Source organism: Ailuropoda melanoleuca, chromosome 16, assembly GCF_002007445.2.
Source record: "Ailuropoda melanoleuca isolate Jingjing chromosome 16, ASM200744v2, whole genome shotgun sequence".
Lineage (NCBI taxonomy): Eukaryota > Metazoa > Chordata > Mammalia > Carnivora > Ursidae > Ailuropoda > Ailuropoda melanoleuca.
Genome location: NC_048233.1, coordinates 3,460,199 through 3,600,292, shown reverse-complemented (window position 1 = coordinate 3,600,292; position 140,094 = coordinate 3,460,199). Strand labels below are relative to the sequence as shown.

At 49.8% G+C, this 140,094-nt stretch overlaps 1 protein-coding gene and 1 long non-coding RNA gene across 5 annotated transcripts; both read left to right on the top strand.

The window, feature by feature from the left end:
* The first annotated feature begins 3,630 nt into the window (after positions 1-3,630).
* LOC117796657 lies at positions 3,631-11,607 on the top strand. Its single transcript, XR_004621228.1, has 3 exons — positions 3,631-3,839; positions 7,466-7,541; positions 11,357-11,607. It is a non-coding gene; the product is annotated as an uncharacterized LOC117796657 (long non-coding RNA).
* A 19,252-nt stretch (positions 11,608-30,859) lies between these two features.
* On the top strand, positions 30,860-133,364 carry IQSEC3 (IQ motif and Sec7 domain ArfGEF 3). 4 transcript variants are annotated; one of them, XM_034645544.1, is made up of 15 exons: positions 30,860-31,578; positions 64,939-65,022; positions 85,970-86,252; positions 97,852-98,978; positions 101,055-101,216; positions 115,589-115,711; positions 116,116-116,282; positions 121,100-121,239; positions 122,377-122,502; positions 124,715-124,814; positions 124,992-125,153; positions 127,363-127,455; positions 129,723-129,772; positions 129,859-130,872; positions 133,148-133,285. In XM_034645544.1, exons 1-14 carry the CDS (start codon positions 31,010-31,012, stop codon positions 129,931-129,933), a joined length of 3,261 nt encoding a protein of 1,086 aa, XP_034501435.1. In that variant the 5' UTR covers positions 30,860-31,009; the 3' UTR covers positions 129,934-130,872; positions 133,148-133,285. The 4 variants fall into 4 exon arrangements, with proteins under 4 accessions (XP_034501435.1, XP_034501436.1, XP_034501434.1 ...); XM_034645545.1 differs by having other exon boundaries at positions 133,165-133,277; XM_034645543.1 differs by lacking the exon at positions 129,859-130,872 and having other exon boundaries at positions 133,165-133,364.
* Positions 133,365-140,094: the final 6,730 nt, after the last annotated feature.

Here is a 140,094-nt window from a genome sequence, read left to right as displayed (position 1 = left end):
TCCGCTCGGGCCCAGCCCCGCGCTGCCCGCCCCCTCCGCCCGTCCGCGCCACCCCGGCCGGGTCCCGGAACCGCCCTGCCTCCGCCCGCGCGCGGCCTGCTGCCCGGGCTTGGCGTCTGGGGTAGACAGGCAGAAGGTAGAGTGGTGGGTGTGCAGCGTGGGGGGTGGGGTGTGTGTGTGATGGGCTCATGTGTACAGACTGTTTCTCTCTGCGGCTTCTCCGACCGCGTTGGACTCGGGCTCCTCAGAATCTTCTGCCCAGCCGGGCTTCGACCTGCATCGCCCCTTTGTAGCGAGAACCCCGCGAGGTCGCTTTAGCAGGAATCCCCCAGCCTCTATGTCAGATCACCCTCCATATCTGACCACGTGCCTCATCCCCCACGATCCCCCGCCGCTAGCCCTTTGCCCTGGCTGCTCTCAGCAAGAATCCTGTTGGTCAGCTGAGCAAAGAATTACCTACCCTCTTAGTGATTTTCCATCCACCGCCCCCACCCCCGCCTGCGCCTTGGCTATGAATCCCCACTCGTCCATGCCGTATTTGCCAGTGACCCTGCTTCTGTACCCTGCTTCAGAGGTCTCTTTCCCTCTTGCAAAGTCCTGAATAAAATCTCTTTTTACTGCTACTGTGCAGCTCTGGTTTTCTTTGACACGTCAGTTTGGGATGATGAGAAAGTTCGTGGAGATTAGTAGCGGTGATGGTAGTACAGCAATGTGAATGTACTTAGTGCCACTGAACCGTACACTTAAAAATAGCTAAGATGGTCCGTTTATGTTATGCAAAGGTTACAACAATAAAAAAGAAAGATGGTATTTTTAAAAGACCAAGCAAAAATTTAAATGCATAAAGGAAGCATCAGTCCAGAGATCCTACAGTGGTCCCTCCTGAAATCCATTTCTTTGTCTCAAAGTTCTTGGCCCCTCTCTTTTAGGATTGCCAGATAAAAATACAAAACACCAAGTTAATTTGAATTTCAGATAAAAAATGAATATAGATATAGGTATCCCAAACTAAGCATGAGACACATTTCCACTTAAAAATTAATTACCATTTATTTGAAATTCAAAATTAAGTAGATGTTTGATATTTTTATTTGCTTAATCTTGCAAACTTACTCTCTTCTTAAAACTCTCTGACTTTTGTCCTCTTTCCCTGCTGCCCATCCCCATCCTAGAGTCAGGTTAAATTGTCTTTTTTGACAAACACATTCCAATGTCTTGCTGGTTGCAGCATATGGTCCCTACCCATGATGAGGAAGAGATGGTTTTCCACCTGTATTCAAAAACTGAATGTTTTTGTCCCCACCTCGTCAAATTAATATGTTGAAGCACTAACCCCTAGTTTGATGGTGTTTGGAGATGTGGTCTTTGGGAGGTATTTAAGGTTCAGGGAGGCTGCGAAGGTGGGGTCCTTATGATGACATTAGAGCCCTTAACAAGAAAAGACACCAGAGAGCTGGCTCTCCTTAGCTCTCTCCACCGTGTAAGGACACAGCGAGAAGATGGCCATCTGCAAGCCAGGAAGAGAGTTCTCACCAGGAACCAAATCTGCTGGCACCTTGATTTTGGATTTCCAGCCTCCAGAACAGTGAGAAATAAATGTATGCCATTTAAGCCACTCAGCCTATGGCATTTTGTTTTTGAAAAATATAACCTGCAGACACACTTTCTCCTTACTCCACCTGAGCAATGACTGAGCAGGCTCTTAAAGGTATTTTAAGGTTTTCAAAACATCAAAGATGGGGAAGGAGAAGCGTGCAGGCTTGGGGCTCTGCCACTCATTCTTTGGGCAACTTTGGGCAAGTCATCTGATGGGGGTGGCCCCATTTATAAATGGGGCTGGAGTGTGCTTGCCCCGCCTCCTTTTGAGAACTGCAGAGAAAGGATATCAAAGCGCTCTGTGATCTGTAAAGATTATTTGTACACGTAAGGAGACTTGTATGTGCTCCAGGATATTTGTCTACACACACACACAGACACACACACACAGACACAGACACACACGCACACACACATCACAGCCGCCACATACCCCAAACTGGCTGTGTTTTCTCACCAAAGTGCTGCTAGACAACAGCCCCCAACCCAGACCACCCAGTTCACCCTCAGTCTACCCTCCGCTTCATAGAAGTTCTTTACCTAATCTACTGAGAGGCTCATCCCACACCTAATTTTAAAGATTTCCTAGGAGCCAGATTGCAAAGACATTTAACCTCAGTCACTCGAGCGGCTGTAGGAATCCTTGACCTCAGTCAGGGCCAAGAAAAAATAATGTCATCCTAATGTGTGGGCGCTGAGGCCCTACCTGCCCTTGCTGGCCTGTTGCGTGGCTCCATTTATATGAGATATCCAGGGCGGGGAAACCATAGGGACAGCATGCTGACCGGGGGTTGGCAGGAGCTCAGGGGAAGGGGAGGATGGGAAGCAGCTGCTCACGGGTAAAAAGTTTTATCTTGGGGTGATGGAAAGGTTTGGGAATTACACAGAAGGGGTGATTGCGCAGCATTGTGAAGGTATGAAATGTCACTGACGTTTTCACTTTAAAATGGCCCATTTTATATGACTTTCGCCTCACTTAAAAAGAAACGATGGTGGGGTCTAAGAAGTGCTGTGTAAGCTCCAGTTATTCTAACGTGTTCCTGGCCCGCCCAGACAGAGGGCCCAGCCCGTGGCTTACGCTTCCGTAGCCTCCTTGGTGTGGAGAGCGTACTGGATGTGGGATGGAATCCGAGAATTCGAGAGCTCGAAATTACCTCAGAGGTCAGAGAGCCGATGCTCTGCTGATGGAGGAGAGAAGGGGCGAGAAGGCCACAGACTTAAGGCCTTTTCTGTGTGTCAGAACGAGGCTGACGAAGACACGGGCGTCCTTTGCCCCATCCTCTCTGCACACAGTGCTCGCCCCATGCCTTCAAACAAGTCGGGGAAACAGAGTTAAGCAGATGCTTGCCAGAGTGGACCGTGTTTCCATACAAGCGGTGAGGGGAGCACAGGGCGCTCAGGAGCTCGGAGCGTTCAGTTCAGATTGCTTTCAGTTGTGCCAAATAGAAACCTCGCTCCGGGGTTTAAGCGTTAGGAGTTTCTATTTCCACATTATAGGAGAACCAGATGGAGGCAGCACAGGGCTGGTACGATGGCTTCATGGTTCCTTCAGGAACCTGGAACCTTCTTTCTACTCTACCTTAGTGCATGGCTGTCATCTTTATGGTTGTAAAATGCGTGCTCCATTCCGGGCATTGCATCTGAGTTCTAGGTGGGAAGGCAGGAAGCAGAAAGGAAAAAGGTAAAGGCTGATATGGGCCCGATCTATTCTCTTTTTAAAAAGCTCCCCTAAAGGGGTGTTTGGGTGGCTCAGTCGGTTAAGTGTCTGGCTCTTGATCTCAGCTCAGATCGCAGTCTCAGGGTTGTGAGTTCAAGCCCTGCGTTGGGCTCCACCCTGGGTGTGGAGCCTACATTAAAAACAAGAAAAAAAAAAAAAAGCTTCCCTAAAACTCTCTAGCCAGCAACTTCCTCTTACATTTTATTGGCCAGGACTGGATCACATGACTCTGCTGGCTCCAAGGAGTCTTGACAAATGGGTATTGTTAACTGGGTGTATTACTGTCCTGAACAAAATTGAGATTCTACTAGGAAGCAAGGAGAATGAACAAAGGGTAGTCAACTGTGTAGTGTCTGCAAGAGATAACTCGCCCTGGGTCTAGGAGTTGGGGGGTTGCTCAGGGAAGGCTTTCTGTAGGATGTGATGCCAGAGATGAGGTTTAAAGGCCAAGCAGGAGTTGCCCCAGTGAAGCAGGTGCAGTTACAGGCATTCCAGGGACACGGGACAGCAGGAGGTCCTAATTCAGGTAAGCCTAGCAGCCGCATCAACCCAAGACTTATATATAATGGCTTAAGCATGCTGGACGTTTACATCTCACTAAATGGAACATCCAAAGCAGTTGGATGGTTCTCCTTCCTGTTTTAACTCAGGGACATTGGTGCTTTCCACCTGTGGCTCTGTCATCTTCAACATGGGGCTTTCAAGTTTACCGCTCTGCTTGGAAGGGGAAAGAGCATGGAGAGCATGTGGGAGGCTTGGAGAAACAGCCCCGGAAGTGGCATACATTGCTCTTGTTCATATTCCATTGGCTAGAGCTTGATCAAGTGGCCACATCTAACTGCGGGGGAGGCTGGGAAATATTGTCTATCCATACTCCCAGGAAGAAGAGTTAGACAGTTTGTGCAACAGTGTTCAGGAGGTGAGAAAATGTACACTTGGGAGTGGGAAATAGGCGACACGACCGTAAGCGGTTTGATGTTGCTGAAGTTCAAGACAAAGAGGGGTGGGGATGAGACTGAGAAGTAGGTGAGAACCAGACCTCAACACTAGGTACCATTTTTGGAGCTCCTACTCTGTGCCAGGCAATGCGCTTAGTACTTTATGTACATGATCTCAATTACGTTGGGAATCTGAGTTGTGGAGAAGAGGTGGGGGATCACCTATGTTTATTTGTCTTGCATAACAATCCTAGTTCCTTTTCTAAAAAAATGATTTTATTTATTTACTTGACAGAAAGAAAGAGTGAGAGAGAGAGAGCACGCGCGTGCACAGGCAGGGGGAAGGGCAGAGAGAGAGGGAGAAGCTGAGCAGAGAACCCAACGGGGCACTCAATCCCAGGACCCCAGGATCATGACCTGAGCCGAAGGCAGATGCTTAACCAACTGAGCCACCCAGGCACCCCTTGCATATCAATCCTATTTCCTAGCAAGTGTATAGAGGTTTATGTACATGTAAAAGTGCGTGTACGATACTGAATACTTACAAGAATCTGGTGAGGCAAATGTTCCCATCATCCCCATGTAGAGTTGGAGAAAAATGAGGCTTTGAGAGGTTTAAGAACTTGTCCAAGCTCAGGCAGGTCCGCCTCTTAATAAGCACTCTCATCCACTATGTTATATTACCTCTCAAAGAGGGTCTCATGTAAGGAGCCTGGACTTGAGCCAGCATGGCTGAAACCTTGGGATCATAGCCAGTAGGCTTGGAGGAAGCCATCCCTTTCTGATGCCAAAATGGGGCTCCCTCCGATTTGCTCAGAACTACCTGCAATCAGGGGTGGCAGGGCAGGAAGGCCTTCACAAAACCATGAATGCATTCTTCTCGGGGCAGCACGTGGCTCTCCCAGGTGAGGAAGGGCTCCATTTTCAGAGGGAGGGAACAGGGACCTCCATCTGAGCCCAAAGAGGTAGCTCTCCTACCAACCAGGACCGTAGAAGCCAGAATTGGGGGTAGTAGGAGAGCTATAAGGTTCTTAAGTGAGTCATTTTGGGCTCAGAGAGGGACACTGAAGCTCTCCGTCCCCTCCCTCTGAAAATGAAGCCTTTCCTCACCAGTGAAGAGAGAGGGGGGGAGTGGAAGTGGGACCACAGGCAAGGCCAACTTATCCATTAGGCACAGAAACACAATACTTTCATGGGACCACAAAAATATTTTAATTAAAATCAGAAGAGAAAAATGAACTGTAGATCCAGGAAGATATTTTAATACATATTAATATATTCATCTATATGCCAACGTGTCATAAAATCTAATTTTTAATATATTTTTATGGAGTAAGGTCCTCACGAAGGCAAAAGTGCTCAATCTGTGAAAATAATAATGAGGCTGGCATGTGAAAGTGATGGGGAGATGGGGAGGGGTGAGTGTGTGTGTGTGTGTGTGTGCGTGTGTGTGTGTTTCAAGGCACAGATTGAGGCCCCAGGACTTTGGGCTCTCATGACTCCAGCTCTTGGACTTATTATGGTCATATCAGGGTCGCAGGCTGCCAGTGTCCATCTCACTGAACTCCGCATATCATGACAGACTCTAAGAAACCTGGAATCTGGCCCCGGGTGCCTCTGCCCTGCATGGATCTGCATCACAGGACTTGCACACCTCCCTTCCTGGCCCAGTGTCCACAGCTCTGAAATCCCACTTGTGTGGGAGCTGGGCACCGGGCAGCAGGGCTAATCCTTGAAATAGCTCAGGGAGGATTATCCCAGCCTCTCAACAGCAGCACAGCCGGGTTCATTCTCAGGGAGGAGGAGGCCAGAGCAGGGTGGCTGCCCCAAGTGGGAAGACTTGGGGAAGGTGACTATCCAGCAGAGGTCCCCATCTCTTGCGCATGGCGAAGAGGGGTTCCTGAGGGGCGTGGCTAAATCTCAGGGTGGGATTATGCAAATCAAGCAAATTTCAGGCAGAGATCTGAAGCTTGAAAAAAATCCAGCCTGGGGGAAAGAATTTAAATTATAAAAATTTTAAAGTATGAAATGTGAAATAATCCCTTAAAGTACTTATTTAACAACCAAATCATTCTGACACAATGAACCATATGTGAAATGTCCTCTTCCCACCCACACACAGACACACCCAACACACCTATCCTTTTTCTCCCCAACACACTACCATCCAAGCTCAGGTAGTTTCTCTGTTCTCCTTCTCATCTCATAAACCAAGCAAATACTGAAATCCTGTCTCCTTCAGTGGGTAACAAAAAGGCAAGACCTGATTTTTCTGGGGCCCCATTCAGTCAGGGGAGAATGCCTCCTAATCCTGGAAGTGTGTGAATCTGCCTAATCAGTATGCAAGTTAGCCTTCCGGTATGCTAATGTGTATGCATAGAAATGAGAATCCCTATAGAAGGACCAGGTGAAAAGCGGGCCAGGAGAGCCAGGGATGGGTATGAGTCATGGGTGGCTCCCACAGGTTGGAGATGGGGGTGCAGGGAGGAAGGGAGGCTGTTTGAATGTCTGGGTGGACACGCTGATGACAGGAGGGTCTGGGTAAAACTGGGTGATTGGAGAAAGCAGAAGCCGAGTAGTGGATCTGGGGTCCACACTGGAGAGGCCTAGGAGAGCCATTAGTCATTTGTGGGCACTGAGCACTTGTACGTGACTTTGTGTCACTGAGGAACTGAACTGTTACTTAATTTTAACTCATTTAAAAAGAAATTTTAAAATTGATTCAGTTATTGGAAAACTTAAGTATGCATGAGACAACTTGGGGTTGTGAATTTACTTTTTCAACATAAATTTTGTGAAATCTAAATACAGACCGTGTATTTCCAATAAAAATTTAGCATCCAAACTGAAATGTGCTATAAGTGTAAAATACGTAATAAACTTTTGGGACTTAAAATGAAAAAATAATTTTTTCAAGTATCATTTATAATTTTTTATATGATTCCATGTTGAAATGGGAACATTTTGGACATGTGGGTTAAATAAATATATTATTTCAATTAATTTCTCTTTTTCCCCCCACTTTGTTATAAGTGATCTCTATGACCAATGTGGGGCTCGAACTCACAACCACAAGATCAAGAGTCACATGCTGCATCGACTGAGCCAGTCAGATGCCCCAAAATTAATTTCACTTTTAAAAACCTTTTAAAAATGTGGCTACCAGAAACTTAAAAATCACATATGTTGCTCACCTTATGTTTCCGTTGAACAGCTCCTCTCCAGATGTAAATAAAGGCTGCTAAGAGGGACTGAACTCTGGCTCCCGGTGGAAGAGAAGAGTTCACAAGGTAGGGCGGAAGGGTCTCTAGGACAGAGCCAAAAGTAGCTTGGCGGCGGGAGCGAGGGTTAGGGGAGATGGGAGGATGGAGACAACTTGACCTGGCAGTGTTAGACATGTGTTTCGGGGGGCAGGCCATGTCTGTTAGTTTCTATCCTGAGGCTTAGGTATCTCTTAGCTACCCCTAGATCTGCCCCCCTCAGTGCCCCCTGTGGCCCCCCCCATCTTTGCTCACTTGCTGGCAGAGTGTGTCTCACCTATGGTGGCATAACCGTCTTCTCCAGCACATGGGACATGTCTTCTTCCTTCTTGTCTTCACAGTATTAACATCATGCCAGAGTTACAAAAGACACTTAGCAAATATTTTGCTGACAGAATGGCAGTCCAATTGCTCTTTGCTCCAGTGGGCTAACAAGTGTGTGCTGGACTTAAGAGAACTTAAGGAAAGAGGAGGACAGGCCCTGAGAGAAGGGGAGGGGGAGGGGCTAGANCTAGAGCCTGCCAGGGGTGGGGTGGGTGGGGTGGGGTGTGGAAGACTGTCCTCATCCCCTGGGGATGTTCCAGGGACCCCTAGGAAGTGGAAGGGGACTGTGTTTGTGTCAATCCAGCAACAGCCCCCCAGCCCATCTTCCATCTGGATTTTGTTTTTATTTTTGGTGGTAGCTACCTAACTGCCTTCCTGCTTCCACCCTAGACACCTCAATCTAGTCTCAACATGGCAGCCAGAGGTGTTTTTTGAAGACATGTCAGGTCATGTGACTCCTCAGCCCCAAACCCTTATATCAGAGTAAAGCTCTAGTCCCTTAAAATTGCCTGTGTGGCAACAGCCTATAAGGTGACCCCCATAATCCCCACTGCCTTGTGTTCATACCCTGTGGAACTCCTGCCCCTGGAGCGTGGACTGAACCTGTGACTTGCTTCTAACCAAGAGAATACAGCAAAGGTGACAGGACAGGTGTGACCACATGTATGTGATCATTATATAAAAATGCAAAATTGTAATAACATGTTGCCAGGGGCAAGCCCTTGCAAGCTGCCATTTGGAGAGGGCCAGGCAGCAAGGAGCTGAGGACGCCTCCATTCTGCCTTCCATCCAGCAGCCTAAAAGCAGCTGAATGCTGTCATGTGAGCCTGGAAGCAGATCCTTCCCCAGTCAGGCCCCAGATAAGAACCCAGCCCTGGACAACACTTTCTGTTTTTATTTATTTTATTTTATTTTTTTTATTTTTAATTTTTTAAAGATTTTATTTATTTATTTGACAGAGAGAGAGAGACAGCCAGAGAGAGAGGGAACACAAGCAGGGGGAGTGGGAGAGGAAGAAGCAGGCTCCCAGCAGAGCAGGGAGCCCGACATGGGGCTCGATCCCAGAACCCTGGGATCAGGCCCTAAGCCGAAGGCAGACGCTTAACCACTGCGCCACCCAGGCGCCCCAACACTTTCTGTTTTTAATTAAGATATAATTCACATGCCATAAAGTTTGCACTTTTAAAACAAATTTTACCCTCTTAAAGTATAAAATTCAGTGGTTTTTAGTATATTCACGAAGTTAAGCAACCATCAGCATGATGGTTTCCAAAATATTCCAAAATATTTTCGTCACACTAGAAAGAAACTGCATACCCATTTAGAGGTCATTACCCATTCTCCCCTCCCCCAGCCACTGGAAACCACTCATTTCCTTCCTGTCTCTGGGGACATCTTTACGGAAGCCTTACAGAGGACCCAGTTCCCTCATGCCCAGACTCCTGCCCTCCAGAAATTGTGAGATAATAAATGTGTGCTGTTTTAAGCCTCTAAGTTTGTGGTAAAGTTATTGCACAGCAATAAATAACTAATCCAGATTTTGGTGCTGGAAATGGGTTACTTCTGAAACAAATACCCAGGAATACCAAATACCAAGGAGCAGCTCTGGAATGGTGTGGTGGGCGGAGCTGGGGAAATTTTGAGGAGGTGATAGAGAAAGCCCGGATTGCCTGGATTGGACTGTTAGCAGCAATGCAGACTTGGAGAGGGCTTGCCAGCAAGGATTGAAGGGAAGTGAGGATTTTATTAATAGCAACCTGAGGAAGGGGTCCTTGTTAGGTAGGGGGCAGAAAGTTTAGCAACATTGTCTCCTGCAGTTAACGTGGAAAGGAGAACATGTTAAGTGATAAATTGGCTCGTATAGCTGAGGAGAGGAACCGGCAAGGCACTGAGGCCCTGACCCATTGCTTCTTGCTGCTTCTAGTTAAATGGGAGAGGAGAGAAAGAAGTTGAGGGGAGAATGGTTTAAAAACTGTTAAATAGGCATAAGGACTTGACTTTTTTTTTTTTAATAGATTTTATTTCTTTATTTGAAAGAGAGAGAGCACGAGGAGGGAGCAGAGGAAAAGGGAGAAGCAGACTCCCCACTGAGCAGGGAGCCCAATGCAGGGCTGACCCCAGGACCCCGGGATCATGACCTGAGCCAAAGGCAGCCGTGTAACCGACTGAGCCACCCAGGTGCCCCAGGACTTGACGATTTTGAAAATTCTCAGCCTCCCTACCTAGCAAAAGATGCTAAAATTAAGAAATGTCCTCCATGCACATGGAATAGAGATAAACCCTGGTTTAGAAAAAAAAGCAGAGAGTGTGATGATATAATCTTTTGTTAAAACATCTTGAAGATCAAAGGATCAGGGTAAGTATTGAGTCACACAAAGGACTGTTTCAAGAGATTAAGGATGTGCCTCCCAGAACCTCTTAATCTGATCTTGGGGCCCCGAGGAAGTGTAAGTGAGTTATCCCCTGGCCATCTCAGCAGGAGCTGGGTAGAGAAGGGCTTATCTCACAAAGATCTGGGGTGTAGCTTTTGCCTAATGGACTAACCCCCATTGAAATCCACAGAAGATACACAAAGTTTCTGAGAAAATATTTCAGCAAATGCACTGCCACCTTGAACTGCAAGGGACAGAATGCAAAATGAGAGGGGGCTGTAGGATCCCCCAGATTCTGCTGGCAAGACAAAAGGTGATAAAACTATTCAGATGCAAACGCATGGTATCTCTCATGGAAAAGGAAGGATGACCCAGGGGGCAGAAGCCCAGAAAGCAGAGCCAAGAACATGGAAGTATTCTCAGGTCTTAAATCCTAGTCAGGGAGCACCCAACATTAGCCCGGCTGGATTTCAGAATTGCTGTGGACCAGTGATGATTCCCCTGTACCTGCCGTGTTGCCCCCCCCTTTTAAAAAATATTTTATTTATTTATTTGTCAGAGAGAGGGAGCACAAGCAGGGGGAGCAGCAGGCAGAGGGGGAAGCAGGCTCCCCGCTGAGCAAAGAGCCTGATGCGGGACTTGATCCCAGGCCTGGGATCACGACCCCAGCTGAAGGCAGATGCCCAACTGACTGAGCCACCCAGACATCCCCCATGTTACCCTTCTTTGAACAGGACTATCACTAGCTGTTATCCCATTGTTGTATGTTATGTCTATGGAGGCAGATAACTTGTATGTTTAGTTTTGCAAATCAAGTAAGAGGAGCACCTAAAGGAACCTCACCCATACCCAAACCTGATTTAGATGACTCTCGGCACTTTGATCCTGGGGGGCTGGTGGCGAATTTATTTTGCAAGTACAAATGGTCATGAGTCACTGGGGGACAGAAGGCAAAGTGGACACACTCTGAGATGACCCCTGTGAGCCCCCACCTCTTTGTATTCATGCCATTCCTTAATCCCCCTCCCTTGGGTGTGGGCAGGCCCCATGCCTTGCTTCTAATCAACAGAGTTCAGTAAAGGAGATGGTTTATGTATGATTATGCATCCACAATCAGGTTACATGAGATTATAACACCCATCTTCCCAGGGCACTGTCTGGCTTGCTGGCTTTGAAGAAGCAGGATGCATGTTGTGTGTTTCTGTATCGAGAGGACCATGCAGTAAGGAGCTAAGAAATGCTTCCAGTGGACATCCAGCTGAAGAGGCCTTCCATCCAGTAGCCTGCAAGCAGCCGAATGCCGCCACATGAGCTTGGAAGCAGATTCTCCCCCACTTGAACCCTAGACAGGAACCCAGCTGTGGCTAAAATTTGCAGCCTTCAGGGAACCCAGTTAAGCTGTGCCCAGACTTCCAGCCTGCAGAAATTGTGAGACAGTGTGTGGCGTCTGAAGCTGCTAAGTCTGTAGTAATTCATGACCCAGTGACAGAGAATAGATACAGCCTACAGGCCTTCCTCGGTCTGAGCCTTCCCCACCTGCTTGCCTCCTGCCAATCTGCCCCTGGTTCTCTCTACTATACCCACATGGCCCCTTGCTGGTCTTCAACACCACCAAGGAAGCACTGTGTCCCAGTCTTGGTACTTGCTGTTCCGTCTTCCCGGAACACTCTTACAAATGCACAACTCACTCCCTTGCCTCTTTCAGATTATTGCCTAAATTTCGCCATTGCAGTGACGTCTTCCTTTGTCACCTTTTTTTTTTTTTAGATTATTTATTTATTTATTTATTTGACAGAGATAGAGACAGCCAGCGAGAGAGGGAACACAAGCAGGGGGAGTGGGAGAGGAAGAAGCAGGCTCACAGCAGAGGAGCCTGATGTGGGGCTCGATCCCATAACGCCGGGATCACGCCCTGAGCTGAAGGCAGACGCTTAACCGCTGTGCCACCCAGGCGCCCCCCTTTGTCACCCTTTTAAAAATTGCAGCGCACGTCCACCTGTCCCCAACACTCCCTACCTCCCTTTCTTCTTTGTTTTTCTCCGGTGTGTTTATCATCATTCTTGCTTGTTTTATTTTTTACTGTTGCATTCCCAGATCATGGGACGTGCTCATTAAGTACCAGCAGAGAAAATAAATGAAGGTGGGGATCCGTGGATGTTGGGGATGGTTAGGATAATGAGGAGGAAGAGCCTGTAAGGCTGGAGGACATTTTCTGGCTGGTAGATTTCTGTTGAGTCTAACTACTAAGTTACTTTTCCTGGACATACTCATTATAGAAAATCCGATCCTGCAAGTCGGAGTTGGCTGTGGGTCTATCCATATAGTCTAGAAAATAGCAACGACTATATACATCAAATTACGTGAGGCATGTAAAGGGATTAACACCTAGTAAGTGGTCAGCGGTGATGGATCTGCTTCTCATCTGATCCATTAGACACCTGAGGACATCCAGATCCAGAGAAGTCAGTCAAGTTGACCAAGGTCACTCATTTATTTCATTCTGGATCTAGGAACCAGAAAGGAGCTCTCTGGACTCGCAGTCCACAGTTGGAGAAGTGGCTTACTATGAAAGCTTCTCTAGGAGCAGTCACCCTCTGGAGTGGGAGGCAGCAGCCGTGGGTTCAAATCCAGCTCTGCCACTGAAGTGCCACATATCCCAGGCAAGCTTTGTCTACCTGGAGGAGAAGCTGATGTTACCCACTGAGCTGAAGGCAGGTCACTTTCTGACCAGACAGAAAAGATGAGGGAGCTGCCATTTGCCAGATGCTGGAGGCCTCTGGTGGACGCACAGAAAGGCAAGAAGCCCTGGTGCACAGAGGACAAGGCCCTCTGGGAGCAGGCCAGACACAGGAAACTGGGGAAACCACAGGGGGCTCCACAGGCCTGTCTCTGTTGGTCTTCCTGTGCACTTCCTTCTCTCCCCTTCCTTCTTCCTTGTGCCTAACTTCCTCCTCTGCTCCGTCCCTCCTTCTCTCTCGTTTCCTCTTTTCTTAATCTTCACGTGTCTGGTTCCTCAGTGCCTTCTGGATCATCTCTGCCTTGGTCCTGCTCTTTCCAGAGCCCCTCTTCCTGACTTTCTCGGCCTCCTCCAGCCCAACCTCTGGGGGGCAGCACTCTCCACCTCACACCTGGTCGTGGTCTACGGGAATTTCCACCAACTCTGTGGTGAGTGTGTGCATGGACTGAAGTAATTTCTGTGCATGGGGAATACTTTGCTCAGACTTCTCTCCGACCAGGTCAGTGACTGAGGCGTCTGGCCTGGGGTCCACACTCCAGGGACCAGGTATACCCAGAGTTCGGGAATGCAGTATGAGAAAACCGATCGACCTATTCTATTCCACTGCTCCTCTCCTAATGTAGCTGTGTGACTTTGGGCAAGTCACCTAACTTCTCTGAGTCCCACTTTCCTTATGTGCAAAATGGAAATAATAATACCCACCTCGCTGGGTTTTTTGAGGATTCAGATCAATCAAATAAGCATTTCCCTAGCGATTCCAAAGTGCCAGGCACTGTGTTAGTTGCAGAGGAAAACAAAGATGGATTACATATGTGCTCAAAACTCAAGGCAACTGGGAGAAATTGACATTTGTCTTAACATTTATTCAAGCAGAATGAAAAATGTTAAAGAAGGGTGTAGGAAAATGTGCTATGGGAACAAAAAGGAATATGTGATGAGCTCTGATTGGGGAGAAAGTTGAGAGTTTTCAGAGGTGTGTTGTCAAACAGAATCACAACGACAAAGGGGTGAGGGAAATACAAAGGTGGAGGAAAGGATTTGAGTCAAGCGTTGTAAGCATGAAGAGGGATGGTGTTTGGAGGAATATCCTGCTTCGGCTGGGATGTAGGATGTGGGGATGTGTGCATTTAATGAGAGGCAAGAAAGGTCATTGCTGTCCCATTGTAGCAAGATTTTTAGGCTTTTAAACCTTTTTGATTGTGATACACAGCAAGAAATCCGTGTTATATATCTGGTCAGTACGTAAATCCACACATACATGTATAGACCTAACTGAAGGAGACACTTCAAGAGATAATATTTAACCTCAGCATGCATACAGGGTACACTCTACTTTCTTTTCTATTTGATTTCATATTTTTAAATGACCATCACCTTGATCTCATGATCCCCTACTGTCTGCATTTTGCAATGCAGTGCTGAGGCAATGAGAGACCGGTGAAGATCTTTTGAAGAAGGTAGTGACACAGCTTCCTTGGTCCAGTGAAGCCCCTCTTGTGGCACTGTGGGGAGTGGTGAGATGGCATGGGAAGAGAGGCAGAGTGAGCCATCATGCAGCTGTGGTCATAGCCTAGAGAAAACTCATTCATCACCAGAGCTGGGACTGATCAATGAGCCCCAGGAAGAGCTTTGAATGTAGTTGTCCTCAGCAAATGCTTCTGCAGGTGGAAAGTGTGAAGTGCTGTCTGTGACAATGTGGAGATCCCTGGAGAATCAGGGCAGGGGACGATTTCTCCCCCGGAGTGGATCTCACCGTGGGTCCCTGGGTGGCCAGTGGGCCCAGGCAGAACCCCCAACCCTGGCTTGTCATCTTGCTAGGGCTTCCACTGGGTACAGTGAGGACTGGTGGAGAGAGTATAGCAGAAGGCCATCCTCACGGTGATCCCCATACCCTCCATTCTAAGTATACACTCTTCTCTATTCTTCTCCACAAAGAACAATACATGGTTTTCAGACCCAGGCCCAGCCCTCAGGCTGCTGCCTGTCTTCCTCAAAGAATAGGAGTTGGGGTCCTACTCCTTGCTTTGTCATTATGCTCAGCCTCAGGCCCAGGCCTCTGGATGGGGCAGACTGAAAAGAACATGTATCTGAACACCACATAGTTCTGGCTTCCGGCCTCAGTTTTACAACTTAGTAGCTGTGTGATCTTGGGAAAGTCACTTCACTGAGCTCCGTTTTCCTCACATGTAAGATGGGGATAACCACACCTCTTAGCCTTTGGTAAGATTAACAGCCCCTGGTTCTCTTCTCTTCTCTCTATCCTCTTCAGTTAGTGAATCTCATCGCCACTCATGGCTTCAATTTAAAAACATTTTTACTAAGGTATAATTTACATAAGTACAATTCTCCCATTTTCAGTGTGTAGTTCTGTGTTCTGACACATGCGTGTGGTCAAGTAACCACCACCACAATCAAGATATAGAACACTTCCATCAGCCCCCAAATCTGTGCCCCCCCACTCCTTTGCAGTCAACCCACCCCTGCCCCCACTGTCCACACCACTGATGTGGTGTCCATCACTGAAGATTAGTTCTTCCTGTTCTAGAATGTTAAATAGGTTGAATTATATATATGCATTCTGCTATATCTGACTTCTTTCACTAAGCTTCATATTTTTGAGGTTCACCCACATTGTTATGTGTACCTGTAGTTTGTGTCTTTTTGTTAAAAAGCAGTATTCCATTGTATGGCTATAGAGCCACTTGTTCATGCATTCAACAATTGATGCACATTTGAGTTGTTTCCATTTGGTGTTGTTATGAATAAAACTGCCATGAACGTTATTTTTCAAGTCTTTGTGAGGGCAAATGTTTTATTTCTCTTGGGTAAATAGTGAGGAGTGCAATTGCTGGGTTGTACGGTTAAGTACATGTTTAACTTTTGAAGAAACGGCCTTGCTGTTTTCCAAAATGGTTGTACAATTCTACATGTCTACCAGAGTTCTGGTCATTCTACATCCTGCTCGGCATTTTGTTTTTTTGGCCTCTTAAAATTTTAACCATTGCAGTGAAATGGTATCTCATTGTGGTCTTCATTTTGCATTTCTTTAATGACTGATGACATTGAGCATGTTTTATGTGCTTACTGGCTGTCTGGATAGTCTGTTTTGTAAAGTGCCTATTCTAGCCTTTTGCATGGCTGCAGAGTTTATTTTATTTTATATTTTATTTTATTTTATTAAGATTTTACTTACTTATTTGAAATAGAGAGAGAGGATGAGAGAGAGAGAGCACGCAAGCAGCAGGGAAGAGCAGAGGGAGAGGGAGAAGCAGACTCCCCGCTGAGCAGGGACCCTGATGTGGGGCTGGATCCCAAGACCCTGGGATCATGACCCGAGCCAAAGGCAGACGGTTAACCGACTGAGCCACCCAGTCGCCCACCATTTATTTTTATATTATATGATGCAAATTTTAAATGGAAATATGAGCATTTAACTCCCATGTGAAATCACTAAAATTACACAATTCACATTTCATAGCTTGTACATGTGTATGTATTACAGTGGAAATGCCGCACAAGCAAACTCACATGTTTTTACTTCACTTCTTGACACACACACATTCTACCCACATGCTGTGCCTTTGGGTTACAGATGAGTAAGGCAGGACTGAAAGGAAAAAGAGCTGTAGGTCACTCTGTCTCTCCCCCTCCTTCTGTGTCACCATTTTCAGCCCAAGTATTGGTTAATATAAGGATGTAACAACAGTTGGAAAGGATATGACAGGCTCCCTTGGTCATTTGTGTGTCCTCGAATGTCATTGCCTTCTTTTTGTGTACAGGGTAAGTTCTGGTGTGGATGGAAAGTGTGGCCTCTCAGGTCTTTGCGTGTCCCTGCTCATTAGTCATAGACCTGCCACCCCTTCCTTGTGCTCCCTCCATAGCGTGGGTCCACCAGAATTCTGTGCTCCCAGGTCATTAAAAAGACTGCATGGGAACAGATGTCCAGGAATGGCAGATACTCGCATGAGATAGATCTCCTCTGTGTGCATGCTTCCTTGTCCCACTGGACTTCAGTTAGAAAACACAAATTTCAAGTTAAAATTATTAATGATTTCAAGATGGTGACAGCAGAGCATTAAACCAAGTGCAAGGCTCTCCTGAGCACAGGACCCTGCCTGGCAGCACAGGTCGCACACTCATGAAGGTGACCCTCGCAAACATTCGTAGTGCTCAATAAATATGCATTGCATGAATGAAAGAAGGGTTGTCACTTGATACAAGAGATAGTTCATTTGGTTTTGATGAAAACTAAAAACCTCCCTCTTTGGGACACCTGGGTGGCTCAGTCACTTAAGCATCTGCCTTCGGCTCAGGTCATGATCCCAGCGTCCTGGAATCGAGTACTACATCAGGCTCTTTGCTCAGCCTGCTTCTCCCTCTGCCTGCTGCTCCCCCTGTTTGTGTTCTCTCTCTCTCTCTCTCTCTCTCTCACAAATAAATGAATAAAAATCTTCAAAAAAATAAATTAAAGAAAAATAAAAACCTCCCTCTTCTATCACCTTGGAGATTCAACATAAACTTCAGATGGGCACTACTGCCTGGACTCTCCTGTCCTAGGGAGAGACACTTCCTCTAATATTCAAGTGGAGTAAGAAAGAAGGGAGTGAAGGGGCAGAGAAAGTCTGACGAGACTCGCCTGTCAATTAATCACTGCACTTTGCACTGACAGCATGTAACATCTTGTAGCCTGCGCTCTTAAGACATGGCCTAAGCGTGAATTAAGCTTCACAGCTCACTGCCTTCATCCACCCCCTCCCTGCCTTTCAGCCTCCACTCTGGCTCCAAGAGCTGAAGGTGTTACTTCATTAGCAGACGATCTCTGGGACCCATCCTGCAGGGGATGGGGAGCAGAGCACCACAGCCAAGGTCAGACCCACAGGCTGCTGGGGGGATGCTCAGATTCCTTGTCTCTGGCCTTGGCCTCCGGTCCACAGTTTGGCATGTGCAGAAAGATATCTGAGAATTGCAAAGGCCGAGTTAGACGGCCTCAGTTCAAGATCAGCCTTTACTCTACATACTCCATTGTGTGACCTTAGGCAAGTGATGTTTCCTTCCTGGGCCACATTTTCTCCTCTGTCAAATGAGAAAATGAACTAGATAAGTGGTCTACAAGCAGTGTTCCCAGAACCTCCAATGTCTCAAAAATTTCACTGGTTAGAGGAAGAGAGAGTCTCCCCAACTTCAGTCAGTGGTAATAATAATAATGATGATAAGAACGACAACAGTAATAATAATGGCAGACACAGAGCACTCACTGCCCCAGGTGTTAAGTGCTTTGTGTGCATTAACTAATTTAGTCATCACAATATTCCTATCCGATGGCTTTTACCCATTTTCAGATAAGGAACCTGAGGAGCGAAGTTAAATGTCTAGCTCAGGGACACACAGCTAGTAAATGACAGAGCAGGGATTTGAACCCTGGCTCTAGAATACACCTACTTAACCACACTCTTCCCATTTTATCTAACTACCTGCCTATCTATCCACCTATCCATCCATCCATCCATCCAACCAACCGTCTGAGTTCTGTGTAAGAGTTTATATGATAAAAAGGATTCTGCTGAAAAAATTATAAAAAATAATAAAAATTTGAAAACTACTGAATATCACCATTCAAACTGGAGAAACCCCAGGGGTGGGGTGCTGTGACTGCTTCCCACTTCCTGGGTCATTCTTAGAGCAGTTTCTGTGGGTTGGGGGTGATGAAGAGTTGGCAGCAATCAGAAACAGAATATTTTAAAACAATTTGTCAAATGTGACACCCACAGCTTGTATGCAGACAGATGCTATGTAAGAAAGCTCAGGCAGTTTGGATCTGGTCTCCCCCCTCCTTCCCTCTTTCTCATCTCCCACCCTCCTCCAGGGAAAACAGAGCTGGAGGGCGTTTAGGGATTGACTTGGATAATGAGACTTCAGAAGGCTGAACTCAGACCAATGGAAGAAAGAGAGAGGAAGGCAGATCACAGCTCAATATCAGATATATCTTCCTAACTATTTGGTCATCCTAAAATTAGATAACCATCTTGTGGTGTAGGGATTTGTTGTGGGAAAATTTGGGCAGAGCCTGCTGACCAAGAAAGATGTGGTGGGGATGCTTGCATTTGGCTTTAAGGTGTCCTAGAGTAGGTGAGCTCCTGGGTCCTTTCTCCTAGATCCAGTGATTTCACCTCCACCCCCTCACTCCACTGTGGGACTCTGAGTTCCAGAGAAGGAGAGGCTTTGACCCCAGCTCAGTGGCTTGTCAGGAGCAGAGAGAACAGGTTAGAACCAGTAACCAGGGTTCTAGACTTGCAGCTCCAGCTGGAATCTTTCTCAGGTATTCTCAGTGACACAGAGTGTCAAAGAAGGAGGAAAATTCTTTCTATACCCTTCTCACTACAGGTCTTTCTGGATTGTCTCAGTGTGCTTTTCATGGAGGCTACGACCTTCTCCAAATTCCAGACAGACCATTTAATGGGGGCTAGAGATGAGGAACAATGAGAGAGGGGTGTTCTACCTTCAGCTGGGCCCACAGATTCTGTTTGGATCTGGGTTTACTGCCCAAACAATTTGTTAACACTTTCCAGTTCATATAAAACATTCATGGACGTGAACTCAGGGGATACCAACACTGACCCATTTCACAGATGATGACGGGAAGCTGAGAGAGAGTAAGTGACTCATCCATGTACCATGACTCAGTCTTCCAACTCCAGGAAAGTCTTTACCACTCCTACTAAATGCTAAAAACTATTAAGCATTTACTCTATGCCAGATATTGTGCTATTACAACAATCCCGCAATACCCATTGCATAGAGATTCAGACCTGTTAGATAACTTCCCCAAAGTCACATAGGTAGGAAGGGGCAGAATGAAGGTTCAAACCCACATCTGCCTTTTCCAGAACTCATGTTCTTTTCCATGACTCTGTCCTATCCCTAAACCCAGAGAAGCCCCAAGAAAATGGTATCTTGGAAGGGGGGTGTCAGGGGGTCTGTTCAAGCCAGAAAGCTCGAGATGCCTTCAGAATGTCTCAGACCTGGCAGGATTGGCATATTCCATCAAGTGGGCAATTAGGGATGAATAGGGCTTCCCTAACCCACAAGCTGATAGCAAGAAGACGTCAGAGACTCCTTCTGAGGCCCATACTATGAATTGCATCCCCTCAACTGAGATGTGACATGTGGAAAAAGTTACCTCCCAGGTTGCATTTAAGGGAAGCTCTGGCTGAAAAACCCCAGAGCAGCCTGATGTCGGCGGGATTTCTGGCTCTGATATTTACTAGCCTTGGGCAAGTCACTATTTGGAGGGGTGCAGAAAGAAAGAGAGAATCATTAGCAAGATCCATGCCCAGCACAGAGCCGGATGCAGGATTCAATCTCACGACCCTGAGATCTGACCTGAACCAAAATCAAGAGTTAGGCTTTCAACCGACTGAGCCACCCAGGCACCCTGCAAGTCATTATTTCTTTGTGCCTCTGTTCCCTTTCCTGTAAAATGGGGCTAATAAAAATACTCCATGGGCATTTTGTGAGGACTAAATAAGATCGTGTATCTGTGAAAGTACTTTATACGTAATATAGCATTAACCACTCAGTAATAAAGCTGATTTTTACTGGACGTGTGCTCTGTGCCAGACATTGTTCTAAGTGCTTTGCATGCTTTATCTCATTTAATCACATACACAAGTACAAGGTCGTTGCTGATTAACATTCCTCCAAAGTATCCTCTCCATGTTTTATGCCCTAATATGCGGGGCAAAGGAAAAGGGGTGGGGCCTAGAATAGGAGACTTGGCTTCCAGTTCTGGTTCTGGCTTGATTGCCTGTATATCTCCAAGAAAGCTATCCACCCTCTCTGAGCCTCATTTGCCACATCTGAAAAACATGCATGTCTTGCTTAACACTCACTGAGAATCAAGTAAAATGAATACATGTGATGTGCAATCACATATTTATCCTTAAAATAACCTGTGATATGGATTCGGTTATTATCTCCAATTTATAGTTGAGGAAACCTAAGTCCAGAGATATTTAAAAGCACAAAGCAAAATACAAATGCTGGCTAGGATTATCATCACTATTATCATACAACAATAAGGCAACAAAAAGGCAAAGGAGAGGCCCTATTTGGTTTACTTCCCTATAGACTGATAGCCTGATATATTTCCAGTCCTGGCAACAGTATACATAAGGAATACGTGTGAGCCAGGAGAACTTCTCGTCGTCTGTGGGATTTAGTTGCTGTTCTCCCCAAAGGCAGAGAGCTGGATGAAATGATCCTGAAGTCCTGTCCAGTTGTTTAGAATCCATCAAATCTTCTGGACAAGAGCAATACTGCCGCTTCCCCCCCAGCCCCACCTGGCTTTCTGGAGAACTGTCCAGTCAGAGTGAGGTGTGAAATATGTGGGCCTCCTGTGCTGACGGGAGAGGATTTCTCACTGGGGTGATGCAGCTTGTGCGCAGTGGTGGCAGCCCCTCTGTTCTTGTCAGATAGGTGGGGAAGAAGAGAGGTACCGACTTCATACCCTGGACGGGGAAACCAAAAGACTTGCTCTTCCTGCAGCTAGACATTGGTCATCAAAGGCATGGTTAATATCCCTTCCACTTCCATAAAATTGCCTTAAAATTATGACTTTACAAATGTATATGCCATAGTTAAGAGGAAATGTAGAAATGACTTTGTTCTACATCTGTTTTTAAACATTTTACTGTTGATTATATATACATGTAGAAAAGTACACACACATACACACACACAAAATTCAACCAAGGTGCCACCGTGTCATTTTGAAAGAGAGACATCTGAGGCCCAAAGAGGCAAAGTGCCATTTTCTATGGCTGAATTCTTCCCTTCAACTAAGCATAATTGCTCATTATCCTCTCTCCCCACAAGTACACTTCTTTCATTAAACACATATTATTTGGACATCCATTGTGCCCAAGGCGCTGGGATTAGTGCAGATAGGGTCGTGGGGTGGGTACCCAGATTTATAAGACACTAACTTTTTAAAAAAATTTATTTTATTTAAATTCAATTAATTAACATTTGGTGTATTATTAGTTTTAGTGGGGCACTAACTCTTGACCTTCAGAGGATTGCAGTCTAGGAGGAGAAAACACCTATACAGATAACTATAAAAACAAAGAGAGTAGTGAATGCCAGGGAGAGACACATAGATAAGGTGTTTTGAAAATCTAAAGAAAGAAGAACAAGTGGAAGATACTCATGGCATAAGTGGCATTGAGGGTGGGATGGGATTTGGACATTCAGGGACTCAGGGTGAGAAAGCCACTTTAGTCAGAGTAGAAAGTATAAGAAAGACAGAAGAGTATTGTTGGATTTGGGGAGGAGGAAATAGTCCAATTTGGCTGGAACCTAACATTTATGGGAGGTGATGGGACCTAATGCTGGGAGACAGGCTAGAATACGGTGGCAGAGAAAGAACAACCTAAGCACTGGGGATCAAACAAATGGCATAGTTCAGGGAAGGGTAATATCAAGCTCACTCTTAGACTTGTCTCTTCCAGGGCTCCTCAGTTCTCACAATGTATGGGAGAGGAGTCTGTGCATTAGGGTCTAAAGACTGGAGTTCCAGCTCCAGCTCTCCTATCTATTAACCATGTTGTGGAGTTACAACATCCCTGGGACTTGAATTTTGTGTCCTAGGAGGGAAATCATAATCCCATCCCTGCTTTCCTCAGAGAGTGGATGTGAGGATTAAATGATATTGCATATGAAGACGTCTTGCAAACTGGGAATTGCCACACAAAAGTAAGGCATTACTTTTATTTCCCTCTAGCCAGGAGTTCTCCACATTTAGAATACATCAGAATCACCTTGGGTGCCTATTAAAAATGTAGATTTTTGTCTTTTGGCCAATTTTTTAAGGCCAGAAGCCAAAAATTGGAACTGTGCTTGCCCTCCTACTATCAACAACTAGAAAATTGTTATATTCCAATATAAACATATATTTAAAAACCAATTTCAAGGGCTGCCTGGGTGGCTCAGTCGGTTAAACATCTGCCTTCAGCTTGGGTCATGATTCCAGGGTCCTGGGATTGAGCCCCAATTCAGGCTCCCTGCTCGGTGGGGAGCCTGCATCTCCCTCTCCCTCTGTCTCCCACTCCCCCTAATTGTGCTCTCTCTGTGTGAATAAATTAAAAAATAATACAATAAGAAACAATTTCCAGAATTAGAAAACTATCAGCACAGGATTATGATTCTTGAGACAAGGAAAACAAACTACGTGAGCCCTACAATCACTTTGACTCACTGCCTAAAGAAACCTTCAAGATTGCAGGGCAGGGAGAAGGAGCCAAAGCAGAACATGATGGTCTCTCTGAGTTGAGGACACAGATATTGGAGGAGGCTGAGGTGGCTGGAATTTACAGGACAGAGTACCAGAGAAGAGGGAGTTATATAAAGAAAGAGCTTCAGGAATCTGCAGATAGCCCTCCTTGAGTCTGTTGCTGAACACTAAGCCATATTTATATAGAGAAAGAGAGTGAAATTCTACATAACTGAGTAAATAATGACTATGGAGGTTTAAGATGAGTAAGTTCAGGGCTCACACAGGCTGGAAAAGATTAGAGTTCTGACCAGACTGCAAAGATCTTGATGACATTCAGTCAGATGACAGAATGATCACACCATAGTAGTAAGGATAAATTAGACAAGAGTAGTAACTACTCTAGACTTGCCCTATAAAAAGCTTAAAACAAATCTTGAAAGGATCAAGTGGATCCACAAGTAACTTAACTACCTGCAAAAACACAGTCCAACACTGTTTAAGGTAAAACAAAATTCAGCACTCAACAGAGTCACATTCAAGTTCTCTAGCATAGAATGAAAAAATTACTAGACATGTGAAGAAGCAGGAAAGTAAGGCCCCAAACTAGGAGAAAGCATAAACATAATGAGGTAAGAAATGGAATACATAAACAGGAGCTAAATGGAATTTCTAGAAGTGAATTATCTAAACTGAAGCACAGAGAGAAAAAAGACTAAAAAAAACTGAGGTCCAGCTACCTATGGATCAATATTAATCAGGTTAGATAGTTTCTGTTGCTATATCTCTAAGTTTACTGATTTTTAATTCTGCAGTGTATATATGCTGTTACTCCCACCCAGTAAAACTTTCATTTCAGTTATCATATTTTTACTTCTAGAAGTTCCATTTAGTTTTTTATATTTCCCATTTCTCCCCTCATTGTGTTCTTGTATTTCTTTACATCCTCACACATATTTATGACTGCTGTTTTAAAATCTTCATCTGCTAATTTCACCTCTCACTTCATATCTTGTTTCTATTGATTATTTTTCTCCTCATTTTGGATTACAACAATGATAATATTGATCACAGAGTTCTTACCAGAACATACAAGCCAGAAGACCCTGGAACAATATCCTTAAGTGCTGAAAAAAATCAAAGTAAAAAGTTCTCTATCCACGAAAAGGAAATTTTTAACAATTGAGGAGACACAGGGGCACCTGGATGGCTCAGTCAGTTAAGCATCTGACTTTGGCTCAGGTCATGATTCTGGGGTCTGGGGATCAAGCCCTGCGTCAGGCTCTCTGCTTAGTGGGAAGCCTGCTTCTCCCTCTTCTTCTGCCTCTCCCCCTGCTTGTGTTCTCTTTCTCTCTCAAATAATAAATAAATAAAATCTTTAAAAAAAACAATTGAAGAGACATAAATACTTTGTCGGACAAAAGGAAGAAACCTGACAGAATGTGTTACCAACAGATCTGACTATAAGAAATGTTAAAGAAAATTCTTCAGGTGGAAGGATAACAATACCAAATGGAAACCTGGATCTATATAGAAATACAAGTGGCCAAAATGGGGTGTGTGTGTGTGTGTGTGTGTATTTATTTATATATAAAAAATATTAAAATTTAAAAAAACTTAAAAAGATAATTGACTTTTTAAGGCAAAAATGATAATGATGTGTTGTGAAATTTATAGTAAATATAGAAGTAAATCTATGACAATAATAGCACAGAGGATGGGAGGAATGGAAATAAACTGTTGTAATGTTTTTACATTATATGTGAAATACAATATTTGGACATAGACAATGAGAATTTAACAACAAATATTGTAAACCCAAAACAATCACTAAATAAACAAATGAACAGGTGGTGTCAATAAGCCACTAGTGGAGGTGAAATGGAATACTACCAGAAAATATTCAAGCTAAAAGAAGGCAAGAGAAGGTGAAAAAGAACAGAGAACAAATGAAACAAATAATAAAATAGCAAGATGGCAGATTTAAATCCAAACATATTGATAAATAAATTAAATTAAATGTAAGTGATCTAATCACTCCAATTAAAAGACAGAATTTCAGGCTGGATTTTTTTGGGTGGGGGGGGACAGAGGGAGGGGTTGAGAGAGAATCTTAAGTAGGCTCCATGCCCTCACAACCCTGAGATCATGACCTGAGTCGAAATCAAGTGTTGGATGCTTAACCAACTGAACCACCAGGCGCCCCTCAAGCTAGATTTTTAAAAAGCCAGATCCAACTAAATGTTATCTATAGGAAAAAAATACTTTAAATTTAAAGACATACATAGATTAAAAGGAAAAGAATGGGGGGAAAATGTAAATGATGTATTGGTTTTCTGTGGCTGCCATAACAGATTATCACAAATGTACAGGTTTAAGCCATTCAAATTTATTATTTTACAGTTTTGTAAGTTAGAAATTTAACATGGGTCTCACTAGGCTACAATCAAGGTGTCAGCAAGGCTGCATTTCTTTCTGAAAGCTCTAGGGGGGAATCGGTTACCTTGCTTTTTCTATCTTCTAGAGACCACTCACACTCCTTGGCTCATGGTCCCTTCCTCCATCTTCAAAGCAAGCAAAGCGTATCTAGTCCTTCTCATATCCCACTTACCCTGATCATTCATTGGTAGTCACACCTCCCTGTGACCACAATCACAAATGGTTCTCTGCTTTTAAGGAATCGTGTGGTTAGATTGGGCACAGGTGTGCTGAGGACAAAATCCAGGACAATCTCCCCAATCTCAGGGTCCTTAATTTTAATGGCATCTGCAAAGTCTCTTTTGCCATGTAGGGTAACTAATCACAGTTTACTGGGACAGTATGTAAACAATTTTGGGAGCCATTGTTCTGCCTATGACATAAGCAAACATTAATAATGAGAAAGCTGGAGTGGTTAGAAGACAATTGCACATAGAACATTCATCAAAATAGACCGTAAATTAGACCGTATAAAAGTTCCAAATATTTCAATAAATTTTAAGCTTGAACTCATATGGATATATTCTCTGACCACAAAAGAATTAAATTAGAAATCAATAATAGAAAGATTTGGAGATACAAGAGAAATTTAAAAATATTTTGCACTGAATAAATATGAAAAAATTAGGATGCAGTGCTTGGTGGGAACTTCAGAGCTTTAAGTACTTGTACTAAAAAAGAAGAAAGGTTTAAAGTCAATAGTTGAGTTTAGAAGCTTCTATCTTAAGAAGCTAGTTTAAAAAAAGCAAATGGAAACAAAGTAGGTAGAAAAAAGAAAGATAAGAGAGCAAATCAATAAAATAGCAAATGGGCAAACAATAGAGAAAAATCAATGACATGAAAAACTAGTTATATGAAAATATAAAAATAGATAAATATCTAAAGCCAGACTGATTTTTAAAAATACCCAAATTACCAGGACTCCTGGGTGGCTTAGTTGGTTAAATGTCTGCCTTTGGCTTGGGTCATGATCCAAGGTCCTGGGATTGAGCCCCACATTGGGCTCCCTGCTCAGTGGGGAGCCTGTTTGTCCCCCTGCCTGCCACTCCCCCTGCTTGTTTGTTCTTGTGTGTGCTCTCTCTCTCTCTGACAAATAAATAAATAAAATCTTTAAAAATAAATAAAAATAAAAATACCCAAATTACCAACATCAGGAATGAAAGAGGAGACATCACTACACAGCCTACAGACATTAAAAGGCTAATAGGAACATATCATAAACAACTTCATGCCAAGAAGTATGACAACTCAGATGAAACTGACACATTCTTGAAAGACACTTTGTATTCATTTCCTATTGTTGCTGTTAGATTATGACAAACATAGTGACTTGAAGAAACACAAGTCATTATCTTACAGTTCCAGAAGCCAGAAGTCCAAAATGCATTTCACCTGGCTAAAATCAAGGTATTGGTGGGACAGCATTCCCTCTGGAGAATCTGGAGGAGTATCTGTTTCCCTCCCCTTTCTAGTTTCTATATGCCACCTGCATTTTCTGAATTTTGCTGCCCAGATAGCAATTGCCTCATTCTGACCTCTGCTTCTGTTGTCATATTTCCTTTCTGACACTCTCACATCCCCATTACAAAGACTCTTATGATTACATTGGACCCATCCAGATAATCCAGGATAATCTTTCTACTTCAAAATCCTCAACTTAATCACATATTTCAAGTTGCTTTTGCCACATAGGGAAACACATTCACAGGTTTTGGGAAATAGGACATAAACATCTTTGGAGGGTCATTCTGTCTACCAGAGACACAAATTACCAAATGGATACACAAAGAAATAGAATGGTCAAAAAGCCCCATATCTATTAAAGAACTTGAATTTGTAGTTAAAAATGTTCTCACAAAGAAACCTCCAGGTTGGAATAGTTTCAGTGATGAATTCTGTCAAACATTGAAGCAAAAAATGAACTTTGACTCTTCATACCAAATACAAAAATTAACCTAAAGTAGGTCACAGACCTAAACATAAAAGCAAAAATAATAAAACTTCTAGAAGAAAACACAGGAGAACATGTTTTTGTCTTTGAGATAGGCAAAGAATTTTTAGATAAGACACAAAAAGCATGAGCCATAAAAAGAAAAAAGTGATGTTTTTCTTTATCAAAATAAAAACCTTTGGTCTTCAAAAGACAATTTTAAGAAAATGAAAAAGGAACCCACTGACTAGAGAAAATATTTGTAATATATGCATCTGACCAAGACTGCTTTCCAGAATATATAAAGAACTCTTACAACTCAATAGATAAGAGAAACAATTCAATAGAAAGAGCAGGCAGAGAAAACAGATAAGTGGTCAATAGCACATGAGAAGATGCTTAACAACATTCGTCAACAAAAAAAATTTATTAAAGTCATATTAAGATACTACTACTCACTCAAAGTGATAAAATTTAAAAAGGCTAAAAATACCAAGTGTTAGTGAGGATGTAAAACACCTGAACCTCTCATACACTGCTGGTGAAAATAAAAAAACAACCACTTTGGAAAACAACTTGAGAGTTTCTTATTACATGAGATATGTATTTAGTATATGACTCAGCAATTCCAATTCCAGACTTTCCCTCCCAATAAAACATATGGAAACATATGTCCACACGAAGACTTGTCCATTAAGCTTGTCCACAGCAGCTTTATTCAAAATAACCAATACCTGGAAACGACCAAAATTTCCATTTTCAGGTGAATAGGTAAATTATAGTTTTTATCCATACCAGGCAAGACTACTCAGAAATAAAAAGGAACATACTATTGATATCATAACAGAATAGATGAACCTCAAAAGCATTATGCTGAGCAAAAAATATACACAAAAGAGTATACGTTTTATGATTGTCATCTACAAGAAATTCTAGAACAGGCAAAACTAATTTATCTTGACAAAAAGCAGATCAATGGTGGATGGGGGCTGAGGATAAGAGCAATTGACTGCAAAAGAGCATAAGGTTACTTTTTACAGTGATGGAAATTTTTATTACATGGGTTTATGTATTTGTCAAAACTCATTAAACCATGCATTCAAAGTGGATGCATATTATTACATGGAAGTTGTAACTCAATAAAGTTGATTTCTTTAAATAAAAGGAGAAAAAAAAGCCAAAAAATGAACGCACTTGGGCCCCATTCCTAGTGATTCCGACACAACAGGACTAACATGGGGCCCAGAAATCTGCATTTCAAACAAGCCCTATGGATAATTATGCTGCAGGCTGTTTTACTTGTAGAAATAGTATTGTCTCTATGGGCACCCAACTCATGGAAAACAAACTGACTAGGCGAGCAAAGAAAATTCAGAAGAAAAGTGTTTGCGTTTTTGTGTGCCCTCGTTCCATCCCCTAACTTCCATTCTTTATTTGGAATACTGATCACTACCAAAGGAGGCTTCCCCAGTGCTCTGTTCTCCCAACTGTTGGCTCAGCTATGGATAAGTTCTTTCACTCATTCTTTATAGAAGGAAGTTTCCTAGGAAAATAAACGGGAGAAAAGCAAAACAAAAACACACTGCAGGTGCAGAGAAACCAATGTATTTGCAGAGCACATATCCTTTCCCATAAGGTCATTCAAGTCTGGCGCCAGATGGGCTTAGCTGGCCCAGCTCACTGGACACATGGTATCCACAGATATGCTTACGCTGGGGAAACAACAATCTGTATGGAGAACAGAACAGTAGAACGACAGGTATGTTAAGAGCACTCATAGCCCAGAGGAAAGGGTCATTTTTCTGTCCAATTAGATTAAACTAAAGTGCTCTATTTCCATTCCTTAGTCTTTTCCTGATGTCTGACATATCTTCTTCATCTTCTGTTCCCCTGTTCTGTCTACCTGTTGAAATTCCCCTCCTTCATAGCCTAGCTTGAATAACACCTCCTCCTGATCAGACAACCCTAGTCAAATACAACCTCTCCCTCCCCTGAACTCTTATGGAATTGGCTTGAAGAGCTCTAACAGAAATTTTGATTTGTATTTTAGTAATTTAGGTGCACACCATATCTATTGTACTAGATTATAATCTCCTTGACTATGGAAACCATAACTTATTATCTATGCTAGGTATAGCCTGCATAGTTCCTACATTACGTAGCAATTAGTGGGTGTTATATGTACATTTGTTGCAGTAATTAATGAATGATTCAGTCCATGCTGATTCATATCTCTATCTTTTGTTCATGCTGTTCCTCCTTTCAGGAAAATCTTTTCCATTTCAAGTGTTACTTTCTCCAAGAAGCCTTCCCAGATCCCGAAGCTGTTGGGCTCCTGTAGCACTCTGGGCATATTTCTATCTTATAACATAAAATCACCACCATATATCAACATTAAATATTTACTACCTGTTTCACCTACTTAATGGTAAGCTTCAAGAAGCCAAAGATGCCATCTTAGTCGTCTAATACCTGGCCCAGTATTTGTAGGAGAAGGCACTGCATAAATGTTTTTCAAACAGAACGATCTCTTCAGAAGTTTTTGGAAGCATGAACCATGACACACAGGACCTAGTTTATTTAGTTAATGTTTGTATTAGAGTGGCCAAAACTGTCCTGAGGAAACCCAGCATAAACAGACTTCCCACCCTAAGTTTCTTCTTGGCTGAATAAAGAAGGACTAGATGTTCTCTAGGGTCCCTTATACTTCTATGATCCTTGTATCCCAGGGAATTCCCCAGCAGAATAGATTGTTGAGTAGAAAAGAGGCAAATGTGGCCTCTCCCCAGGAGGTCTTTAAGATGATCCGTAACCTCTGGGATGGCTGGACATAGGAAAAAGAATTTGTGATCCATGACTTCCTTGTTTTAAATACATTTCTCTCTGCTTTGCCACCTTCTCTCTCTCTCTGTCTCTCTCTCCTTCCCTCTCTCCTTCTCCCAGCCTCTTCCTCTTTTTCCCTCTTTCTTTACCTGCTTCTTTTCTCCTACCCGTCCCACCGCACTCTCCCAGTACAGCTAAGTCCACCTCACCCGCTTTCTTTTTCTCTCCAGATTTATCTATCTCCAGTCCCCTTCGTTTATCCTGCTTTCCTATCCACTCCCTCGCTCGTCTCCTTTCTCTCCTGTCAGCCCTGCAGGAAGCCGAGACTCCTCACGAAGCCCGGAGGTGGGAGGGTGGGTGGGTGGACCCTGGCGCCGCGGTCCCGCCCCTCGGTGCGTGTGTGAATGTCTGTGTGGCCGTGACGCGGCGCCGGCGGCGGGGAGGGAGGCTGGGCCCTCTGGAGAGGGAGGCGAGCGGATCGCTGGGGCTGCTCGGCTCCTGCGCGCCCTCGCGCTCCCCGCCGCCCGCCGAGGCGCAGGCAGGGCGCAGGCGGCGGCGGGCGGCATGGAGAGCCTGCTGGAGAACCCGGTGCGTGCCGTGCTCTACCTCAAGGAGCTCACGGCCATCGTGCAGAACCAGCAGAGCCTCATCCACACCCAGCGCCAGCGCATCGACGAGCTGGAGCGGCGGCTGGACGAGCTAAGCGCCGAGAACCGCAGCCTGTGGGAGCACCAGCAGCTGCTGCAAGCCCAGCCTCCGCCCGGGCTCGTCCCTCCGTCGCCAGCCCAGCTGCCTGCCACCCCGGCCACCGCTGCCGCCGCCGCCGCCGCCGCCGCCGCCGCCGGGGCCCAGGAACCGCTCCAGAACCACGGACAGATCTCGCCCGCTGCACCACAGCCCGCGCCGGAGCAGCCACAGCTTCAGCACCACGGACAGCTCCTGGTACAGCCCCAGCCGGGCCCCAGCACCAGGGCTCACGCACCCCAGTCGCCCCACCAGCACCCAGTGGCGCCCGGGGCTGTCGCCGACAAGGAGAAGGAGCGTCCCCTGAGTTGTTGCACTGCCGCTGGAACCCTCCTTCAGCACAAATCCCCCGCCGCCCTCGGCAAGGGCGTCCTGAGCCGGAGACCCGAGTGAGTGGGGAAGAAGGAAGGGTGGCTGTAATGAAAGAAAGGGAAGTATATGGGTATAAGGAGGAGATAAGGGGGAAATCGGGTGCCCCTAAGAGTCTGAGGGACTAGGGCAACCTGAAGTGAAGGGATGAGAAGATGCTTGAAGGTAGAAGTGTGTCAAGGAGATTTGGGGGAAAAGAGGGATTGTTATCAGTGTTTGAGAGGGCTTAGGGGATGTTGGAGCAAAAGAGAGAATCCAGACCCTTACAGGGGGCAAAGGAGGAAAGAAATGGGTTTTAAGTGACTGGGGCTATCAGAAACTGGCAGATTTTAAAGGGGACAAAATTGGGAGGAAGTTGTGGTGAAGATTACACTGAAGAAAAAAAGAACAGTTGAATTTTTTTAAGTTAGGAAAAATTTGGAAGGGAGTTTGGGGAGTAAAATTATTTGAATGGAGAGTGAGATATGAAAAAGACAGAGGCTTGGCAAAGATGCATGCTAAGAGCTTTAAAAGGGCTAGGGTCCAGGAAGAGTAGAATTGAGGTCTGAGAAAATTTAGGAGGCAAGGGATAAGGCTGAAAAGCAGGGATGATGTGAGAAGGCAGGAGTGCTGGGGACAGAGGAAGATAAAGGGTGGGAGAAAGCATTTCCCAGAGGAACGAGTCTGGCTCTTTAGCTGATGCAGTGGGATCAAAGCCAGGATTGGCTCTTTGGGGAAGCTTACTCTGCTCTGACTTGAGTGGGTATCTTTCTTCTGAATCCCCACAGAACCAAAGGGGCGCAAAGACACAACCTACCAAGCCACTGGAGGACTCAATTATAGCATGAGGTCTCAATATGGCTATAGCTCTTTCCTCTGACTCAAAGAGGATTTCTGTGCAGGATGGTTGGCAATTGTGGAAAGGGAACAATGATGAGAGAAATAGTTGGCAAACAGAGTTGTTGGTATTTGGATGTTTAAATCTCTCTCTATTATGGCTGGTGACTGCAAATCTTGTTTCCACTTGATTATTTGGTGATATTAGGAATCTCATGTTGGGTCCTGAGAGAAATATACTCGTTAGCCCCAGCCAGGGACTCTAGGACTTCAAGCTCTTTCTTTACTTTCAAAGTCTATGAACTATGGACATGGGAAGAAGAAATGAAAGAGGACTGGAATATTCTCTCCTCTGTATTGGGCAGGTTGTGACATATCTGCTTCCTTCCTCTGACTATACAGGTGATGGGAGAACTGCATGGAAGAACAGCTCAGGGGGAAATCAGTACCTAGTCAGCACCTGACCCTGACAATGGTGATGCTAAAGAAGGAGCAATTGATTCAAGCCCCACGAAGATGTGGCTTTCTTCCCCAGCTCCGTCAATGGCCCATTTGCCCCTCCTTCAGTTTCACAGTTTTCTTTCCTTATCTGGCATAAAAAGCAGAAAGTCAGTTTTCCCTCAGTGCCCATGATTCAACAAAAGACAACGTTCTTACAAGGTATTATGCGGCTTTTTTCCCTAAATAGGGGAGAAGAACTATTTCATTTGTTTTTCTTCAGGCAGCCACAGCTTCCTGGTAATTATGGTTCTTCACCTGATTCCTCTCCTCGTGCCCTTTGGTATCTCCCTTGATATTCCCCACTTTCTTTTCATTTCTTCAGGGAACTGTGAGCAAAAAAGGTTGAGGAAAGATAATTTTCTCTTGGAAAAGGACTTTGTTGTGGCCCCCAAAGTAGCTTAAAGAGCCCAAACCCTCCTGCACAAGTGCTCTTGCTGGGAAACCGTGGATTTCAGAATTACCTGGGTTCCTATCCAGCCTCCCGGGTCAAAACCAGAGACAAACCATAGTGTCTTCATCTTTCATTCTCCTTTGTCCTGCTTTTGCTTCCCATAGGAGAAGAACAAAAATAAGAAATAATTAGAATGGTGGAGAGTGGAAGTTGTTTAAAATCTTTCAGTTAGGAAGTTGTGCCAGGCACTAAAAGGTTAATACTCCAAGTAGCTCCTTCCTTCCTCCAGATCCTCCAGCTTTTCCCTTGCTCCCTGAGCCTGGACACCAAGAGAGAGAGCGCGCCTTACCTCCTCCCTGCAACTCTCTCACCCCTTGGATGTGAAATCATGGACATCTTGGCTGGCTGAATGCCTGTTGTGCCTTTTGTGCCATCCATTTCTCCCCACTGTTCTGCTGAACTTCAACCTGTTTCCCCCACAGAACCTTAGTAATGAATCACTGTTGCTGATTACGTTTGGCCCCACCCTGCTGTCTACCCATGACCCCCATCTTGTATGGCTATCCTCCTCAGCCCATACCTCTCAATGGTGCAGGGCTAGATGCAGCCAGCAGGCAGAGAGAGATCTTTATGGATAGGGTGAGGTGAGGAGAAGAGCAGAGCTAGCAGCCCTCTCCCTGGTGTTTCTCCCGGGGAGCTCCCTGCTGAATCAGTTCTCTCCTGGGCGTGCTGAAGTAGGAAGAAGATATGGCAGATGAGGTCTTTGGATCATAATTTTACTGAAATCTTCTCTCATTTTTTACTTGCCCTTCTCTGGCCTCATTATAGTAAAAATGCGGCCCTGGTGAGGTTGCTGAGGGTTGGGTGAGGGTTACATGGGGCCAGGCACTGTGTTAGATACATTATCTTCCCATTCAGTTTTTCTCTTATCCCCAGAACTCCTCTTCCTGCCCAAATCTAGGAGACGCAGGAGCCCCGGGGAACCTGGGACCAGGAAATAATGGATCATTTAATTGTCATCAGATCTGCATTAATATGCAGCCTGGTCTCTCTCCCTTCTTCATCTGAGGGAGATGGGAAGGTGGTGGCCTTGGAGGTCAGGCCAAGGAAGTGAAGATGAAAGAGTGGGTGAGTGCAGAGATATCATGGAATAAAGACGCTGGAGGGGTTAACATTCTTTCTCTGCATGTTTCCTGGCTCTTGCTAAGCTCCAGCCCCCACTGCTTTTGCCTCTTAATGAAAGCAGCGATCTAGCTTCCTCCTCTTTATTTTTTCAATCAAGGCTCACAGCATCTACAGAATTGATTATCCCTTTCCTGGCTGGAGTCAGAGCCTCAGCCTGATCTGGCAGAGTCTACTTCTTGCCATGGAAGCACATGACCCTACCGGAGGCTACTGGCTTCAGTGTGACCACAGCTTCTCTGTCTGAACACGTTTACCCACCCAGCCAGCCATGCGTGTAGAGCCCAGGGCTTGCCCATGTTCCCCAACCCCTAGGCAGAGGATTACTGAAGGCAGGGTAAGATTCTTGAATTATAATTCAAATTCAGCTAACCCCAAAACCCCACCTCCAAGTAGCCATGAAGTCTGAATGGCCCAGTAGCTCCTGTCCTCCCCTCTCTTCCTTCGCCCTTTGTCTTCCTCTTCTACTTTCTCTTCCTCACTACCTTCCTTTTTCTCTTTGTCCTTCCTTCTCTCTTTCCCCTTTCTTCCCTTCCCTCAAAATCTTTCTCTCCCATATTTACTTCCTTCTATCTATCCTTTGGTTCCATTTAAGCTGCTCAGGGAAGTCTCCTCTTCTCTACTTCTGTCCTTTAAGCATAAAATACATCTTGGGTCATTTTTGAGTTCCACAGTGTCATACTGACTGGAGGCTGAAGGATAGTTAGACAATCATTAGATGTGCTCTTTACCCTGTTGTCTAAAATGCTGATTGGAGCAGGTGTCTCTGTTCCTACTGAGTCAGGGTTGTCCGCCTGGAGATGGCAACTCCTGTGTGGCCCAGTTTGAGAGCTATTAAGAGAGTGTGAAGGTCTGTCAGTCAGTCGAAAAACAGGAAAGAAGCAAAGAGTCCTTGTGCAACATACCTGAGGCATATATCTAGAAATATCTAAACAAGTGTAAGCAGATTACTGCTGCCTAGAGCTACCCTCTAAAGGTGAAAAGGGGGAGCATATTGAGAGCCCAGAGAGAGGTTTTCTTGGTTGAGTCAAGGGTTTATGTCAGGAACAGTAAGAGCCAAGGATAGCTGGAAGGAGGATGGAGCCCCAAAGATTCAATTCATGGAGATACCTGTACTGCATGTGCATATCACCCCATCCTTTGACAGTATGGTACCCTGAACCCTAATCACTTCCCATCAGGCTAAACACTATCAAAAGAGTAAGAAGAGCTTCGACATTCAGGGCCCTCGTCTCCTGTGGCTGGAAGGCCTGCTTGCTGAGGATACAAAATGAAGTCCAGGGCTCATCAAACCACCTCTCCTCCTTTTCTTCCTCTACCCCCAGCAAGGAGAGGAATTCTAGCTGGTAAGCTGGAAAATGGGGCCAGAATGAAGACTGAGAGGAGGCAGTGTGCATCTTTTTGCTCACCTAGAAGCTGGCACAAAGTGGGCACTTATAAAGATTTTCTGTTCCCTGCTTCTCCAAGAGCCCACTATTCCTACCTCCCTTTCATCCAAAAAGAACACAGTTCAAGAGAAACAAGTTGCCCCTGCCTCTGGGAAAACCCAATGGCTTCCATCCTTCCCATCAGCTCCCTGTGCCTTGCTCCATTCATTCCCTCCTTCCTCATTCCCAAGCCTTTCCCAGGCCCACATAGTTAATGCCATAAGGGCCCCACGAGAGTATCCTGGAACATTTTCCTGTTGGCCTGAAACCCAGAAAGAGGAACAGCAGTTGGTTCTGCTGATTCAGCAAATATCTGTGCAGCCTGAGTTTCAAAGGTCACTTATGAGAAAAGGCAGATGGGGTCAGTTCTGGGTGGAGAGCCAATGAAAGCGAGGGTGATATGGAAAAAAGAGGGGAGAGCTGGGACCAACAGCTGGACCTGTGGTCTGGAAAGAGCCTTGGATCCTGAATTTAAATCCTGTGTAAAGATTTTTAGACAGACTGACCTTGTTGGGGAGCCTCACCATTTTTCACTAGGGCCCAAACATACTCTGGCCCTGGACACTAACTAAACAGCAGGATGGTGTGGGGTTTCTTAGTAAGAGGTCCCGGGGACACTCTCATTGCACCTGGCAGATCCCCAAATGCAAGGCCATCTGGCAGGTTTTCCAAGGCTTGGGCCACTGCAGCACCTTCCTCCTCTGCTTCTGGAAAAGCACAAAGTGCAGGTTCTCACCCAGGCCGCAGAGTTTCTTGTTTCCAGGGAGGAAAGTGGTGGTTGTCTCCATTTCAAGGAGTGAGGGCATTAACAAACAAAAAGAATGAGGAGTAGAATGAGGGAGAAATTAGATTTTTCAGGCTGAAGGGAACTTAAGGAACCACAGAATCACAGAATTTTCAAGATCAAGGTGGTTAAGAACATGGGCTTTGAAGTCAGGCATCCCTGGGTATGAGTCCTGCTGTATCACCTACCAGCTGTGAGACCTTTTGTCATTATATACCTTCTTTAAGCCTCTGGTTTTTTTTCATTTATAAAATGAAAAGTAATATATATTTTGAAAGGTTGTTATGAAGTTTAAAAATTAAACAGTATCATTTTTTTTTAGTACAGTTCTGGATACATAGTAAGTGCTCAAGACATTGTAGTATTTCTACAGATAAAGAACCCAGGGCCCAGGGCTCATCCCCGGGCAGATTGCGGTGAAAGACTAGAACCCAAGTTCAGGATTCCTTTCATGCTCTCAAGCCAGCTTCCTACATGTGCCCTTTTCTCATCTACCCCTCTACCTTTGGATAACGTGCACCCAAGCTATTTCAGATACGTGAATGTGGACCTTACCTTGAAATGCAGCCAGGCAGGACAAATCCACCATCGCTTCGTGATCTGTGATGGGGTCTCACAACTTTATAGTTCGGAAATGCTTCCTTAAGCTCAACTTAAATGTCTTCTGTTGCATTTTAAGATTATTTGCACTTCTCCTAAGGACATCAAAGAGATCTGAGGTATCACCAGATGTCCCATGGTGATAAGAATGACCTTACCCATTTTCCAAATGGGGAAACCACAGTCTCATCTAGTATATGAACTTGTCAAGGATAAAAGTAAAGGGCGAGGGGAATGGAGTCTGGACCAGGAGAATGTTTCCCACATCCCTGGAATAAAAGCTATATTTATTTGTCTAAATTCTTCCATCCTGGGAATTTTGACAGTGTAGCCCTGCTCTTTGCAAAGTTGAAAAAAAAAAAAAGCAAAAAACCCCCCACCAAAAACCCAGCAGGGATTGCCTGAGAAAAGGAGAGCCTGATGTGTTGTGGGATTTGGGGTAGTGGGTTGAGGGGAAAGGCAGGAGGTTAGGGGAGGACTCTCTCTGGTCAAGCCTAGAGATAAGAGTTTCTTCTCCTAAGACTTTCTTAGATGAAATACTGTCTAGGGGAAAAAAAAAAAAAAACCAAAGCAGAAAAGAAAAGATAGTGGGCTTCCGACGTTCCCTCCCAGGTGGTTGTGGCTGTGAGGCCACCATAGGCAAAGGCTGTCATGTGTGGCACTGGGTGCAGTGGAGGCATGGGCTGCTCTGTGGTTGCTCTTTGTCTGGAATATCCCATCTGGGACGGTTATGTAACTCTGCAGGACGGGTGCATGTGCTGAGTGGTACCTTTTGTCCCCAGCAGGCAGGCAGGCTACTGTGGACAGAAGCCACGCGGGCCTGTCCAAGTCTCTGCCCGTGCTCTGTACTGGCACTAGGCCAGTCCCTCCAGGCCACAGCTGCAGGGCCTGGAGGGCTTTCGGAGCTCGACCAGGGTCTTCCAGCCCCACTGGGGAGTCAAGCAAATGTCAGAGCTGAAAAGTTACGAAAATGTCCTTTGGTCCAAACTTCTCATTGTGGTAAATGAGGAAACTATGGCTGGAGAGAGAAGTGACTTGTGCTTCCAGACTAGTTAGTGGCGGAGCGAGACCCGGAACTCTTCATGTGGCGGTGCTCTTGACATTATCCAGTGATGGGCCACTGGAACCAGTCAGGACTGTTCTGTGGGTGTACGGGGCCAGATCTACAGCTAGTTACGGGAATTCAGGGGACCCAGGGAGGTCTCTGCCTTCCGGAATAGCTTGCCTGTGCCTGCAGTTCCCCAATTAGAGATTCCTTCCAATACCTCAAGGTTATCCCCCTTGTTAAAATGCAAATTCTCCCAGGACAGGAGAAAAACAACACATTTAGCTCTATCAGCCTTTACACTTCAGCATGAAAGGGTTCTGATTTGAGCAGTGTCCGAGAGAGGATTTGGTAAGGGAGGGGGGTGCCATGGCAGTACTGGTTGACTAAGGGACAGAGCAGGAGGTTCAGATGGAGTTGAAGGGCTCGCGGGGGGAGGCTGCTGAAAGCCTAAATGATTTTTATCTCTGCTGTATTTTGCAGAAATTGGAATTGCCTTGCCTGGACCTGGCAAGCAGAGCGGTGGGGGGACCCAGGGTACTCCCACATTGGCTTGCCTTGGAAAAGCGATTATCTTGGCTGTAGAAGGGATACTTGCCCAATGAGCTTCATGGGTAAAAATCCTTAGGCAGGAATTTAAGGAGCATCCTGATACTCGGTAATCTCTTTTGAGCCTTTCTAGGATCTTAAAATAATTTTCTAGTTGGCAAAAGTTCACACAACTCTATTGGTGTTTGCTGTCAGGTGGGAAGATGTGGGCAAGAGGGTTAACAGGTGGTAGAGGTTGGGGTCACGTGGGCTGGGAGAGAATGGGGGATGAGGGGCTAACTCAACATCTAGTAGGTGCTTGATAAATACTGCTTGCATTTACTCCTAGTATGCAGGTCCCAGGCCGGCTCAGCAATCGTTGAGTGGAGGGAGGGAATGGTATGGTGCTCACGCTGAAGAAGGTCTCAGCTGGAGGGAAGCCCTACTGGGGAAGTAGGCTGTGCTTAGTGAGGCCCAACAGCCGAGGCTCTGCAGCTGAGCACGTGAAAGAAGCTGGATCAGAGGCTCAGCTCCAAAGGCCGGCTGGGGAGTAAGGGGCACATGCGTGCTCCTCCCGCCTAATAGGTCCCACCCCAAACCTATCCATGAGCATGGAAAGTCCTCCCCTCCATCTGCCGCCAGCCTCTGACCCCAGACCAGTCCAGTCCTCAGCCTGGGGAGCCGTGTGAAGAATTAAGCATGAGAAAGCCCTGTGAGTGTTTCATCTCAGTGTCCCCACGCCAGGCCCATGGCCTTGCTGGAAGCTTGAACTAGGAATAGGCAAAAGGTCTCTGATGATGGGAAGGAAAGGAAGCCCAAACTGTGGCCATGTCTCCAGGTGGAAAGAGAAAAGAGACAGCTGGATTCTGGCCTGGCGGATAAAACAGGGACCAGTGTCAGGCTCCAGTCCTCTTTACTCCTATTTCTTGACCAGGCAGTGTCGGCTTTGTTCAGGGAATGTCAGGACACTGAAGGGAGGGTGAGCGGGCATGTGCAAGTTGTGGGTGTGTTTGCAGGGACGATTGTGCAGGGGTGAGTGTTACTAGGGCTGGGGGAGATGGATCGCACGGGACACCATAAAAAGATGTGTGGGCCTTATGGCGCAACTCAGCGTAGGCCTTTCTCCGGCTTCCCCGTGACACCCTGGTCTGGTTACACGGTCAGGACTCTGGGTTCTATCTCCTTTCTTGGCAATGATTTGTTTCATCTCTCTTGGTTAGCCAGTTCCTTCTGGGTCTTCCCCTCTGTAAAATGGGGTGAGTCTATATTGCTTCCCCCCTCACTCTGTTGCAGGTGCGCAGGGGGCCAGGATGGAGGCTGCCAGCTCCTGGGAGGAAGGCTCCCTGGAAGGTGGGCAAGGGCAGGGGTCAGGGATCGGAGGCTCTCTCTTGAGGTATTGCCTATGGAAGTTCAGGTACCCAGCAGTGGTGTGATGCAGGGAAAGCTGCGTTGTGGTTTTCCTGAACCCATCTGACCTAGCTTTGGCCAGGGCCTGGCACCACATGACCTCTTGGGGCTCTGGAGCTGGCAGGTCAAACCAGCTGTCTCCCTGCCTCCAAAGAGGAGAGCACTCCCCGTCCCAGGCAGAGAAGCAAGGGAATTCCACAATCTCTTCCTTGATAAATGATTCCAATGCACCACAATTTTCATTCAACACATGAGTTCAACACAATCATTATTTTAAAACAGCAACAGCAACAAAAACTCTACAAAGCAGTTGGGAATCCCTTGCTTGTGTCTAGTTTCAGTGTTTCCTGGCACAGTCTGGTCTTTACAGAGATGTCCTGGCTGCTTCAAATGGGCTCATTTGCCATCTTTGACATTCTTGGGGCTACTTAACTCCTAAGAGCCAGTCATGGAAGGCTGAAGGGAATTCCAGAAGTAGGCAGGACCCTGACCCAGAAGCCAGGCCTCTCAGGGCTGATGGCTGTGCCATCCTCACAGACCGCCAAGTGTAAGCTTGGTGCAAACTCCTCTCCTTCTCTGGGTCTCGATTTCCCCTCTGGTCAATGGGGACAATCACTCTTTGCGCAGCTCTTCGTCTCCCCTAGACTCACCAAGTCCACGAAAAGCAAAGCTGTTAAGGGGTTGCTGAAGCAGGAAGGACCTAGCTTAGACGTGAAAAGTGACTTCCAAATGATAAGAGCCTTCGGAAGGGAGGTCAGGATGGGGGACAAAGGGAGACGCTCAATTCACGCTCCCTTTCAAAAAAAAAAAAAAGAGAGACCCCTTCGGTATAGGGTGGCCCCACCCTGCAGGTCGGGGAGGAACGAGGTGAATTCTGCAGGGGCTTCCAGCTCTAACTACCCCGGGAATTTCCACCGGGTTCCCTCCGGACTTTGCGTGAAACCCGGGAGCAAGGTGGAAGGGAGAGCTCAGGAACCAGGAACCCCTGGCCCCGAACTCGCTCGGAAAGCCTGGGGAAAGCCCTTCCTCCCCTGGCCGCTTCCCAGGGGGCTTCTCCGTGGGGAGGGCGCGCGCAGCCGGGCTCTCGGCTGCGTGGGCGGCTTGGCGAGCTGCTGACAGCAGGATGGAACCTCCGGCCTCCGCGTCGCGCTAGCTCCGCGCCGAGCGCCACGCTCCCCCGCCGGGGCTGGCATCCCGACCGGGAAGCCGCGCCCCCCCACCCTNGCTCTCGCGCTGCCAGCCTCCGGCTGGGCCGCCCGCCCCTCTCCCTTCTCACTTCGCCCCGCGCCCCGGCCCGTCTCTCGAGTGTGGTCGTTCCCCGCGGCCCCCTCCCGCCCAGCGGCCCCCTCCGACTCAGCCCGGCGTGCGCACCGCCACCCGCCCACGGCGTCTGGGTGCGCCCCCGGCGCCGCCGCCTTCCCGGGAGGCGAGTGGGGAGGTCGGGGGCCTCCATGCTGCGTCACCACCGGTCCCACTGCTGCCACCGCCCCCCGCGGGCCTGCTGGGTCCCCCGGTTCCAGACCACGACTGTTACCCCCCCCCCCCCAAGGGCGCGGATCCTTTCCCAGGCCTCCGTAGGCCCCAGCCCAGGCTGGTGGGTGGGCATCCACCTGGGAGAAGAAGGGGAGAAGAAAGAATGGGCGACTTCAGGGATCAGGATGGTGACACCTAGGTCCAACCTCTACACAGCGTCCACCTCCCCTAGCCTCCCTTGCACCAGACACGTGGGCTGTATCTCAGCTTTCCCATGGTTTATATTGTATTTTATAGAATCACATTCTTAGAATTCTGGCCCAACCTATGATGAAGCATAATAGTTGAGAATGTGGCACTAGGTTTGAATCCTGACTCGGTCACGTGCTCCCTGCGATACTCAGCAGTGACAGTCGTGGTTTTCTTATCTGTAAAATGGGGCTGGGCAATAGTCCTAACCTCATAGGATTGCTGTGAAATTAAGAGGTCATGCCAATAAAGCGCCAGGCAAGGCAAGTGCCTGCACACAGTGAGGAAAAGTATAGTAGTTGCTGTTCTTTTGGGACCTTTAGGGCCAGAAAGTGTTTTTTCGAAGGTAGAGAGCTCTCTTCCGTATCCCCCTGTGTCTTTTAGAGAGCTCAGAACAGAACGACTTCTTGTTGACAATCCCTCAAATATTTGAAGACCGTCATCTCTCCTTTCCCTGGCATTCCTGTCCACTATCCACACCACCCCCCACCCCTGTCTTTTTTTGTTTTCTTTCGGAAGAACACACCTATGTTTACCACTTCCTGTTCCTTGTGGCTTTGTGGGTCTCTCTGTGTGGCCACCTCCTCACTGCTTTCTAAAACGCAGGAGCCAGGAAGGAGTCCTTAGGCCCAGGAGGTGTGGCCAGACCAGCCTGGGCTCCGGGAGCCCCTCCTCACTGTGCCCCAGCCAGGCAGGTTCTGGATTCTGCCTATCTTTGGACGGCACGTAGGAACACACTGGCTTTCTCAGCCCCGGGACCACAGATGAGACCTGTGGAACAAGGTCAGTGAGAGCTACTGAAGGATTCTGTCCTCAGTCTTCTGGCCGCCTGTACTTGTGCAGGTTTTAACACCAAAATGCTGAACGTTTCACCTGGCCCTGTTGGTTTTCATTTTGTTAATCTATTTTTCTTTTTAAAATTTAAATTACTCTTTCCAAATAAATAATGCGTTGCCATATCACAAAATTAAAAGATGCAGGAGTTGGTAGTGAAATGTGTCTCCCTACCCGTTTCCAACCCACTCATCCCTATTGCCATCCTCCAGAAACCAACCCCCAGAAAAGTTAGCAACTTCTCATGCGTCCTCCCAGGGTTATTCTATGTACATTCAAGCAAATACACACACTCACACCCCCCCACATATATACACATACATAAGTATACGTATATATTTGTGTTTTTATGTGTGTGTGTTTTCTTTTATACAAATGGCAGTAAACTATATGCTGTTTTTAACTTTGCTTTTTTTTCCCCAATAATCTCTCTTGGTGATCCTTCCATATGCAGTATAAAAAGAGCTGCCTCATTCTTTTTAATAGCCATAGAGTATGCCATTGGCTGAGATCTAGCTTCCCTCTTCTTGTCTGCTGAGAGTTTGGAAGGCAAGCTCTGGTAGCCTGCCTCTGTGTAATCATTCGGGGTGTGTTTTTCTGAGGGGTGAGTGGGTAGGCAGACATTACCTAGGAGCTCCATTTGAGCTCGGCCCTCCAGCTTCTGAGGTGTGCTGCTGTAGTCTCCTCCAGACACTGGTCAACTGCGGTAGAAATTGACCTCCTTACCTGAAGGGTCTTCCCCTCCTTACCTGAAGGGTCTTTGCCTCTCTTTTAGCTTGGCTCCCTTTGTTACCTACAGCCATCAAGTTTGGGGGACCTGCCGGGGTGTTATGGTCTCCTTCCCACGAGCCCAAGGTGAGTCCCAAAATCCCACCTCCTTCAGGAAGCCTTCCTGAACTGTTCTGAGGAAGAAACTGAGCTTCTCCTCACCTCTCCCCCTACTTCCCACCTCAGGCCAGGCATATTCCAGTCCTGGCTAAGAATGAAATCAGTTCTTTATTCCTTGGTTTAAAGGTGCTTGTTTTTCTCTACACAAGTATATAGTCATGGCATGTGTGCTCTTTCACCTAACAAATATTTGGTCATCTACCGTGTGCCGGTTACTACTGTTCCAGGCACTGGGGTAGAGTAGTGAACAAAGAATCCTCAACTCCCTTCATGAAGTTTACAGGCAAAAAATCAGCAAGATTAAGAATGCAAACACATAGTACATCTGATGGGGTGAGTGTTGTGGAGAAAAACAAAACAGAGAAGGGGACCTGGGAGTAAAGGGGCTCACAGTTTCTGGCGCCTGGGTGGCACAGTGGTTAAGCGTCTGCCTTCGGCTCAGGGTGTGATCCCGGCGTTATGGGATCGAGCCCCACATCAGGCTCCTCCGCTATGAGCCTGCTTCTTCCTCTGCCACTCCCCCTGCTTGTGTTCCCTCTCTCACTGGCTGTCTCTACCTCTGTCAAATAAATAAATAAAATCTTTAAAAAAAGGGGGGTCACAGTTTCAAACAGGGGGCCCCGGGAAGGCCTGAGAAGGTAACACCTGTGCAAAGACCTTGAGGTGGGGGGTGGTTCTCTGCCATCTGGGGAAGGAGCGCTGCTGGGGGAGGCAAAGCCCCGGCTGCGAGGGAACCTGTCTGGTTGTTGAAGTAAGACAGGAGCTGAGGGAATACAGGGAGAATAGTCTGAGGCAAAAGCAGAAATGTCGGTGGGGCAAAGGTGGGGGTGTGCAGGGGTGCAGCAATCTTGTAAGAGATGCTCAAGCTGGGATCCACCAGGCTGTGTTTGGAAATGTGTGGGGAGGGGCGCCTGGGTGGCACAGTCCTTAAGCGTCTGCCTTAGGCTCAGGGCGTGATCCCAGAGACCTGGGATAGAGCCCCACGTCAGGCTCCTCTGCTGGGAGCCTGCTTCTTCCTCTCCCACTCCCCCTGCTTGTGTTCCCTCTCTCTGGCTGTCTCTATCTCTGTCAAATAAATAAATGAAATCTTTAAAAAAAAAAAAAAAGGAAATGTGTGGGGATATGCTAGTTGTCACAACGGCTGGCAGGGTTGAGGGGGAGGTATTGCTCCCCCAACTTTTGGGGCAAGGGCTACACCAAACAGTCAATAGTGCACAGGACAGCTCCCACAGTGAAGAATGTTCCCGCCCCAAATACCAGTGTTCCTTGTTGAGACACACTGATAGGGTCTTGACACGTCCATTGTGATGAGTTTGGCTTTTACCTCAAGACAAACTGGGTTAAGGGACACCTGGATGGCTCAGTCGGTTGACTGTCTGCCTTTGGTCCCAGGATCCTGGGATCGAGCCCCATGTCATCAGGCTCCCTGCTCAGTGGGGAGTCTGCTTCTCCCTTTCCCTCTGCCCCTCTCCCTGCTTACGTGCTCACTCTCACATAAATAAATAAAATCTTTAAAAAAGAAAAAGAAAAACTGGGTTAAAAGGAACCTTGGCTGCTGGGTTGAGTATCTGTTGAGAATGGCCTGAAGAGGAAGAAAGCTAGAAGCAAGTAGAGAGGGCAGGATATTGCTGCCAAGTCCTGGCAAGAACCTAGGGGTAGTAGCAGTGAAGGTGGCGGTGAGTGGTCAGACCAACAGGGCCTCATGAGGGATTAATGTGTCATGCGAGAGAAAGAGGAATTGAGCGTGAGTCCAAGAGTTTGGGTCAAAGTTATTGGAAGGTGAGATGGGGAAGGTCTGGGTTGGGGGGAGATTTCAGGTGGGGTTTCAGACATGTTAAGTTTGTGATACTTGTCGTGGGACGCCTGTTAGACACTCAAGTGGAGAGATTGGTAGGCATTTGGAATGGACTGGAGATAGAAACCTGGGGAGGCTTTGAAAGCCTTACTGGATGACATTGCTGAGGAGCGAGAAAGGAAGACTGAAGAGGACCAGGGGTGGAGCCTTGGTGCTCACTGGTGTCAAAAGAAAAGCTGGAGAAGCATGCAGTGTCCTAGCAAAGAGGGGTTTCAACCAGGAGGGCGGGAACATAGAGACGAGCCCTGGAGTAAGGCAAGGAGTGAGAACTGCGCGTTGGCCTTAGCAACGTTGAGGTAATCAGTGACCTTGAAAAGCATAGCTCTGGTAACGCCATAGAGGCAGAAGCTTGATTAGTGCGGGTATAAGAGAGAAGGGAAAAGAGCCAAATCAACCAAATGTGATGTGTGGACCTTGAGTAGGTCCTAATTCAGACCAAGCAACTGTACAAAGACATTTTTAAGGCAATCAGGGAAATTTGAGCACCGATATTGGAAAATTGTTGTTAATTTAGTTAGGTGTAATGATGATCCTGTTAATGTATCTTTTTAAAGTTCTTACCTGTTAGAGATACATTCCAACTAAAATGATATTATTTCTGGGGTATGCTTTAAAATACCCCAGCAAAAAATATTGGGGTGGAAGATTAGTAAAATGTATGTTTGAAATTTCCGTAATAAAAAGTTTAAGGAAGAAGAGGAGAGGAAATGCAAACAATGAGTGCAGAAATCCCTTTGATGAATTTCCCTATAAGGAAGAGTAAAGGGATGGGTTGATAATTGGAGGGGGATGTGGGTTCAAGACAGAAGATCGCTCTGGAAGGTGGGAGAAAGAGCACGTTTGTTTCCATCAGCATGACAGGAGACTCCACTTGCTGACCCTCTGCCACAGAATGGCCCTGAACTAAGCCCTGTAGAGAGACTGAGGAAGGCTGCATCACTACTTAGAGGAAATTCATAATAATTTAATGAAAGCAAATATTTTATCATGCGCTTACTACGGTGAGATGCTATGTTAAGGGCTTTACAAGCTTATCTCAATCTATGTCCTGATACCCGCACCAGGTGGGGGGGTGAGGCATGAAGAGGTTAGGGGACGTAAGGTGCCCACGTGGATTCAAGCCCCAGCAGGGTGATTCTGGCAGTCAGTGCCTTCCCCTCTGCTCTCCACTGCCCTCCCGCAGATGATGCCAAGAGAAGTTTTTCAGAACGCACTTGCCCCTAACTCTGCCCTGGAGACTGTCGTTCAGTAGGGGGTTAGTGGAAGCGGGGGGAGGGGCAGCCAAGGGTATTTCAAATGAAGGGCTCAGGAGGCAGCTCCCTGCTTAAGAACCGTTAGAATAGATCGGCCCAAGCTCACTCATTTATCAACACACATACACAAACATTCACTTGAGTGCTGTGAATAATTAGACTAGCTGGGGGCTGGGAAAAAAATAAAATATAATGAGCTATGCTGTACAGGAAAAAGGAATGTGAAGAGAGGGGAGCTGAGCACATATTGTTATTTAGGGATGGAAAATTTGTTTAGGCTCCTCAAAGGCTGAAGTCATATCTGTATGTTCATTTAGCAGGTGGCTATTGAACACCTACTGTATGTCAGGCTCTGCCGTAGGTGCTGGTGATTCATAGCCAGACAGAGACTCTGCCATCATGGAGCTCACATTCAAGAGAAGACAGATATTAACAAGAAAATGACCGTATGTACATATAAATTCACAAGGGCTCGAAGGGAAAGTAAGGGGATGACGGGGGGAGGGTGGTTTTTGTAGGCAACACCTCACCTAGGAGGTGACGTTTAAGCAGAGAGATTAAATAAAGCTAGGGATAGAGCCACATGAAGACCCGAAGGGAAAACATTCTGTGCAAAGGTCATGGGGCTGGAAGAAATGGATGCATTTAAAGAATAGAAGAAGGGAAGGCTGGCCAGAAGGCAAGGGAGTGGGGGAGTTGGGGTTGGAGAGGAAGATGGGCCTTGTAGAGGAGTTCGTGGGGGTGGGAGGCTAATGGGAAGTCATGGGGTGGAACTTTAAGCAGGGTAGTGATGTGATGCACTAGTGCGGAAAACAGAGTCGGAGGTTCAAAGGGCAGAAGAGGGAGAGTAGTTCAGCAGAGAGAGCCCTAGAGTACTATTCACAATCATCTGCTGTTCCCTCCTTCATTCCGTCTTCCTTTCAGGAGTGTGTACGCATTTCTGCTGTGTGCTAGGCATTTACGTACGTCTACCATCTTTCCATTGACACACTCCTGCTGGGAAGGTATTATTATCCCTCGTTCACAAATGTGGTGACTGAGGCTCAGAGAGGCTGAGGTGGCCCACCCAAGGACACACAGTAAAGTGGTGTCTTCAAGATCCCCGTGCAAGCTTCAGCCTCTTATACCCTGACATAGCTTTCCGCATTCAAGGGGAGTCCTCTGCAGTGTGGGAAGTGCCTCCCCTTGGCAAAGCCCGATCAGGAACTTGGCTCAGTGTTCAGGGACAAAAAGGTTGGTGGCACCATGCCCATATGACAGTTGTTCATGTTGCTGCAGCTCTGAACTTGGCCTTTGGCCCGCTCATCTCGGTCACACCATGCAGGACTAGGCTAGAGGACTGGCAGGATGCCACCCACGTGTAGCCACAGATGGATGATTTGTAGGTCCCTGTGGAACAGCATATCCTTCCAGGGCCCACATGGTCAGGAGGGCTCATGTAGGGGGTACAACAACCTTGGTCTCAGGTCTGTGTGTGTGTGCACATGGCTGCACACAGAGGGCAGTATATATATGTGTATACGTGTATCTGCATATCCCAAGGTAAGTGTGTGTGCGTTCATGTATCCACGTGTACATAGGTTTGGGGAGTGTCTACTGAGTGTGAGACTTGGAGTACACTTAGGACCCATGTGCATTTTTAGGAGAGCTCTGGGTGTGTTCACGGAGTGAAGTGTGCGTGTTAAGGAGTGTGTGCCCCTGGGTGTGTGTGCAATGAGGGGCATGTGTGTGTATTTATGTGTATGAATCTTTGCACTCCTGAGCAAGTGTGTATAAGCACGTCGAGGGGTAGTGTGTAGCGTGGGTGTTGCTGTGGGCGTGTGAATTGGGTTGGGGTACCTGAGCAGAGCGGCTGGCTAGGAGGTGGTTGAAGTGTGGGATTGGAGACGGCCTGAGGTTCTGTGCTCCTGCCTACCTCCAAGTCTGAGTGCTGTAGGGGACAGGACCAAGGCTCTTCCATTCACAGAGGCCATCTCCTGCACGTACCTGCCGTGGGGTTGCGGGGGGTGGCAGGGGGCTAGAGTCTTAGCTGTGGATCCTCAAGAGGTCATCAAACCTCCCTTAGCCTTAATATCCTCATCAGGTACACGGCATTAATATTAACATTAATTGTTATTATAATTATATAATATTATTACTTTTACTACCGTTATCCACTGGGATCATTCATAGGGCATTCAAAACTGTTTTGTAAATCAGAAACACTGACAAATGCAGTCATTATTATCGACCAGGAGCTGCCTTCACCATTCCTGGAAAAACAGTGCATGCCCACAATTGACTAAGGGTGGGTGAGTAACACAGTGTGGGCGTGCTTCTCTGGTATGAGGCCGGATGTGGTGAAAAGCAGCCTCCGAGGCTGGCATGGGCTGGATGGCCCTGATCGTTCCTCTCAAGCTGGCTTTGCCCAGTAGCCAGGCACCTGTCTGCCAGGTAATAGAGATCTCTTGTGAGGGAAGCTGGCAAGATGCAGCCGAGTGCCCGGCTCTGTGATTCCCGCCGAGCCACCCAGCCTGGTACTGGGGCCTTTCCTGGCTCCCTACAAAGGCAGCTGGACTTCAAACAAGTAGGCTTCAACATAGGCCAGTGAATGGCTGTGGGGTTCGGGCAGGGCCACCCTGCTGGTCAGGAAGGAGAGAGGGCAGCAGGAAGCTCGGACACTAAGAGGAAGCCCTGACAGCTCTGTGGCTGGGCTGGGGCGGGGAGTGGGGAGGGGTTGGGGCCTCCTGGCACACTCAAGTTACAGACTCAGTTTCCGAGTCTGAGTTAAGCTTCCCCAAGACTGCCAAGTTGATGCCAAGGCTATGTGATACTAAGCAAATATCTTGTCTCTCTGAGCCCCCTCATCTGTAAAATGAGGATTTAAATGAGGGGCCCCTGGGTGGCTCAGTGGGTCAAGCGTCTGCCTTTGCCTCAGGTCATGATCCTGGGGGTCCTGGGATCAAGCCCCCACACTGGGCTCCCTGCTCAGTGGGGAGTCTGCTTCTCCCTTTCCCTCTGCCTCTCCCGTTGCCTCTGCTCGCCCCACTCATGCTCGCTCGCTCTCGCTTGCTCTCAAATAAATAAATAAAATCTTTAAAAAAAATAAGATAAGGTGAGGCAATGTCTGGAAAGGGCTTTGTACTCCTGCACATACGATAATAGAGGTGGACAGGTCTCTGAGGCATGTACTTGGGCTTTTGTTTCCATGAATGCATGCATTTCACAAATGTGCAGGCTTAATTCCCCATTTTTCTGCAGCGCCCTCAGTAATAAGGACTTAATTCATGCATTGAGTCAACAAATGGTATCTACTATATGCCACAGGCCGGGCTGCATTCTGTCCTGGATGTAGAGGCGAATTGGTCACCAGCGCGGCTCTGCCCCGAAGAGCTCACTCTAGGGTAGGGAGCCGCAGCCTGTTTGCAAACACTGGGGATACAGCGTGGAGAAAACTGACGGAGGCTGGTGTGGGAATCCAGAGGAAAGCAGGTCCAGCCCAGGCAGGGGCAGGGGCTGAGGCCAGCAGGGCTGGAGGGCAGGCATGAGAACGATGCGGGAAGGGTTGTCAGGGGACACACTTCGGGGCTGGCCTCTGGAGGGTGGGCAGAATCTGGAGATTGGAGATTGAAGCAGCCTGCGATCTCTGGCTGAGGTTTTCCCCCACTTCACTCTATTTCCTAATGGTATAATTCAGAGAGGGGAGGGGCTGTGCCGTGCCCACAGTGTTACCGCAAGGCTTTGGAGCATGCAACTCCAGGGCCAGGTGAGAGGAGCTCTGGGTCTGGGAGCAGCAGGGGCAGACTAACCGGGCCAGGCACAGCTCCCAGCACTTTAGAGATATTGGTTCCTTGAGTCCTTATGATAACCCTTGAGGTAGATGCCATTAGTATCCTATTTTACAAGTAAGGAAACTGAAGCTCAGGCAGGCCAAGCTGTTAACTAGAAAGTGGCAAAACCAGTTTTGGATTCTGGACTTTCCATGCCCTGAAAACGCTGTGTCGGTTCATGGTCCCTGTGGGGGTGTCTATTGGTTTTGCCCCTGCTATGTGCTAAGTGTTACACTAACATGATGTAGGTTATTTTTAAGATTTCATTTATTTATTTGTCAGAGAGAGACGGAGCATACAGGCAGGGGCAGCAGCAGGCAGAGGGAGAAACAGGCTCCCGGCTGAGCAAGGAGCCCAATGCGGGACTCGATCCCGAGACCCCGGGATCATAACTTGAGCTGAATGCAGACACTTAACCCACTGAACCACTCAGGTGCCCCGACATGGGTTATTTTGTTTGATCTTCACAGTAACTCTTTGAGGTGGTTTCCTTTATGACCCTCCCCCCTCACAGCTGAGAAATCTGAGGCTGCAGAAGGTCAGATAATCTGCCCAAGATCCCCCAGCCATCCCCGTGGAAAGGTAGGGCCTGCACGCAAGTCTTCCCAAACCTCAAGCCTGCTTGCTGCCCATGGAACCACGCTACCTCCTGTGGTTTAAGAGGCCTCGATGGAATTCCTCCCGAGAGCATGTGGCAAGCTCACTGCTCCATGCAGGTGCACTCCTAGGACCAGAGGACCTTGGGTCAATGCTGCTTCTGCCCCTTACCAGCTGTGTGGCCTCAGGGAAACCAGGTCACATCTCTGTTCCTTGTCTGCAAAGGGGCATGACTGCATCTGACTCCCAAGGTTGTACAAAGGTTAAACAATGTGTAAGGAAACGCTGTATAAACTGTGAAGGGCTGTAATGAAAGGAAGAGGCAGCAGGGCTTGTGCCCACCACTGTGGTAAATGTGATAAGGAATGCACTAGGCAACACATGCAAAAACAAACAAGTGGGATCACATCAGACAAAAAAGCTTCTGCTAAGCAAAGGAAACTGTCAACAGAGTGAAAAGGCAGCCCACAGAATGGGAGAAAATACTTGCCAGTCATATGTCTGGTGAGGACTTAATATCCAAAATACATAAGGAACTCATACAACTCAATAGCGAAAAAACAAACATCTGGTTTAAAAATGAGCAGGGACACCTGGGTGGCTCAGTTGGTGAAGCATCTGACTCTTGATTTTGGCTCAGGTCCTGAACCCAGAGTCCTGGGATTGAGTCCCTTGTCGGGGCTCCTTGTTCAAGCGGGGAGTCTGCTTCTCCCTCTGTCACCCCCCACCCCCCGCTGTGTGTGTGCATGCTCTTTCTTTCTCTCTCTCAAATAAATAAATAAATAAAGTCTTTTAAGAAAATATTAGAGATAGAACCACCATTTGATCCAGCAATCCCACTTCTGGGTATTTGAAGGAAATGAAAACAGAATCTGAAAGAAATATCCACACCCCATGTTCACTGCAGCATTGTTTATAGTGGCAAGGCATGGAAATGACCTAAGTGTCCACCAACGAATGAATGAAGAAGGAAAGCGTGGTATATGTATCCACGGGAATATTATTCAGCCGTGAGAAAGAAGGGAATCCTCCATTTATGATGGAACCTGAGGGCATTATGCTGAGTGAAGTAAGCCAGACAGAGAAGGACAAATACTGCATGATATCCCTTACACATGGAATCTTAAACACACACACACACACACACACACACACACACACACACACACAGAGTCAAACTCAGAGAAGCAAGGTGGCTGCCAAGGGCTGGGGGAAAACAGGGAGCGTTTTGCAAAAGGGCACATGCTTTCAGCTACAAGATGAAGACCTGAGGGTCTAATGGAAACATGGTGACTATAGTTGATAACGTTGAATTGTATAACTGAATAGCAACATAAAAGGAAGATACGAGACCCAGGCAGACTCTGCCCTCACTTTAGCAAACAACGAACAGGTCAGCGATGGCAGGCCCCGTGCTGTCCGTAGGGATACGGGGACACATAGGACATGAAGTTTGCCCTTTGAATGGGATATACAACTACTAATTCAAGGATGGAGTGCCTACCATTTATTATATACTACCATGGGCTGTGGGCTAAATTCCTCCAGTATATTTCCTCATTGAATTCTTTTGGCTCTCCAATGAGGGACTACTATTATCAGGCCCATTTGAGTGATAAGGGAAGATGTTCACAGTGGTTCAGACACTTCCCCGAAGTCACAAAGCTAGTAAATGGCAAAGGTGCTATGAACATCCAAGTCAACCTGATTCCAAGCCAAGGTCTTTCCCTTATGCCTGCCGCATCCATGACACAAAATCAGGTTTTCAGAAGGGCGCTGTGGTGGGACGTCTGGGGGACAGGCTGGGAGGTGGGGCTGTGGTCAGGAGGCCATAGCAGTAACGACTAGCACCCCGCTGCTGCCTGCTTCGTCTACAGAGAGCTTTCACGCCAGTTACCTCTTACGACACAAAACAGTGCAGTGACTTAGTGCATTTCACAGACAAGGGAACAGGCTCAGAGAGCTCAAGTGACTTGCCCCAAACCACACAACTAGATGCCTCTCTAGCATTTGCACCCAGGCCTTCTGTTTGGGCAACTGTACAGCTCAGCCTCTTCCACAGCAGTAAGATAACTTGGAGGCTGTGACCGGGCCTGGGTTCAAGTCCTACCTCAACCTCTTCCAGCACTGTGACTTTGACCATGTTACCAAATTTCTCTGCTCATCTGTAAAATGGGAATAATAATATCTACATCTCCAGTCTATTGTTTTATGATGATTGCACATCAAGTTCCTAGCAGGCAATAAGTGCTCAAAAAGTAAATGAACAAGCAGTTATGGAGTGTTATGGACTTCTGAGCTCTGTGGAGGGGAGTAAGGAGGAGAGACGACCCTTTCTGTTAGGAAGACAATGTCCGGATGCCTTTTTAAGAAAACGTGAAAGGAGATGGGGTTCACTGTTTCTAGTTTGAATTGAGTGGGAAACTTGCGAAATCTGCATGTAAGTAAGTACAAGCCACATCTTTCTCTGCCCCTGGCTGCTGGAACATCTGTAAGCACTCGCCTTATTAAGATCTTTCCAAAGCTTCCCATGGAAGACTGCAGTGGCAGATTGCACCAATGAGCAAAGAAAATCTACCCCTTCCTCCACTGCCTCCACACCTGGAGGAGGGGATGGGGGCCTGGGGAAGAGGTTGTCAAGATGGCACCCTGGTAGGTCTCTGCAATAGTACTGGGGTTGCTGAGGGCCCTGGTGGCAAGGACTAATAAGATCAGTAATAGTCATTATAAGATTTTGCATCTGGGCAGGGTTTATTATGTTTCTCCCAAGGTAGTTTCACATTCAAAGTCTTATTGAATCCCTACAATTCAGTGACATAAACAGGGCTGGAATAAGAACCTCATTTACCATGACGTGACTTTCCTGAGGGCCGACGGTAGTGGGGGGGGGGAGCTGGGTCTCCATCTTCAGCTCAGCACTCCTACCACTGTACTTCTCAGGGGCTCTTGGCCCCAGGCCCCGCTCCAAAATTTCCCCCATTCAACCGTCCCCACCCCCAATTTTCTCATTGTCCTAGTTTCTGGCCCCCTGGACTCCTTTGGCTCAGTCATGAGCCATCTGGTCTCTGAGAAATCCAATCTAGTGGTTGAAGGGAAGGAAAAATCCGGTGTTTTCAGCTGCTGCTTGGAGGGGGGCTAATAATTAGGTGATCTGGGGCCAATGGAAGCAGGGAAGTTAGAAAAAAAATTATTCTAAAGCCTCTTGATGAAGTATCAAGAAGTGAGAAGGGGGTGAAAAAGGTTTTGGTCTTTAAAAAATCAGCCATATTAAGGTACAATTACATACAATGAAATTCACCCATTTTAAGTGTATGAGTTTAGACAAATCTCTACAGTTCTGTAACCATGATCTCGATCAAGCTATAGAACATTTCCATCACCCCAGAGGACCCCTTGTTCCCTTTTGCAGTTCAAACTCTGGCCTCCCATATCACTGAGACTGATCAGATGTCACTATAGTTTTGCCTTTTCTAGGAAGTCATACAAATGGAATCACACAGGGTGTAGATTTTGCATCTCGCTTCCTTCATTTAGTATGAAATTCATCCATGTTGGTGCATGTATGCATAAGCTTGTTCCTTTTTATTGCTGAATAGTACTCCATTGTATAGATATACCAGAATTTGTTTATCCATTTACCAGTTCATGGACATTTAGGTTGTTGCTGGTTTTTTTTTTTTACATGAAATCTTTATTTTTATTGATAATAACTCTCTTTACATACATTTAGAACACATGGACCATATGTGTGCAGGATATATCGTTTACTAAATTTACAGACTATGCTTGGTGAGCATATGTATTGGGCCCTCCTTGTAGTAACTCTGGGCCAGCTCCATCCCACTCCTACGCCTCTGGCCAGGGTGCAGATGCTTACAAAGTGGGAACCACTCATTTTAGTCACACAACTCAAGAAACGAATATTCAAACCAAAACATGGTGTTTAACTTTATTTATCGTATTTTATTTTGTTGCGGTAAGAACATGTAACATGAGATCTACCCTCTTCAGTTTTTAAGTATAATATAGGCTTGATAACTATAGGCACGAAGTTATACAGCAGATCTCTAGAACTTATTCATCATGCATAATCAAAACTTTGTGCCCATTAGGGGCGCCTGGGTGGCTCAGTCATTAAGCGTCTGCCTCCAGCCCAGGGCCTGATCCCAGGGTCCTGGGATCAAGCCCCACATCGGGCTCCCTGCTCCTCTGAGAACCTGCTTCTTCCTCTCCCACTGCCCCTGCTTGTGTTCCCTCTCTCCCTGGCTGTGTCTCTCTCTGTCAAATAAATAAATAAAATCTTAAACAAACAAACAAACAAACAACTTTTGTGCCCATTGATTAGCAATTTCCCATTCCAACCCCACCCCCCCCGCACCGCTCCCCCAACCCCTGGCAACCACCGTTCTACTTTCTGATTTTATGAGTTTGTCTATTTTAGATACTTCATATAAGTGGAATCATGCAGTATTTGTCTTCCCATTTTACTTATTATTTTACTTAATGTAATGTCTTCAAGGTTCTTCAGTGTGGTTACGTATCACAAGATTTCCTTCTTTTAAAAGTCTGAATAGTATTCCATTGTATGTATATACCACATTTTCTTTATCCACTTATCCATTGATGGACATTTAGATCGTTTATGAATCTTGGCTTCTGTGTTGGGGTGCTAATATCTCTTCAAGTTCCTGATTTCAGTTCTTTTGGATGAATAACCAGAAGTAGGATTTCTGGATCATATGGTAGTTCTATTTTTAATTTTTTGAGAAACTTCCATACTATTTCCCATAGCAACATTTTGCATTCCCACCAACAGTGTACAAAGATTTCAGTTTCTCCACATCCTCCTCAACACTTGTCACATACATATGTTTTGACAATAGCCATCGTAACAGGTGATATCTCATTGTGGCTTTGATTTGTATTTCCCTGATGATGAGTGACATTGAGCATCTTTTCATTTACCTGTTGGCCCTTTGTATGTCTTCTTTGGAGGAATGTTTTATTCAAGTCTTTAGCTCATTTTTAATCAAGTAATTAGCTCTTTTGCTCTTGAGTTATAGGAATATAGTTATAGATTTTGGAAATTTATTACTTATCTGATATTATGGTTTGCAAATAATTTCTCCCATTTTGTACATTACCTTTTCACTCTGTTGTTTCCTTTGCTCTGTAGAAGCTTTCTGGTTTAATGTAGTCCCCCTTGTCTATTTTTTTTCATTGCCTGTGGTTTTGGTGTCATATCCATGAAATCATTGCCAAGACCAATGTTACGAAGATTTCCCCCTGTGTTTTTTTCTTCTAGGAGTGTTTTTTTTTTACTATTTTATTTATTTATTTGACAGACAGACAGCCAGTGAGAGAGGGAACACAAGCAGGGGGAGTGGGAGAGGAAGAAGCAGGCTCCCAGTGGAGGAGCCTGATGTGGGGCTCGATCCCAGAACGCTGGGATCACGTCCTGAGCCGAAGGCAGATGCCCAATGACTGAGCCACCCAGGCGCCCCTCTTCTAGTTTTATAGTTTCAGGTCTTATGTTGAGTCTATCATTCATTTTGAACTGCTTTTATGTACTGTAAGCTGTAGGTCCAAATTCATTGTTTTGCATGTGGATATCCACTTTTCTCAACACCTTTGTTGAAGAGACTATCCTTTCCCCATTGTGCATTGTGCATTCTTGGCACCCTTGTTGAAGATTGATTGAATGTATATGTGTAGAAGTCCCTGTGGGGGTTTTTGTTGTTTTTGTTTTGTTTTACTGCTGCGAACATTTGTTCCTCTGAATACTTTTTTGTCAATCTATGTTTCTATTTATCTTGGATAAATGCCTAGGAACGCAATTACAGGGGCATGTGATAAGTGTACGTTTCACTTTGTAAGAAACTGCCAGATTGCTTTCCAAAGTTTTGCACCATTTTACCTTTCCACCAGAAGTGGAAAAGTGTGTGTAAGGGTTGCAGGTGCTCCACACCCTTTTCAACACTTGGTATTGTCAGACTTGTAAATTTTACTAATTATAGTAGGTGTGTAATGGTATCTCATTGTGGTTTTAATGTGTATTTCCTTAATAGCTAATCATGTCATTAGTATATTTTCTTTGGTGAAGTATCTGTTTCAAGTCTTTTGTATATTTTTCTATAAAGTTGTTTGTCTTTTTATTATTGTTGTAAGGATTGTTCATTTTTTAAACCGTGTCTTTCAAAGAGAATATTTATTTTGTTGAAGGCTAATTTACTAATTTTTTCTATGGTCTGTGCTTTCTGTGTTCTAGCTAGGAAATCTCTGCATCCTCCAAGTCACACATTTTCTCCTACGTTTTTTTTGAGAAGTTTTAGAATTTTATCTGCTAATTTGGGTCTATGTTCCATTTTGTATTAATTGATATATAAATATGGCCCAAGGTATGAAGTCCATTTTATTTTTGCAAACGGATATTCCATTGTTTCAGCACCATCTGTTAAAAAATTTATCATTCCCCATTGAATTACCTTGGTACTTTTACCATGAATTAATTTATAAGAATTAATACATGTTTGAGTATTTCTAGCCTCTTTATTTAGTTCAGTCATCTGTATGTCCATCCTTCTGCCAACACCAAATTGTCCTAATTTTGGTAGCTTTATTTTAAGTCTTGAAAGCACATAGTGTAAGACCTACAACTCATTCTTGTTTTTCAAAGTTGTTTTGGCTATTTAGCCTCTCCCACCCCCCAGGAATAGGAGTGACCTCTGACAAAAAGAGTGACATTTTCCTCCTATTTACCATGTTTAGATAGAGAAGTCTTCCTGGAGGAGGTGAGAAAATTAAGAGAAAGTGGAAAAAAAAAAAGCCTGGTCTTCAGGCTCTGCCAGCCTTAATGATGGTGGTCCCAAGAGGGGTGGAGGTCAGGAAGGTGACAGGAAGTGATTTGATGATTTCTCCCTTTTCCTGGAGCTGAAGGCAGCTCCTTTAGAGAAGTTCCTCGTTGTTTCCTTTCAAGGGCTGGTGGTTAAATCTGCTGTCTTCACCTTGGAAGAAGAGGGGGGGGGTCCTTCATTCAAAGTTGCCCCTCTGGGATCCTGGTTTTACCTCTTTGATTCTCTGGCTGGGAGTCCCCCCTTTTCATCCCTCTGCCAGCCTCACTTACTGTGGTGCTAAACACACCATCAGTTCCTCCAAACTACTCAACTATTTTTATGGCCATGCAGTGGAATACTGAGTCTCAAACTGAATATAGATGTGGGAAGTTATAGGCACACAGCCTCCCAGAATTTTGAGGGCCTGGCCCTGGCTAAAGCTTTAATTAGCTCTTGCCAGCATTTGCCATTTCCTTCCCCTCCCAGGCCCTAGCCCTTTGGTCTCTGTTCTCCCCTGATACCACCGCCACTCTCACCCCAGCTTCCTTCCTAGTTCTTCCAGGAACAGGGTCCTTTTCTGGCCAAAGCCAAGGCTCCCCTCTTCCTTCAGGTCTATGCTGCCTTCTGTGAAGACCCTGTCTTGCTTGGGTGATGTCCTGAAGTTCCTTAAGCCAGCTGTTCCTCACTCTGCACCTTTCATTCCTGAGTCCTCCAAGCTCCTTCCCAGCCCAGCCTCATGGCATAACCAGGGATAAGACACACATCAAAATCTTCGTTCTGGGTCTGGATGGCCCCATATTGCCACATCCACCCACAGCCAGCTACCCCACCAATACTCATCAGCTTGGGGGCACTTTTGGATTGCTAAAACCAGGAAGGAATTCTGCCTAAAGTAATGGGCCATGGAATTAAAAATACAAGAAATAAGCTTTTGGCCTGGATACAACAGTCTTCCCTCATTTGGAATTCCAGGAGCCAAATACTGAGAATGGGTCATGTTCCTTTTCCAGACAGACCCCTTCCATTGCTATTCCTTGGGTCTCCCCATCTCCAGAACTCCTAGGGATACAGCCCTGGGCTGTAGACCCCACAGACTGCGATGTGAGGAGTGCCTCTGGATTTGTGTGACATGGTGGCTCTAAGAAAGTCCCTCCCAGGCTCATGCTCCAGAGTGGGTTGGGGACTGTTTGATTCCAAGGCCTGGCTCACATTCCTAATGCAATTTGAAGGGTCCCCCTCACCCCAAAGTGCAACAATGGCACTCAGGTGTATGAGGGCCGGCCTTTTTCCTTTCTTTATTTCTCCAGTAGAAATGGGAGACAGACAAAGTCTGGGTCCTACATGCTCTAATCATCCAGCCTCCTAGGGAATTGCTCAACCTGCTGGAACCCCATCTCACTCTGCACTAGCTCCCAGTTTCCAACACAATGAAATGGGAATGCAGAAATGTTGCGAGTCACCATCTGCCCTGGTATGATGAATCGGGTACAAGGAGTTGAGCATGTCCAGTGCAGAGACTCCAGAAGCAGGTTCTGAGAGCAGCTGGTTATTTCTGTATCTAGGGGACATTTTCTGCCTCATGCTGCTCACAAAATGCAATACTGGTTGACTTCAGGGACGCAGGAAGCATCACTGGTGGAAGAAAAATTCTTCCTTTCTTTCTGTCATCTGAGCTGATGAAATGAAAGGGTTAGATCAGATAAGTGAATGAATAAATGTTCATGAAGGCAAACCTTTACCTTCATGAGGTGTGCAAACATTCAAAGTTGTATTTGCTTCCCTAAAAGCCCTGCAGGTGCAGGCATTGCTACTGTTCCAGTTTAAATGGTGAGAAAACCGAGGCTTCAAGAGGCAAGGGACTGGAATGAACTTACACAAGGGTTGTGGCCAATCTCTGGAAAGCTGATGACCCTGGCATTTACCCCAAAACCTTGTGTGGAGTGGGGTGTGGGCAAAGCCTCATGTCAGGTGTCCTGAGGGAAGAAAGCCCTATTCTGGGTTCTGTGGACAGAGGCCAGGTGTGCCCACACCCCCACCTCACACCTGGACTAGCTGTGATGGGACATACTGGCAACAGCCTTGGGTTGGTGCCACCCCAGGGACACCGTCTTGTCCCTCCCTGGCTCCCACTCCCCTTTACAGCCTCTTGTGCCCAGTGGTCCATCTGCTGTGGTGGCAGTCCTCCCAGGAAAAGTTGGAAGAGAAGGAAGCAGAGACAAAGGGCCATGACCTGTGGGGTAAGGATTCAAGAAGCAGCTCAAGGGCAGTGTCAGAACAAGTCTTTGACTTGGGCAGGGAAGAACGAGTCTTTTGCCCACATTCTCATTATGGCTTCCTTTTCCAGCTTCAATCAAACAGGAACTTATCTTTTGCCAATTTGGATGTTCTCTTAGCTGGCGGGCTCCCTGAGGCAAGGACTGCATGTGATGTTTCTTTGCACACACATGCATTGAGCACCAACAATGTACCAAGCCCTGGGGACTCCCAGTTCAGGGTTTGATGGCTGGACACAAGAATGCCCATTGGCCAAAAAACCTTATGAAGTAGAGTGTTGGGCATGACCCTTGAAACTAGCCTGCCTGGGGTGTAGGCTCTCCTACTAACTAGCTGTGTGACCATGGGCAAGTCATCTACCTGCTCTGAGTCTTGGTTTTCTCATTTGTAAAAGAGAGGATGATGACACGTACTATAAAGAGTTGTCATAAGGGGTGAGGCATATGTTGAATGCATGATATTTCATCAGTGGTCCACAAACTCACTATACCTCAGTTTTCTCATGTGTAGAGTGATGAGGAAGTTTTGCTCGATGGTGTTTTGTGAGAATTAATAGGTTAATACAAGGAAAGTGTTAGAACAGTTCCACATAGTAAACATTATAAAGTACTAAAATATAATTATTAGTATTTCGCTGCCTCAATTTTATTATCTTCCTCTATCATCTATCTATCATCTATCTATCTATCTATCTATCTATCTATCTATCTATCATCTATCATCTATCTATCTATCATCTATCATCTATCTATCTATCATCTATCTCCTAAACTAGTCTTTATTTGTATTTTACTAGTTTTTCCACTACTATCTTCTTTCTGCTCTAGGATCCCATCCAGGGTACCACGTGACAATTTGTCATGTTTTCTTAGTTTTCTCTGGTCTGTGACAGCTTCTGTCTCTTTTTGTTTTTCAGGACCGTGACAGTTTTGAGGAGTACTGGTCAGATGTTTTGTAGAATGTCCTCAATTTGGGTGTGTCTGGTGTTTCTCACACGGTTGAACTGGGGTTATAGCTTTGGGGGACAAATGCCACAGAGGTGAAGTGCTCTTTTAATCATGCCCCCAATTTTATTTTTAATGGGAATGAGTTCTTTGGATCCCTTTGTTTGGGTTCTCCTTTGGGGTGGAAGGAAAGAAGTCTGGGAGTATAAAAGTAATGTTCAGCCAACTTAAGCTAAGACTGTGGGGACTTGGACCATGACCTTAGGCAGGGGAGGTGGTCAGGATGGTCAGAGGTGGGCAGAACAGGACTTACAATTCAGCATGAGCTAAGCCCCAAGAGAAGGCAAGAAGGGAGGTTCCAATGGGGAGACCCTGGCCCAGGCTGAGGACACCCATGGGGCAGGAAGTGGATAGAGGAGAAATAGGAGAAGGGCTAAAGGCAAGCTTCCCCTCTCAGCTGGACTGTCCTGAGGGACCTCATCAGCAGGAACCCCAAAAGAGACTGCAAGCTAATAGCACTGCCCTCCCAAACCCAAGGTACGGAAGGACTGGGGAACATCTAGGATTGTATTGCCCATTGCACGTGCCAGTGCTGCTGAATCTGGGGAACTGGGAGGACCATCTGGAGCCTGCCTGAGTGTCTGGCCAGAGAAGCAGCTCCCAGGTCTGGGAGGGTGCCTCTGAGAAACGGAGGCAGGATCAGAACAGAGCCCCCACGCACCCAGCTTGTGACTGTATCCGAGTGAGCTCTCCTTCCTGAAATGCCAGTGCCATGGGGGGTGAACGAGCTCTGCCTCTCTGCCTAGGATCTCGGGGGCTTGTTTGGGGATTCTGGACCTGCCCATGGGCACAGGGACATCTGGCGGCAGGAACTGGGTGGTACGTTCTCTGTTACCTGCACACCCGGGTCCTCTATGTTTTGGGCTCTGAGCCCTTCTGGTTCCTCCCTGCCTCCTCTTTCCTCTTTCCCATTCTCCTCAGGCTGGGCAGTCCTAGGGGCTATAATGGGACATTTGGGAGCCAGACAATTCTCTAAAGGCTCTGATTTGCCCTGGGAAACCCAGGGCTGGAGTAAGGAAGTGAGGGGAGCTGGAAGACTGAGCTGGGACTTTGGTCAGGGAACTACTGTAGACAAATTACTTCCCACTCTGGGTCCAGTTTTCTCATGTGTGAAATGAGGGGTCAGGTTCAATTATTTTTCTTACTGCCCTTTTACAAAACTATATTAGTTGCATTCATTATTATTCTATAATCTATAGATTATATATAATCCATAATCAATAATTTATTAAATTAACAAAAATCCAAGATAAAACTTGCCCATGATCCACCCTGAAGTGACATTAATATTTGTGTTGGTTCCTGACACTTTCTAGTCCTTGTGTTCAGGTACATATTCAATTTTAATGTATTTACAGTAATACCATAAGTAGGAATTTATATTGAACATTTTCAGCTAACATTACACCAAGCATATCTTTTCCTTTCCATTATTTTTGCCTCCTTTGTCCTGCTCTCTTCTTGCTGAGGTAGCCAATGTGAACCAGTTAGTTATATATGCACTCATATAGAAATACAGTACACTGTATAGAATATGCATTTGGGGGAGAGGAGTCATTGTTTGTTTTACAAAACTATGTACATTTCTCTGCAGCTTGCTTTTCTCATTTAGCTGTACATTGTGGCAATAGATATCACGCATAATTCCATATAGAGATATAGCGTGTAACTCCATGGGATGGATAAAGCTATCCCAATGTATTCAACCAGCCCCTGATTGATGGGGACTTGGGTTATTTCCAGCTGTTTTTTCCCCCACTAAAAACACCACCACCACATTTTGTACAAATACCTTTATGAACAGGTTACTTGCATTTCTAAGGTATAAAATTCCAAAGGCGGGATTTCTAGATCAGAAAACCTGTGTTCTTTTTAATTTCCAAAAACAGCTGTTAAAATTTACAACCACACAGGCAATAGATTAGGGCACTTCTCTGCCCACATTCTCACCAGCCCTTGTAGTTATTTGTCTTTCTAATATCTGCCAGGATGATGGTTGGAAAATGGTATCTCTGTGTTGCTTCCATTTGCAGTGTCGTATTCACTAGTTAGGTAGAACATCTCTGCATTTATTTGTTAGCTCTTCGGATTTCCTCTTCTGTCAACCAGATTTCATATTCTTTGTCTATTTTTTCTACTGGGTCTGTCTCTGCATTTTGAATTTGTGGCATCTCAATGTAGGATACGCACTTGCCTTCTGTTATATGTATTACAAATATATTTTTCCATTCGATTATTTGTCGTTTGACTTACTAGAGTATCTTTTCCCACACAAGATGTTTTCATTTTATGTAGTCAGATACAGTTCTTTCTCTTAATGTCTTTTCAATTTCCTGTTTTGTTTTAAAAAGTTTCCCCAACACATAAGCTGTGTTCCTGAGTTTCCTTGTAAATTTTCCCTTGTTCTACTTTTTCCCCAGTGACACATGAAAACTTTCTGAAATTGTTTTTGTCAAATGAAGGTAGACTCCAATATTATTTTCTTCAATGAGAAAAGCCGAACTCAGCAGTTTTTAATCTATACTCTTGTAATTGCGGGGCCCCCAAGAGATGCCTGGGAGGTGGCTACCAAAATTGGGAATAGCAGGTCAGGAGGTGGCATAGACCTCCCACTTTCCGCCCATAGAGCTATTCCACTTTGTTTGTTTACAAAATGGGCTCCCAGGAAAGATTGGGTTTGGACAAAGTGTTTTGAGGCTAAAGGGAGTTTAAAAACCCCTTTCAGGCAATCTTTGGGGGTCCTTCTAGGTCTGACATTCTCTGACTCCACGACGGTGAAACTCTTGCTAAGGGAGAGAAGACATGCCAGCATAACTTTATCCAAAAGTATTTTTAGTATTAAATCCCAAAGTGGCTCAAAGTAGATATTAAAATCACAGAGTTTTGGAGATGGAAGGCACCTTGGAAATCATCTAGTCTAATGGCTCTCAATTCTGGCTATTGTTCAAATCACCTGGGAGCTTATAAAAAGTCCTGGTGCCCCTGACCAGGGCCAGAGCAAGTGAATCAGTCCCTGGCGGTTAGGGCCCCGGCATTGATGGTTGAAAGAGTCTCCTGGTGATTCTAATCAGCAGCTAGGGTTGAAGACCACTTCTCTAGTTCAACTCCCTTATTTCATTAGCAAATAAATTGAGACCCAGGAAAGGTGGACGAGGTATGACACAGCTGGCTAGCTGTAGACTTGGCACTGGAACCTTTATCTCCATCTCTGGGTTGGCTTTTTCATTTGCATCAAACAAATCCCTCATCAAGCCCCGTGCCTTGGATTTTCAGGTGGCAGCACTAAAATCTCTGTATGAGTGCTTTGTATATTTGCATACGATCAGCTTAAACATGTTCACTGCATACAGCTCTGTGCATGATAGATGAATAGACCTAGTTCAACCTTGCTGGACCGAAGTGGCGAACAGGGTTATAAAGAACTATAATGATAAAAGAACCAAATTAATGGTACATCCTATGCAGAGGAGCTTACTGCGGGGCTGGAGGCTCAGAGGGAGGAAGAGTTAGCTGTGGGAGGTTGGGGGCTGCTAGCAGGGGCAAGGGTTTTCAGGGCAGGGATGCCTTGGTGCCGGCTGGGCCCAGCCTGTCGAGGCCACCTCTGATCTTCTCCCTCTGCTCTGTCCTCAGGAATGAGACTGTGCTACACCAGTTCTGCTGCCCAGCCGCCGACGCCGAGCAGAAGCCCGCCTGCTCCGACTTGGCCTCCCAAAGGTGGGAATGAATTGGTGGCTGTCCTCCCTTCCCCACCCCCACCGTCCTTCCCCTTGGAGCAAAGCACACCACACAGCGCCTCTTCCTCTGAGTCCTGGGTTCTTGTTTGTCTGTTTTTACCTCCTGCCTCCTGCTTCTATTTCTCTTTCCTTCCTCTGGACCCCAGATGAGCCAATCCCAACTCTTGAGGTCATTATACCTTATTGTTTAAACTCCAAACTTAGGTTCCTTACCCCAGACAGCCTACATAAAATGTCATCTTTTTAAATGTCAAGGGAAATTAATTGGATTATGCCTATATATATATAAAATTACATAGGTTGTCTGGTACTCAGGAGGGGCTCAACCAATGGTAACGCCCATCCTTTCTATTGTAGCGAAGATTGACGCTTTTCTTTCTTTCTCCTTTCATAAAGAAGCTAAGATGACTGAGTTTAATTTTCAGGATTTCGAAATGTCACTGAGATAGCTGTTGACCTGGGAAAGAAGGGGGAGTGTTGTTGGGTCCAGAGTCAGTGTCACTGTCCCCGGCTTTCTTCACCTTATTGTGGGTTAGTCATGGTCCCTCTTTCTTTTATTAATTTTTAAAAATTAATTAATTTTTTTACTAGGGAAACATCAGATCATTTAATAGTCACTGATGACCTCTTAGCATAATAAAATTAACTATATACACACATATATATATATATTTTTAAAGATTTTATTTATTTATTTGACACAGAGAGAGGCAGCGAGAGAGGGAACACAACCAGGGGAAGTGGGAGAGGGAGAAGCAGGCTTCCCACTGAGCAGGGAGCCCGATGTGGGGCTCGATCCCAGAACCCTGGGATCATGACCTGAGCCGAAGGCAGACGCTTAATGACTGAGCCACCCAGGCGCCCCGACACATATATATTTTTTTGACTGGCACAGGCACAGCATGCCCATCTAATGAGACAGAAAATACAGGTTTTACAGCATATATTTGGGGTCTTTCCAATATTGTCAACAATATAGTAGCCTTCAGTGAGAAATATGACTATGAAGTCATAAAAAAGATCTATTTGTTTAGCTTTTAAATGTACTATAAGTCTTTCATTTTACTGGGGAGCACATCATCCACATTCATCTAAGTTTATGTGCGTCATCGTCCTCACATTTGCAAAGCCGGCCCAGGAGGAAGAGCAGTGAGTCACCAAGTGCTGCGTGGACGCCTGAGCACCGTAAGGCTCTCAGTGTGGCCAGCTTCCCACGCTCTGACCCCTCTTCTCCACGTGTCAGCTCCAGGCTGTTTGCTGTGGACATGTTACATCTCAGGACTGACACTTTTATTCTTTCTTTGGGTTTCTTAAGCTGAAGTTTTTCCTGAAATATAAGTGTAGGCAAATACTTCTGTCCCATGCCAGTTACTTCCTCAGTGAGAGTAGGGGAATGAGCCGATCTGAGCAGCTGAACTCACTGTCCCTCTGTCCACTTGGCTCCTGTTTTGCCATCCCTCCTCCTCATGCTGTCATCTGCCTTCTTCCACCTTCATCTGTCCCTCCAGCCGTCCACTTCCTCCCTGACACCAGATTCCTCTCCTCTCGCCCACCTCGATCCCTGCGCTGTCAGCCCGGGTCCCTCGTTACGCTTTGTTCTCTTTCCTCCAATTTTTCTGTCAGTTCTGCAAATTTTCTTTTCTTTACTTGTTTCTGACTTCACTGGGAGTCAAGATACTCAGATTCTAGCCTGAAATTTGCCCCATCTAAAGTCTCCTGTTGTTGGGACTCATTTGAGTAAATTGCTTAGTTCCCTTTGGCCTCAGTTTCCCCGTCTGTATAATCAAGAGGGTGGTCTATCTAGAAAGTAACGTGGATATAACATCTCCTTGAGTTTCTCAGGTGCTCAGTGAGGTTAGACCAGGCAGGTTTTCTTACCCCTGTCTTCTGGGAGAGCAGAGAGAGGTTCGGAACACTCAAGGGCCTCTCCAGCAATCACACAGCCAGAAAGCACCAGCACCCAGACTCGCCCTGAGGGCCTGTGACTTCTACTGCTCAGCATTTCCAGGCTTAAGACTTAGTGATTCCATGATCTTTCTTTCCTCCTTTGTTCCTTGGAAAGTAACTAGATGGTAATCAGGATAGCTAACCACCTAAAACCACCCCTGAAAGGCGTTACTACCCTGGAAGGCGTTACCAACTCCTTTTCCCTTAAAGGGAAGTCAGGATCAGGGAGGAGGCAGGACTCTAAGAAGGCAACTAGAGGAGTTAGGCCCAAACCAGCAGCACACCTTCGGGATCCTTTGATCCAGGGCTGAGGGAGGCATGGTTGGTCCCTGAGGCTGACCAGGTTGGAGGATGGAAGGCAAAGGGAAGGACCAAGCACTGTGCGGTGCCCTGGGTGGCCTGGGGGCCAAGTTCTGTGCTGGGGACAGAAGCATAAGGAAAGCCACTTGGGTTCTGGAGGAACTCCCCAACTCGTGGGGCACTGTGATGCCCCCAAATGGATAATGGCTCACCTGGAAACTGCCTGGAAGGAGAAAGAAACGGGAGCATGAGATGGGGGAGAAGAAAAGAAAGAGGAGAGAGAGCAGAATGTCATCCGGGTGATCCTCGAGGAAGGAGACCGAGGGCCCCGGCCCCTCCCCGTGAGCTGTCAGTGTTCAGACACAGCAGAGTCTTCTTCCACATATCCTCCTTGGCAGGGCAGGGGGAAGAGAGGACAGCTGTCTAGTCTGCCTCCCACCCCATCAATCCAGCTCAATTCAGGGAGTGTTTAATGACCACAACCCAAGCACCAAGCATCAGTGAGAACGGATCCCGAGGCGGCCTCAGGCTCAGTCCTGGGGGCTGGGGAGCACCGGCAACAGAAATCCTCCCTAGGGTTTTCCATGCTCATCCTCTCACTCTCATCCTTCCCATTCCTTCACATGCCCACACTCCTCTGCCTGCTGGGTCCACCCTGTGGCTCTGGATTCTGGTGAGAAGGGATGGGAGGAGCTGGCGTGCCATGTGTGAGAGAGGGAGGCTCCCCTCTCATGGGGGCCGGGGCACCAAGGGAATGGGCTTCTTTTCCAAGCTTTGGGGCAGGAGGGTAGGGACTCTATTCTCTTCGTTTCCCCTTGGAGGGGCAGGTGCCGAGGTTGGGGCGGATGTGCTCTGGGAAGGAGGGTGGGAGATCATTCGATCACGGAGGGTCTGTGAGCAATGCTCACCGCAGCCCTCCCCTGTGTGGGGCAGGGAGACTTGCCCCCAGTTGGTCCAGACCTTCAGCTGCTGTTTGCCTTTGTTCCCAGTTATTCCAAGTTGTCCTGTCTGTTTGTAGTTCCCTAGAATGTATTTCTGTCTATCTGTCTGTCTGTGTCTCCGATGTCAGTTTCTGGGCTTCTCTGGGAGGAGGTCTTCTGAATGTTTTCTGGCAGTCTAACAGTGTATATGTCAGTCAAGTCTGTCTGTTCTTGGCTTCCTGGGAGAAGTCCATCCTGAGAAAGTTTTCTTCCATTAGCCCCTGACATCCCTGCTCCCAGCCCTATCCGTGACTCCTTCACAGCCCCTTATCCCTTTCCTTTAACCAGGTGTCCCACCCCCACAGAGTGTAGCCCAGACCTCCGTAGGAAAGTCTCTGTGAGAATGTGCCAAGCTCAGAGACTGGGCTGAGGGCTAGCACAGGGCGGGTGGGTCACAAAGCCCCCTGAGCCACCCTGGGAGATCCTGGGCTGGGCTGCGGGCCTCTGAGACAAGCCAAGCTCCTGTCAGTCTGGCTTATCACCGGCTCAGCCAGGCTCTAGTCCAATCAGCCTCCTCTGAGTTCGCTGGGGATGAGTCCACTGGTCTCTACAGGCGACCCCAATAAGAAATTGAAACCAATCAATCACGTCTCAGGGTCACTGGGGCCTTTAGTGTGTGACCTCAGAGCAGGCTCCCTCCACCAATTTCCAAGTTTGAGGTGTCTGTCCCTTCCCCGCTGAACCCTAAGCTGTCGGCTAAGCAAGAATCCCTTCCTCATCCACGGGGGGCTGCATGGTAGCTCATCTGTGTAAGCTGGTCACCTGCAGCCCATCAGTCAGAGCTGAGGACAGGCACTGCACAGCCTGAGGTAGACCATCAGTCCAGGGGAGAGACGCAGCCAGGAGAAATCCTCACCCCTTCCAAAGAGGCAGCCAAGCCCGGGCCCTGGGGGAAGGGCGATGCTGGGACAACCCACCCAGCCACCTTGAGAGCAGCCTTTGGGGGACGGGGTCAGGAGAAACTCTTGGGACCTGGAGCCTGCCAGGCAGTGATGCTCCACAAAGTGGAAAAGTGGGAAGACCCAAAGTGCAGCAAGTCTGGAAGCTGGGTATCTGTAAGAAAGGAGGCCAAGGGGTGGGCCTCAGGGGCTGGGGTGCAATGGAGCAGCTGGCAGGCTGGAGAGGCCTCTGAGGCTGGAGTGCCCGAGAAAGGTGCCTAGGCTCACAAACCCCTAGGCAAACCGCCCACGCTGCCCAGGGTAATGAGGCCCTCAGGTGAGAGCCGGGGGTGGTGCAGCCCAGAACAGTCAGCCAGGGGCAGCAAGTGCGTGCCAGGCTCTTTCTTCCCCCTTCCCTACCTCCTCCTGCTGCTAGCTAATGACAAGGGCTTTATTCTAGGGAAATGAATAGGCTAGTAATTGCAGCCCTACTTTCAATCCCGTGGCTCTCCTCCCTCTCAGGCTCTCAGTGACACGCAGAACAATGACCCTGGAGCTGGCCAGCCACCTCCCAGCATCCAGCAGAATGGCAGGCCATTTGTCTCTGTGGGTGGCAACGGGGCCAAGCTGAGGAAGATTGGCTTCCATTAGAGTCACGTGATGAGGCTCGTTGGGGTGGGCGTGGGGGCTCAGGAAGGGGAGGCCTAGGGAGGAAACAGAACAACCCCGAGCCCTGGGGAGGAATGTGGGATCTGAAGGGGCTCCAGGAGACTCAGCTGACTCACCCCTGGCATTTGGCCCTTCCTCCTCACGTACCCAACCCTTACCGCAGGACGGAAGAGACACTAATATTTCTTGAACACAGTATTTCTTGAACATACCAGGGATGTTGCACTAACATATTTTCTCTCAGTTCTGTGAGATAGCTGTTATTCCCATTTGTAGAGAAGGGATCTGGGATTGGGAGAAGTCCCGTGTCTTGATAGAGGGACCTCGCTAATCAGTGCTGGAGCCGGAAGGTGAGCTCAGGTCTAACTCCAAAATGCAACCTTCTTTCACTGAGCTGCTGCTAGGATTTATTTTTTTTTCTTTTCTTTTCTTTTCTTTTCTTTTCTTTTCTTTTCTTTTCTTTTATATTATAAGGAGCACAGGAGAAATCCTTCCAGGTATTTCTTTTGATCTTAAATAACATCTGTTTACTCTGTTATAAGTTATACCTGCTAGTTGTTGGAAATGTGGAAAATACAGAAATGTAAAGAAGAAAATAATTGAATACAGTTATATAGAATTAACCACTGCCGATATATTAGGGTGCAACCTTCCAGGGTCTTATTTTTCTAGGCATGGGATTTTACATTTTCTCTCATTAAAAAAAAAAAAAAAAGATTTTGTAGCCTACACTTCTCACTTAGTATACTGCGTCCTGGGAGAGCTCCTGCCCAGAGCAGCCCGGGCCTGTGCCCCACCCTGTCCTGGCGCCGGGTCTGCACCTGCCACCCAGCCCAGCCGGTGGGTGTGTGCCAGTGGCTGTGGGCTCTGCTGGAGGCTGCACTCCTTGCTACCCTTGAGGAAGGGACTTCCTTCCGAGGATGCTGTCAGGGAGAGCCCTTTGTGAGCATTGCTGGCGCCTCTATCCCTCCTCTCGGCTCTCCCCAGCCAGCCTGGGGCCTGATCAATGGACCAGCCAGTGTTTACTCAGCGATTACGGGGCAATTAAATTCCCGATCGATACAGTTCAGTTTCCAAACAGCTGGGCTAGGGAGCCTCGGCATCACGTGCGGGCTCCATCTGTCACCTCCCAGGGTCGAGGCTGCCCCAGAACCTGCCCCACCCACGGTAGAGGGGGAAGGGCTCGTTCTGGGGCTGCTGCGGAATTGCATCCCCTCCTCCCTGCAGGAGCACAGAGAAGACTGGGCTTCCCTCATAGGCCTGAGGAGGGGTGGGGTTCTCTGGGGTCTTTGGGGCCTCTGCCTCGGCACACCAGGAAGACAGTGGGGCAGCAGGCAAGGTCTGGTCTCTTTCGGGGTCCAGCGGCGAGTTCCCAGAGGCCTTGGCAAGGGTCGGGATCATGCGACCCAATGCAGTGCAGTGATAGGTCCCATGATGCCCTGCCCTGGAGCATCTGCCAGCTGTGCGGTCCAGGTGGGATTCCTCAGTCTGGCCCCAGACACAGCAAACCCGGTGGGAAGTGCCGAGCAGCAGGGGGAGGGGAGGGGCTGCTTCATATTTGGGCTTTTTGAGCAGGTTAGGTTTGCTCACCAGTCTCCTGAGGATCTCTGGGTAGTTCCAGCAGAATCCACCTTGGCTGGACTTTTCACCTGAGGAAAACCACAAGGAAATGGCAGAAGAATTCAGTCCTGGAGTTGGAGAAATCTGTCTCCTGATGAACCACATGGCCTGTCTCTTCACCTGTCTGTGCTATTTGTCCCGTCCGTATCTTCCCCACCAGAGGCCCAACAGACAAAAGAGATGTCAAAATACTTTCATAGCTTGGTAGGGGATGGCCTCCCCCACCACCCACCCCCAATTTCAGAGAGTATTAGGGAAGCTTTATCTTGTCATGATTTTCTACTTTCTGTTCTGAGGGTTTTCCTCAGTTGTGATGTGAAACTCATGTTTGGAGTGGATCATTTGTCCAGACAGTTTCCTTATGTACTTTTCCCTCCCTGTCACTCTCTAAGACCAGTCTCTCCATGAGACCTAGGTTGTCACCAGCCGGTACTTAGGAAACTTCCCTGTCCACAGGCCTGCGCTGGGGCTGTGGAGTGTGAGGGAGGCCAAGCTTGGGTCCACTTCCAAAGAGCTGCGAGTTCAGACGGACAACTTTCTGTCGGCACTGTGTTTAGAGATGTTCAGAGAACTCCTCCTCACTCTATTTCTAGTTTGTGTACCTTATGCATGAGAGAGGGAAAGAGAACACTGGCGGTGAGGTATTGAGCACTTGCTATGTGCTAGGCAGATATTATCTCATTGAATTCCCACGGAAAGTTCATAAAATGTTATTAGTCCTAGGTTTACAGACAAAGTGAGGATTGGAGATGATGAGTGACTTGTCCAAGGGCCATATACCTGGTAAAGGGCGAAACCAGGATTTGAACCAAGCATCTATGACGGTTTCTGCCACCAGAGTCAGAGGACAAAAGAAGGGAGGTGTTTTCAAGCATGGGAAGTAAAAGCGAGATGGAGGAGTGAACAGCTGGCTCCCACTTCCCCAGGGGGCTGCTTCTAGGGGGCTGCTTCTAGGGGGCTTCTCTCAGAGAGCCTGGTTTACAGTTCAGGGACCTCGAAGGCTGGTCTTTCCTTCCTGCCCCTCCACCCTCCAAATGAGGCTGTTTGAGCACTCCAGGCAGCACTAGGTAAACACATCAGAGCAACCGAGCTGAAGAGAGAAATGACTGAGAGAGTAGTATTTGGGGGGGGGAGCTTTAGGCTTTATTATTTAAAAAAATAAACATAACTAAATAGTCCCAGAACAACAAAATGAAAGCTACCACAAGGAATGTCTAACTCTTTCTGCTCAGTTGGTGCTCATTAATGCAGAGTTTTGTCCAATTTGGGGAAACAGATTCTTTTTTCGTTTACCAGCAACTTCTCGTTTGAGTCTTCTGGATATTCTTTTTTCATTCCCAGAAAGAATAACCTCTCTTTGCAGGCTTAGGGATTTTTTTAACCTCACTATCTCTTATGCTTTTTGGCTTCGTTTTGTTTTTGCCTCTGAAAAGTCATCTTTCCCCATTCATTTATCTTTCAACCAATAACATGACCATAAAAATAATTTATAATTTCAATAAGCGTCTCTGATATATGACAGAAAGTGTTTCAAGTCCGCTTCATCACACCAAAGGAGAGGAAATCATCTTACTCTGCAGCAAGAGTGATTTAATCAGATCGGACATTCTTAAGGACTTCAATGCCTTTGACGGAGGCCTTGGAATGGCTTGAGAAAGGAGATTTTTAGAGATTTCTTTTGTGACGATGACCCCCCCCCCAAAAAAAAACCCCACAAAAAAACAGGAACGACAGCTGTCTGTGAAGGAGGACTGGCATACGCTGCTGTCTCCAACAGGGAGACGTGCCAGCAGGAGCAAAAGAAGGGGGCTGTTGCTTTTGAACCACGGGATGTGGGGCTGGAAGAGCTCCCAGGGATGCTCCACACCCCACCCCCGGTTACCACACAGTTAGGACGGGGAACCGGAGGCCCGAGGTCCCACAGCCGGTGAAGCGCAGAGCAGGGTCTAGAACTCAGGCTTCCTGAAGAGCTTGTGCTTTCCACCCCCAGACTTCTCTATGCCTCAGTGTCCTTAGCTACCACACAAGGAGGGGAGCCATCTAATCCCCGAGGCCCTGCAGCAGGGATTTTGTAAGAAGCCGCTCCGACCCGGCGGGGGGCGGGGCGCTCAGGCGTACACACAGAGCCCCCCCCCCCCCCCCCCCCCCCCCCCCGCCCGGGAACATTTACAAAGCAGAAGGTGGGGACCAGGACGCAGACGGGAACAGCAACATGCGAACCAGGGCGAGCCTCAGAAGTGAGAAGAGATGAGAAGCGTGGGGGCCCCGGCGCAAGGGTTTTGTCTTTCTCCATTCTACGTTGTGAAAACACCGAAGGAAATCTTCAATAGAAGGAAAGCCTGGCCTCACTTGTAATCCTACAGCCTTCTCACCGCACCTCCTCTCCTTTTCCCTGGTCTCTCCCCACCTCCTCCCTGCATCGTGGGCAACGCAGACTGGGTGCTTGGCTGTGCCCGCCCTCCCGCCGGATACCCCAGGGAAGAGCCTGATACCTGCTTCCCTCCTGCCACAGATGCACTTTCCTTCACTCCAAGGACAGAAATGAGAGAAAATGAAGGAAGCCTAGGTAGGAACTCAGTCGTAACCCTAACTAACAGGCCTACAGCGTGTTCCAGTTATAAAACCCCTTCCCGTCCTTTCAGGCGTCTGATCCTCGCCACAAACCCGTTCAAGGTCACAGGGGCAAAACTTATTGTGTCCATTTTACGGCTGAAGAAATACTCAGGGTAGAGAAGTGACTTGTTCAAGTTGCAAAGGTAGAAGCTGACAGAGATCAGATGAGCCTGTATAAAGAGAGGGGCTGCAGCGAGCGGTGACATTAAGCCCTGCTTCCTGCTTGTCGTTGCTCGAACGTGCTGCCTGGGCCACGCGCCAGGCGCCACCACCCACACAGACTGGTGGCATATGGGTGTGGTTCCTGGGTTCTAATCCAGGCTGCAGGTTGGCAGGTTTGGAGGAGCGATGAGGCTACCCTGAGGTCCTCGGATTTCAGGGGAACGGACTCACCAGAAACAAATTTATAAGAGACTGATAACAGTAGTATGAATTTATGGATTCATAATGAGAATGACACTGGTGAACAGGATACTACTCATAATTACCGATTAATAAGGAACTTAAAAATATGAGAGTGTCTTTTCTTCTCCAAGGGCAGAGAGAGGAGCACCAGAGGATTTCTGTGGATTCCCTTCTAGGTTGGAAAGGAAAAGAGACGTGGGGAGGTAGTTAACTAGGACCCTGGGCTCAAAGATGAATTCAGGAAAACTTTAAGAAAGTTGTAGAATGTGGAGCAGTTGAGAGCACAGACAGAGCAACTCAAATCCAGGTTTGAATCCTGACTTGGCTACTTACAAGCTCTGTGACCTCGGTTAAATTACTTTCTAACTAAAAAATTTTCTAATCCTCAATTACTATTACTTATCTGTAAAATGAGGTAACAATAGCACTTACCTCTTATGAGGTTGAGGGGATTAAAGGAGATGCATGGCAAGGTGCTTGGGACATAGGAAGCCCTCGATAAATGCTAACTATTTTAAAAGCTGGATTTTTCAAGAGCAGAGAGGAGAAATCAGTCAAGATCCAGGAGTCCCGGAGAAGGGTCCTAGAAACTGCAGTATGACTACGAAACCTTTAGAAACAATGGGCTGGCTACTTCAGGGGATGAGGGCCTAATGGCAGAGCCCCTGGGATGGCAAGTAGGAGGGGACACACTACCCCGGATATTGTTCAGGGTCACTGAGCCATGCCCTTCAGAGAGAGGGTATTGTCCCCCCTCCAGCTGGCGGGTGACGGGCATGGAGAAAGAGGCAGTCTTTCAGATGTTTCTATTCAAGCCTAGCCTGGGACATATGGAGTATTGGCTAGAAAGAGCCCAATATCAGAGAGAGAGAGAGAGACTCTGAAAACTAAGGGACCAATTTGGGGAAACATCAAAGAAGCTAGAGGCCCAGATGAATGCCAATCCAGCAGGGCCAATGGGCCCGGGGAGGAGATTGTTCTAGACATCAGGGCAGGAGAGGAAATGATTTAACCCAGCACCAGGCTGTCACAGTGCAGGCTAAGATAAGATTAAAGGCAGAGGCATTTTATCAGAAAATTCTTGCCAGCTGACAGTTTGACTCCCTGCCCTCCTAAGAGGAGGAAACACTCGAACTCTTTCGGGGACAGGTTTATGGCCCAGCACTGACCCATGCCCTGCCTGGAGGGGTGGGTGGTCCCCCAAGCCGGGATCTCCAAGGCTTCTTCACAAAGCCAGTATGCCCTGCATCGTCCCTTCATCCTAAACTCTTTTGGAGATGACGTGCAAAGCCCACAGGCACGTGGAAAACGGCACAGCCGTTCTGAGACTGTACGCTTGTGAGTGGTTTCTACTGCAGCAAGAAAGATTGAAGCTAGACATTAGGAAGAACTTCAAGTAGGAAAGCAAAAGATAAGGAAGGCGACTATAGGGAATAGGTAAATAATCATGTTCCATAGCAGCTTGATGGGTGCCCAGAGCAGTGTCCCACACTACTGGCCATTTGGCCATTTCCGTCTCTCATGTCCTAAGGTTCCTGTTTTTGGCAAGCACACTCCTGACTGCTGTAGACACCTCTTGGCCACCAGAGACCTTTCCCCTGACATGTGGGAAAGCCGAGCCTGTGAGAAGCCGGGAGAATATCTTTCCTGGAAATGTCTCAAGACCAAAGAAACATCCGCTCTGCTGGGCACGGCAGGGCCGATCTGGGTGGGACGGGGAGGACGGAATAAAGGGGCTTTATAGCCATGAGAATACAAAACAGTCAGGCCCAGTGTCTTGCCCAGCCTCTGGGAGGCACTGTGTGCACACACAGCTTGCGTGGGTCACCTTCCTAGGGCTCTCGGAGGGACCCCAGAGGAACAGCGAGCGTTCTCTCTGCTCTTGAGCCAGGGCTGGGCAAGCAGGACACGCCCAGGTTAGGGAGGAAACCTACACTGACCGAGCACCAGTAGGTGCCAGGGCTTTGTGGACATTGTTCCGTTAACTCTCGCAGCAGGATCGTGTGGTCTGTACCCCCACCTTACACCTGAGGAGACGGGCTTGGAGAAGTCAAGGCACTAGCCAATGCCACGCAGCAAGTGAGTGGTTGGATTTCAAACCACGGCCAGTCCGTCTGGTTCTTAATCTCACGCTCGTTATGTTCTGCTGCCTCCCACCCCTTATACCTCTGGTGAGCTTCTCTTGGCATCATCTCTGACTTGGAGCTTCAGAAATTATACCATACGGAAAAGAACAATACTTCTCCATTTCAAGAACTCTAGCAGAAGAACATAAGGGAATGACAGTTCAAGTTCAAGGGCGGTTCTTTATTCTGAAGTCACATCCTTCCTACTTTTTCATATTCTTTTGTACTATTATAAGGAAACTGAATGATGCTTTCCTTTTTATTTTATTTGAACAAAATAGCGTGTGGGAAATCCTAAAAAAGGAAGAAGACAGTTGCTCCTTATGTATGGCTTACTGAGCACTGTACACACATTCCTGCCTTAATTCTCTCACAGAGAAACAGCGGGGCCCAGGGAACTTATGCAACTTGCCCAAGGCCACGCAGCAAGTCAAGGCAGAACCCACGTTCAAACCCAGGCAGCCTGTCGCGGAATCCACGCAGATACCGGCTGCACGGCGGCCCCAAATTTGCATTGACCAACGCTGCCTGCAGCCTCAGGCACTCCCTCCTCTCAGGGACACAAAGGCACTCACACCCCTGACCGGCTCCCAGACAGCTTGTAGGCCGATGCCTTTCTTGAGTACACCTCTCCCAGCATCACCTGTGTGGCTCCCAACCGTCGCCACGGTCCATTCGGAGATGATGACACATCCAGACCACCAAGGGCCAGGGGGCTGTGGGGTTCCTTAAAGAACAAGCCCGTTTTATTTCCTGAAAGTCTTCCTTGCTGAGATAATGGGTACAACCCAGCTCCCAGATCCCTGGGATTGAGGCCAGATCCCTGCCATTGCTTCTGTCCTGCCAGCATGGAGTGGTGGGCTATGGCCCCTGGAGGGGCTTCCTGACTGCTTGGAGCCTGCAGGATCTGGAATGTTCCTGAGCCTCCCCCGTGAGCTCGTTCTGCAGACGCAGTGCCCTTGCCAAGCAGCCACCAATGCTTACGTAAAGGCAAGGAAGAAATTGCCGCCAAGGAAAAGCTAGGCAATGATAAACACAAACTCAGGACAAACATTCCTTTGAGGAGAGCCGGAGGGATACGTGGGGTACGGAGGCTTCTCATGTGCCGCTTCTCGAGCTGGGTACAAGGGAACATTCTTCTTTATACCTTATATATGTTACTCATATTTGCGTATATACAATGGCTCATAATAAAAGAAAAAATTAAATAAAACCCAGAGTTTTACTAGGCTGTAAACATCAAGTGCTGTCTGCACCAGCTTTGCGGTGACTGTAGGCCGTGTGCTCAGAGACAGTTTTAAAGGCAGTGTTTCTGGAAATCCATTGCAGGGTTGGGTACCATGAGGACATCAGGCATGGGAAACGTCTCCCCTTAGAGGTAATAACGCAAGCACACACAAAAGGTGAGGAAATCCGAAGTGTATTTAGGGACACTGCGAGTTCTCCGTGCTTGGGCTAAGAGAAATATGCCATTTTTGAAATTGGGTGCTGTGTCTTGGGGAAGGGACAGGGAATGGGGAGGATGTCCTTAGAGCCTGCCTTTGCTTCCAGATCTATGTCTGTTTGTGAGGAAATAAAATACTTAAGACTATTAGGATTCCAGTGGCAATGAGATGGTATTAGTCCGTGTGGCCAGCTTGGGAGCCTGCGAGGGAGGTGTGCTGAGGAAACTTCTGCATGAGGCTTCCCTGGAGGACTGCGGGCTCTGACGTGCCCAGGTGCTGGCATTCCACTGTGGGGTGAGCTGGGCAGGGGAGGATTCCACAGTGGACGTCTGGGCACAGTCTGCCGGAGCAGCTCCTGCAACCAACCTTGAGTGAGCACTGTGCTATTGTGGGCCTGGATATGGGGCAGGTGCGAGTCCAGGGAAGGACTGTGGTTCCTTTGACAGGAAACTCCTACCGGCAAACCAAACCAGCCAACACCTTTTGGGAACAGCTGTAAGAGACCAAAGCTTGGTGTCTCCGAGGAGCCAACAGGAGAGAGAATAACTTACTCTCTCAGGGCCCTTGGGAGAGGGGAGGGAGAAGCATCTGTCACAGCCAATGAAGTCAGGGCAGCTTCTGCAAGGGAATGAGCCCAGGAAGCCACAGCTGCCCTGCTCCGGGGCTTTCTATTCTGAGACCTGGCTTCCAGCTTGGATAATGGAGGTCAGGGAGCCATGGGCTGGCTGGGGCAGGTGCTGGCATGGAATCGATGATGTAAGGGAAGCCAGGGGAGGCTTCTGCTGCGTCCTGGGTGTTGAGGGCAGAGGAGCCAGAGCCCAGCCACTGAGCAGGGACGGTGCAATGTGGGCCTGGGGCCCACAGAGAGGGAAGGGGAAGTGGACCCTCTCCCTCCTTCCAGATGGCAAAGCAGCTTGCTCAAACTGTCCGTTTCGTGACAGGAGACAGAGGTCCAGAGAGAAGCGGTGGGCCTAAGTTGATACCAAATGTTGCGGGCAGTGGCGAGGTTGGACCTCGACTCCCAGCTCAGGGCTCTTGCCACCACCTCATGTAGCGGTTTCTAGTGTGCCCTCAGAATGAGTGCAGGGCGACTTTGTGTGCAGCCCCGGCCCTCTGCGCACCTCAGCTTTCCCAGGGGCACCTGGGACCCGGAGGACGTTCGGCTTCCCTTGCTCGGTGCCCTTATTCTGACCATCTACACCACCTTACTGATTCAAACACGGGAGAAAAAGAAGTGTTTCAGTAACGGCTGAAAAATCTTCAGACGTGAGACATGTTCTTAGCTTTTGTCTGCAAAATGCCTAGGTCCTTTTCCCAGAAGCACTTTAAGAAAGGCTGGCAGAGTTTGGGCTAATGTGGTTCAATCGGTCAGGCTTTCTGGGGTTTCTTCCTGCCTGAGGAGTCCTTCAGCCTTCCAAACCCTCCTAGCAAGGCGCCTAGTAATTACTGTTCTAACTGTCACACAGGAGGGAAAACAGCCTCCCCCAGCGGCCCCCCACCCTCAACACCAACAAGCCCCTCAGAAGCCTCCAGGGGCCTCCTCATTCCTTCCTTCACCTTCTTGCCAAGGGCCACCACCCAAGCCAGCCTCTGGTAGGGCAGCGTGGGCTGAAGTGCCCTCTCCCAGCCCTCACGCAGCGCACCAGTTACTCCTGTCCCTCCAGCTCCTGGCAATGGGAAACATGGCCTTGCCTGGGCACCAGGGAGGACACTTGCTGACCTGAGTCAGCTCCCTGGCAGGGGCTATGTGAGCACAAATGCCAGGATCTCATGCCCTTCTTCGTACTCTGTCCTCATAGAAAGGCTGCATTTCCGGTTGTGGCCAGCATGTCCACCTATGAGCTCATGTTCTCTTTTTCACTCTCTTGAGCGAACTGAGGTGCAGAAAAGTTGGGTATCTTGCCCAAGTCAGCCAACTAGTAAATTGCAGAACCAGGGGCCTCATTCAACTCCAGCTGTCTTACCTGTGAAAGAGGATGTCATCTGTGTTAGGATAACAATAAGCAGTGTCTGAAAGCTCTGTGTCGGGTGGTACCCAAACACTTTTCTCTGTATGACCAGAGCTGCCTATAGCCCTTGGCACAGTTCTCAGCATATGGAAGATAAGCCATGTCTTCTCATCAGAATAGTGTTTTTAGCCTGGGTCTGTGGGGTCTATAAAGTCTCTGAATGTGGAGGTAAAATTTGGCATGCATGAGCTCTGTGGGAAGAGAGTCCTTTCAAAGGCGTTGGGAACTGGGAAAGGTTCTACGGGTCAGTGGGCAGGCAGACCCAGGTAATTTTGGCTGTCGAGAGAAAAAGGAAGAAAAAAGAAAGCTAGTTATCTGTCACCGATGGGGTTCTCTGGGAAGCAGAGTCTGAGCTGAGGGTGCTGAATGTTTATTAGAGGTTGCGCTTGAGATCACCACCCATGGAAGGAAAGGCAGGAACACAGCATGGGGCAAAAGGAGAAGTCCAAGTGATGGGGGTCCAACAGAAGCCCCAGCCAATTCCAGGCGGGCTCTGAAGTGAGAATGACCTATCAAACTTGCCCCACGTTGGGTAAAAATGGCTGAACCTTTATATCCCCACCTCAATCAGTCACTGGATTTGGATTGCCCCAGGAATGATGTGATTTTGGGCCAAGGAGCTCCATGCAGCTGAGACCATCCCTGATTGGACTGATGGGGCTGATGGCAGAGGGCAGGCTCCAACAGCACTGCCAGAGCTGGGCAACAAGTCATTCCTTGAAGGAGGGTCTGGGCGGTGCATCACTGAGCCCCCCTTAGTACCTCTGCCCTTGGGAAAGTAGGAGAGATTAAATGATGCCCATCCATCTACCCATCCAGCCATCTGTCTTTTCATTAATCTTTTATTAAACATGTCTTATGAGCCAGCCCACTGTGATAAGCACCGGTGATAAAAAGGTGTACGTGGCGTAGTCTAGTGGAGAGAGTCACATCATTGAATAATCGGAACACGAAGTGATCATTGCTGAAATAGAGGCAAGTGCCAAGAATTATTAGAGCACATTGGAGGGTGGGACTGACTCTTACCAGGGGCAATGAATGAGTCCTGGAAGAGTTGATGAGACAGAGAAAGGAGGGGTAGGAGAGTAGGAGCATGAAGAGGAGAAGGCATTGCAAGGCAGAAGGAGGTCACGTGAAAGGCATGGTGGTCTGAGAATGCATGGTAGATCTGGGGAGAGTTTCAGCGTGCCTGGAGTGGAGTAGTGGAAATGTGGCTGGAAGGGGAGGTTGGGGTGAGATCACTAGTGCTCATAAGTCCACGCCAGTGGACTTTATCTCAGGAGTGTTGGGAAGTCACAGATGCATTTTGAGCAAAGGATTGATATTAAAGTATCTACATTTTAGGAAGTCAATTCTGGTAGCAGGGATGATAGACAGGAGAGAGTGGTCATTGGAACCCCAAGGGAGTCATATATACATCATGCTATGCAAGCCCCTATCATCCCTCTGAGCACAAGTCAGCTTCTGAGCGAGCCTCTCTGATGTGACGTTCAGTTCTAACACACAGGTCATTCTGGTCCTGGGCACATGTCGTATTCCTCTGAGCAACTACTTATTACTTATTCCCCCATGCTTCCCAAAGACTTTCATTTGCATGCTCACATCCTGTATTCTCATGGGTGGAATTAACCCTGTGGATGGCCTGGGTCCTTGTGTGTGTATTGGCCTAATGTCATGTGGGCACAACCAAAGCCTTCACAGAACCTTCTTGTTTTGGTGCTGCCCACATTCTTTTTACCTTCTTGAATGGGCATCCCAACCCAGGAAATGTTTGTGTGACTAGCATCTCCTTTATGTCATCAGCGACACTAAGTTTCTCCAGGCCAATGGGTTGCCATTCAAGGAATCTGCTTCCACAGCTGAATAATGAGCTCAAGATAGCCAAAGATCACAGGATCCCTCTCCCTTCTCTCCTTCCCTTCTCCTTACAGGAAGCTATGCATGTCACAGAGTGAATCCCATTCACGTGATTCCTGTCCGAGTGCCAGGCTGCCTGAAATCTGACCCACTAGGGATAGAACTTCATGATGTAAGGTCAGCCCAGCCAACTCTGGACACTTAACGGTCACAGCCTTTCTTGAGAAGAGTGATATTCTGGGCACTGGAACATTGGGCTTCCGGTTCCATATGAGACTAGGATTGAAATAGATGGTCTCTAAGTTGAAGTAGATGGTCCTTCCAAGCTATGACAGCTAGGATGAATGTTCTAAACTCTTTGTTTAGACCATTTTTATAGATGGGGTATAGAGGGAAACAGAGGCTGGGAACACTATTTTGATGCTCAGCCATCACGTAGAGGTTTTAAGTACTCAGGTCTCCATTGCTCCCTAAGTGACTAAAAGACAAATCCACATGAGGAGCATTGGACAGATGTCTGCCTAGGGCAGGCCCCATATTGTGGCTGGTACAGCCAAGGGGCCTGCCTGTAGGTGGTAAATTTGTATGGATTCCGAGATCATGGATCCCATGAATGGTGACATCCCAGACCAAGGCCCTTCACTATGTTGTTGCTCCAGTGGGTGGAGAACAAGGTGGGAGGGAGCCTTGGGAAACCAATTCTCCTTCTCTTCTCTCCCTAAAGATCATGAGAGTTAGTCTAGAGGTCTGGGAAAGACCATGAGATATGATTGGAAAACCCTACTGTTTTGGTTTTGTGAAGGTTGAGGTAGCTAAATGTTGAGAACCGTTTCTATATAGGAATTCTCCATGCTGTTTTTCTGGGGATTCCTTTGGGACTCCATGCTGTAGGTTTCCAGCTCAGAATACAGCCACCACTGCTGTCACCACTTCTCAAGGACTACTTTGTGCCAGGCACTATACTAAGTTCTTTGCAAGCTATATTTATTCCTCACAGCAGCCTTGCAAAGGAATTATTAGGATGACCGTTTTGTGGAAAAAGAGCCACAAAGAGGTTAGGTAACTTGTCCACGGTCACATAGTAAGTACCAGAACCAGGGTTCTAACCCAAGTCTTTCTGACACCAAAGCCGATATTCTTTGCCCTCCACTATATAACCTTAAACTTTGCCATACTGATAACAGCATTTCTGGGTCTCCAATAGCCACCTTGTACCACACAAGACTGTGGAGAAGTCTAAGGAGAGAAGGCAAAGACAAGGTCCACTTCCTAATGCTTTTCATCATATACTCAGGAGGGCCACAGTCTCAATCCCTTTGCATAGAGGTGGGCAAAGGCAGAGTTGGTTCTACCAGCCAGAGAGCCTGGAACCTTGGGGCTGGTGGGCTTTGGTGGCCTGGCCTTGGCGCTGGAATCCAAGCTCCCAGAATTCTAAGCTTAGGGATAAGTAAGCTCCCATCATACGACAAGTAAGGAAACTGACCCAGAAGGAAGAACAAATTACCCAAGGCCACAGAGCCAGTTAGAAGCATTGTGTGTGTGTGTGTGTGTGTGTGTGTGTGTGTGTGTGTTTATGTATGCATGCATGTGTATGTGCTGGAGATGACAGTAAGGGGTCTCCTAATTCCCAGGTCCTATGAATGAGTTCAGGAGGCGGCCTTGGAGTCTGTCTACATCTAGGTGGACCACAAAGAAGGCTATTTTTAAAATTTGTTTTGGTTTAATACAAGTAGTTTACTTAGGACAAGGTGACTCCAAGAAGTGCCAATGTAGGAGTGGGGGATTAAGAGAAGGAAGACAGTACATGTTCATTAATGATCAAGTCACTGCTTTGGCTGCTGGGCATCTTTGGGAGATGGTGTGGAATGTGTCTTGGATTATTCCTCAAGGGACGAGGAAGCCAGGGTATTTATCTACCTGCCTCCATTACCATCAGTTGAGTACTGCTATTTGGGGACATCAACTCCAAATAGCCCCAAGTAGCCACCAGTTCTCTAAAGAGTCTGGAAAACCTCTTTGGGTGAGGAGGCTTGGGCATTAGTACCAAGGATAGTCTATAGAAGAGATGGATGAGACTGAATGGTGCTCTCTGGAGGCAGGTTGTGATAGGAAAGGGAAGAGCTATTTCTGTGTCCCCGGTGGAAAGAATAGGTATGTCCTATGACAAGAGTTGAACTCAGATCTTAAAAAGAACCTCTTAGTGATATTGGTGAAAAAGACATATCAGATGTCTAGAGCTCAGTCAACTACACACCTTGATTAATGGCCATACAAGAAATGATGGAGCAAAGAAACATGCATAAGGAGGGTTTCCTTAGGGAATTTGAGGCTCCTTGTTGCTAGGGCTAGCCAAAGAGCTCTACTTTATGGAGGTGATGAGGCCGAAGAGTGCTGGGAGGAGAGATGGAGATGGGGTGAAAGAATTCTTTACCCATGTGTGGTTATTCTAGTACCAGGAGGCTCCAAAGTTGGGTGGAAGCAACAGGGAGAGGTCTCTTCTCTGGCATGATTTGGGACACCTTACATGGAGGCAAAGCCTTTGGAGAAGAAAGCCCAAATGTTGCCTGGCTCTCTGACCAGGGCCACCCACCTCCTGAGCCCATGCTCCTTATCTGTACAAAAGAGAGATTGGAGGGCTGGACTAGATGACCTCAGGGTCCCTTCCAGTCCTGATTATCTACCTCTGTTCTCTGTAGGGGCCATCCCTGTAGCCCTCATGCTCCCTGCAATTCATCCATCTCAAGTATTAACTGAGCACTCACCAGTTGCCCAGCATGAAGTGGAGAGCAGGGATAAAATAGAATACAGGCCCTGGCTGCTAGGGCGGGATGGATGGAGAAATTAAAATGAACACTTACGGAGCACTTACCCTGTGCCAGGCAGTGTGCTAAACAGCTTACACCTACTGACTCCTTTCCCCTTCACCATCACCTCGTAAAATAGGTACTCGTACTCCACCATACAGATGAGACAACCAGAGTGGAGCTCAGAGAAAAACCAGCTTAACTGAAGCCACATCGGGGTAGAACTTGGACTTGAGCCCATGCTGTAGCCACAGTGCCTCTCCTCCTGTGAAATAGGAAGGGACTCTCCAAGCACGGCTCCTAGTGTGCTTGCAGAGAAGCAGTTACAGCTGGACTCACTCGGAAAGGCTTCGCAGGCAGGTGACTTCACGCTTGGCCTTGGGGGTGTGCAGAACTTGGAGACTAGCCAGGGAGGGGAACACCCTGAGTGCATTAATTCCTCAGGACAAGCTGGGCGTGGGGGCTCCAGCCAGCAGGTATCTTCTTAGAGTAGGGAGGTGGGCAGCAGCTACGGCTCAGTCTGCTGGTGGCTCCGTGGGAGGGGAGGAGGGGCCAGGAGCCAAGAACAGATGCTTCCCTAGACCCGGCAGGGCAAGCACCCTCCTCTTCACAGACTCAGCCCCAAAAAGTTGGTGACCACCCAGCCTGGAGGGGCTTTATGCCCAGGCCAAGCCTGTAAGCATCACTACTTTCCCCACAGTCACTGGGGCAGTGTAAACATGGAGCTGGTTCAGTGAAAATCAGCTTCTTTCCAGCTGCCTCAGCCACTGGTCAGGGAGCTAGATGACTGATAATGATGATCGTTAACACTTACATGGAGCAGGGACCAGGAGCTAGGCTCTGTTCTAAGAACTTTAACTAACTCCAGCCTTCCAGCATCCCTATGAGGTAGCTACTGTTACTGTGCCCATTTTATAGATGCATGAGGTCAAATAGCCTGTTCACAGCTAATACGTCAGAGCCCAGATTCCAACCCGGGCAGCCTACTCTTCCCCACTCTACCACACTGCTTCTGAGTACAGCTGCTTCTTCCCTCTGCCCGGGGTTACCCTCCTCAAAGGCAGGCTCTCCTCCTTGCCTGACGCTCTCCCCTGCCAAGGTAGCCCCTCCCTAGAGGTGATGGCAGGAGGCAACCCCACAAGCCCCCACCACTAGAAAGGCCCATCATTGCCCCAAAGGCCAGGCCAGAGCGCCCAGTCTCTCTCCTCCCCCCGCACCCACACGCACCCCGTCCCGCTCTCCCCCAACCGAGCACCGTTGCCTTCTGTTCACAGTGATGGCTCCTGCGCCCAGGCCGGTGGGGGCATGGAGGACTCCGTGGTGGCAGCGGCGGCGGTGGCAGCCGGCAGACCCAGTGCCCATGCCCCGAAGGCTCAAGCCCAGGAGCTGCAGGAGGAGGAGGAGGAGCGGCCGGGGGCGGGGGGTGCCTCCCCGAGGGCTGGCTCCCACCGCGCGGCCTCCCCCGGCCGGCAGCAGCCTGCCCCGGCGACGGCGCTCTGCTCCCACACCCCTAACGCCTCCGATTACGAGCTCTCCCTTGACCTAAAGAATAAACAGGTACCCAGGGCCTCCAAGGGGGGGATGGGGAGGGTGGTGAAGGGGCCCTGCCTTCGGGGGCTATCCAGGGTACCAGGGATCTCCCCACTTGGGCCCACCTCTGCTGTAGGTACTCTTCTTTTGCCACTAGTTCTCCCAAATGGAGCTAAGTCTTCCGCCCTTCCCTGTGGCCCAGTTTGTCAGGAACCAGCCTTTCCACGGCAGGGGTCACGCCTTAGCAATGCCAGTCCCCTAGGCAGTGTGTTCAGGGCTCTGTTCCTCTTGCCAGGCGCAGGAGGCCTAAATTGCTCCCCCCACCCCCTGCAGACCTTGAGGCAGGTGGTCCACTGTTCTCTGGGGAAGCCCCTACCTCCACCTGCTGCTTAGAAGAGATAGCCTCACTTACGTGCCCACGAGAGGGGCAAGCCCCATGTGTAGGCACACATAGGTTCAAATGAGGTGCAAAGACAGTGGCCTCCTCCAAGGAGATTGAGGATTCCCAAGATTAACCAAAGCTCACCTATTGGATAACAAATCCCGTGTGTGTGTGTGTGTGTGTGTGTGTGTGTGTGTGTGTACTCATGTGCATATGCTTAGAGAAAGACATCATGACTAGATATTGTTTAGAAAGAGCGTTGAACTTGGAGCCACAGACATAGGATCCAATCCTTGGTCTTGCTCTAGTTAACTTTGTGACTTTGGAATGCCAGTTAAGCACCCTGGGCACTGGTTTCTTCATCAGCAAAATTGGGAATTAGACCTTGAATCATCTCCAAGGTCTCTTCTAGCTCTACAGTGTGTAGGCTCTAAAGAACCATTCTTTAACTCAATGGGCAAAGTGAGTCTTGGGAAGAAAAGCTAGTAGAAAGGTCACTAAGACTGAGTCAGGCCATACCAACCTCAGTTTTTCCCTCAGCATCAAGGCCAGCTGTAGGTGGAACATTCGGCTGTTGGTAAAGTATTTAACAAAATCTCCCATGATCTATATGTGGACAAGATAGGAAGTAGATTAGATGACAATATAGCCAGGTGGGTTGTTTTCAAACAGAATTCTCCAAAAAACGTTGATTTTCCCATTAATGCCGATTTCATCAATGCCAGTTCCTGGGGAGTTGAGTGGTGCGCTGTCCTTGATCTTGTTCTGTTCAACCGTTTTTGACAAGGCACTAATTTCTGATGACACAAAGCTGAAAGGGTACAGCCAATACTTTGGTGATAGAATCCAAGATTTTGTAAAAATCTTATCCGGACATAAAGATTTAAGTGAAACAGACTAAATGAAATAGGGAAAAACATCTAAAGTTCTCTTAGCTTTGAAAAGCCCACAGCATTAGTATAAGATGGGCAGGCTTGGTCCTGGGAGAAAGACCTTAGGGCTTCAGTTGATTGTAAGCTCAAAAGGAGTTAATAACCAGTAAAGCCGAAGAAGTAAGTCCATCGCCTTCACAGAAGGGGAGATAAAGCCCCTGGGTAAGGGAGCAGCTGGCTGCAGCCCCACACTAGTTCCTGGTCAGGGCCCATCTGGAGCCTAGCCTTGATTCTTGGGGCTTCGTTTAAGAGAGAAGTAAGATCCTGAGGATTCCAAGTTTCTCCTAAGAAGGAAAATAGGATTGGCTGGAGTCATATGGAGAAATTGTAGCTGAAAACAAGTTTTAAATATGGAAGAGTTGGCATGTGAAAAAAGGATTAGATATATTTTCTATCATTTCAGGCAAAAATAGTGGCACTAACGTATGAAAGCTACAGGAAAGGAAGCTTTTAGCTCAATTAACAATTAGAGCTGTTAAAAATATAGAACACCCTGCTTGTGAGGTAGTGCGCTTGTGTTACTGGGAATGCCCAGGCAGGGCGGGCAGACAGCGCGTCTGGAACACTACAGTGTGATGTGGGTGGTCAGCTGGCCCAGAGAAGAAGTCTTCTCAATTCCACATGACTATGCTCCTTGAGGACAGAGACCATCTCTTATCCGTCTTTATACCCTTCCCCCAGCATCTCGCAGAGTGTCTTGGACATGGTAAAAGCTCACTGAATGCATAATTTTTGAATAACTATGATGTGCAAAGCAACAAAAGAGTGAGGAAACAAGAAGAAAAAAATGGTCCCTACTTGCCCCCCAGAGAGGGTGCTGTTCAATTTAAGGAGTATCTAGTCAATAAAACTGAGGGAAATCCATGCTTTGGCTTTGGCGGGAGAATTAGTTTAATTCTGAATGACAGTGTCATATGGAGAGTTGTACAGGTTTCTGATCGGTATCATAGACCTTTTTATAGTGGACATCATTCTGATAGACAGGTCTGCATGTTGGGCCAGCAGGAGTGGGGTGGGAAGGGTGAGGGTTGGTAGAGGTTGTGACAGGGGCCTTCATGCTGAGTGAAGCCAGCCTCAGGGAACTCCCTTGGCTTGAGTATCTCTTTTGGCCAAGCGTAGGCTGGAGTGGGGAAGGAAGAGGGCAAAAAGTGAGGGGCTAGAGAAAACTGATTAAAAATATGGCACATATTTTTAAGAGACTGAGCTCAACTCCTATCTCTTCTGCAAATGAACTGTGTGACCTCAGGCAAGGTGCTTAACTTCTCTGGGCCTCCGTTGCCTCCTATTTCTTTGGGGCTTTGTACATGCTGTTCCCTCTGCCTCTACCACTAACGTTCCTTCTCCCCTACTCACTTGGCACTTGGTCTTATTTACTCCTTCTTTTACTTTGGGACAGAATTGTGGTTCTCCTCCCTCCTCCTGCCAGCTTTCCCTGCCCTCCCAAGGCTGTGTTGGATGACCCTTCTCTGTGATCCCCTAGCACCCAACTGTTCCTAGTCATAGCCCTTCAGCCCTATATCCTCATTCCCTGTTGACTTGACCCCTTCTTGAAGGCAGGGCACATGACTTACTATTCATCATTATATCCCCAGTGCCTGAGACAGTGCCTGACACGAAGAAGATGCTCAAGGATGAAAAGGGGAATATACTAAGTGAACTGAAGAGGGAGAGTTGCGTGAAGCCTGGGGCCAGGACCTGACTTTGTTCTAGGTTTCTTTGAGATGTAGGATTTAGTATTCTGATTTCGCCAGTCCCACCAGTTGCACAAATCCTGTAGCACTGGACTGGATCTGGACTGGACTGGAAGGATCTTGGACAATCAGTATCTCCCTAGTCCACCAACCTGCCAGTCTTGCTCCATCAGGCAGTCCAGACTCCTAGGCAATTTCTGTGGCTCCTCTCTCCTCCATATCTGCTCCATCCCCAAACCCCACTGATGTTACGTCTTCACTATTTCCCAAATCCCCATCCTTTCCTGCCAACCCTACTGCCCCCACCCCAGGGTAGGCCACCATCATCTCTTGCCTGAGCCCCTGGCAGAGCCCCACAGTTTCCCCTCCTTAGAGCTGGGCTTCTTCCAACCTGATCTCCACTCTGCCGCTGAGTCCTCTTGAAAGAGAGCACATCTGATCATGGTATGTTGCTGTCTGAAAGCCTTCCATGGCTCCTCACAAAGGACAAAGACTTCTCCAGGAGCTTCTACCACCAGACACAACTCCATCTCCTGCCCCACTCCCATGTGGGGTTCCAGCCATTCCTATTTGCCTTGCTCCAGATCTCTGTGCTATTTCGTGCCTCTGGGCATTGACAGATTTTATTTCCTCTGCTGGGAATACTCCCCACCTGTCCCTCCATCACACTTTACCTGGGAGATCTCTGCTCATACTCCACATCTCAGCTCAGTATTCCTGAGCCTGGCTGTATGCTTTCAAGGAGGGCCTCACCGCTGACTCTATGCCACCTGAGAGCTGTCCCAGTCATAAGGGCAAGGACTATGTCCTTCTCAGGACTGCCACAGAGTTGAGCAGATTGTGCACAGAACACCTTCATAGTCTGTGTGAGGAGTGAGCACTCCCTAGAGTTGTGTGTTAGATGACATGCTGCTCTTGCCCACTTTTGCTTCCCTGCACCCAGCACAGTCCCTGGTGCCTAGGACATGCTCCATGCTGGAGGAACACATGAGAGAAAAAAGAAAGAAAGAGAGGAAGAAAGAAAGAAAGAAAGAAAGAAAGAAAGAAAGAAAGAAAGAAAGAAAGAAGAAAGAAAGAAAAAGAAAGAAAGAAGAAAAGAAAAGAAAGAAAGAAAAGAAAAGAAAAGAAAAGAAAAGAAAAGAAAAAAGAAAAGAAAAGAAAAGAAAAGAAAAAAGAAAAGAAAAAAAGAAAAGAAAAGAAAAGAAAAGAAAAGAAAAGAAAAGAAAAGAAAAGAAAAGAAAAGAAAAGAATAAGTCCACCCCTGGGCATCCTTGTTACCCAGCCCCTGCGGCTTCTCCCCATACATACACAGTGGGAAGGTCCTCTGGTCCAATTTCTCCCATCCTCCGTTCTCTCTGCCCTCAGCTCTGACACTTCATCTCACAGTGATCTTTGGGGCTACAACCTAGGGAGACAAAGAGGGAGCATGCAGGTCCCTTTCAGGGGGGGTCCTTGAGGAAAGTGGCGTGGCGAGGACACATACGGCACCTGAGTGATTTCCAAATTCATCCAGCTCTCAAGGGAGTTCATATCCTGTTCTCTGCCACCGCTGATGAGCAGCCCACTGGAGCTCATGTTGGATGTCCAAATGGCATAGCTCTCTGTGCCATCCAAGCCAGGGGGCCACGCAGCTGTGGTCAGTAGCACCCAGGCCTTGCCCCTGGCATCAGGTCCTGGGTGGAAGTCATGTTTTCTTTTTGGACAGCAGCCCCTTCTACAACTGATCTCCCCTACCCAAGACTCAGGGTCCAGCCTCACCTGGGGGTACCTCTCAAGGGGAGAAGGGGTGGTTATGTTTCCAACTCTCTGGCCTCAGTTTCCTCATTGGTGAAGCAAAAGATTATACCAGAGTAGCTAAGGCTCCTTCCTCCTCCGAAGATAGAAAGTCCCACCACGGCCCTGGACGGCACCAGAGGGCCAGCCTACAGAGGATGATGGTGAAGGCAACCCTCATCAGAGATAGTCCTTCTGTCCACTTGCATCCATTTCAGGGAACAATATCACACAGCTGCTATGTGCAAGGCCTGAGCCACCATAATACAAAAGACACAGTCCCAGGCGTCAGGAGCTCATTCCAGTGGTGGGTGCTGACATGTAACCAGTCCTAGCGAGTCAACAGCACTAACTCCGTGCCGGACAAGGTGCTAAGCATTTCCTATGCATTATCTCCCCAGATCTGCACGCTATCCTGGTGAGCTAGGGACTACTGCTACCCCCATTTTAGGAATGAGGAGACTGAGGCTTAGCCATGTCAAGGAACTCATCCAAGGACACATCCCTAGGTGTGCATCCCTGGTGCAACCAAGGCTGGGACTCCACAGTCCTTGATTTTACCCAGAGTCTTCCACAGTCTCCTTACCACAGTGAAAGGGTAGATTCCAAGGAAGTGGCGCATGGGGCACTGTGGGAGCAGTGGAGACAGCAAGGAGCCCAACCTGGGGTTCAAAGCAGGCTCCCACAGCAGCAGCTGTACCTGAGACAGTCTCTGTGACCTAGGAGTAGCTGAGGCATTAGTACCCCCACCCCTAACTGGCTGGAGTCAGGAGAGGTTCCCAAGAGCAGCCCTGCTCCTAGGCAGGCCTCAGTGCCCTGCTGTGTCGAGCACTTTCTATATTTTGGACAGCGGACAGGGAAATGGGCACACTGGGAAGTTGCAGGGGTCACAGCCTGCCCCAAGTTCTGCAGGCTCATTCCAATGTAATGCTTTAACATTCTCAGCTGGGAAATCTTGGATCAGAGGAAATCCTTGCTCACGTGTGAAAGTCACCCCCCGCCCCGGCCTGGCTCCCTCCTTCCTCAGCACTCCAGCCCCCCTGCCCCCCCAAACTAGTTGCTCTTCCTTCCCCACCCTCACTTAGCGCCCATCTCTCTGCGGCCCTCCTCAGGCCCAGCTGCTGCAGCAACCTGAAAAGAGGGAGCATGTTCTAATTAACACTGAGAGGCTCATTAGATAGACAGAGCCCCCTGAGCTCCCCTCCACCTCTTCTGGCAGAAGCTGAGAGATTGCTCTCTTGGGAGGAGGCGAGGCTACAATTACCCATGATTCATGGGGTTTAGAGAGAAGCGAGCTGAGCTGCTTTTAGGCCAGTGGGCCCAGAGACCCCTCCCTCCCTGGGGCCACCTGCCACCCCCATATCCATCTTTCTTAGCTCTCTGATCTGGCCCTGGTTAAGAAAAAAAAAAAGGTTTAGGGTGGTAGGGAAGGCCTGGCTGGGTATACAAAGCTGAACTGGGACCCTGCCAAGTTCCTGAGCCCTGGTAGGTGGGAGCGGGGTGGGGGGAGCAAGGCGAGGATGCAACATTTGACTCCCAGCCCAGATCCGGAAGACACCCTAGATTTTTATTTCCCCTGGGACGTAGGACAGAGTTCAGTTTAGTTCATGTCCACAAACATTTATTAAGCCCCAGCCATGGCTCTGGCTCGATGCTGGGCACCAGGAATGTGGAGACATAATACCATCATGCCTGTGAGGTACAGTCCGTGGGAATACAGAGAACATTGAGGGTGGGCTGCAAAGGGTGGGAAAGAAACAGTAGGGGACAGTGCAGGCTGGGGTAGTAGCAAGCACAAGGCTGGAATAAATGGGAGATGGTTGTGTTAAATGCACTGGAACAAATGGAGAAGATCCAACAACTGAATTCAAATACCATAGTGAGCACTTGCTCCTTGCCAGGCTCTGTGCTGGGTGCTGGGCATGGATCAGAGACCTCGAAGAACTTATGCCCTGTTGGAGTCGGGGTTGATGGGGTGGAGAGAAGGAAGGATGGGTCAGATAAATATCACAAAGATTAGCGGAGAGAACTGAATGTCAAAGAGAAGTAAGAAAAAACATTCTTCGCGGGCACCTGAAGCGGGAGCTCTCTGTCTGTCTGGGGGACTGAGACGGCTTCACAGAGACAGGTCTTGAAGAAAGGAGAGAACATCGCAGGCTGAGGGACAGGGTGGAGCAAATGCTCAGAGCAGGAAGGCCTAGTGTGGGCTGGGGGAGGAGCAGAAATCCAGCGGTATATACACAGGTTTGGCTTGGCGTAGTAGTTGAAGATGGGAGGAAGGCTGAGGCCAGATTGCTCAGGGTCGTAAGGCCAGCAGGAAGCATTTATACTTATTTTGGGCAGTGATCTCAAGAAGCTGAAGGCCTGTGTTCACATCTGCTCTTCAAGAGCCTTGATCAGGGTAATGTGTGGATGGTAAGTGTGAGAGGGGAGGCTGCCAGAGTGGTCCAAGTGGGGAGCCAAAGACAGCCCCACATGGCAACAGTCTGGTCATGATGATGCAAAAAGTTTTAGGGGTAAAGGTGCATGGAATAAAAGCTTTGAGGCTGACAAATGCAGAGGCTGGGGTGAAGGAGAACCCATGGACAAATGCAAGTTTCCCAGCCGGGAAAGCATAGCAGCAAGGCTCTGTAGGCAAATAAAGTCATCATGGAGAGCTGGTTTAAGGAGGTGGGGAAAATGGTGGCTTTGTATAGGTGAACGGAGGGATCCATGGGCTGTTGGAAATGCAAGTCTAGGATCAAGTCTAGGAATGGAAATTTGAGAGTCATTCACATAATCATCATTGTCATCAAATAGCTACCACTTACTGTATACCTATTATGTGCCAAGTGCTATATGAAACCATTCGATTCTCATAACAAGCTACAGAGTCAGTAGGATCTGTTTCATTTAACAGATAAGAAGGCCCAAAGTCAGAGATGTTAGGAAACTTGCCCAAGGTCAACCAGCAGGGAAGAAACAGATCTGGGCCTGAGTATCTCCCCTAAGGCTTGTTCATCAGTCCATTAAAGTAGAGTGAAGTTATGATGGGGGACAAGGTTCTCACACAAGAGGGGAGAAGACACGAGCCTGCAGGACAACTGTAGAGTTGCCACAAATGCTCTGTCTGAGATAGCGTCCCTCTTAATTAGTTGTTAATTACCAGTTACCAGAGGCTGCTCTAATGATGTCTGACATAGAAGTCACAGAATGTCCAGAAGTGCGTAGGAAAATAATTCAGATGTGTCTGCAGAGTGGAAGATGGCCCACATGTGACTTGTAACTGGCATGCTTAGGGGTTTTGTGGTAAGAATATAGGATTAAAGAGCTGTATGGAAGCAGGCAAAACAAGGTAGACTGGGTCATGAGAGCTGAGGACAGAGTTTCAAGGTGATAAAAATACCAAGAGCTGTGCAAAAGAGGAAGAAGGAGGGTGGAAGATGGACCATCAGGTTTCAGGATTAAAGGTCTCTGGTGACCTTCATGAGAATAATTTTAGAAGACTGGTGGGAGCAGGAGGCAGATCCTGGGGAGTCAGGTCATACAAGTTTGGACTAGCAGTTAGGCATTTGTTCATGGAAGGAGGCAGAGGGTATAGAGTAATCTTCCAAGAGGTTTGGTGGAAAATAGAAAGAAAGAGATTGGGCTGGTGCCCCAGAGCAGGGAAGTCGAGAGGAGTTATGTTTTAGCCTGGGGAGATCTGGGAGGGTCTGTAGGCAGGCGGAACGGGGCCAGTGACACAGTAGAGTTTGGAAATGCAAGTGAAATGCATCAGTTCCAGGAGAAGAAAGTTATAGGTTGGATTAGGGAAGTTTTTGAAAGCCACAAAGATAACTTTGCAATTAATTCTTTAATGTATTCAATAAATAGTCATTGAAGGCCTACTGTGTGCTGGGCACTCTCCCAGCATTGGGGATAAAGGAATGAATGTGGCAAAGTCTCTGCCTTCATGGGGCTTACAGTCTAGTGGAGGATTTGATGGGAACAGATTCAAGATATTTAAAATCTGGTTTTCTTCTCTGCTTGGGTAACATTGGAACAGTGGCTGGTAGAAATCTCCTAGGCTTAGCCAGCCTTCTGCCTCCAGGTAGGATGACACTGTGCCAGGGGGGTGAACATCTTTCCCGTTCTGGAAACATTGCAGGCAATGGGATTTCATACCTTCCCTCTGTTGTCAATAGCACCTCATAACCTGAAGAGAATGCTCTTGGGCCTAGGGTTTCCCTTGAAATGTGAGTAGGCCAGGTAGGAAAGAAATATGAATTTCTATCTGGTGTCCATTTCTCCTGGTACTAGAGGAAGGGTCAGAGGGAGACAGAAATTGATGGAAGGAGGCAGTTAAATGGTCAGCTCCCCTCACTCTGTACACTTCCTCTTGGAGGGCTCTCCTGCCTGGTCAAGGCCAGTCTCCATTCCAGACCTCAGGGAGCCTGCCAGAGTTCTTTGAGGACACTGAGCTGAGCTATAGTGCTCTCTCCCCTCTGACGTGATTTCTGTTAAAGCAACAATGAAATGCCTCTGAGATATCAGAAATTTCTATGTTTCCCTGGAGATCATGGGTACATGATAAAACGCCGTAGGCAACTGTACAATCGTTACAGGAGGCAGAATTCTGAAGGCCTGAGGTTCCTGCCCCCTGGTGCGCACATCCTGTATAATCCCCTTCCATGGGAAGTGCCAGAGAACTAGAGGACATAATAGGGTATCACTCCTGTGATTAGGTTACCGCTCAGTTGACCTGAGTGAATCCAAAGGAAAACCACCCTGGGTGGCTTGACCTAATCAGGTGAACCCTTTAAGAGAAGGTGAAGCCTCGGAGTCATTCTTCTGTTGGCCTCAAAGGGCTGAACTACCATGTGGCAGGCAGCTATAACTGAGGGCCTCAGGCTTAGAATCTCAAGCAACTGAACTCTGCGGACAACAGTGGGCTTGAAGGAGAATCCTGAGCCTTGTGTGCGATTGTGGTCCCAGCTGACACCTTGACTTCCTCCAGGTGAGATCCCCAGCACAGGAGCCAATGTGCCCAGACCACTGACTTCCGAGCTCTGAGAACATAAGTGGGTGCTGTTTTAAGCAGCCAAGTTTGTGGTAATTTGTTATGCAGGGTAGGTAACTGAACGCTCGGAATGGTACAGGACACCTTATTGGCCACACAAACCTTAATAGGATTAAGTTTCCCAACTATCTTCAGAGAGGACAGCTGGATTGGGGAAGACAGACAGCATAAGGCCACCAGGTTTGGGGATGGGAGGGGCCCTGAATGGCGAGATGGAAGCGCCGAAGGCAGGACTGAGGTCACCCTGTTTTACTCGGGATTCTCCCTGGTGCTTGGGATTGCATCTGTGAGATTTCCTGGGCTAGAAGTGTGCCTCTGCTTGTCTGGAGGTGGGGGACACTCCCAGGGAGGAAACCCAGGGGATCGTTGAGGCCGTGAGAGGCAGACATTCCACCTGCCATGGCTGGTGAGCCAACATGGGTAAAGGTTATTGGTCACTCCCATCTCAGGGTGGAAGTCTCTTTGGTCCTTTCCTAAGAGGTTTTGATAAGGGAGAAAGAGTGAGAGAGAGCGTTGCCACCTGAGGAGGAGAAAAGACCATAGCAGGAGGACGGAGCTGGGAAGAGATGAGTAAGGACCTTGAAGACACACCAGTCCCTTGTCCGAAGTTTTCTGGGGTTCACACTGTCCACATGAGGTAGCACGCCCCTCCCCCGCCCACCAAGCTCTGTCCTGATTGTACAGCCCCCATTGTTGAGCACAGAGCTGCCCCAATTATGCAGCATGGTGGCCTGGAGGGACTCCCACTGTTGACACATCCGTTTACCACTCCTCTGTCCTCCATCCATCTTTTCATTAAATTCACATTTATTGAGCATCTACTATGTGCCAGCCCTTGGGCTGGGTACCAGGAACATGTTGATCAAACCCCAATCCTAACCCATATGATGATCCCAGGGTCAGGAAGTTCTGCAATGCAGTGATGAGGAAGAAAGCAGGTGAACAGGGCCAGCAGCAATTTTTTTTAAGCATTTCTGTTTAATTTTTAATTTGTTTTTATTTTAAATGTACACACAAGTAAAAAGAATAGTGTGGTAAACTTCCAGATAACCACCACCCAGTTCCAACAATTTTTGTTAATATTGTTTCATCTAACAGTCCCAGTTTTTTTTTTAATGATTTTTTATTATATTGTGTTAGTCACCATACAGTACATCCCCGGATTCCGATGTAAAGTTCGATGCTCCATTATTTGCGTATAACACCCAGTGCACCATGCAATACGTGCCCTCCTTACTACCCATCACCAGTCTATCCCATTCCCCCACCCTCCTCCCCTCTGAGGCCCTCAGTTTGTTTCTCATAGTCCATAGTCTCTCACGCTTCATTCCCCCTTCTGATTACCCCCCCTTTCTTTATCCCTTTCTTCCCCTACCGATCATCCTAGTTCTTATGTTCCATAGATGAGAGAAACCATATGATAATTGTCTTTCTCTGCTTGACAGTCCCAGTTTTTTGATGGAGTATTTTAATACAAACTAAAGATACCGTGTATTTCGCCTGTAAGCACTTCCATACAGATCTCTGATATGAATGTTTTAACATAACCATTGCAGCAGCAGTATCTGATCTGACTACCCAATGCGCCCCCTGCCCCCTGCCCCCCGGAAATCGCCGACTCCCGGAAGCCAGTCCGACATCCTACACCTCTAGGAGTCTTGATAAGGATGTAGTCCCTCAGGCCGTGACATGCTAGAGTTTCAGACTTTGGCCCCTCAGGACCCCCCACTGTGCCCTCCTGGGCCCCGCCAAAGCTTAGCCGGTGACCCCCAGGCCTCACTGCGTTCTTGCTCCTCTGTTCTTGTCGCAGATTGAAATGCTAGAACACAAGTACGGGGGCCACCTCGTGTCCCGGCGCGCCGCTTGCACCATCCAAACCGCCTTCCGCCAGTACCAGCTCAGCAAGAATTTTGAGAAGATCCGCAATTCGCTCCTGGAGAGCCGCCTGCCTCGGCGGATCTCCCTGCGCAAAGTGCGGGCGCCCACAGCCGAGAGCCTGGCGGCCGAGAAGGCCCTCATGGAGGGCTACGGCCTCATGGGGCTGCCGCTGGTGCGCTCGCCCTCCCTGCCGCCCACCTTCGCGGGCACTCTCACCGAGCTGGAGGACTCCTTCACCGAGCAGGTGCAGTCCCTGGCCAAGTCCATCGACGACGCCCTCAGCACCTGGAGCCTCAAGACCATGTGCTCCCTGCAGGAGAGCGGCGCTTACCAGCTCCACCAGGCCCTGCACGCGGGCGCGGGGCCACCGATCCTGGAGGCCGAGATGCGGGAGCTCGACAGCGCCCGCCCCGCGCCTGGGGAAGAGGCCGCCGAGGCCGCCGGCCTGCCCCAGGGCCACAGCAGCACCCTCATGATGGCCTTCCGGGACGTCACCGTGCAGATCGCCAACCAGAACATCTCTGTCTCCTCCGCCACGGCTCTGTCGGTGGCCAACTGTCTGGGCTCGCAGACCACCCAGGCCCCGGCGGAGCCCGCGGCGGGCAAAGCCGAGCAGGCCGAGGCCCCGGGGCAGGAGGCCGAGGCGGCCGCAACCACGGGGCAGGGGGACGCTCCTGCGGAAAACACGGGCGCAGAGGCCGGAGCCAGCGGAGCCCTGAGCGCCCACCCGCCTGGGGCTGCGGAGGCGGTGGTGGAGAGGGCCGCGGGGGCGGAGGCAGAGGCGGAGACGGCGGAGTCGGAGACAGGGGAGGTGGGGAAAGGGACCGAGGCCGAGGCCGGCGACAACTCGGAGCCACCGAGCAGCAGCAGCACGTCCACCAAGTCGGCCAAGTCGGGCTCGGAAGTGTCGGCCTCAGCCTCCAAGGAGGCCCTGCAGGCCATGATCCTGAGCCTGCCGCGCTACCACTGTGAGAACCCGGCCAGCTGCAAGTCGCCCACGCTCTCCACCGACACTCTGCGCAAACGGCTCTACCGCATCGGCCTCAACCTTTTCAACATGTGAGTGAGCGAGCCATGGCTCTGGAGCTCCGGAGTCCTGGGAAGACTTTGGGCGGCGGGGGAGGGGGTGGGGGGCGCTACAATGACAGGGGAGCAGGGTGCCAGGTAATTTCGCCACATCATCCCAGAGCCCTCCCAGGTGACATAGGTGCCACACCCGCTCCTTGAGATGCTGTGTAGGGATGCACTTCTTATTTTTAATTGTTACAAATTTATGGTCAAGGTTAAGGACAAAACAACACATCAAGCCCATGCTTTCACCACTATTACTGCTTAAGATGAAGCTAGGGCTTGAAAAGCCACAGAATTGAAAAGAAAATGTGGTATTAAGCAAATAACAGTACAGGTCGTATGAGGATTGAGCAGAAATCATTCAGGTAGGGCACGAAGTTAGGGAAACAGCATCATTCATGGGGATGACGTCAAGGAAAGAGAGCAAGGGGGAAAATGAGGAAAGGCAAGGGAGGGCCTGGGTGGGGGAGAGAGAAGAGACGTGGCATTAGGAATCCAGGTGAGAGGGCGCCTGGGTAGCGCAGTCGTTAAGCATCTGCCTTCGGCTCAGGGCGTGATCCCGGAGTTCCGGGATCGAGCCCCACATCAGGCTCCTCTGCTAGGAGTCTGCTTCTTCCTCTCCCGCTCCCCTGCTGTGTTCCCTCTCTCGCTGGCTGTCTCTCTGTCACATAAATAAATAAAATCTTTAAAAAAAAAAAAAAGGAATCCAGGTGAGAGGCAGGAGAGGGACAGGGATAAAAGGGGGAGACAGGGAAGCAGAGGTGGCTCAGAAAGAGGGCAGGACAATGAAAGCGGAAAGACAAACAAGTGCTGGAGTTCAGCGAGTCTCCAGCCAGAGCCCCAGCCAGAGCTGTCCTTACAACTAGAATGCAGAGAGCGGGGGGCCAGCAGTGTACGCACGCCCCTCCCGTGGAAATCTCATCTCCACCCTCCTTTCACCCCTTCCTTCAGAGCCCCGAGCCAGGAAATTGAACATCTCTCCCACCCACGTGTCCGCTCATTTATTCACTCAACTGTTACTTATTGAGAGCCAGGCAGGTGGACCACGAAGATGAGTACGGCACATCCCCCAGTCCCGAGAAGCTTATGTTCCAGGGGGGAATAGCTACCATTCGTGGCTCACCTTACATAAAACACCTGCAAACTTCCTAACAGCATCTAGAGATGGCCTTATTATGCCATCTTACAGAGAAGAAGCAGGCTCACACAAGTAAGGCGAGTTGCACACTCACACTCACACAGATACTAGGATCCCTCAGGACAGTGGTTCTCAAACTCTTTGTAGCAAAGGACCAGTTTGGGTTTTTACCCAATAGGTTGTGGGCTGATACTTTTGTGAAATGCAATAAAAATGAATTGGTAGAAAAACAATCACATGCTTGGTTATCCTGAAAATGTCAAAGTGCTATAAGAGGTTCTAAATGCTTGCCCTCTATTTCTGTACTTAGCTTCTCCTGAACCAGTAAGATACGGTTCAGGGAACAGCATGGATTTGCAGGCCACACCGTGAGCACATTTGCCTACAGACGCAGCACCGGCACCCACACATAGAGACTCAAGCCTGAGAAAGTAAATGGTGGAGAGCAGGAATCCCGTCCACTATGGACAGTGTGGTAGGAGAGCTCACCCAGCTCCCCAGTCTCACCCTCCCTCCCGACTCCAGGGTGGGTACCGTGTATGGACATCAGAATACAGACAGGGAGGAAGGGCCTTCGTGGCAGGCCTCAGGGCCCTCAGGGAAGACAGAAGGAAACCTCTCTGCCTGCTCTGGAATTCACTCTGTTTGGCCAGACCTCTCCCAACTCCTTCCCTCCCCATGCTCTCTTCACTCCTGTGTGTGTGTTGGGGTGGGGGGTGCTCAGGAGGACGAGGCTCCTGGGAGAAGCACTTGGGATGGAGAGCCCGTCTGCAGTGGAAGGAATCCTGGCATTTTGGAGACATTCTTCCCAGAAACCTCCAGGCACTTCTGTGGGTTCCATGGGCTGGAAGAAAGGGAGGAAAGAAGTCATGGATAGCCTCGGCTCACTCTCTACTCCTTCTCCCCGCCTCGCCTCCCACCCCTAGAAACCCAGACAAAGGCATCCAGTTCCTGATCTCTCGAGGCTTCATCCCTGACACCCCCATTGGAGTGGCCCACTTCCTGCTCCAGCGCAAGGGCCTCAGCCGGCAGATGATCGGGGAGTTCCTGGGCAACAGCAAGAAGCAGTTCAACCGCGATGTGCTGGAGTAAGTGCCCCCTCCCCACCCAGCGCCCGTGGTCCCATAGGACATAGGGGAGGGAGCAGGACCCCTGAAGTCTTGGCGTATCACTGTAGCTTGACCAGCCTCTCTTTCCCCCTCCTAAGTCCTGCAGAGATTTACTGCGTGTGCTCTGGGCAGGGTCCCATTGAAGCCACCAGGGGTATAGAAATGGTCAAAGGAGACAAAAAGGCCCCGCTCCTTGCTTCTATCTGGGGCAAGAGAGTGAGCCTGGAAAAGAAGAGGACAATGTCTGTCCTGGGGCCATCTCTGCCTGGTGAACAGGCCCTCAGCCCACCCTCTTGCTGCCATCTGCCCTGCCCCCAAGCCCCCACAGGCTGGCTTGCACCCCACATGGGCTCAGTTTCATATTGGTGGACGCAAACATGAGAAAAAAGGAGTTAGACTGAGGTTTTTAGAGCAAGAAAACACTGTGATTCCATAAAGATACGTTTGCCACCAAGATCAACAGATGGGGTATGATGAGGGGCCTGCCTTCGCCAGCGCTCAGCTCTGTTTGTGTGGAGACGTGGGCAGGTGAGAGCCTCTTCACACTCGCCACCCTCGAGCTGCGGGGCGTGGGGTGGCCTCCTTGGGGCCTTGGAGCCACCTCTCCCCTGGCAGAGAGAGGGTGAGGCCCCAGGAAGTCAGCTCCAGAACCCCTTCTTGAAGGTCACCACGCCTCTCTCCCCACTTTCTCCTTGGGAAGTCAGCAGAAGTGTTTCTCTGGGGTTCTGAGAGAACCTCTCTCTGTCATACTTGCTCTTGGAGCAGCAAGGGCCTGCTGTAGGGGGATGGGGGCTCCTGCTCAAGGGTCTGGGAGCATGGGAGTCACGTGGCCTGACCAGGCAAGTTCGTCACTGTGCCTGGAGCAGGAGCGCAGAGACCTGGCCTCTGTTTATGCAGCAGTCTTGGTGCTGTGTCTTTGGACAAGTCCCTGCTCTCGGGGCCTGTGCTTCTGTCCTGTGGACCGGAGGGGCTGAATTATGAGGGATAGACCAGTGGTCCTCTGGAATCCCTGTCACGTTCCTAAATTCACTCAGTCTAACTGAGTTCAATCAGAAGAGCAGGGGCTTGGACGCATCTGAGGGACCTTGAAATCCCAGGATGCCCCTTAGTTGACAGAACCCAGCTCCCCGCTTTTGGAAGATCAGACCCCCTCCCCCACTGGTGCTTAAGATGCCCTGAGTGCCTCCCAGAGGAAAGTGAACTGATAAGTGTGCTTCTTTCCCCCTCCTTTATTCTCCTTCTCCCTGGGGCTCCCCTTTCTCCTCCACACCACCCCTGCTGGGTAGGGTGCCCTGAGGAAATGATAGAAGGAGGAGAAAGATAAGTTTTCTCCGTCTCCTTCCTCACCCGATTTCCCTCCATCTGGCTTGTCTCGCAGGCCTTTTCATCTGCTTTTGTCCCCATTCTGTTCCTCTGTTTCCATGGGAGGGTGGGTGGGGGTGCCGTGCCTCATCACTTCCCTCTCCCCAGCTCCGCGTGCCCCTGGGGGACCCCGCTTTGTCTCTCTGCTCTGGGGGCAGCAGTGCCTGCCTCACTCACAGGCCCTGATGGACTGTCTCTTCTGCCCTCTGCAGTCCCCCTGTGTCCTGGCCCTGAAATGCTGACCTGATAGGCCCACAGTGACCGGGCGCGCGGGGAACATGCGGTTTCCAGCCAGCCCTGGTGGTGCCGGTGCCGCCGAGCAGCACAGTGAAACTAACTGCCATCTCCCTGGGAGACTGAGTGTGTGGGCTGGAGACAGGCCAGCGCTGCAGCCTGTGGGGAGGGGCGCTGGCTGGGGACACGCTGGCAGCCGAGGCGGGGATCAGGCTAGGGATGAGGGGGAAGTGTGGTGACAAGAGAGAGCTGTGCCTGAGAGGGCCCGTCCTGAACCCTGGCTCTGCTCCTCTTGCACTGGGAGGCCTCCTCTGGGCCTCAGTTTCCTCACCTGGAAAGCTTGAGGGTCAGGCTGTGCGATCTCCAAGGTCTCTGCAACTCCCGTGAACCTATCATCTTACCCATTCCTCAGGGTCTTTGTAGCACCCTGGGATGGTGCAGAATCGTTTGCCCTAAACCTCAAGGCCATGCTTTGTCATGCCACCAGGGCATCCCAGAGCAGCCTGCCGGCTCCAGACCAGTGAGCTCACCATTCCTTCCACGAACATGGACTGCCTGCTCTGGATCAGGAATGGGGCTGAGCTGGGCATCCCAGTGAATGCAGGATGGGGGCAGGGAGAAGTAGGTGTGGGCTCGTGGCTGGGGGTGGGGGGGACTTATAGACCCAAGTGTCAATGGGAGAGATGAGCTGAGGAGTGTGGAAAGGGAGAGAAGGGGCCAAGGAACCTCCTGCAGGCCTTGCCACGTCAGGAGAGTGGAGTGCAGAGCTGAGCCCCCATCTACCCCAGTGGGTGCCTCGGTCCCTTGTGGTTTATTCTGAGGCTATGCAGGCCCTGGGCACCAAGGCCTGGGCACATCCAGCCTCTGCACGTAACAGCTCCACAGAAATGAGCCCTCTTCACCCAAGTCCGCGTTGCTGCCTGCCTGGCTTGTCTCCTGCGAGGTGCCAGCAGGAGATGGAGAGCACGGAAGGAGCAGGCATTCACAGGGGAGCCAGACGCTGGGGCTTGGCGGGGGGGTGGTGTTCCCTGCCACTCACGCCAGCTATCCTGCAACCTCCCAGCATCTGCTGCCTCTTCCTTACGCCCACCAGAGAAAACACACAATAACAAAGTCGCCGGTGCCATTTTGCCCAGGCCGAAAAGGCTTCATTGGGATTCTGCACAGCTTCCCTGCCCCCGCCTGGTGACATTCAGCATGTCGCGTCCGTTCTGTACAAAGCTGCTTGCTGAATAAAAGGACATAAATCACCCATCCCCTTGGAGACTGAGACAGCCCCAGCTACGGCACTCTCCAAGATGCGGCCAGGCAGGAAGGAGAGAGGGTGGAAGCCTCTAGGAGGGGATGGGGCGGGACCCCCACCATGACCACCCATGGGCCTGTGGAGAAAAGGAAGAGAGAAGGGGCCAAGCAGAACCCACATCAGCTGCTGGCCTACTTCTGAGCACCATAGATGCCATGGGATCGCCTCCCGAACCTGGCCTTTGGTGCTCTGGAAAGCTGATCTCTTCGTCCCTTAGTGCCCTGATTCCATAGCAGTTACATTCCAAGAAGGAAAGTATTTAATCAGGGTGTATCAAATAATAACAGAAGGCATCCTGAGCTCAAAAGGCCACGTCCATTCCACTGTTTACCTGGGAAGGGTTTGGTTTTTATAAAGGAGAAACCAGCCTGTTTCCTCACTTGTCAAATGGGGACAATAGTACCCACGTCATACAAATCAAAAATTTTAAATGCATGTAAACTGCTTACACAGTGACTGACGCTTAGTCAGTTCTTTACAAATATTAGCTATTTCTAATATTATCTTTCTCACTTGAAAGCACAGGACATTAGACGTCCTGTGGGGGTCTAATCCCCCAGTGGGGAATCCGTCAGACACCTCAGGTCTGGTATGAGACCAGGTCCACTCCCCAGACAGCAAGAACTTGCTGGAGCTTGCTGGGGAAGGGAGGGGAGCTCATTTGGGGACCATCTTGCACTCTGAGGAAATCCTCTCTGGTGCTAAGGAGAGAAGGGCGGTGGCGGCCTGGCTGGAGGAGCCAGGCATCAGCGGGGGTTAGGATCCTTGGGCGCTGGAAGCTTTTCCCTCTCAGTTTTCACATGGCTGGGAAATTTGGCTCTGCTCTATTTCCCTTCTGAAATGTTCTCCTTAGCAGTTTGAAGGCCGGCGGATGGGGAAACGTTCCATGCTGGGTGTGAGCAGGCTTTTTTCTGGCCTGGATGATCTTTTCCGAGGAGAATCATATACGTGGGGAGGGCATGGGTATCTGTCGTTTCCATGGACAGGCACGGAGGGCACCTTTTGGGTTGAGTTTCCAGAAGAGTTTCCTGCGTGTTCCTTCTCTCGCTGTGTCTACTCCATTTTTTGTTCAGTATTAAGAGTTTGACATTTTAGTCAGATTGCATTATTTCATTTCCTTGGAAATGTGTTGGCCAGAGTGTAACAAATTTGTTCTTCTTAGGGGACATTCAGAAATGAAAACAGATTTCCTGTCCAACTCAACAGGCTGGGAGGCATTAGCCTTTCATGGCTAGGAAGAAATTATTTGAGAATGTCCTGCCTGTTGTGCTGTGTGTAACCTCAGAACAGTTACTTTATTTCTGGGGAATTCCATCAGGAAGGAGAGAGCAGGCTGGGGCCCACACAGATCCTTCTAGGTCTGGAGGAGGGTGGAAAGAGGCCCAGCGCAGGCAGGGATAGACTCTGTGCTTATTTCCACTGCTTTGAAAACCTGACACGGCCACCAGCCAGTGGGATAGAAGGAGAGGGTCTCTTCTTTTTTTCTTTTAAATTAAATTAAATTTAATTTAATTTAAATTCAGTTAATTAACATATAGCGTATTATTAGTTTCAGAGGTAGAGTTCAGTGATTCATCAGTTGCATGTAACACCCAGTGCTCATTTCATTACGTGCTTTCCTTAATGCCCATCACCCAGTCACCCCATCCTCCTACCCACCTCCCCTCCAGCAACCCTCAGTTTGTTTCCTATAGTTAAGAGTCTTTTATGGTTTGTCTCCCTTCTGATTTCATCTTGTTTTATTTTTTCCTCCCTTCCTCAATGATCCTCCATTTTGTTTCTTAAATTCCACATGAGTAAAATCATATGATAATTCTTTTTCTCTGATTGACTTGTTTTGCTTATCATAAAACCCTCTAGTTCCATCCATGTCATTGCAAATGACAAGACTTCATTTTTGATGGCTGAGTAATATTCCATTGTGTGTGTGTGTGTGTGTGTGTGTGTGTGTGTGTGTGTGTGTATACCACATTTTCTTTTTCCGTTCATCTGTCGATGGACATCTGAGCTCTTTCCTTAGTTTGGCTATTGTGGACATTGCTGCTATAAACATTGGGGTGCAGGTGCCCCTTTGGATCAGTATGTTTGTATCTTTTGGGTAAATACCTAGTAGTGCAATTGCTGGGTCAGAGGGTAGCTCTATTTTTAACTTCTTGAGGAAGCTCCATACAGTTTTTCAGAGCGGCTGCACCAGCTTGCATTCCCACCAAGTGTAAGAGGGCTCCCCTTTCTCCACATCCTCGCCAACATCTGTCATTTCCTAACTTGTTAATGTGAGCCATCTGACCGTTGAGAGGTGGTATATCATTGTGGTTTTGATTTCTATTTCCCTGATGTCAATGATGTTGAGCATTTTTCATGTGTCTGTTGGCCATTTGGATGTCTTCTTTGGGGAAATGTCTGTTCATGTCTTTTGCCCATTTCTTGATTGGATTACTTTTCTTTGGGTTTTGAGTTTGATAAGTTCTTTATAGATTTTGGATACTAGCCCTTTATCTGATAGGTCATTTGCAAATATCTTCTTCTATTCTGTCGGTTGTCTTTTGATTTTGTTGACTGTTTCCTTTGCTGTGCCAAAGCTTTTTACCTTGATGAAGTCCCAGTAGTTCATTTTTGCCCTTGCTTTGCTTGTCTTTGGCAATGTATCTAGCAAGATGTTGCTGTGACTGAGGTCACAGATATTACTGCCCGTGTTCTCAAGGATTTTGATGGATTCCTATCTCACATTTAGGTCTTTCACCCATTTTGAGTCTATTTTTGTGTATGTTGTAAGGAAATGGTCCAGTTTCATTTTTCTGCATGTGACTGTCCAATTTTCCCAACACTATTTGTTGAAGAGACTTTTTTTCCATTGGATATTCTTTCCTGCTTTGTCGAAGATTAGTTGACCACAGAGTTGAGGGTTCATTTCTGGGCTCTCTATTCTGTTCCATTGAGCCTTGTGTCTGTTTTTGTGCCAGGACCATGCTGTCTTGATGATTACAGCTTTGTAATATAGCTTGAAGTCTGGCTTTGTATGCCCCCAGAGTTGGCTTTCTTTTTCAACATTCCTTTGGCTATTCGGGGTCTTTTCTGGTTCCATAAATTTTAGGATTATTTGTTCCAGCTCTGTGGAAGCGGGTCTCTTTTAAAAATGAAGTCTTTAAGTTTATGGCCTTGACCCCTCACATCTCCAGTGCCCTTTCCCCTGACCCCCCTACCACCACCATCACACACATACACACACCTTGACAGGCAAGAGATTTTCCTTAATAATAAACAATCATGAGTGTTTCAGACCCTCTTGCTCCTGTGTGTAGAGATCTGTGGACCTTAAGTGTGGGGTGAACAAGTCCAGAGTTGAGACTCCCTTTGGCTTGGTCACATTAGCATATAAATTGGACTTTCACACAAAGACCAGCACCCAGTCCCTTCTTTTATAACTCGGGCCCTAGCTCTGGAGGACTTTCTCAATCCCTGTGTGGTACTTGGCTGTGGCTTTGAAGTGGGATATCTAGGGAGTAGGATTCTAGGGAAGGGGGTTCCTGGGAGTTACATCCCCCTGGGGTTTGTAGAAGGGCCAGCTGTGAGTGAGCAGGCTGTGAGACATAACAGCGACAACTCACATATATCAAGCATTCTCTGTGTGTCAACAGGCACTGTGCCAAGACCCATACATGCAAAATCTCATTCCATCTTCGCAGTAGCTCTGTGAGGTGAGTGCTATTAATCTGTGCCAAATGAAGGAACTGAGGAGCAGAGAGGGTAGGTAGCTTGCCCACAGTCATAGAGCTAATCAAGGGCTGAGATCTGAAGGGAGGCAGAATGGTTCTACAACCTGAGCCCATAACCCAGCACCATCCAAATGAAGTGTGATCCAAATGCCTTGTCGTTTTCATCAGACCCCAGTTGTGAAATGTGGTGCTCGAAGACCCCTGACACGGCCTGCTTGTGCAGCCCTCTCATTTCACGCAGGCAGGAAGTGAGGCCTAGAGAGAAGAAATGACTAGTCCCTTGGCCAGTGGCAAACTGAACGAAATCAGGTACTCTTCCGTCCCTAGACCCACCTTTGTTTGCTCTGCTCATCGGAGAAGAAAGCGAAACTGAGAAATTGATTCATACATCTCAAGAGGTCTGACCTAGATCCAGTTCCTCTCTCCCCGATAGATGGATATTTTAAAAAGTTAATGGACAAACATCAAGAGGTGTAATTTCAGGCAGAGTTAACTGTTGATGATGGAAAGGGTCTTAATACCTATGCTAGAAGGAACTTCAGATTCACTTATTCACTAGGTATGTCAGCTCAGACTTGGTCTCCAGGTACATAATGAAAACCATCATCTATGAAGCTTTGTTATATAGCTTTACATACATCGTCTGTTTTAAAACTCAGAACCACCTGCCCACTAGATGGTGTAGGGGTCGGCTCCATTCTATAGGTGGAAAAAGTGAGGCATGGAGAGTCTAGGTGACCTGAACTGAAAGGCTCAATGATGGAAACAAGATTCAGCCTCGAGGGTGTCTGACACCAAAGGCCTGACTTCTCATTCTGCCCATTCTTAATACCCTGGAACAGTGGTTCTCCAAGTGTTGTCCCCAGAACAGCAGCAGCAGCATCACCTGGGAAGTTGTTAGCGATATCAATCCTCAGACTCCACCCCAGACCCACTGAGTCAGAGCTCTGGGGGCAGCAATGGTGGGTTCACAAGCCAGCCAGGTGTTTCAGATGCACACTCAAGTTTGAGAACCCCTGGCAAGCGGGGATCCTGCCAGGCCCACTGAAGGGAGAGTCACCCCAGGCATCCACACTAACTTCGAATTCTTTTGGGTAATTTATACTTTGTTCTTTTGGTTCCTGAGTCCTCAAGGTATGACCGGCAGCCATCCCTTCCGAGGCCCTCCCAGACGAGATTGTCTTTGTCCCTGTGTCATCACCAGGAACACTGGCAGGTCCTCTTGCGTCAGCTTCCCTCTGCTCTATTTTCTGAGCCATGTCGCACTTTTCCAGAAGCCTTGACCTTTGTTGGGCATGTTATGAGTTCTGCCTAACAAAAATAACTCTCTGGCGGATGGGGATATTTTTAATTGAATTGTATGAGCCAAGAACTGCAGAAATAAAACCAAGGTTCCTACATCCCGTGGCAGTGGGCGGTTTCATTTTCCATCCTAATCCTGGAGACTGGGCTTAGTCCCCACCTAGAGCACAGGGGGGGCCCCCCCTGCTGTCTGCGGCGCTGCCCTCGCACCTCTTCTGAGCCTCACCTTCCAGATCTTTCCTGTCTCTTTGGCCAATTAAAAATCCCTGCTGCTATCATTACCTATTTTCAGCTCCCAGTCAGTTCCTTTGTCTGCCAGACGCTGTCTTGCTATCGTAAAAGAAAAAAAAAGGTGAGATGGCGAAATTCATTTTGATCACAGTCGTGTACGACGCTTCATTTCCCTGCAACACGAACTGCTTCCACACACAGATCAGTATTAACAAACAATTTTATTCAGGGTTATACCTGTTTATACAGATGCAGGGAACATCTGTGCTTATGCTTCCCCAGCCCCTGTGAGGAGCTTACGCAGGAGAGAGAGGGAGGGAGGCCTGAGCAGAAGCTACACCTCTCGTGATTCACTCACTCGAGGATCAGCGGCCCCCCCGTGGGCAGGTGCAGACAGGCTCCGCTGGAAGCAGTTTAATGGGCACCAGTTTGCCGGGGTTCTCATCACTCACTCGCCTGCGTGTGCGGCTGAGGGAAGTGGGGAGCCTGTGCATGCCACAATGCCTCACTGCCTGCGGTCTGGCATCCACGGCGCTGTTTCCTAGGAAGCTCTGTCCCGTCTCGGGGACAGTTCCAGATGATCTTGGCAAAGCAGGCCCAGCAATCCTGAGCCACTGGGCAGAGCTCCCAGAGGCTCAGGCCACTGGGCTCCCTCCCTAGCTGAGCACATGCTCCGGGTCCCATTCATTCGCCCAGCTGGTCTCTCACTCACGCATTCATTCATCCCAGAAACGGTTATTGAATTCATATACGCTCCAGGCATGCAGAGAGTAACAGAACTGCCTCTGCCGGAAGGAGCGCAGAGCCGGGTGGGAAGACAGGCAGGTAAATGTTATGGCACAGGGGACAACTGCAGCGGTAGACAGAGGTGTGTCTGGGAGGGAGGCCGTGGCAGCCCAGGAGGACTCCTGGAGAGACGGATAGCTCACCAGCGACCTTGAGGTTGGGGTTGGGAGGCAGGAAGAAAGAACAGCATGTGCGAAAGTGTCAGGCTTGAGAGCCAGACTGCAGGAGGGGGAGCCAGGTTGTAGAAGGGGCGGGAGAAGCTGGGAGGCTAGCATGGCCTTGCTTGCTCGGCCCAGAAACTTGGGCTTCAGGCTAGGGAGGTGGGAAGCCTTGGAAAAAATAGAAGCAGAGGAGTGAGTGACAGGACCAAATGGGTGTCCTAGAAGCATTGTTCTGGAACATGACTTGGAGGCAGGGAGGCTGGGTAGGAGGCCATCGCAGTCACAGTCCTGGGGAGAAATGCGAGAAACACCGGAGCAGGGACCGCGGGAGGGAGAAGTAGGCGGGGCCCAGAGGCGTGGCCAGGCAGGCGGGGTGGGGGGGCGGATCCAGGGAACAGCCTCCAGAGCCGCTGAGAATTCAGAACACTCAATCTTTGCATATGAGTATGTGTGTGCTTCAAGCTCTCTAGGGTAATTTGTGAAATTATACCAAATAAACGTGTATATTTTCAGTTTGGGAAGGGAGATGCTGGGGTCGGTGACATTTCAGCTGAAGAATCCCTCAAACTAGGTATTGTCAAATACTTAGAACAAGTTGAAGTATTAAATACCCGCTGAGACATGACGTGTGTGTAGGCTGACCTCCCTGCAAGAGAGGCTAGCACGAGCTGGGGTCTTGTGAGTGTGCCCAGGCCGGCTCTGACTGCCGTTCAGACCGGAGCCCCAGATGGATTCAACAGCCAGAACTCAGAAGTGTGCTGGTCAACTTTCAATCAAACGCAGAGTTGATGGTTCACTTGCCCCCTCTGGACTCAGCAACATGGTCTTCTATTAACAATACAGATCAACCAAAAAGGAAATTAACTAGTTAATGATGAATAATAAAATGAAACGGGTGAATTTGTAGTAAGAGATACACACACTTCTGAGTCGTGGCAGGGGGCATTCAGAGTCACAGCGATGGGTGAGCCCACCTTGACACAGCTTGTGAAGACACAAGGCCCACTGGTGTTGGACCCCTGTTGGAGTGGAGAGAGCCCTGCCGGGGGAAGGGGCCTCACAAGAGCAGGAAGCATGTGGCAAGTCCTTTTGTGTCTCAGTTTGCCTCCTGCAAAACGGGGAGATTACACCCCAAACAAGACCACCCAGAAACGTGTGATGTTTTTGACCTTAAAGATGATCAAAGAGGAGAGACAGCCCTGGGGTGGAGGCGGAGGGATGGATTTGGAAAACTGTCAGACAATCCACTCCCCACAAGGATTCTGCGGTGGCAAAGAAGGATGGGGAGGGGGCGATTTTATGCACTGGTAGACCCAGCGAAATAAGCAAAGCTGTGGGAAAGAGTGAGAGAAGAGGAGAGGGAAAGGAGGTCGTGGTGCAGGTTGAGCTGGCACTTTGGGAGAGAATACAGCATCACGCCGGGTGGAGGGGCAAGGGTTTGGGTGATAGCAGGATGGCCGAGGCCCCTGAGGTGAGGGTCCGCTGGGGCAGGCTTGTCAGGAGAGAACACAGCCTCAGCCCAGCCAGCTGCCCCGGGGGGCACAGGCCTCACCAGAAAGGCACACGGTGGTTCCCTGGGGTGAGGGAGAGGAAGCAGCCCATCATCGCCAGCTGTATTCCAAAGCCAGTCAGGAATGATGCTGTGGTCTCCTTTTGACTGTGGACCCTCTCTGCTTCTGGGTCCTTCTCAGAGAGTGGGGGCAGTCCTGAGAGGTCACTTGGGCCAGTTCCCAGCTCTCCAGAGAGGAAGGCATTCGTCTTCTCCGGGACAGTAATGCCCCACCACCACCCAATCCTGCTTCTTCCCTTCCATCTGGGGGTTTGGCAAAACACATTGAGATTTCTTCCTCCCGGATCTGAGAGCCCCAGGACACCATCAGCCCATCAAACACTGATGCCCCACGGTGGCAGTTGCAGGGAGTAAGGTGGAAAATAAGTGCGTGAGTGCGTGTGCATGCGTGTGTGTGTGTGGAGGGGACACTGCATCTGTCTCCACCTCCTCCCATCCCTCCCTCACCACTCCCCCCGCAAAAGCAGCCCCTGACAGACTGACAGGGGCATGCGTGCTCCCGGGAGCTGCTGCCTGATGGCCCATGAGTTGCTGGATTCACAGTTTTCCAGAAGCCTCCACATGGGCTGGACCCCGTCCGTGCCTAGCACTCAGCTCAGCCATTGGTTTTCAGGTTTTAAGAATCGCCTGGACAGCTTGCAAAAAAAAAATGCTGATTGCCAGGCCTCGCCCCCACATATTCTAGTAGGTCGATTTGGGATGGGGCTCAGGCCCCTGCGTTTTACCAAGCCATATCACAACTCTTACAAGGGGCGCTCGAAGACGTGGGGTGTAGACTCCCCATCCCGCAGCCCAGGCGACCTCCCCACAAAATCCTTCCTGCCCCCCGCCCCCCGCATGCCCTGTGACCATCTACTCCGCACTCCCCAGTCTGTGGGCTAGCATTTCCACCTGGCTGAGTCTCAGGCTCTGGGCTCATTACTGGAGCTTTCAGCCGCAGCCCCAAGCGAGCCAGTGAGCGGGCTGCAGGTCACCTGAGTGAAGGCCTGGAAACTAGGCCATTGTGCTTGGCCGAGCAGATCTCACTTTCTTCCAGCTGCTCCACTGCCCCCCCCCATGGTGCCCAGGGCCTCAGGCACCCACCCCCTCAGAGCACTGGGGCAGAAGGCACAGCACAGAGGCTCTGGGAGCGAGACTGCTGGGGGACGCAGGGGCCCTGTAGCAGTGGGATGGACAGACTGATGGGGCAAGTCCTGGACAGCAGCTGGACGCCTGGTCGGGGCACCAGGGGCCAGCCTGGGGTCCTCCAGGTTTGGCCAGCCTGGGGCCCACCACCCTCCCCCGTGGCCTTGACGTGTCAGGTGGGGGCGGGGATGAGCCCTTCTGCTCCACACCCAGGCCACCCCAGTCCAGTCCGTGGTGTTCTCCTCCACCTCCATGTCCTGTCCTTTTCCACCTCTCTCGCCTCTCTTTCCTCTCTTTGTCTTTCTGTCTCTTTCTTTCCCTGTTTCTCCCCCGTCTATCTCTTGTTCTGTCTCCGTCTCTCCCCCGTTTTGTGGGTCTTTCTCTCTTCCCCTGTTCACCTCCCTGCCTCTATTTTTCTGTCTCTCTTGCCTTCTCTTTCTGTCCTTGTCCTCTCTGTCTTTCTCATCTGACTCTATCCTCTGTGTCTCTCACTGTCTCCATGTCTGTCCTCTCCCTGTCCCTGCCTCCCTAGCTCCAGCAGCGCCTGGTCCCCTCACTGCAGTACTGCACAGGTTCACTCCTCCGACCGGCCTCACTGTCTGGCCCAGTCATGCACAATTCATAACTCCTGACGGGACTGGGCTAGGGGACACGTGGATGTGGGCCCCACGATGCTGCTCCCAGGCTTACCTGCCAGCTGGGGAAGGCCTAGGGAGGAGGTGACACGCTGCTGGGAAATCAGAGCGGCCTCTCCCCAGGCTATCCCCGGGGGCTGCTACTACCAGTTGTCATCATTGGGCCACATTCTTGCCTCAGCACCCCCCCACCCCCCGGCGTTGCCGTCTCACTCACTATCCAGGCAGACCAGCCTGATAGAAGGCTGTGTTTGACCAAGCCGCGGATGGGAGACAGCCATCTCCCGTGTCCCTCTGAGCTGAGGCGGGCTCCCAGCCTCCCCTTCCTAGAAGTCTCAGTGATGCCCTCTCCTCCCTGTTCCCCCTGAAAGGAGTGGGGGAGGGAGAGCCCACAGGCCACAGGACCTGACCACGGCTGTGCGGGGGTCTCCCCGTGCTTTCGCCTAAACATCCACACCAGAGCCAGGGTTGTGTCTGGATCTCTGAGTCTCTGGGCTGGGGACACTGCACAGGAGGCAGCCTCGGGGAGGGAATGGGTCCTGTCCTGGGCTGGTCCCTCCGCGCACGCAGTTACTGAGCAAATGTTCCCTGAGTCCCCCAGTGTGCTGGGCACTGAGCCGCATGGTGGGCTCGAGCCTGGAGCTCCCCTCGCCTTTTTGGGAGGCAGGCAGCCCAGGCCTCTGCTGCCCAGGGTTGTGACCCCGTGGCAGCGTCAGCAGGGGCTGTGGAGGCAGAAGGCTGCTCCTGCAGCAGGCCCTATGAGGCTGGACCAGGAGAGAGGAGACTGGACAACAGCATGGGTGCAGAAGGGGGGGAAATCAGCTGGGAGAGCCTGTCGGCACATGTGAGATTCTGCACTTCTCAGCCACTCAGGTCTGCTGCTTGGCCAGCCTGGGTTCCTGCCCACGGCTCATGCCCTAGCAAGAGGGCACCCCCGAGGAGGGTGAGGCAAGCATGAGGTAGGGGCTGGGAGGGGCCTGGCCCCAGAACCCATGGAAAAAAGGGGTCCCTTGAGCAGGTCGGGCCAGAGGAACGACATTGCCTCGTGGGGGTGACCAGAACACATGCCCCCCCAACCTCCCCCCACGCACTGCAGGGGGACACTGAGATGCATACTCTCCAGGGCTAGAGGTGACATTTCAGAGGTAGAAGGGCCCTTGGGGAGCAGGATTCTGGATCCTTCTCAGAGAAAGAAACTGAGGCTCTAAAAGATGAGTCTTGAGCGCAAGTCACAAAAAATGCTGTGGTAGGACCAGGCTCAGAGTCTAGCCGTGTTTGTCACGGGGTCCCCTCCCACATGAAGCTGATTTGTCATTTACTCTTCAGGGCCACAGCTTCCCCAAGAGCTCGTGGCTCCTTGGTGCAAGGGAGCTTAGGATGAGCCTGCTCCTCTCCCATCCTGCCTCCGGCGGAACCCAGGGCTGGTGTCAGAGGAAGTTTCAGTCACCTGGAAGCCCAAGTGGGAACGAGAAACTAGGGAGACAGACAGGCTCCTAGCAAGACCAGAAGAGTGTATCATTCTCATTCCTATGTCAAACCTCTGTCTGACTTTGAGACCCTCTGCGGCTGAGAGGAAAGGACCTGGATGTGGAAGTGGAAGACCAGCCACCTTCTGGCTGTGCAGCCCTGGGCAGCCCCCCTGGCCTCTCTGGGCCTCAGGTTCTTAGCTGTGCAGTGGAGATGCAGCCAGCCGTCAGCCTCATGGGGCTATTGTGTTAGGGGAAGGACGGTGAGGGAGGGTCCTCTGGTGTTATTCAAGGGAGAGCCCCCGGGGGAGATTTGGTCTAGGAGGCCTGAGTCAGTCCCCTCCTGGTTGGTCACAGGGACCCAAGTCCCTCCCCCACTTTGAGCCCTATCCCTCCCCTGCCTCGGGCTAAGGGAGGCTCAGGGGCCAACCTCTCCTCAAAACCCCTCTTCCCCCGCCCCCAGCTGCGTGGTGGACGAGATGGACTTCTCCAGCATGGAGCTGGACGAGGCCCTGCGGAAGTTCCAGGCTCACATCCGCGTGCAGGGGGAGGCCCAGAAGGTGGAGCGGCTCATAGAGGCCTTCAGGTAGGGCCCCCTTCTGTAGCCCCCCTCCCCTCACCCAGCCCTCAGAACACACACCTGGAGCACGGGGGACCAGAGATGCTGGGAGGGCAGTCCGGGGCTGGGGAGAAGTCCTCCTGGTGGGGCAGCAGGGGTGGTGGACTGGGTGGAAAGGAGGGAAGGAAATAAAAGGGACAGGAGCCCTCGAGCTCACTAAGCTGGAGCAGCACCAGGCAATCCAAGTGGACGAAAGGCTTCTCACTCATCGCGCATCCGTGCAAGGTGAGGGCTCCACGGGTGTGTGACACCTGCCCTGTCCCCTCAGCGGGGAAAAGGACCAGGCTACAGGGCAGACAGCCCCCGGTCTCTGGAGCTTGGGGAGGGGGAGAGGGCCTCACTCGGCACCCCACTCCGTGTCCCCACCACAGCCAGCGCTACTGCATGTGCAACCCCGAGGTGGTGCAACAATTCCACAACCCCGACACCATCTTCATCCTCGCCTTTGCCATCATCCTCCTCAACACCGACATGTACAGCCCCAACATCAAGCCTGACCGCAAGATGATGCTGGAGGACTTCATCCGAAACCTGCGAGGTGAGGAGGCAGGGGAGGAGGGGCCAGGCCACAGCTCAGGCCTCCTGCTGTTCAGCGTTAATTCTGTGAGCCTGAGCAATTGTAGATGTCGCCCCGGCAGCCAAGGGCACAGGACGCTGCTGTCTGGTCCTGGTCATGCACAGCAGTGTGGGAAAGCTGCTTGCGTGCCAAGCATCTGGGGAGTTTCCAGGAGCCCTTGCCACTGCCCTAGACCCTGGGCAGTACCCCTTGCCCTCCATGGAACGTCCTCCATGGGTTGACCTCTAGGCGCGGGCACCACGGCTGGTGGCAAGGTGTACCAGCCCTTCCTGCCACATGATGTATGAAGGCATTTAGGTCTCGGGTCCATTTATGTTGGCCTTGCAGATAACGTCATGGCTCCCACCAGCCGAGTCCTTTCCTAAATGACACAGTGCAGCCCCTGGCAGGGGTCAGAACCAAGCTGGCAGGGTGGGATGTGTGCTCACCTGGGTGGTTTTCTTTTCTAGCATTTAAGAAATCAAAGCTATACACGCACGTAATTTAATGAAGTCAAATAATTCCACAAGGCTTGCAACAAAAATGTTCATCCCTGCCCCTATCACCAGTCTCCTTCCTCAGACGCAGCCGCTCTCAACTTTGTTTTGCTGTTTATTGTGTTTCTTCTACAGCGCTAAACAACGTGCTGCTTTTCTCACGCCTTTTTTCTAATTAGTGTAAAAGCCAGTTATAAGGTGTATCAACCTGAGAGCTTGATGATGCTTCATGTACACGTGCGCGACCCCAGCCAGCTCTCGGTCTAGACCATCTCCCGGGCCCCAGGACCTCGTGTCAGGTCCCGTCCTATTCGGGACCCCGCCCGAGGGCCAGCTCTTCTGACCCGCCATCCCTGCTGACAAGTTGTGCCCGTTCTTGAACCTCACGTAGGCGGGATTAAATAGTACACACACTTTGGTTTCTTTTATACGCTGCGACCTGTTCATTTTTAAAATTTAAGTATTATTAACTCCTGTCTTAATCCGTTCAGGTTGCTGTAAAAACATACTACAGACTGGGTAGCTTATAAACAACACACATTTATTTTACACAGTTCTGCCGTCTAGGCAGCCCAAGGTCAAGGCCCTGGCAGCGTTGGTGTCTGGTGAGAGCCCATTTCCTGCTTCTGGCTGGGCCCTTCTGGCTATGTGCTCACATGGCGGAAGGGGTGGGGAGCTCTTTGGTTGTTAATATACATACATATATATATAAATAAATATGTAAAATATATATTTATATATATTATATATATGTAATATATAAATATAAATAAAACACTAATCCCACTCATGAGAACTCTATCTTTATGACTTAGACACGTTCTACAGGCCCCACCTCCTCATACCATCCGTTTTGGGGGTTAGGATTTCAGCACATGCATGGGGGAGGGGACACACACATTCAGACCACAGCGATTTCGCATTGTAGAGGATAAGGATTAGCTCTCTTTCATCCACCTTCCCCAGCCCACCCCTGGTAGAATGACACCATGTTTATGTTATTAAGACATAACCACGGTCCAAAGCTGAGTCTTGAATTATATCATGAGATATACTCTAGCTCTGCTCCAGTCCGGACGGGGTCCCCTCCCCCATCATCTGGGGGCCCTCTTCGCTCCCTATATCCGAGATTTCATGGCTTGCTCATTCTTAGTTCACTTCCGTAGAAAAGGTACACTCGTGGCAAACTTTCTGAGAACCTGTGTATCTGAATATAGCATTTTCTACCCTCACTCTTGATCTGGAGTTTGGCTGAGAAGAGAATTCCATATTGGAACAGGGAACTCAGAATTCTGAAGGCGTCTTTTAACAGGTGGTGGTTCTCTGCCGTTCCAATTCCTCACCTTTTGCATATTATTGTTTCTCTCTCTCGCTCTGAAAATTTACCGGCTCTTCTCTTTGTCCTTTGTGTTCTAAATTTTCATGATGCTCCACCTCGTTCTGGTTCTTTTCTGTTAATTGAAGTATAACTGACATCCTGTTAGTTTCAGGTGTACAACAGAGTGATTTTTTACACTAGGAAGCGATCCCCACGATATGTCTAGTTACCATCTGTCACCATATAAAGTTACTGCAATGTTATTGACTCTTTTTTCTATGCTGTAAATTACATCCCCATGATTTAATTTATTTTGTAACTGGAAGTTTGTACCTCCTCATCCCCTTCACCTATTTTGCCCACCCCCAACCCACCTCCCCTCCAGCAACCAACAGTTTGTTCTCTGCATTTATGGGTCTGTTTCTATTTTTTGTTTTGTCCATTCATCTGTTTTGTATTTGGAGTCCACATAAAAGTGAAATCTTATGGTGTTTTTCTTTCTCTTTCTGACTTATTTCACTTAGCCCAGTACCCTCTAGGTCCACCGATGCTGTCGTAAATGGCAAGATTTCATTTTCTTTTATGGCTAATGTTCCATTTTATATATATGTCATATCTTCTTCATCCATTCATCTTTCACTTCTTCCACATTTTGGCTGTTGTAAGTAATGGTCGGTCAGTGGACATGGGGGTGCAGATATCTTTTCAAACTGGCAAGTTTCTCTATGGTTTTTTTATCTCTTGTGCTAGCAGTACCTTGATCCTTCAGTCTAGAAACATATCTTCCGATTGTGGGAAGTTTTCTTAAATATTGTATCTGATCATCTCCGCCCTTCATTTTCTCTGTACTTTCTGGAACTCTTATTATTCAGATGTTAGATCTCCTAGTTTGATCTTCTAATTTTTACAGCTTTCTATTTGCCATCTTTGTCTTCTTGTTGGACTTTCTTAAAGATGTCTTGCAAGTTTCCTAATATTTTCATTTCTGCTGTCATATTTTTCATTTTCAAGAACCTTTTTTTCTTGAAATGTTCCCCTCTTTTGTAGCATTTTAGTGTTATGTTGTAGATGTGGTATCTTCTTACATATCTCTGATGGTATTTATTTATTTCAGTTTCTCCCTGCTTGTCTCTATTTCTTCTGGCTTCCTTTTTCTGCTTCCCCATATTTCTTTCTCTTTTGTGTTATAGACTTTCTATATATAAATATATATGATGAAACTTGGTTGTTCTCTCATATTTAAGAGTAAGCTAAAAGGCTGATTAAAAACCGTGAGTATGGGTGGGAGGTGCTGACCAGTGGGCTTTCTCATAGAGTGATTTAGTTGAGCTGTTTCACTGAGGGATCCCTACTACAGCATCTTTGGATTTTTCTCTTCTGTCTGTTGATTGCCCAGAAGAGAAAAGTACGATCTATTGCCCAGAGGGTGTAAGTCTGGCTGCCAACGTTCTAAGATCATCTGGGTCAATAGGACTGAGAGGATCTCTTAATACATAGACATCAACTCCATGCCTCAGTTTTCAGCAGACTCCCAACTTTGGCTGGGCTTGGGGTCCCCCACCCCAGATTTCCCAGCTCACCTCTTCCAGAGGACTAACCTTCAGCCTGCTGCTGGAGTGGAAGAAGGGACAGGGAGATCCAAATGCTTTTTAGATTGATGTTCAACCTATTTTCCTGTGTCCAGCCTGATGTTACATCCACTTTCGGGGATTCCTGTTGCCACCCATTCCAGAGCCTTTGGTGGTTCTGTGGTGTGTTGAGTGGCTTGTAACCTCTCTGCTGGCTTCAGGTTCCAGTCTCTCAAGTTTGCCAATCCATCCGCTCATTTGTCCCCTTCCCAGGTCACATGGTGCCATTGTTTCTTCTCTGCTTTCTTTAAAAAACTCCCTTTGACCAGAATATTGAGGAGGAGCAGAGGTGTGTGACCTGCCATCTTCAGCTGGGAGCCTCTATGTCCTGGTCCCTGCTCTTTCTTGCCCCCAGCCTGATGTCTTTTAGGCCCCCAGGGGTGCTGCATGGTTAATATGCCTGACTTGAGCAACCAAGATCAGAGGTGGAAGAAACAGGGTTGATACAAAGAGTTGCTCATAGAAGATATAATGTCCTCTCACCAGTTAGGAAATCGCCTTTGAGGACACTTGCCAAAGTTGCTTTATTTTCCATTTTTCTCTCTTATAAGAGAAGCATATAGCTACTAAAAAAAAAGATTTAGAAAAAGTAGAAAGAAGAAATTTTTTATTGCCTCTCTTTCTACCTCCCAGAGAAATTTGTTTCCTTGTTGGTCAATTTCCTGATAGTATTTTTTGTCACCAGAGTGTTACGACTATGAAGTAGGAGAAGGGAGTAAGGTCTGCTTACCTGCATTGCCACAGGGGGCTGTCCGTCTCCTCTTCATCTAATGTCTAACCAGCACCCCCTCCCTGCCACGCTCCCAGTGAGGGAAAAATCTTGTCATACATTCAGCAACTAATCATTGAGCACCATGCTTCCTCATGGAGAGGTGCAGAGGGTCTAAGAGGGAGGAGATCCAAGAGAGAACAAGATGGAACATCAGCTTTCAAGAGACTCTCATGGGGTGGGGGGGGGTAGGGAGTGAGCAGGGGAGGGTAGACAAATACATAGAGGACAAGAGAACTACAGAAGCAAGTCACTGAGCAGGAACATGGAGGCTGTATTTGGGGATGAGGAAAGAGGTGGGGGGGAGTGGAGGTTCTGATTATGGAACAGCAGGAGATGAGGCTGTGAATGTGTGTTGGGGCCATATTATAGTAGTTCTGGTGCCTGGCTAAGGAGTCTGTCCTTAATTCAATAGGTATGGGGAGCCAGTCATTGAAGGTGTTGGAACAGGGACAGGGCAAAATCAAGGCCACCCTTGAGGAGCCTCAGTCTGGTGGGGGCTTCCCTTCTCTGTCTCCAGGCCTCTAACACCTGCCTCCCTCCTTCCCCCACATCCCTGGCCTCCCCTTCCCACTCCATGCTGGTAGGTGTGGATGATGGTGCCGACATCCCCAGGGAACTGGTGGTAGGCATCTACGAAAGGATACAGCAAAAGGAGCTCAAGTCCAATGAGGACCATGTCACGTATGTCACCAAGGTGGAGAAGTCCATCGTGGGCATGAAGACAGTAAGTCCCCACCACAGAACAGCACTCACCTCATGGGGGTCACTTCCTCTTCCATGGCTGCCAAGTCCCCACCTTGCACCTCCTTTTGTCTCCCATGTGACATCTCCTCCCATTCTCCTCCTTCCCTTTCAGAAACACTTATCCATTATTTGCTCACTTCATAGTGATTGAGTCCTCACTATGTGCCATCCACCACACGCTCTGTTTCCCCTTGCCTCTTTCCTCGTGGCTACCAGCCACCACAACAGGAGAGCCCGAAGTGAGGTGTCGGGGAAGACTGCCCAGTGGTCTAGGGTTGAAGTATCGGGATGGTCAGATGGGGAGACTAAGGATGGGCTGGATACTGGGCTTTCCTGGATGGTCCTACTGAATAGAAGACAGGAAAGAGGCTAAAGAGCCTTCTAGACTGTGGTGGTCCCAACCATTGGGCCGCCCTTCAGTTGTGACCTATGCCGCAGGCTGGATGGTCCAAGTTGGCAATGACGCTCTGTAGTTCACTACTCATACGTCAGCAGAGGCTCTTCATGCCATAAATATAAAGGATGTAGGGTGGGGTCTGGTATTTGTTTCCAGTTTCTCCTCCCTAAATTGCTGACCCAAGAAGCAGCGTGGGCTCTGCACTGGGCTCCTCTGTGCGGGGATGACCCTTTTCTGTCCAGAGCCTTGATTGCTGAGGTCTTTTTTTTTTTTTTTAAGATTTTATTTATTTATTTGTCAGAGAGAGAGAGCACAAGCAGAGGGAGCAGGAGAGGGAGAAGCAGGCTTCCCACGGAGCTGGGAGCCCGATGCGGGACTCCATCCCAGGACCCACCCCAGGATCATGACCAGAGCCGAAGGCAGACGCTTAACTGACTGAGCCCCCGGGCGCCCTGCTTGCCGAGGTCTCAGCATCTGTCTGGTCTGCAGTACATTGTTCTACACACAGCAGACCTGAGGCATCCCCCCCATCCCCTCCCTCTGCCACACTTGCATTTGGGTGTGCAGGAGAGAAAGGGACAGAGGTGCCACCCTGCAGGCCACAGCCTGGGTCGTGGTTGCAGGGTGGGGGGGCCTCCAGTTCTTGGAGGGAAAGGGGTTGGCGGCAGCCATATTTGAACAATCCGGAAGCTCTTTTCGACTGCCATGCCCCCGCTCCAGGTGCTGTCGGTACCCCACCGCCGCCTGGTCTGCTGCAGCCGGCTCTTCGAGGTGACGGATGTGAACAAGCTGCAGAAACAGGCCGCACATCAGAGGGAGGTGTTCCTCTTCAACGACCTGCTGGTGGTGAGTGGACTGGCCAGGCCGGGGCCACCTGCTGCCATGCTCGGCCTTAGCCCTGACCCTGGAGAGGGGCGGCGAGGGCCTCAGAGACCTCCTTCAGAATTCTATAGTTATTTACCTCTTTCCATGGCACTCTCACATCATGGGGGGGCGGGATTGCAGATATGATCATTTCTACTTCCTAAGTTACGAAGCTGAGGCTCAGAGGAACTAAATGATTTGTTTACGGTTCCACGGTCACGATGGGAATGAACTGGATCCCAGACCATGTGCCTCTCCCACGTTACGGAAAACTTGGGGCAGGAAGAGGATGGGGTGTGCTTCACGCCCCACAGCCAGGGAGGGACAGTGAGCCCGAGTGGGGCGTGTGCTGTCCTGGGACTGTGTGCACGTGTGTGTGTGTGCACGTGTGTTGTGTGAGCAAGTGTGTGGCAGGGTTTGGGGGTACTCGCTCTTTGCACTTTGGAATAGGTATCCATTGCACAATATTTAATGAGTGTCAACTATGTACTAGGCATTTTTGTAAGTGTGGAAACAGTGGTGGACAAGACTGGGTTTCTGTCTTTCTCTTTTACCCCACATCCTCTCTATCCATGAGTCATGTTGTGCTCCCTCTAAAATTATCCCACCTCTAACGACCCACCTCTGAGGTCCACCTTCCACAGAGCAGCAGAGTGATCCTTCTAGAGTGCACCTCAGGCCACATGTCTGCCATGCTTCCCATGCCAGGCAAAGGAAGTCCACACTCACCGACCGGGGGCCTCCTGGATCCCTGACCTCCACTCCCTTCCCTCCGCTCCACTGCTTGGCTGCGAGGGCACCCTGACCCCACAGGCTGCCTCCCACTGTCCAGGCTCCTGCCATCTCAGACCTTTGTTCTTGCTGCTCCCCCCAGACTTTGCCCGGCCACCTCCCTCTCTTTATCCAGGTCTCAGTTCAAACATCACCTCCTCCCAGAGGCCCTCCCTGTGCACCTCGGAAAGTAGCCTGCCCAGCCACCTTCTCTTCTTTACCCTATTTCATTTTCTTCAAAACACTCACCAGGATCTAGAATTACCTTATTCACCTCTTCCTTCACATTGGTTTTTCTCTGCTTATTATGCTTTATGGCATTGGTTTATACCCCTGAGGGGTTTCCTCTGGAGCAGTGTTAAGTACCCTGAGGGCAGGGCACTCTCTCTCTCTCTCTCTCTTTCTTGCTCCCCCTCCCCCACTCCTGTGCCCCCAGGGCCCAGGTAGGAAAAGGTGCTGAAGAAGCATTTGTGTATTGAGCACCTGGCTAAGTTTCCATTTTAGTTGGGGAGGGAGATAGAAAATAATTAAGAGGGGCGCCTGGGTGGCACAGCGGTTAAGCATCTGCTTTCGGCTCAGGGCATGATCCCGGCGTTATGGGATCGAGTCCCACATCGGGCTCCTCCGCTGGGAGCCTGCTTCTTCCTCTCCCACTCCGCCTGCTTGTGTTCCCTCTCTTGCTGGCTGTCTCTATCTCTGTCGAATAAATAAATAAAATCTTTAAAAAAAAAAAAAGAAAATAATTAAGAAAACAAATAAATAAGATACTATCAAATTGGGAAGAAGGTGGCCTGAAAGTGAGTGTCAGGATTGGGAAGGGCTGGGATGGGGGAGGATTTGGTTTGGTTCGTTTCTATTTCTTACTTGGGCTGCTCAGGGAGGGGGATCTCTAAGGAGGCAGCATCTGAGTTGAGATCTAAGTAATGAGAATATCCCAGCCATGCAAAACCTGCAGGGAGGGTTGTGGACGGGGGGATAGCATGTGCAAAGGTCCTGCAGGGGGACTGAGCTAGCCCTATTCAGGCCACAGAAAGGAGGACAGCAGGGCTCAAGCATAAAGCCAGAGTGAGGCATGGACCAGATGGGGAGAGGCAGGAAGTGTGGACTGGCTTCTTCTAAGTGCGGTGGGAATAGCCACAGAGGTGTTTTATGTAGTTAAAAAACCCCATATTTTGATATAGTGTGTATTTATATGCATGTGTATACATGTGTGCTTATGGGTGCGGACACATATATCAATGTGTGTATGTGTGTGTACATATAAACGTGTATATGTGTGTGAATGTATCCTAAGTATGCAAGTGTGCTCACGTTTCTTTGTATGTACTTGTGTGTTCCCCAGTGTCCCTGCGTGTTCATGCATCCAAGTGCACGCACACACGTGTGCACCGTCAGTGCGTGTCCCTCTCCCTCTCTTGAGCAGATTCTGAAACTTTGCCCGAAGAAGAAGAGCTCCTCCACATACACCTTCTGCAAGTCGGTGGGCCTGCTGGGCATGCAGTTCCATCTCTTTGAGAATGAGTGTAAGTCTCCCTCGGACCCAGACATGTGGCAGAGGCAGTTTGGGGGGAACGTTGCAGGCTGGAGGGATGGGAGAGGGGACAAGAACCGCCAAGGCCCCGGCCACTCTCCCCAGCGTGCTGCCTCCAGCCTCACCCGCTGCTGCTCACGGCCACGGGGGCCTGGGGTCTGCTTTCCAGATTACTCTCACGGCATCACCCTGGTGACCCCACTTTCGGGCTCTGAGAAGAAGCAGGTGCTGCATTTCTGTGCCCTGGGATCGGACGAGATGCAGAAGTTTGTGGAGGATCTGAAGGAGTCCATCGCTGAGGTGACAGAGCTGGAGCAGATCCGGAGAGAGTGTAAGGCCGCGGTGTGCCGCACGGCAGGGGCGGGGAGGGGGTGCTCCCCTGCAGCAGGGAGCGGGGGCGGGGGCTGCTTGTGGCGCGAGTCCAACTCCTTGCCCCACTCTGGAGTGAGTGGGGGGTGAGCCGAGGCCCCTCCTGCCATCCCCGGTGCACCATCACGGCCCAGGTGGGTGCCGCTGCTGTTCGAGTTTCTTCGCAATTAAAGGGGGACTTTCGGGGCAGGGCGCCAAGAGGACAGGGTGGTGCTTTTTAATCTGCGTTTCTGGAGCACCTACTATGTGCCAGGCAGTTTGTCGATAGCGCTCACATCGATCCTTGCAGCATGGGGCTTGTCCCCAGTTTACAGACCCGCCTCAGGGAAGTTAAGGGATGTAGTTAACATCGCGCATCCTAGAAGCGGGTGAGCCGGCCCCTGCCGCTTGCATTTAGATCTGCTTCTGGGGCCCATCTGCTTTCTACCCTGACATCAACAAAAGAGCTTCCGATTAGAATAGTGAAAGGAAACAGCTCAATCCGGTCAAAACAGAAGCCCACCAGAGCAGACTGTGGGGTTCGGTCACGGCTCCGGGGGGGAGGGGGTGTAAGTCCCCCTACTGCGCTCTGCTGGCATGCTTGAGCTCGGTGGCGGGACCGGAGGCTCAGAGATGCCACCCTGGCTGCCGATCTTGAACATTCTCAAAGACATACCCTGAAAGGTCACTTCTGTCATTGTCAGAATGTTACAGATGGCTTTGCCCTGCGCTGGGGAGACGCAGTGCCCCAACGGGCACGAGGATTGCCAAAAGAGGCCCCCTTTCCGCCTGGGAGCAGCGTACCCATCCCTCCCAAAGTACAAAGGCGTAGGTAGTGCCAGAATCAGTCTGTCAAGAGTGAATGTCCTCCCCCGCTGTCCAGAGGGCAGGGGAGCAGGGGGAGAGACTCACATCTGGGTCTTACTCTTCAGATGGAGAGAAGGGGAAGCAACAGCTAAGAAAAGATGAAGCACAGGCCAGGGAGGCAGGGAGGGAAGGAAGTAGAAAAAGAGAAATGAGAAGAGCAGAGCTCCCATTTATTCCGTGCCCAGCCCCAGGCATGTGCCGGACCTCTTCTATTATCTAATCCTTGCCACAACTTTCCATGAGGCCGGTAGGATTGTCCTCATTTTACAAATAAGGAAAGTGAGTCTAACAGCTGAAGGAGGTTGTCCGAGTTCACACAGTCAGTGACAAAACAGGATTTGCACCAAGTTCCTCAGAGGCCTTGCTTGTAATTACGATGCTAATTTCTCCAAAGCCAAGACGGCCTCTCCAGGGAGGGACAGCCCTCCGCTCAGGAAGCGTGTGAAGTATTGACTGATGGTGTGACTCAGGCAGTCAGGACAAGCCATGCTGGTTTGGAGGTTTGCTGGCCAGTGTCCCTGGATTATAGACGACTAGGGACACAGAAAGTGGGACCCAGGAGAGCGGCTTTAATAAAAGGAACCTGAGTTATGTCTCCTGGAAAAGAGACACTGAAGGAGTGATTTAAACATGACTGGAACAGGCTTCCCGTCTAGTGAGAGGAATCAAGGTTGAGGACAAGACGGATGCCCTGGCCTTGCGGGCTGGGCAGCACCGACATCCTCAGGTGGGGAATCTCCTCCCTGAGGGAGCTTAGCCAGCTGGGTGGACTCTGTCCTGCCCGGGGCAAGGTGGGCCCACTGGCCGTCACCCGCCGTCACCAGCCATCACCGAGGTCCGCTGTGCCAGGTGATTCATCCATGTTGTCATAAAAGCCAGTATTTACTGAGCGCTTCCACGAGCTGGGCCTCGTTCTAAAGGGTTTTGGTACATTTCCTCGTGTAATCCTCTTAACAACACTTAGAAGCCAGCACTGCTGTCCCCTCGGGTGAGGCACTGGGAGATTAAGTAACTTGCCCAAAGCCACACAGCTAAGAAATCCCAGAACCAGGACTCAAACACAGGCCCTCTGCCGCCCTCTTCTTTGCCTCTTCTGCTGCCTCTCAGAGGAGCAGCTGTTAGCATCCCCACAGACAGATGAAGAAACTGAGGTTCTAGTGGGTCTCTTACTTGCCGTGAAGTGGGGTGCCAGACTCAGGCCACGTGTTAGAGCACGTGTCAGGGAGCTCCCCCCCTCCCCTTCCTGCTCTCTCCTGCTTCCTGCTCTCTCCTCACTCCCCTCCCACCTCACCTTGGTTGAGGCTGGCTTCCTCTCTGCCCTCTAGGGGAGCTGGAGAAGCAGCAAGGGGCAAAGACGCTCTCCTTCAAGTCCAGCGGGGCGCAGGTGGACCCGCAGTCAAAGCACGGATCGCCTACAGGTGAGCCCTGGTTCTGCTCCAGAGTCCCAGACCCAGGCCTGGGATGGCCCTGGGCCCACACAGAGGCCACTTTCTGCCCCCAGCCTTGGGTTCCTGGGGAATTGGGGTGAGGGAAGTGCTCATTCCCATGGTCGTTTCCATCTGCTCGGAGCTCCAGGCTAATCTCACGGGCCTTAGTAGTGGGAGTGAGGAGGACTGCGAGAGAGGAACGTGTCCATTTACATGCAGCCCTAAGGCCCTGGGTCCCTGTGAAATGTCATTGTCCTCCCTGGAGGAGTTAGGCCAAGAGCCCAGACAAACCTTGTCCCAGTGGGGGAGCCTCCCACCCACTCACCCCACACCCAGCCTCCCTGGGGACTGCTGGGGTTCACTCAGGGGTGAGAGGTATAGCAAAGAGAAACAGCATGAGAAAAACTGCCTACGGATGGGAGCCTGGTAAGGAGGGTGGCCAGAGGGGTCTGGAAATCTTGATCGGCCAGTCAGTTTCTTTCCCTAATGAGCCACAGGTGCTCCAGGCCAGAGTCAGCCCACCCCAAAATCCAGATAAACCTTCAAACCCACTTTCCCAGATGGTTTCTTCAAATTGACTTATTCACTCCAGACGAAGCAAGTCAACTTCAGATTTTTGTATCACCTTTAGCCGTGTTCTCTAGACCTGCTTCCTTTCTCCCACTGACATCTTCCTATTTTCTACCTCTTGGCCCTCACCTTACCACACCCAGCCCCGCCCACCGCCCCCAGGGAGCATGGGAAGAGTCCCGTCCACCCCCATTCTACAGTCCCACATAAAAATCAGAGGGAGAGATGGCATGAGAATTAACTCCCATCCCAACAGACCCCCAGTAAAGCATCCAGAACAGTTCACTGATTAATTTAGCCATTTATCCTTACATTTAACAAACACTTATCGAGTGCCTGCTGTGTGCCCCCTACTAAGCACTAGAAGACCAGGGTTCCAGCAAGGCAGCTGCTTGAGCCGAGACACTCTGGTGGGTTTCATGCTGGCCCCCAGCCCTCGGTGACAGCCATGACACCATGATGCAGGGACAGACGGCATCACAGCACTCAGTCTCCCCTGGGAGACACGATTCCTTTTCCAAGCAAGACCTGGGGCTTCCTTAGCCGCACGGAGGTTCTCACTCTGATGTCATCTTCTGCGTGTGGGTTTGACCTGTCATCATGCATTCATAATTCTCCACCCTGCCTGATTTTTCAGTTGGCCCCTTCATTTCTATAAGGTCATGGTACACGGGTCGCTGCTTGTTTGCACAGCTGTGTAAACTCTGGAGCCAAACCTCAGCTGTGATTAATTAGTTGACATCCCACCCCACTCTGCAGCCCTGCCTGCCTTTTTTGGAAGCTGTACCCCCTGGTCAAGCCAGAATGCATGTCTCCAGGGCCTGGTCCATGAGTCACCTCCCCGGTGGGGTTCTCCCCGGTCCCAAACAATGGCACAGCTCCCTCTTGTGCTGCAGAAAGCAGAGCGATGAGCACAGCAAGGGAACCTGTGCACATGTGAGTGCATGTGCACACACGCGCACGCACACACGTGCCCACAGTGTGTGACCAGTCAGAGGGGCTCCAGCAGAGGGCCTCTGGGAGGCCTGCTGAGGGTGGGGGTGGCAACCGGGAGTGACCAAGCCCGAGAAAGCCACCACACTGTCCCTGGAGGTCGGCGGGGTCCCTGGTGCTGTGCCGAGCCAGTCAGAATGCCCCGTAGCAATCTCCCAGCCGGCATCAGCCACGCTTCCCATGTCAGGCCCTGTGGTGAGTGCTGTACGGGCCTCCGCTCATTGACTGCCCGCCGCTGAGCTAAGTGGCAGGGATAGGAGCACACAAGGAACACGGCCCCTCCCTCAAGGGGCCTGTGGCTGAAAGGGACAGGTTAACAGCAGAGGATCCTTGTGTTTCTGAGAGCCAAGAACCAAGGGCACCTCAAAACCAACTTTCACTGTCCCTATGAGGGCGACTTTGACTGTGGGTAAACGAGACTCAGTAATGCTCGCTTAAAAACCTTCAGAGATCTTCTAGTCTACATGCCCAAGGTCACACAGCGACCAAGGGGCAGAACTGGGCTCCGCCTTCTGGTCCACCTGCCCGGGGGCTGTGTCTCGGTCAGGAATGGCATGGCACCCGGTCTTCCATCCACACCGGCTAACTGCAAGGATGCTTGGTGTCGGGGGGGCAAAGCAGGGGCGGTGTTTGGGAGAGTCAGGGATCTGTATTCGGCGGGTAGAGAGTGAGCCCTGTGCTCTTTGCATTCAAAGCCAAAAGGGAAGCAGCGCTCGGGGAGAAGCCAGTGGAGAGCACGGTGGAGGTAAGTGGAGGCCTGGTTGCCCAGGTGAGTGGTTCCGAGCCCCCGCTTGTCCTTCTTCTCACTGTCTCTGTTGTTTCTCTTCTCAGGTATTAATCAATGCCTCCCCAGCCCGACTCACCATTTTACCAATTTCAAGAGATACAATTAAAAGTTACTGCTAGCATGGGTAACGCCACTGTTCCAGCGCCTAATTAAGCCACAGCACTTTCTGCCCATTCCCCAGCCGTGTGCCCTCCGAGGCCGAGCTCCCAGACTGACACCTGCAGATGATGCCCATGACTATCTCCATAGCGACTCCGCCCGTAGCCCCCAACCCACTTCCCCAGCAGACTGCTCGCTGGTCCCCCAACACATGCTCTATCAAGGAAGCCGCCATCCCCTTCCCCCTGGTGTGTCTGTCCTCCACAGGAGTCTGGACCCGTCCAGAGACTCCCCCCTCAAATCCAGCCCCAGGGACCGCTTCAGGCGCAAAGCCTGCCCTCCCAGCTGCGTCTTGGGGCAGTTAGAGAACTGAGACAGGGGCAGCTGAGAGGGGAGAGCTCCTCCCTGGACCAGCTGGTCCATTCGGAAAGCTGGCCACGGTGGAGGGTTGTGCGCGGGAGCCAGTGAGGCAGAGCAGGGTTGGGTCACCGTCAGGATTTCCCTGGGAGGAGAGCAGATGTAACTGAAGACTGTCCGTGGGGGAGGAGGATGCCCCCCTCAAGCCACATAGGGAGAGGCTGGGGAGGTCGCTACTGCAGTTAGTCCTTGCCAAGCCCCCAAGTGTCACCTGGGGGAAGGGCATTCAGGGGCCCCTATAAGCTTCACTGGGCCCCAGTCCTCCCCCACTGCTCCCTTCCCATGCCAGTGAACCCCCCTCGCTCCTCTGGCAGGCCTCCAGGGACGACTAGCTTCTCACACAGACACCTCCTTTCCCAGCTCCCCCCAAGCTGGAGGAGCCCCCACTTAGAGGGAGGGAGGCGCCTGCCCACCAGGATACCCCAGGGGAGCCCAGTTTCTCCCCTCTTTGCCCATGGCCCCCACCCCCCACACACCTGTGTCTGGAGGAGGCACCTTTACACGGAGGAGCTTCCCGCCCCAGCAGCTGACAAGCCCCCAGGGTGGGTATTCCATCCCTTGCCCCCTCTTCCCCCCATCTTCCTGCGGCTGCCCATCCTCTAGCCTTGCAGATAAACACACAAAGCCCCCAGCCCTCCGGTGTGTTCTCCCAGCTTTGCCTTAGCCTGGCCTACCTAGTGAGCACAAGCCATCTTTGGCCCGTTCTCCCCTCCCACACTGCCAGAGGGCCATGTGGCTATCTGCAAGGCTGCCACCCCCAGCTAGCCCCGGGGCCCTGCCAGCCTCTGCTCCCCTGCACAGAGAGCAGCCTCGCTGCCCCCAGCCTCTCAGCTGGACCCCAAGCTCTCTCGTCCTCTGCCCTGTCTCCGTCACTGCCTGGCCAAGCCCCTCTGGCCGGTGCTTCTCCATCTTCTCTGAGCTGTTCTGACCTGCTACTCATGAGCCATCCTCTCTCTCTCTCTCTCTCTCTTCCCCCCTTCTCTCCCTCTTTCCGTTCTTTCATTTGCAGGGAGGTAAGAAGGGGGTCAGAATGAATGTTTTGCTGTCACTTACTGCTTCTCACTTACTGACCATTAAGTCAAGGGATCCAGGCTGGGGTGGAGAGGGGGGAAGTGCAGACAGTGGAGGGGGGATCAGAAGGCAAGAGATGAGGAGGAGGTGAAGATGAGCCAAGAGCTGTGGGCTGCGTGGGGGAGGGGTACAGGTGGGCAGGAGGAAAAGGAAATTCAGTGTGTCTGGACCAAGGCAGCTGGATGTTAGTTATAAAATCTGGGGGAGCAGGAGTGCAAAAGGCCTGCCCCCACTGTCTAGGCCACATTTCTCCTGGGGAATAACTGGGCAAAGGAGCCAGTTCCCCGCAGCAGTGGGGGGCAGAGGTCTTCTGCCAGAGTGGGGACCACAGAGGGCTCCCCAAGAGGAAGGTGGGCCCCAGCTATGCCCTCTGCCTGCCCTGTGTCTCAGCAGGGCACTGAGGGACTTGGGAGCTCCTTCATTTGCTTGGGGCGGGAGGTGGATCTCAGCCTAGAAAATGCTGCCAAGGCTGGAGGTTGAGAGCGAAGAGGAAAGCCTTCAATGTGCTGAGCACATAGGGTTTGTGGACCCCGAAGGGCAGACAGAGCCGGGGCTTGGGGGACTGTGGAAAGGGAAGCAGCCCATGGGGAGTCTACAGGCCCAGAAGGGGGGTCCCGGAAATTGCACCTTCTGCCAATGAATAGGGTTAGGGTCCCCTAGTGTAGGGCTCCGAGATAGTTTTCAGCTTGGCATCTTGGTCTCAGCCTGGCAATCGAGACCCCTCCCCAGCAGCCTCCATGTCCCCCTCTGTGCTCTGAGCAGCCGGTCCTGGGTGGTGGTATCCAAGGACAGTAGAATGCATCCTCAGAGTGAAAGGTCTCAGTCACCACAGAGGGCCAGGTGTTAGAAGGGGATTGTGGCATGTCATACGTGCAGCCGGGGAGCTAGAGGGTGAGGAAATACCCCCCCTCCCCCACCGCCCAGAAGGCTCTAGCTCCCTTCCTCCCATTTCCTCAACCTCCCCCTGCTAGCAAGAGGAGGCCGGCCTGGTTCACAGTGACCTCCATGGGTTGAGGGAGGGCATAAAGATTAGAGTCCTTTCTGAGTACCCCTCCTACAGTGGGACAAATTAAACCAGGACACAGGCTGGCCCAGAAAGACAGCTGGGGACTGAGCCCTGGCCCTGGCTGTCTGGGCTGCTTTCAGGTTCATGGTTTTAGCCTTGGGGAAATCTAGGACAGGGTAGGTCCAGATCGCCCCTTCAGGGGTCCCTGGCATTCTGGGTTTGGCTGCCTTTGTGACCCGACAGAGCCGGTGAAGCTTCTCCTTTAACAAAGGGAGGAGGGGGCTTAAGAGGCTCAAAGATGATTGACTATCCCTGTGTCTGGTCTCCCTTTGTCCTCACCACAGCCCTGGAAGGCAGAGAGAGGTCGAAGACCATTACCCTGTTTTCTAAGATCAGAGGTTAGTGGAGAGGGAAGTCGAGAGAGGTTTCCCCATGAGATGTGACTGCAGAGCCCTGCAGAGCCCTAGGGACCACTGATCCAGGTGTCCATCTCTCAGGTGAGGAGCCAGGCCTGAGAGCCAAGGCTCCCCCAGCCACATCCAGGGCAGCACTTCTGTTCAGCAGCCAGGGTTCCTCCAGGCGCATGGGGAGGTGGCCGGCGGCTCAAAGTGAGGGCTGGGAGCAGCCGAGGGGCACAGGAGATGAGAAAGGGCTGGGAAGGGAGGCTCAGGGTAGCCAGTCCTAGCAGCTGGGAATTAGTCTTGTAACATTTCATGCTTCTCTGGCTGTTTCTAAACTAGGTGTCAATTCACAACAGGCTTCAAACGTCTCAGCACAACCCCGGGCTGGGGGCCGAGAGGGGAGCGCCGGCGCCACCGCCAGACCCGCAGCCTAGCCCCTTGAGGGAGCAGCCCCCGCCGCCGCTGCCGCCGCTGCCACCCACACCCCCTGGGACTCTGGTGCAGTGCCAGCAGATTGTCAAGGTCATTGTCCTGGACAAGCCCTGCCTAGCCCGTATGGAGCCCCTGCTGAGCCAGGCCCTCTCCTGCTACGCCTCGTCCTCCTCCGACTCCTGTGGCTCCACACCCCTGGGTGGCCCNTTTTTTTTTTTTTTTTTTTTTTTTTTTTTTTTTTTTTTTTTTTTTTTTTTTTTTTTTTTTTGATGTGGAGCAGCTGCACCCAGCAGCCCCAACCGCCCCCTCGCTTGCTGCTCCCCATGCCCTGGCACGAGGCACTGCTGGTCACTGATCACCATTGTTTTGGAAAGAGCATCTCAATCCTGGGCACCTGGGTTTGCCCCGCCCCATCATGCTTCCCTTAGGCCGCTGAGCACCTCTGCCTGAATCTGGACATAGCACCTCACTCCTCCTGCAAGGCACGTGCAGGCCTCCTCTTCCTCCTGCTACCCACTCTGGCCACTAGGACCACAGACTGAAGAAAGCAGGAGCTGAGGGCCTAACCAGCTTCCTGGCCCTGAGTCTGTCAGGCCCCAGGCCTCAGGCCGCGTAGGGAGTGCGATGGGTGGGAGGCTTTCTCGGCTGCAGCCCCCAAGCCCAGCCGCCTCAGGAGGCTGGTCCTCCACCCCCAGGGATGTTGGCTGTCCTGGCCACATCCTCCCCCTCCTCCCAGGGCCTTCTCCTGCTTTCTCAGGAGCTGGGCCCTGCCTGTGCAGGGTTCTCAGACTTCAGGAAAGTTCTGAGAAAGTTAAGAGGGAAGGGGGGACCACTCCCAGCTCTCTCAAGATCAAGTCAGCAGAGCTATGGAATCGTGAGGTCATATATCCACAAAATGCACCTTTTAAAAGAGTTTCTTAGTTCTCTGGCCCCAGATATTCCCCAGCCAATGCGAAGTGCACGGGCCGTAGACTTAAACACACATACAAACCGCGTTCTTCCCACGTGGAGGCAGACCCAGGGAGAAGCGGCGGGGGTCTGGCCAGGGACGGATACAGCCAGCAGAGGTAGGGTTCGGACCCAAGTCAGGGCTCCCTCTTGAATGACTTCCGTGGCCTCCATGAGAGGTTTGGAGACAGAAGCAGGTGAGAAAAGCAGGTGCACCAAAGGCACTGGCATCCCTTCTGCCTCCCCGACTAGCCCGTCAGCCTTTAAGTCCCCCTCCCCACACCTCCTCCAGGAAGGTGCCAGACCTGCCTCCAGTAGGCATGGCTGAAAGAGCCCCTACACCCTCCCAGTTGCACAGGAGCGCCAAGCGGGGCTCACTGATCTCCCCAGGGCCCACCAGAAACAGAGCGTCCACTTTTGTGAGGCCCCACGGAGCGCAGGCAGCCCGGCCTCCAAGTCCTTGGGCACTACCGCGGCCTGCCCCCATCCCAGCCCTTTCGGGAAGTGTCTGTCCCAAACAGGCCAGACTCTCCGGTCCTGTGCCAAGAGTTCATTGCTGTCCTTCGTTAGGGTCCCCTCCCACTTGGAGCCCATTATCAAAGGCTGCCAAGAGATGCAAGTGAATAGTGGCCAGGTCTAAAGTGAATCTGCTTCTCCCCGACACCTACCCCATGCCCAGAGGGAGTGCCCGGAGCTGGCTTGGAGGCGCGGAGTCCTCTCCCACTCTCAGAGGTTCCAGATGACCTAGTTTCGAATGTGTGTGTGCAGTCACCCAGACGTCATATGATGTCACCCAGTGAGTCTATTTCTGGCTCTGTCTTTGTCAGCCCAGTTTCCATAACATGTGGCCAATTTGCTGCCTCCTCCCACGGTGGCTGCCCAGCTGATCTCCTGTCCTTGTTGCCCTGGCCCCTCCCCTGTGCCTTCCCTGTAACAGGTGGCTTCGGTCACAGCCGTTCGGAGCAGAGTGGCTGACAGATGGAGCACGCGGACTCGGTCACCTTTGATGCCCTTGGCCAAGGCAGGGATCATCCTTAAAAAGTGCAGGCCTAGACAGCAGGTGTGGGGGGTGCTCAGAGGGGACTGGATGACCCTCGAATGAGGGGCCACCCCGGAAGAGAGCGGTAGTTACACTGGGCGGCAGGGAGGCTAAGGAGCAGGAGCTCTGAGATGGTGATGTGTGTTCACTGGGTGGGGACCGTGAGTGCCAGGGGCCACCGAGAAGGCTCACAGTCCCAACCGCCGGGCCCCTGTCACCTGCTCATGCAGTGTGTCTGGTTGGAAAGTGCCCTCCTCCCTGTTGATGGGCACGCCAGACTGCCCCCCACCCCCCGCCACAGCCCTGACTTTCCAGGTGTGGCCCAGCAGCGGTCTTAGGGCCCGCACTGCCTGGAGCCTCTCTCTGAGGACCCAGATGCTCAGACGTCTCAGGGTCCCTTCCCCAGGAAGGGGCTTACCCCCCTGTCACTGGGATGGCTTCCCTGGGCCCCACTGGCAGCACGGGGAGGCCGGGTCGAGGAGGCACACCAGCCTGGGCTCGGCAACACATGGAGCCAAGCCTGAGCTATGAAGGGCTTTTAATCCCTGATGGCCCCCCTCACTGTCGGGAAAGCCAGAGTTCCCACTGTCTCTAACTGCTGTCCTCTGATCAGCCAACAGGCTACGGTTGGGACCCACCTCTGTCCCTGTCCCCAGAGCTTCATCCCCAATGACCTGGGACAAGCCTCATCCTCCTCCCCATGGTGGCTGCTGCGTCAGGGCCCAGCCCTCCCAGAGGGCCCAGCTGGAGGTGCCCTTGGGCTCCCTGCTCCCCAAGGCAGTGGGGGCGGTGGAGTGCTGACTGGGCCCCCAGACACAGCGTCCTGGGTACACGCCCCGTGACTGCAGGGTGGACCCTCTGGATCAGCTTCATAGGCCTTACTTTAGGGGACCTGGGCCCCCTTCTCAATGGTCTCCATCTGGCCCCAACTCGGAACCGGGAGTGGGAACGATAACTAGCTTTCCCACACGGCTTTGGCCAAGTCCCCCGTGAAAGCTGGAGGAAGCCCCCGCCCTGGGAGCGCCCTGGAAGCCTGCCTGCCTCTGAAGGCACGCCTGTTGATCAGCCCTGGGCCCCTGACCCCCACCGCACCTGTGCCCCCACAGCCTGCCAGAATGTCTCTTTGTGTCCAATAGGCTTCCCTGGTAGCCATCTGTCCGTCTGTCCCTGTGTCCTGCTGTACAGACCTTCTTGCTGCACCCCCCCCACATCTGCCCCTTCATCCCGTTGGAGAGAAGCCTCTCTAGGGAAAGGCAGGGTGGCTGCACCCAGCAACAAATCCAAATGGCAAATATTTTGTAACAAAATAGCCCAGAGGTATTTTATCTGTTCAATTCATAGAGTTTTAGAGATTATATTGAAATATGTCACTTGAGCAAATTGCGTCGGTTCTGTTTCTTTCATTGTCTCAGAGGGAGGCCCTACCTTGAATCCGAGCGTCTGCTCAGCCAGAGTCCGAAGCCAGAGGATGTTGGGCGGCCCTCAGCCCTAAGGGCTTTGAGGGGCAGCGGGACTGCCAGGCCGCTCTCCTCTGACCACAGTGGTGTCACCCCTGACCCCAGGATGAGGTGCCCCCGTGCCACCACGGGACATGGTGAAGAAGCCCCCTCTGAAATAAAGGAGACTTGGGTGTGGGGGGGTCATCGGATGGCTCAGAGCTGGGGGTGCAGGGCCAGAGAGCTGACCCCCCCACACACTGCATGCACACGCACGCACCTTTTAGCCAGGTAAGAGAACCGCTAACCATGGAGCCTGGGGCCATGTTAGAGGGAAGAAGCCCCCACGACTGCCAGTGTGCATCCCGGCAGAGGGGGAGATGAGGGGTCAGGATTCCATCTGCCCTGCTTGGCCTCCTGCCTTGGAGAGCAGGGGCCAGTTGGGGGCCCAGGGTCCCACTGACCACATTTGATCATCAGCTTCCGAAGCCTGACCTTCTAATCACGGGTCTGGATTGACAAGCCCGGGGGGGGGCCCTTCCTGAGGAGGAGGGGCAATAGGCCCAAGTGCAAGGAACATCATCAGGGAAGGTGCATGGAACCACCCAGGGTGTTGGGGCAGACTTCTGTGGGTGGCAGAGGGGTGCCCAGATGCTGCAGGAGAGAACAATAACATCAGGGCTGGGGAGAGAGACAAGAGGCTTGGGCGAGCATGCACCACTATGGACAGGGGCTTCACAGACAAGCTGGCGGGGGAGAGGACAGAGCCTTCTAGCAAAGCCAAGGCCTCAGAGACACTGCGCCGTGGGAGAAAAGTGGCGGCCAGTTTGAGGACACCTGCAAAGAGGATGACCCGCTCTCCTGGTGACCAGAACTCTGAACACCCAGAAATCCAGACAGCTCCCCAGGCTGGGGCCCTTTATCCCCAGTTGAAGTGAAAAGGAACGTGACCTCACCCTCCTTCCAGGAAACGGGAAATTCCAGGAGAAGTCTGGGGCCAGCTATGACCTGTCCCATCCTGGGAACTCTCTGACCCAGGAATCTGAGGACAGGCCCCTGGAGAGCACCCCTGAGGGGACCCAGCTCAGCCCAGGCCTGGGAGAGGGCCGAAGGCCAAAAGGGCTGCTGCTGTGTGGGAACGCAGGGCGGCGCCGCCATCCTCCTGAGGTCCTCTGGAAGGAACGGCCCTTTCTCCAGTAGAGAGAGCAAGCCCACGGTGCTCTAAGAGAAGCCCCCTGGGTCCGTCGGCCAGCGCCTCTCCCTGGTGGTGACCCTTTAGCAGGGGGCAACTCCCCAGCCATTGATTTAGAACGCTTCCAGTAAGGGGGACCTGAGAGCAATGGGCCAGAACAGGACACCGGTGTGAGAAGTCAGGGAGCAGTCAGCAAGGTTATGAAGCCCCCGGCACTGGGGTGGGTGCGGGGGGCACCCAGTGAATGGGACAAGGCTCCTGCCGTCCAGGAGCTCGCACTGAGTGGTGCCGTCCCAAACACACACACGGACCAGCCGTTTTCACAGAGCGAATGGTGACGTGATGGGGAGGGGGTCAACAGTCAAGGAAGCCCTCTGCCCTCTGGCAACTGCAACAAGGTCAAGGTCACGTCCGAGGGCAGGGGAGCAGCTCAGAGACCATGTCCTCACAGTGGAACGACCACGGCATTTGGAAGCAGAAACCGAGACGCTCTGCCACAGGACTGTTCCCTCGTCTGTGAACGTCCTAACGTGACAAGTCTGACTGTATCTTACTGAAACGCATTTAAAGAACCACCCTGACCAAGGAAGCAGTAAAATTAGGCTTCTTCTGGAAAACTGCAGACGGATGGGCGTCATCCTCAGTGGGAAAGGAGGTGGCTTGAACGCAGGCCTTCGGCAGTTCTGGGGGCCGGCCGGGGTGGGGGGGCTACGGTCCTGAGCAAGGGCTCTTGTATGGCTCTGACTCCTGGTGCAGAGAAGCCCCCCACCCCACGGCCCAGTGGGCCTGCAGGGAGCCCTCTGTCCACGGCCTCCCTGTCACCCCACACCAAGGAAACTCAGATTTGCCATTTAAAATAATAACAGGATGGATTCCATGGCCTATTACCCACAAGACCCCGGGGTTGGCAACTTTTCTGACCTCAGCGTGAATTACACAAAACCATGGTAGGGTCGCTCTCTCATCCTGTGGGGCTGGCAGAAGGCTGCCGCAGGCCTTGGCACGCCTGCCTTCTTTCCCCCGGCCTTGACGGATGTGGCTAATTGACCACTGCTTTCCAGGGGTCACCATCAGTCGACAAATGTTGGCCCCCAGGATGAAAACAAGCTGCTACCCACCCGGGTGTCTTACTGAGCTGCCCTGAAGGAAGCCATGGGGATGGAGGCGGCAGACCTGTGGGCTGAGGGACCGGGCCCAGGGAGGAAGCCTGGCAGCAGACACTTGTGGCCACTATTGTCAGATGGCTTGTGGAAACCGGCTCGGGAGGACGCCTCACTGTTCCGTAGCTCGCCAGTGCTCTGCCAGTCCGAGGCTCAGGGCTGCTTTCCCTTAGGGCTGCCGACAGCCGGCCCAGGAGGCCCCCTCACCTGCTCTCCTCACCTGCCATTGGCTCCCCCTCTCCTCCGACCCACGGAGTGAGCCCCTGAAGTACAAGAGAGCAGCCAGGGCCACAGATGGGGAGTGCCCGGGGAGAGGGAACTCAGGAGAGCTCTCCATCCCAGGGCAAAGCATGGCCCGCAGAGGCCACCACTGGGCATGTCTGGCCTGAGAGACACTTCACAGGGCAGGGGACGTGTTCCCTCCAGAACATGGGGCTCCGCCAGAGCCCCATGGCCTGGAATTGCAGGTTGAACTCTTATCTGCTCCTCTCCCCTTCCCAGGAAGGAGCCAGGTCCAGAGAGAGGCCCCATGTTGTCCCAGCCTGGAGTCAGAACTGGTCCTACTGGGAAAATTCCATTCTGGAAGAGGCTGGAGGATGAGGGAACTCGGCTCAGGAGATGAGGAGGACAGATGGAAACTCTTTCCTCACCCTGTCCCCCCATCCCTCCTGCAGGTCTGGGTGGCTCCTTTCCCTAGAGAACCAGGCGCCCTAGCCCCACTCACTAGCCCTGAGCACCTCTGTGTTTCCTGCTTCCATGACCATAAAGAACCTCCAAGCAGGCTGTGGAAAAGTTGTGGGAACTAGCCGCGGGGAGGCAGGAAGCCACCAGGGCAGCTGGCTCCTATTCCCACATTCCCAACTTCCCTCCCCCCAGAACCCCCAATCCTTTCTCCTTCTAAGACATCCGGGCTTGGAAGTGGCCTCCCCCGCACCCCCCAAGGCTTGAGGGAGCCTTGTCCACCATCACACGGAGGCACGGGGTCCCCAAATGTCAGGCCTGGAAGCAGACAGCTTAGTCAGTCCAACCGCTTCCTCTTACAGGTGAGGGTACTGTTTCCGTCAAGAAGTTAAATTAAA

Bases quoted from the DNA above. Each gene is read 5' to 3' on its own strand.
- IQSEC3 (XM_034645543.1), top strand. From the start codon at position 31,010: ATGGAGAGCCTGCTGGAGAACCCGGTGCGTGCCGTGCTCTACCTCAAG. The intron at 124,815-124,991 runs GTAAGTCTCCCT...TCTGCTTTCCAG, and splicing joins CCATCTCTTTGAGAATGAGT to ATTACTCTCACGGCATCACC. The intron at 125,154-127,362 runs GTAAGGCCGCGG...TCTGCCCTCTAG, and splicing joins GGAGCAGATCCGGAGAGAGT to GGGAGCTGGAGAAGCAGCAA.